This window comes from Vulpes lagopus, chromosome 7 (assembly GCF_018345385.1).
Source record: "Vulpes lagopus strain Blue_001 chromosome 7, ASM1834538v1, whole genome shotgun sequence".
NCBI classification, from domain to species: Eukaryota; Metazoa; Chordata; class Mammalia; order Carnivora; family Canidae; genus Vulpes; species Vulpes lagopus.
This window is the reverse complement of record NC_054830.1, coordinates 3,533,382-3,672,205: the sequence shown is the minus strand read 5'-3', so window position 1 is coordinate 3,672,205 and position 138,824 is coordinate 3,533,382. Positions and strand designations below refer to the sequence as shown.

At 60.2% G+C, this 138,824-nt stretch overlaps 1 protein-coding gene across 17 annotated transcripts; it reads left to right on the top strand.

Annotated features, from left to right (window-relative positions):
- Positions 1-38,356: 38,356 nt before the first annotated feature.
- On the top strand, positions 38,357-135,056 carry PTPRS (protein tyrosine phosphatase receptor type S). 17 transcript variants are annotated; one of them, XM_041764500.1, is made up of 37 exons: positions 68,925-69,058; positions 69,726-69,847; positions 75,453-75,651; positions 80,951-81,096; positions 81,614-81,755; positions 86,336-86,524; positions 92,618-92,728; positions 94,582-94,593; positions 103,823-104,092; positions 105,516-106,097; positions 106,996-107,129; positions 108,491-108,635; positions 113,314-113,619; positions 114,883-115,076; positions 115,225-115,251; positions 117,529-117,646; positions 119,141-119,746; positions 120,186-120,283; positions 120,899-121,152; positions 121,787-121,880; positions 121,975-122,190; positions 122,618-122,775; positions 123,434-123,445; positions 123,696-123,808; positions 125,391-125,438; positions 126,467-126,564; positions 126,646-126,769; positions 127,290-127,465; positions 128,204-128,323; positions 129,574-129,728; positions 129,805-130,090; positions 130,246-130,424; positions 131,081-131,207; positions 131,281-131,406; positions 132,917-133,071; positions 133,239-133,374; positions 133,706-135,056. In XM_041764500.1, exons 3-37 carry the CDS (start codon positions 75,561-75,563, stop codon positions 133,772-133,774), a joined length of 5,817 nt encoding a protein of 1,938 aa, XP_041620434.1. In that variant the 5' UTR covers positions 68,925-69,058; positions 69,726-69,847; positions 75,453-75,560; the 3' UTR covers positions 133,775-135,056. The 17 variants fall into 17 exon arrangements, with proteins under 17 accessions (XP_041620428.1, XP_041620427.1, XP_041620434.1 ...); XM_041764494.1 differs by lacking the exons at positions 68,925-69,058; positions 69,726-69,847; positions 125,391-125,438 and adding exons at positions 38,357-38,541; positions 47,012-47,148 and having other exon boundaries at positions 126,374-126,564; XM_041764502.1 differs by lacking the exon at positions 125,391-125,438.
- Positions 135,057-138,824: the final 3,768 nt, after the last annotated feature.

The window sequence follows — 138,824 nt, the reverse complement described above, 5'->3', positions numbered from 1 at the left end:
AAGGACCGCGTGGGAAGATAACCAGTGTTAGGTAAGAACTGAAGCGCTCTGGCCCAGGGTTCCTTCCTCCCTTCCTCTCCCATTTCCTGCTGGAACATGTATTGAGCGCCTCCTGCATGCCAGGCCCAGCGCCGGGAGTAAGAGCCATAAACACGGATCAGACGCCGGCCCTCCTGCAGGACACCGGGGCGCTTCCCCATCCGAGCTCTCCTGGAAGCCCCCAAACCAGCTAAATGGTTGCGACAGCCAGGCTGGGAGCTGTGCTGGGGGGGCTGGCAGGCGGCAGCCGGCGTCCCCCCCAGCCCCACTCCGGCTCCTGCCTGCTGGTGGCTCGAGCAAACCCCCAAGTCTGGAGTCTGTCCCTGCTGTCGGCACTTCTGGGCTGGCTCCTCTCTCTCCTGCGTGGGTGGCGTGCGACTTCATCTGGCCCCGATGGCTGTCACTCAGCCCCAGTCAGACTGGAGACAACACGGTTGCCACGGAAACGGATATGCTTCCCCCTGGGAGGGGGGGCGGGGGAGCCGAGGGAGCCAGAAACTGTGTGTGGATGTGTGAATTCGGCACAAAGTGACCCAGGCCTGGTGACTCAAGTGGTGGTGGTTGGGGGGGGGGGGAGCTTAACCGCTTCACTGCTGGGCCGCTCTCCCCGCCACAGTGGAGGGGTCCAGCGTGGGAGTGAAGTGTGAGTCCTGGGGACCCTCACTTGGGGGCCGGCTGACCTCAGTGCCCTGGCTTCCTCATCCAGGAAGTGGGCACGAGAAGGCGGACCCGGCCCGCGCGCACCCGGGGAACATTGAGTGCGTCTGTCACATGCCAGGCGCTGTCCTAGTTCCGTCGGGGCTCCCAGACTGGGGCGGGGGGGCAGGTCACACAACAAAGATACAAGTGAATTAAAGAAACATCGGGAGGTGCTGTGCAGGGAAGACAGGAAAGCAGAGGATGTCCGAGGGAATGAAGTGGGGGAGCCTTTAGCTGGTGGCAGGGGGGAGGGGGGAGGAGCTCTGAAGGGAGGGGACACTTGGGCTGAGACTTGAGGGCTCAGAAGAAACTAGTCATGGGGACAACCTAGAAGGGAGCTGTCCAGGTAGAGAGGGCATGGCTGTGCAAAGGCCCGGGGGCAGGACTCTGCCTGGTGAGACAGAGGGACAGACAGGAGGTGCGTGTGGCCGTAAGAGTGAGCGATGGGAGGAGACGGTCGAGGGGAGGGCAGAGAGCGGTGGGGCAGGTCGTGCGGGGACCGAGGCGGAGGGGTGGGGGGGACAGGGGCTTCTCCCCCAGGGAGGGGGAGGCCCTGGGCAGAGGAGGGCAGCTCCGGCTCGGGTGCTCACGGGCGCCCTCTGGTGGCCTCTGCGGGAATGACAGCCTGTGGAGGCGACGTGGGGACCGGGGACCAGGACAGGGATGGGGATGGGGACCCGGGACTGGGGTCGGGGACAGGGGACTGGGGTCGGGCGCGGCGGGAACCGCCCTGGTCCGGACAGGAAATACGCGGGTCAGCCGGGCCTCCGCTGGCCTCGCAGTGTCCTCCCTCCTGGTCGCGCCGGAGCATTTACATATTGCAATGCATAGAATTCGATAACAGAATATTCCTTTTATTTCTCCCTTATATTATAAGCAGCAGGGCAGCCCGGGTGGCTCAGCGGTTTGGCGCCGCCTTCAGCCCAGGGCGTGATCCTGGGGTCCTGGGATCGAGTCCCGCGTCGAGCTCCCTGCATGGAGCCTGCTTCTCCCTCTGCCTGTGTCTCTGCCTCTCTCTCTGTGTCTCTCATGAATAAATAAATAAAAACTTAAAAAAAAAGGATTTTAGATTATAAGCAGCAAGTCATGTTTTTCGAAATTGCATGTGTAGGTTGGTTATGTTGCCTACGGGTTCTCCTCCAGAGTGGGCGAGGCCGGCCTCCCGCCGCACCCCCGTTGCCCATGACAAGGCCGGGCACCTAATGATCCAGGCCTGTGGTTCAGGGGGTCAGGGGACGGGGGGGTGTGTGTCCTCCCCGTGGTTTCCAGTCCCCACTCACAGCCCCCAGAGCTCCCTTCATGTAGATGGAGAAACAGACTTTCAGAGAAGGCAAGCCGCGTCCCCAGTGTCGCACAGCCTGTCGTGGTGAGCCTAGAGCTTTAAACCCCAGCCGTCCGGGTGGGTCACCCCAGGCGCCTTGGGGTAACAGATATGGGCTCTGCCCTTTGGGGGGGCCCTGCTCCTGCACATAGCCAGACCCCACCCCCACATACTTCTGACTCTTAGGATCTAGGGTGACCCTAAGCTCGTTAGTGGGGACATCACGGACATGGGCCACAGTGATCGGTTCAGAGGTAGCCATGTGACCCGAGTCAGGATCCGCCCCGGGAGCTGGCTGGGACCAAGGGGCAGGACTGTTTCCACGGCTGCGTGGGTGTAGACCCGGGAAGACAGGAGGGAGCTCGGGGTCTCCTGTTAGTCCTTGATGGGACGCCTGGCTGTGAATGAAACCCACCCAGGGGAAAGCCCAGCTGAGACGCAGAGAGAGTCAGACTTCCAGTGACATCACGTCAGCCCCTGGACCCCGGCCGCGCCTCAAGTTGGGACCCCGGGACTTCGCTCTGCCTGGAACCTGTCTGTGTGCCGTTTTTACCCCGATCCTGTTTCGGCTCCATTGTGCACAACCCAACAGAGCCCCGACCGAGGCACCCGGTTTCAAACTCTCCAAAATGCAGGTCCTGTTATGGTTTCTCCATGTGCTGGGCAGGTATCACGAGGGGACACAAGGAAAGTTTGGGGGACAATATATTCATTATCTTGATTGTAGTGATGGCTTCGTAGAAATACACGTGCTTCCGAACCTATCGAATTACACGCTTCTGCATATTTTTATCTCAGTTATGGCCCAAAAAAGGGCAAATGTTTTAAAAATAGCGTCAATACCGGCATGTCCGCTCCTGGATCCAGCCACACCTGAAAGCGGACACTTTGGCCTCTCCAGATACAGAAGCCAGTAAATATCCTTTGGGGGGAATAATAATTATTATTAATTCTTATTTCATCGTGAGTTTTGTTAACCTTTCTCTATCTCCTCTAGACATAAGAGGAGACCGAGAGAGGGCCGTGGCATAACGAGATGCCTGCAAAAATGTGCCCAGGAAACTGTTGGGGATAAAGAGTTTACGTTCACACTCAACCAGGAAATCGTCCAGCGGGCTCTCTCTTCTGCAGAACTTGTCAGAGCCTTTCATGGGTCCACTCTGAGGCTTGCCGTACACAGAGGTCCCCAAAATGTGAGCCCTGGATGCCCTCACCTGTCACGTCCTCATCAGCGCCAGTCTCCTTCTCCCCTCACATTCTCTCATCCCAGAAAGCCCCACACGGGAGTCTTTCAGAACTCTGCCCCAAGGCCCCTCTCACTCGGACCTCGCTGTTAATTTGGGTTTTTTAAAGTTTTTTTCTTCCCCTGTTGGAAAACACTAGAAACAGCGGGAGGCCCTGTGTCTTTTTTTAATTTTTTTATTATTATTTTTTAAGATTTATTTATTCATGAGAGGGCCTTCGGGGCCGGGGAGGAAACTTCTCAGAGCGGCCCCCTGGCTCCTCTACGGTCCGCCTCTGGGCCTGTGCCTCTGCTGTGCCCGCGGCCTGGCTGCCTTTCCTCTCCGTCTCCCCACATCCTCCTCCTGTGGGTCAGGCTTCCCCCGGACGCTGGGGCCCGCGGGGATTCTGGATTATTAAATACACAGCACGGTTCTCCGGGTGAGAAATGAGCCGGTTCCCAGCCTCTTGGACACCCTCTGAGGATGCAGCGGAGGGAGCCTCCGCGGGGGACGAGGAGCTTCTAACCCCTTCGTCGTCTCCCCCTCGGCCTCTTGAAAAGCAGAGCGACGCGGCGACACCTCCCTACATGGAACGGCCCGTGTTTTGTTTCCATCCTGTGTGTTTTGCCGCCCACCTTCCATCGGTGACAGGTGCGAGCGGCTCTCCATTTCCAGGAGGGAGGCAGAGACTGTTTTTAAATACACTGACTGGAGGAGACGTGAGTCAGTTGGAAGGCAAAATACTAAATAAATCGTGGAACAGGTGGGGCGCCGCCTTTCCCGATGACTTTTGGGAAGCGCCAGGCTCCTCCAGGAAGTCCTCCGGGATTGCCCCGGGCCCAGCCTTAGAGGTGTCGGCTTTGGTGCCTAAGGCCTCGCCCTCCCTCCTGCCTTCCGTGAGCGCCCCCCACCCCAGGTGTTCATCTCCCAAGGGTGACCTGGAACAGGGGGCCTGGGTCTGGGGGCCACAGTCCCACCAGCTGTGCCTGTACCCGGAGGAGAGCTCCGGGGCCGGCGGCAGAGCTGAGATGGGGCAGGAGTGGGGGGCAGGTGCCTCCCTGCCAGCTGGGCTTGCCTCCCGCTGCTGCTGCTGTTGCTGCTGCTGCCGCCGTTGTCATGGTTACCAAGCAAGCCTTCTCTCCCCCCCTCCAGCCCCTCACCCTCGGACTGGGCCCTGTCGGGGCACCAAGGCTCCTGGGTGTCATGGAAACGGTTTCTAGGCACCCACAGCAGGCTTCCTCATTGGCTGGCCCAGCTGGCGGGCAAAGGTCACCCCTGGGGTCACCTCTAGGAGCCGGAGCTGGGTCTCTTCCTAGCCCCCCCAGCAGACAGAGTGGGATGTCCTGCATGGAATCTTGATATTTGACTCATTTTGAACTCCTGGGGCTGCTGAGCATCTCGAAAGTCCCCTGGGAAGAGGGTGGGGGGCTGGGACCTTCAGCCACTAACCCCCCAAACTCCCCAAAGTCCTTCCCCGCAAAAGCCTCTGTTCTGAGTTCATTGCTGAGAGGAACCACCCGGGAGCCTCTCCCTCTTCTTCTAGAACCTTCTCCTGGTAGTGATGGCTGCCACAGAGTGGGTGCTGGGGGGTAGGACCTCGTACTCAGGAGCAGGGGGATCGGGCTGGGGTGGGGCCCTGGGGGATGGAAAAAACAAGCAGCAGCCCTGTCGTAGACAGAAAAGCACAGTCAGTCCTTATACCCTATAACAAGGCTAAAGGTACCGCATCCCCATTGTAGAGGTGGGGAAACTGAGGCACAGAGCGGTCGAATACTTTGCCCCAAGGTCGCACAGAGTGAATGCAATGGGAGTCTGGGATGTGCACTCAGGCCACGTGGCTCCAGGGCCAATGATCTTCACCACCAGGCTCTTGGGTGCTTCTGGTCGTGCGACCAAATGTCCCCAGGTGACATCTGTCCTTGGACGTGCAGGGAGGGGCCCGGGACTGGGAGGGAGCTGCCAGGAGGGGCTGGGACCACAGGGAGACAGGCGCGGCCAAGGGGTGGTGTGGGGCCTCCGGACCCTTCTCTCTTCTTTCTTTTTCTCTTTCTGGTTTTTTTTTTTTTTTTTTTTTTTTTAAGAATTTTATTTATTTATTTGGAGAAAGAGAGAGAGAACGTATGAGAGCAGGAGCGGGGGGAGAGGCGGGGGGCGGGGAGCGGGAGAAGCAGGCAGGGAGCCCTATGCAGAGCTCGAGCCCAGGACCCCGGGGATCATGCCCTGAGGCCCCCCCCACCCCGGGCGCCCCTAGACATTCTAAAACCTCCATCAGGGCGTGAGAAACAGTCCCCACCTTCAGAAGGGAGCCCACAGCGCACACCCAGCCTCGAGGTGGTCCCCGCAGGCCCCGCCCGCCCACTCCTTCCAAACGGACCCTGCAGCCCGGCCTCTGCACAATGGAGGTTCTAGAAGGAAACGCAGGCTCAGAAGGAGAAGGGAATTCGGGCAGCACAGCGCGTGCTTTACAGCTCCCCGAGGGACCCCAGGACGGCGGAGAGACCGCTGGACAGGAACACCCCCGGGGGGCCTTGGGGTCCGGGGGAGTCCAGAGACGGAAACTGGGGGGCCGGGCTAAAAGGGGGAGATGGGAAGAAGGGACGTCAGAAATGAGGCCACGAGGACGAGCAGGGACCCTCCAGGCGCCAAGAGAGGAGGCCGCGGGGACAGCTCGCTAGACAAAGCCCAGCGCCAGGCCCGGGAGCTGCAAGGGGAAATGCGTGGCCGGAGCAGAGGGGGCGAGGGGGCGACACGGGGTCAGGGAGGACGCGAACCACAGGCCATGAGGTCTGTGCCCCCCTCCCCATTCATATGTTGAAACCCACTCCCCAGTGGGGTGCTGTTGGGAGGGGGCCCTCCGGGAGCCCCCACGCAAGCAGCCAGGCCCTCCGGAAAGCCTCCAGAGAGCTCCTTCACCCCTTCCTCCGGGTGAGGACGCCGCGAGGAGCCTCCATAAACCAGGAGCAGGTCCCCAGCCGACACGGAATCTTCAGCCCCTTGGTCTTGGACTTCTAGCCCCCAAAACCGGGAGAGATGAAAATCTGTTGTTTGTAAGCCGCCCAGGCTGTGGGATTCCGTGAGAGCAGACCCGATGCCCTGAGATGGAGGCTGATGACATAAGGGATGTCAAGAGGACTCCTTGGAGGAGGTGACATCTGAACAGAGACCTGCAGGAGGAGCTGGCCATGGAGGGAGCTGTGAGGGGGGAGAGCGGTCCAGGTGGAGGGAACAGCATGGGCAAAGGCCCTGGGGCAGGACCTTTGTGTTCAAAGATCTGTGTGCCCGGTGTGCCCAAAGAACAGCGGAGGGGCCGGTGGGGCAGGGGCAGGGTGACGGAGGGGTGGGAGGAGGTGACGGCGGGGCAGGGAGTTCGCTGCGGCCCAGCCCAGGAGGGGCTACTGCACCAGTCCCGGCGGGTGGTGAAGGAGGCCTGGCCGGGCAGCGGCAGCGGGAGCGTGTGGAGCCGAGCGCTTGGGTCCAGAGGAGGATTCGGAGGCAAAACCCAGGTCTCGCTGAAGGAGGGAGGCGAGGTGGGAGGCGGTGGGCGGTCGGGCCCTCGCCTCCCCGGGGCCCAGAGGAAACCCGCAGGCCCGTTTGGGCCGCAGGCAGATGGGGAACCCGGGGTGGGGGGGTGCTCAGGGCCACCCGCCCTCCCGGAGACGACAGCACGCTCCACGGCGTCCCCGCTCCCACCAGCTGCCAGCACCATGCGGCCCAGATGTTCCATCCCGGGGACATCTGTGCTGGGCCTTCCCCAGCACCAGGCAGGGTTTGTGCGCGGTGGCGGGAGCCTCCGGGGCCTCCCAGGGGAGGTAGCGGGGCGCAGCCGGGCTAGAGGGGCCCTTTTGCGTGGCCAGGGGGCTGTGGGCGGCCCTCACAGGAGGGGGCGCGTGGGGGCCCGGGAGCCCAGCGTGGGGCAGGGACAGGGGGTGTCTGCTTGAACCATGCGACTTGGACCCCTCCCCAGAAGGGGAGAAAGCTGGGGGGGGGGTCCTGCAGCAGGTGCTCACAGTGACGCTTCCCAAGCACAAAGTCCCACCTCTAAGCCTTTGCCCCCTCTATTCCCCACCTCCCATCCCCTCATGGTCTTCTCCTTTTATTCATTTCCTGCCACAAGCATGAATTGAGCACCTACTGTGTACCAAGCACTGCCCAAGCACCAGGAAGATAGTAGCGACCCAAATAGCCCCAAACAACCCCTCCCCCCAAAACAAAATGTCTCTGACCCTGGTGGGCTCGGCCTGAGGTTACCAAGGGGATAAATCAGATATTTTCAAAGACCAAGCACCAGGAAGGAAACAGAACATGACTTGATGGGAAAGGAAGGACCGGGAAGCTGCTTTAGCACGAGGCGGGTGGTGGGGGGGGGTGTAGTAGTCAGGGAGGGGCTTTCACAGGAGGTGGCATTGGAGCTGAGAGGTGGCACAGGAGAAGAGCCAGCTGGGGGAAGAGTGAGGGGAAGGCCATTCCGGAGCGAGGGAACAGCAAGTGCAAAGGCCCTGAGGCGGAATCGTGGCCGCCAACAAGACCAAGGAGGCTCCAGGGGCTGGAACCCCGTGAACAAGGGATGGTCGGGCGCTGTGAGCAGCAGCCACCATACGGCGGCGGCGATGGGACACAGAGGACCCCACAAGGCTGTGGATCGAGCCCTGTGTGCGGAGGGCTCTCTCTGCGGAAGGCCCCCCAGACGGGTGTGTGCAGGATCTTCCTCAACAGACCTCGGAGCGGGTGAGGCATTTGCCTGCAGACACGCAGCACTGACGGCCACCGACCTGACCGTTCAACCCCCACGGCCTTGATGTTCGGGGGGCTTCCAACCCCGACAAAACTTTTCTCCAAAATTTAAAAAAAAAAGCAAAAAAATAAATAAAATAAAATAAAATAAAAAATAAAATAAAATAAAATAAAATAAATAAAATAAAATAAAATAAAATAACACACTGGCCCCACCAGATCTCCCAGCTGTTTTTTGTTTGTTTATTATTTTTTTTTTTTTGGTGGGGGGTAGTAGGTGGTAGAGGAAGAAGAGGGAGAAAAAAGGGGAAGGTGTGTGGGTCGGAGGGGGGGAGAGAGCAATATTTCCATTGTCCTTATCCAAATAAATTGAGATGTATTTGCGAAAGTGTCAGGGAAGCCTCCAGGAGGGAAACTATAAAATCACACAGCTGCTCTGAGGGCCCGTGACAGACAGCTCAGATTAATGTAGCTGTATTTTTATGGTCTGTTAACAACTGATATGGGTTTTAAATATATTATCTTCCATTGTATTGTCTGTCATTTTAAAAACTGCTCATGTCTCCTGTGTTTGCTTTTAAAAGGTTCTTATAGAACATTCCACCGCTGAGCTCCCAAATCTTTTTTGTTGGGGGGGGGGGTTTCCTGTAGATCTATCGCTGCAGATCTTCTCTCGCCCCACTCCCACCCCCACCCCCCGCCCGGCCCCCCGAGCTAGGTTTCCCCGGTACTTTCATGGCTAATTTACCGCAGAACCTACTGGAACCCCCTTGGGTTTCTTCACACAGGGAGCAGCTGCGGGAGGCCGGTGCCCGCCTTGTTGGAGGTTTTGCGCGATGCCAGCGTGTTGGAGAGTCTCCGCTTCCTCTGCCGCCAAGAGAGGGGCATGACTTCGGAGAGGTCAGGGCCCGTTTGCTGGGGCTGGGGGCTGAAGGGGCATAGGGGGGCTTGTAGCAGTCAGCTAATCCCGGGGTACCGCCATGTAACGACCGGCCCCACGGTCCTGCGGCGCGTACCAGCCAACACTGGTTTTTGGCTTCCAGGTCGCTGCTCGCTCTCCCAGGGGAGCTCTTCCATCCTGCAGCTTCGGAGGTTCCTGCCCAGTGTGGCCTCGACCCTGAGCTGCTGTCTACACTCCAGATCAGGCTAGTCAGCACGTTCCCCCCTCGGGGCAGGACTGGAACCAAGAATCTTCATCGCAGGGGCGCCCGGGTGGCTCAGCAGGTGAGCATCTGCTTTCAGCTCAGGGCGTGACCCCAGGGTCCCGGGATCGAGTCCTGCATCAGGATCCCCGCAGGGAGCCTGCTTCTCCCTCTGCCTGTGTCTCTGCCTCTCTCATGAATAAATAGATTTTTAAAAAATAATCTTCATTGCACACCCACACGTCCTCTTCTTGGCAATGCCTGGTCACCCGCCTTGTCCCCTTGGTCCAAGACCCAGGCATCCACCGCCCCTCCTCCCACCTCCTGCCCATCACCCAGCAGTCTCCGCATCCCACTACTCCCCTCCGCCCCCATCCCCTCCTCTCCGACCCCACTCGTCTCCCTTCATCTTATCTCCGGATGGCAGAAACCACCTCCTTCCTGCTCTTGTGGCCCCCACTCACCCCCGCTTCCAATTTCCTCTCCTGACCGTCACGAGAAGGATTATTTCTTTTAAGAAAATCTAACCCGATTGGATCTCTGTCCTGCTCAGACCCTCTCGTGGATTCTCACCCCAAGTCTTCGGCGTTCTCTCCAGGGGCTCCCGTTAAACCTCTTTCTCCCTAAATGTCCCCCTGCCACGGTTCCACCCTCCACCGGACTGTTGCACTAATTCTTACCTCCCCACCCGAAGGCCCAGGTCTTTCCGACATCAACCCCTCGTCCCCGCTGTCCCTCTGCTTGGAATCCCCTCCTACCTCACAGACTCTTCGGCATCCTGCGCGACCCATCGTCCGGTGCCCCTCCTCCAGCGGAGCGCACCTTAGTTCTGTGCCCCGCTCCGCCACCCACCGGGACCTGGGGCTCCACCAACACAAGGCGAATCCTGCTCTTGCTCGTTGCCTTCCCACCTGGACGATGACCTCCCCGCAGGCAAGGGTTGACCTTTCCTCCTCCTCCCCCGGTCCCACCCCCAACCCCGGGGAGTGAGTGTGGCTCGAACTACACAGCGGAGAGGAGGACTCCCTAGTACGGGCATTAATTACAGAATCCCGACAATTAGAAGCAAGGCGACGGCCCAGAGAAGCGCAGGCGACCACGAAGCCATATATAACGAGGTACTAATTGTGCAGAGAAGACAATTAGAAAGGGAGGTTTTGAGTCACCAGCTCCACAGTCTGGACAATTAGACATCGGGCCGTATATAAAGGATGTGCTAATCGCTTGGTTTGGACAATTAACAGGGCGCCCGGGAAATAATAAAGCAAAATGCCACCAGGCAGCCAGGCACGGAGCCAGGTGGTGCAGCCCCGGGGGGCGGGGGGGACTGGAGTCTGGCTGCATAGACGCGAATCTTCCTGTGGGACCTCAAATGATGGGCTTACCCTCTCTTGTTAACAACTTCTGGACAGTGCAAGGTCCTAACTGCCCGCCCCAGGGGTTGTGGGACACTGCGTAGGATGAAGAGAAAACGGCACGACGGACGCACGGGCCGGGATAATCTAACCAGGTGGGAGTTGCTCACTACGTATGAATGACACAGGAGAGGATGGTGGGACCGACCAGCCCTTATAATCTGCCACGTGGAGATTTATTTGCCCCGGATTATGTTCCCTTGGAACCCACGGAGCAGACAAGGAGCCAGGAGCTATGGCCCTCGGCCAGTGCAAAGGCCCTGAGGCAGGATCGTAGACCTGGTATGTTTAAAGGGCAGCGAGCATATATCCCCTCTAATACTTGAAAGCAGGAACGCAAACAGGTGCTTGTCTCTCCTGGCTGCCACGGGGCCCTAAGTGGGAGCTCTCCAGACGAGAAAAGAAGGGTGCTCTGGGCAGAGGACACGGTGTGTTCAGAGGCCTGGGAGTAGGAACAAGGATGGGGCAGTGAGACTATGTCACACACGGGATGTGGTGGCCTGGAGGGGAAGGGGTAGGATTGACTCCAGAGGGCACTGGGAGCCACAGAAGGTTGTAGAGCGCTAGAAGAGCAGCATTATTACACCTGGGGGACCCTCTGGGGTTTCTGTGGGCCTCCGCCCTCCATCCTGCGCAGGAATGTCTAAGGACACTTTTGTCTTAATGCACTTTGGAAGGAGCTAGAAGCCCCCTCGCCCCCCAAACAGGTGCCCTTATTGGAAGCCCCTGGTCCCTTGCATAGGCTGTGAGCGCTGGCATTTGAGTGCCTGCTATATACTGGGCCTTTTTTCTTTCTTTTTTTCCCTGCAGATTAAAAAAATTGGTTTCTTCCCTCCCTGCCCCCCTGCCCTCAGGAAGCTCAGACCCAGGGGATCCCTGGGTGGCGCAGAGGTTTGGCACCTGCCTTTGGCCCAGGGCGCGATCCTGGAGACCCGGGATCGAGTCCCACGTCGGGCTCCTGGTGCATGGAGCCTGCTTCTCCCTCTGCCTGTGTCTCTGCCTCTCTCTCTCTCTCTGTGTGACTATCATAAATAAATAAAAATTAAAAAAAAAAGGAAGCTCAGACCCAAAGGTGAGGCCCAGTCCCGACACCTCACTGCACACCACCCGCCAACAGCACCAGGCCGTTCAGGATCATGATGACGCCTCACAGAAACTTCCGGAGCTGGGAACTGTCGTCAACCCCATTTGAGGACTCGCGCCGTCCTCCCCCACCCCCGAAGGTGCTCAGGTGCCCCGTTTGCCGGGTGCTGAGGAGCTGCCCACCGTGTGGGACTTAGGTGCTAAAACCAGGCAAGCTTGGGACAGAGCAGGACCGGCCGGTAACCCTATATGGCAGCTTTAAATTTAAAAATTAAAAAATAAAAAATAAAAAATAAAAAGGGGCGCCTGGGTGGCTCAGTGGTTGAGCATCTGCCTTCGGCTCAGGGAGTGATCCTGGGGTCCTAGGACTGAGTCCTGCATCGGGCTCCCTGCAGGGAGCCTGCTTCTCCCTCTGGCTGTGTCTCTCATGAATAAATAAAATAAAATCTTTTTAAAAATCTAAGAGATCAAACCACAGGCTTTCACACCCAGTCGCCCACACACGCAGGACTTCATAAAGGACATCACAGAAACAGCTGGCCAAGTGCGATTTTTTTTTTTTTTTTTTGCCTAGCACTTGTTAAGAAATCAATAAAAATAATATCAGTAAACAGACTCCTAATGTCTGTCCCCAGAAGGGGAGGCAAGCGCAGCAGAACCTGCAGGGAGGTGGCGCCTGGGGTCCGAGGTCGGGCTGTGGGCCTGGCTTGCGGTGTGACCCGGGGCGGGGGGTGCCGCTGGGCATCTCTGGGCCTCCAAGGGCCCCACCACCCGGAGGGCTCGGGTGCTGCTGCTGCTGACAGCTGCTGTCCCGCGGGTGTTGGTGGGACAGACATGAGGGACAGGCCGCTGCCCTGCGGAGGAGCTGCTCTGAGCATGGAGGTGAGGCCAGGCTGCTTGTGACCTGTCTTCCCTCTCCTCCTGCATCCAGCTCCGCCCACTGAGACTAATGCCACGGCCTCTAAGCTCCCGCCCGCGCCGCCCCCCCACCAGTCTGTCCTCCCCGTCGAGGCCACCCAAGTCACATCCGGCTCTCCGCCACCCACAGCCCTCCAGGGCTCCCTTGGGACAGAAAGCCCACATCCCCCCCGTGGCCCCGAGGGCCTGCACGGCCTGCCCAGCCTGCCCGTCCTCTCCCCGTCCTCCTGTCCTCCCTCTCTCGCCCCGTCACTCACGCTGTCCCAGCCACACGGGCCTCCTCGCGGTTCCTCCAACACGCCAGGCCCAGTTCTGCCTGGGACCTTTGCACGGGCCGTTCCACCCGCCTGGCACGCTCTTCCTCCACAGGCCACCATGGCTGTCTCCTTCTCAGTATTCAGGTCCCAGCTCAAATGTCACCTCCTCCCCAACAGGCCTCCTTCCCTGACCATCCCGGCTAAAGTTGTACCCCTCCCACCTTGGAAAATGTCTATCAGTAATTTTTTTAAAAATATTTTATTTATTTATTCATGAGAGATACAGAGAAGCAGGCTCCCTGCAGGGAGCCAGATGGGAGACTCGATCCCAGGACGCCGAATCATGCCCTGAGCCCAAGGCGACACTCAACCGCTATGCCACCCAGGTGTCCCAGGATTGTCATGTCTAACCCCCAGTTCCGCCACAGGCCGGCTGTGTGACCTTGGGGGACAGCTTACCCCCTGCGGCCTCCACTTGCACATCTGTGAAATGGGCGAGTGTGATGCAGTGATTCACACAGCGCCTCCCAGCTGGTCAGCGCCTGCCACGCAGCTCCGTGACCGCGACGGGCAACCAGCGCCTTGGAGACTTCCCCAGACCTCTGTCTCAGTGACTGCACATAGTTTCCATAAGAGGCACACCAGGGGCTCACCTGCCACATCCCCACCTGGCAGACAGTACCCCCGGCAACCCCGCGGGCGCACCTGTAGCTGCCCCTTGGGGTTTCTGGTCCAGGGCGCCGCGGTCCCACCGGACGTTGCCAGGCTGCACGCCAGCAGCGTGAGCCCCGCACCCCCTCACCCTCCTCAATATTGGGTTCTACCCACCTTTCCTCCCAACTCTCTGCCCTTCTGGTGGGCACACAGCAAGATCGCGTTCTGGTTCGATTTTCCATTCCCTTGACCACGGTGACGCTGCCCCCCACCCCCCGTCTCCTTCTCTCCGAAGAAAGGACGTGTCCCTGCGCCCTGGCCGCTGCCACCCACGGACGCGCCCCAGGCCCCAGCACTGCCTGCCAGCAAGGCCAGCTCAGCCCCGGGATGTGGCGGGGAGGCCCCGCGATGGGGGGGAGGCCAGGCAGCAGGTGCGTGTCTACAGGCCGGGGCTCCCAGCTGCTGGTGGGACCGGCGAGCACGGCGTGTCCCCCGCTCCATCAGATCACGCACCCCTGGGGCAGCCTCTGGAGGGTTGTTTGTTGGGGGGTCAGAGCAGCAGCCCGGCAGCCCCCCACCCCCACCCTGGACACCCTCAGATCAGAGCGCAAGGGAGGAAGGAGAACCGAGTCTGGCCAGTGGGGCTGGAAGCCCAACTTTGCTCCTGATGCCTCCTGCCCCCATGGATCTGGGAGGGCGCCGTCACCCTGCGTCCAAACCTGTGTCCACACCTGTGTCCCTGTCCTAGGATTCATTCGTTCTTGCACTCACCCATTCTATAAGCGTTTATCGAGCACCTACTGTGTGTGTGTGTGTGCGTGTGTGTGTGTGTGTGTGTGTGTGCAGAGGCCGGAAGCGAGGCTTTGCCATTTGCAACAGTGAGTGAAACAGAGAAAGTTATGGTCGCGCTGGTGAAAATCTGATGGGGACACGGGATGATCGGCGTGGAAAATAAAAAATGGTTTTGAAAGAGCAGTGAAGACAAATGAAGCTGGATGAGAGAGAGAGAGACAGAGAGAGAGAGAGAGAGAGACCCAGGAGGGTCTCTGGAGGGGGAAGCACAGCAGGCAGAAAGAACAGCCAGTGCAAAGGCCCTGGGGCAGGAACGTGCCTGGCCTGTTGGAGGCCAGCCTCGGCGGGTCCTCAGCATAAATCCACGCGGTCATGCAGAGCTTGTTCCCAACATTTTGCAGGGAAGACACCCAAGGTCACTTCTCCAACGCGGCCCCACAACCCACCCCCGGCTTCCCTCGGTGCTCCTTCCCTGCCTCGTGCTCCTTCCGTGGAGAATCCCTGCTCTGGAATGATTTCTTTTTTTTTTTTTCTTAAAGATTTTATTTATTTATTCATGAGAGACACACACACACACACACACACAGAGAGAGAGAGAGAGAGAGAGAGAGAGAGAGAAGCAGAGACACAGGCAGAGGGAGAAGCAGGCTCCATGCAGGGAGCCCGACATGGGACTCGATCCCGGGTCTCCAGGATCATACCCTGGGCTGAAGGCGGCGCTAAACCGCTGAGCCACCCGGGCTGCCCTGGAATGATTTTTTAAAGACAGGCGTGATCATAATGACACGCTTCCTCCTCCTCCTCCTCCTCCTCCGTCATTAATTTTAAAACTACTTGATTGGGAGGAAATTCCTCGTGACCCCCCCTTGGCTCCGGGCGGACCTTCACATGAGAGAATGTGACGCGGCCCCTTACGGGGAAGGGGGCCGTTCGAGGTTCTTGATGCAAAGTACCGTGCGACTGAGTCCTTGGTGAGGGTGACCCGCGGAGACGAGCCCACCCTCGCTTTCTCGTGTCCTCGGCGGTCTTGATCTGCACTGGGACGTCACCATCATCGTGGGCCTCCCGGGCTCCCACCTCCCGTGGCCGCTGTCCTTATTGTTACTCAGGTGAGATTCACATAGGGGGTCCCCGGGTTTGGGATGTTAGCCTCTGACGCAGATCACCCCACTCCTCGGACATCCAGCCTCCTCCCATCCTCCTCCCGCTCCGTGCCCCGAGGTCACCGTGGCTCCTCGTCCATCTGTCCCCTTCCGATCTTCTTTCAACGCCTGCGGCCACACGGTCCTCTCTGCCTTTGCTTTGTGTTTTGTCGTCGCCACAACTTTAACTTGGCGGATCCTTAGAACGAGGGCAGGGGTGTTCGTCGGTGACCACGCCGCCCCGGGTGGCTAGAGCAGCCTGGCACACACGCTGGGGGTTCGGAAGGCCCGGGCTGGGGTGGGGTGGTTCGCAAGCGGCTTGTTCAAGTCTCCAACCCGCCTCGTTGACATTCCAGGACCTTTTATTTTTGCCGACGCGTGAACTGGGTGTGAAATGATGAGGCTGAGGACAGGTGTCCCTCTGATTCACATGGACATATGAGGGTTGCACCCCCGCTTCCCCCTGCAGACAAAAATGTTTCCTCCTGTCACACTGGGCTTGGCGGAAAGTCAAGGTGTCACCAAAGAGCCCTCCAGAACCATCCAGTCTGCTCCTCTCTGTAGAGACCCGGCTCACACAAAGGCTCGGAGGCGGGCCTTGGAGAAAGCACAGAAGAGCCCCCTGCTCTGGGGGTGACTCCGTGCCAAGCCCAGGCCTGCATGCTGTCACACGTCCCGACGATCGTCAAAGAGCCCGGAGGGTCAATCAGACGGAGGAGGAAAGCGAGCCTCGGTCTAGGGGAGTGGTGTGCCCAAGCAGAGAAACTGAGATCCGGAGAGGGGAGTGGGGGGCGGGGGGCCCAGGTGAGAGGCCCGTGGCCACCTGGCTGGGCGGGAGGTGCTCTCACTCATGTCAACATCGCCAAGAGGCCAGGGTGGATGATGATAAGCCCTCCCCCATCCAAAATTAATAGGGAGTGGCGTGTGGATGCACCTCGTTGTCCTCTTCCCTCCCCTGGGCCCCACGCAGGATGGGGTAGGGAGGTATGAAAAGAGGGAGCCCGTTTCACCCAATGGGATGTTCTCACTGGGAGGGCAGAGGAAAAATAGTCCTATGTCCCCGGTAGGGAGGGGAAAAGGCGCAGAGCAGCAGGCATAGACTCACCTCTTCCGGAGAGAGCCACAGGCTCCTTCACGAGGTGCCCTTTCGTGCAGGCCAAGCCCTGATCCTGCTCAAGCCCCCGTCTGCAGGCAGGGACCCTGACCCTGGATGAGCCCCATGTCCAAGCAGAGATCTTGACCCTGGTTGAGCCCCATCTCCAGTTTTGCACATAGTCAGCATTTCAGTTGAGCTACTTGTTAGGACAATCACACACACACACACACACACACACACACACACACACACACCAGTTTGCATGGAAAGAGACTGGCCCAGGAAGCTCGGGCAGGTGACATGCCCAAGGTCACTCAGCTAGGGCCAGTTGGCACTCAGGTTGGCTGAGACGAGAGCCTATACATTTTCAGCTGCACGTAGCTCGCGCTCTCTCTCCCTCCTTCCCTCAGAACCATTTAAACGATTACAAAGATGCTATTTTTATCTCAGGGAAAATTCAATTATAGGCATTGACCTTTACGTGTTTTTCCCAGGCTCACGTGCTGCTGGCCCAGGGTGCAAAAGGCTTCCGTGAATATTCTCAGAAGAGAAATTTCCTCAAAGTCAGAAACCTGAGGAAGGTGAGGGGGGCGGGCAGAGGCCAAGGGTGGAGGTCCAAGTCCGTGGGACCAGAGGTGGGTCTCAGTCCTCAGCCCTCTGGGAGAGCCGGGGGGGCAGGAATCCACTTATGCTGCCACATTTTGGGGCTGAGGTCAGTAAAGTCTGGTCTACACTGGCCATGGGCTTACCCACCTGTCTCCAATGGTGTTTTCTCTTTTCCTGGACACATCTTCCAGGGTCTGGCAGTAGTGGATGCTTGTTCAACGCGTTGGGACTTCCCTGAAGTATTTAATTATTCAACAAATATTAACTGTGTGTCAGACGCTGTCCTAGGTGCTGGGAGGAAATGGTAAACAGAACAGAATGAAAATCTCCGTTTTCAAGAGCTGACGTTGTACGCTAAAAAGTAAACAAGTAAAACAGACAGCGGGTCAGATGGTGGTGAGAGCTAAGGGGAAAAACCCAGCAGCAAAGGCGGATGAAGATTTGTGGGGAAGGGCTCACCACCGAGATTTAAAAACAGAGTAAATCTTAACCAGGGTGGCCTAAGGGAGGTCCCAGCGAGAAGGTGGCATTTGAGTAGAGACCAAAGGAGGTGGTGGGGTAGGGAGGCAGAGGGTGCAGCCTGTGCAAAGGTCCTGGGGCAGCACTGTGCCTGTGTTGGAATGACAGTGAAGAGGTCCATGTGTCTGGAGCAGAGAGATCAAGCGGGGGATGGGGAGGAGGGAAGAAGGGCAGGGAGGGCACGGGGCGGGTCCTGCAGGGCCGGGGGGGACTGCAGGGAGGACTTGGGCTTTTCCCCAGGGAGGTGGGAGCCCTGGAGGGCTGTGGGCAGAGGAGGGCAGGACCTGGCTCTGGGGCTCACGGGCGCCCTCTGGTGGCCGCTTCAGGGAGGGCTGCCTGTCAGGAGTCTGGCACTAGGGCAGCCGGGCCTGTGGGGTCCAGGCTGGGGCCCTTGGCGCTGGACCAGAGGATGTAGAGGAGGGAGGAGGATAGATCATGAGGGCAGAGTCAATGGAATGTTCTAAGGAGCTGGTTGTGCAGAGTAGGGAAAGGAGGAGAGCCGAGAGCAATGCCAAGGCTGTCTGCCCTGGGCGCCTGGGAGGGTAGAGTTGCCCTCAGCCTACAAGGGAGGATGGGGGCTGGGTGAGCTGGTGGGGGTGGGGTCAGATCTGAGGTCTGGTTTGGCCTGTTAGCGGGCACCCACCTGGGGATGTCAAGGGCCAGTTGGATATTGGGATCTGGGGTCCAGGGGACAGATGCCCTCTCTTCACGGTGGTCCATGATAGGAGAAGGTGTTTGAACCCCTGGGGACAGACCAGGGGGCAGGGTGCAAAGAAGATGCCCAAGGGCTGTCCTGCGTTTGGAAACTAGCAGAAATGGGGAGAAGCTGGCGGAGACATTGACGGGGTCCCACAGAGAGGATGGGGTGGGGCTGGGGGGGAAGCCAGGTGAGGTGCAGGCTCCCGGGGCCCAGGGAGGACAGAGTCCCTGGGAACAGAAGGAGGAACTGGCCGGGTGAGACGCTGCTGGCGGTGAGCGCAGGGCGGGGGCTGAGGAGTGACTGCTGGATTTGGACGCTGGGAGGTCACCCTGGCAAGGGCAGTCTCGGGGCGGCAGCAAGAAGGGGCAGGGGTCTGAGGGAAGGGCTCTCAGCCTCCGGCCCGCAGATGCCCCAACGCAGGAGTCAAAGCATCAGTCTGAGGATTCGGTGAGGTCGTGGGCTCAGGACACACTCTGCTGGGTGAGGCCCAGCCAGCGGCCTACCATTGGCTATTGTCGTTAGAGTTAGGAACGCTGTTTGTCCACCCATCCACCTACCCAACCATCCATTCATCCATCCATCCATCCATCCATCCATCCATCCATCCATCCATCCATCCATCTACCTCTCTCCCCATCTACTTATCCATCTATCCATCCATCCAACTATCACTCTGTCCATCCAATCATTCACCTATCTATCCATCCATCCACTCATCTACCCATCCATCCATCCATCCATCCATCCACCTCTCTTCCCATGCACTCATCCATTTGTCCATCTGTCCATCCATTCAACTACCACTTTCCAGGCAATCATTCACCTATCCATCCATCCATCCATCCATCCATCAATCCATCAATCCATCTGCCTCTCTCTCCATCCATCCATCCATCCATCCATCCATCCATCCATCCATCCACCTACCTAATCCATCCAGCTACCTTTCCATTCACCCACTCATCCAACCATCCACCTCTCTCCCCATCTATCCATCATCCATCCACCCATCTATCCACCCTTTTTTATCCATCCATTCTTCCACCCATCCCTTCAGCATCTACACACACTGGGTCCTATGCTCTGCTCAATCTCCGGGTCTGACCTGCTCCCTCCCTCAGTGCTCCCTCAGGGCACCCTCCGCAGATCCTCAAACTAGTGCTAACATTCACCTCCATGGTTCCCTCCCCGATTCCCTTGCTCACCATCGTCTACCTGAGTTTGGTGAATGGACCAGAGTCAGCCAAGCTGTGCCTTCCTGCTCCCTGGCTGCGGGCCGTGCTCCATGCTGGACAGAAGTCTCTCCACCTGAGCCCTTCTCTGGAGGACCGGCTCTGGGGTTCAAGCCTTGGGGTCCACAACACTCATATCAGCTGAGAAAAAAAAAATCCCTCCCTTCAGGGGGCTTTTCTGGCCCTGGAGCGAGGTTGGAAAAGCCGACCTCCTCTTGCACCACAAACTCTGAGCGCTGCTGTTTTCCGGGATCAGAAGACCCCTTAGTACCTGCATCAAACATTTCTTCCTTTGAACTGTGTCTTATTTCTGTGTCTCTTATCCCCTGAAAAATGGACAGAATTAGATAGATGGGGGGAAGTGCGAACCCTCAGAGGCGTCTCGCCCTGGCCCTGCCCCTCCGTGCTGCGTGACCTTCAGACATGTCCCCTCTCCGGGCCTCAGTTTCCTCGTCTATACAATGGGGTCACCATCACCCCCACCTCCAGACTAAACAAGTTCTGCATCTAAAGCACATCACGCTTAGTAGTTGCTTAGTAAGTATGATCATTAGATTATTATTATTCAATTGGTAAGTTACAAGTGTTATTTGAATTACTATACAGTGGCTATAAAACACTAATAATGCTTATTACTTATACCGCGGCTCCCAGATAGCAAGCACCACGACGGCCGCCGGGGTGTGTTCATCACATGTTTTTCTAGGCAGGAAAATAGTTTGGGGATCACAAGTGGGGTCGTGTTTAAGACCGCTCTCGCCCGGTGAGATAATTAATCGCAGCAACAATACTCCCAACAGCCCTGGAGAGGAGATGATTTTATTAGTCCTAATTCACAGCAGAGGAAAGAGGCCCGTGACCAGAAGAAAGTCTGGATGTGAACCCAGATCAAGCAGGGTGGGCAGGCCAGGCCGGCGGCTGGTGGGAAGGGCGAATGGGGCTCCTCCAGGGGCGCCCCCGGGGGCCAGGCTCCACCCCAGACCCAGACTTCCTCCTGAAGCCATGGCAACCAGCTCCTTCGAGATGCTAATTACGGGCGAGTAGGAGCTGATTCCCACCCTCAACTCTCCCCTGAGGACAAAAATGCCTGGAGGGCCCTCCCTCTCCCCATCCTCTGCGCTGGCAAGGTGTCGCAGGAGCGCCTGTGGCCGGAGGGACTCGGTTTCCCCAGGTTGCGTCACTTGTTCTAAGTCTGGGTCCCTGGAGGCTGAGGGTGGGAGCAGAGAGGGGAAGGGGTGAGCTCACCAGCTCGGGGATTGCAGATGCCAACCACGGGCTGGGTGCCAGGCCTTACGCACTCTCCACGCACCGCACCGTTAACTCGATGTTCCAAAAATTTAGTCTTAGAGATTTCTTTGTTTGGATTGGCCAGGAGAGAACAGAGTGTACAAGTCAAGAGCAACCCTTAGGTGGCACCCGCCTGATGCCAAGCCCTATTTTCAGCACCCGATGGGTGTTAATTCGTTACCTCCTCATCTGCTCGGCCCTCCGAGGCGGGTCTCACCACTCCTGTTTTGCAGGCGAGGATACCAAGGCACAGAGGGGTTAAGTGACTTGCCCAAAGTCACACAGCTGGTCAAAGGCAGAGCTGGGCTTTTTACCAGCTGCTTTTCTGCCTTTTGGACTACGAAAGAGCTCACAGGGGTTTAAAAAAAAAAAAACACCCAAAAAACAAAAAACAAAAACAACCCAGTCCTGGTCTCCCAGCAGGCCCCAGCCACCCAGCGCCCTTCCCGGAGGCAGCATCGCTCTCGGTCCCTGCGTCCCTCCCCACGACCACCTGTGCGCGCAGGAGCCCCGTGAGGGGTGTGGGTACCCAAGTGCTGTCCGGCGCCTTCCGTGCTGTCATTTAGCACGTTCCAGAGAATGTCATCTGGGGCCACGGCCTCTGACCTTCTACGCGCTCCTCTGACCGACTCACCCAGGCTCTTCTCTCTCATCGTCGTAAGACTCCCACAGTATAAAATTCACCATCATAATTGCCTCTAGGCGCACAGCTCAGGGCACGGAGTACCCTCACCCCGCCGCGCACCCTCCCCCACCACCGCCTCCAGAACCTTCCATCTCCTCACATGGAGGCCCCGACCCCTGGAAGCACTGACCCCCACCCCCCGCCCCACCCCTGGCTCCCACCACCTTCTGTCTCTGTGGATGGGCCTCCTCTGGGGACCTTCTGGGAGTGGGGTCCTGCGGGAGGTGTCCTTCTAGGTCTGGGTCCCCTCCCTGAGCCCGGTGTCCTCGGGGCCCGTCCACGCGGAGGGCAGGTGTCGGGGTCCCTTCCTCCCTGAGGCTGGACAATATCCCAGTGTGAGGACAGCCCGCACTGTGTTATCCGTTCGTCTGTCAGTGGACATTTGGGCAGTTTCCACCTTTTGGCTACTGTGGCTCGTGCTGCCACGAATCTGTGCCCGCGGGTTGTTGTTGGGACACCTGTTTGCAATTCTTTGGGGCTATTAAACCAGACTGTCCGAACCCGGTCCCTGGGGAGGGACACTTAGGTGGTGTGCATCTTCGTCTCACTGCTGCCAACGACACGGTGGGACGTGTCCTTCCCCGCTCTGCACCTCAGGCGACACATTCCCTCCCTCGGTTCATCAGCTTCCCCACCTGGAATGTGGGGCTCATAACACCTCCCACCCCAGAGGACGGTGGGAGAATCAAACGTGGAGGCAGAGCCTGGTATACAGTAAGAGCTTCATTAATGTGCATCCTCCTGGGAATTTTGGAAGAGCCTCACCTTTCACCCAGGTCCAGAGTGTCTGCTGGCTGACTGTGTGAGGGGGGCGGCGGGGGGGGGGGGTGCGGAGATTAATAGGGCGTGTTCTCAGGGCAATCAGGAAAGGCTTCTTAGTGGAGGTGATATTTAGGGTGAGGGCTCAGGGATGAGGAGAAGCTTGGGGAAGCTGTGTCAGCCTGACCCAGTGCATGCAAAGGTCCTGGGGCAGGACCGGGCCCGGCGTGTTGCAGGAGCAGCAAGGAGGACTGGGTGGCTGGAACAGAGTGAGCAAGGGGGAGAGAGGTCGGAGGCGAGGGCAGGGAGGGGACGGGGCAGGTGGTGCAGGGGGAATGCAGAGATTATCCAGAGGGCCCTGGAGACCTGGGGCAGGGGTGACTTGATCTTCTGAGTTAGGTTTTTGGTTTTTTTTTAAGATTTTATTTATTTATTCCTGAGAGACATTGAGACACAGGCAGAGGGAGAAGCAGGCTCCCCACAGGGAGCCCGATGCGGGACTTGATCCCGGGACCCTGGGGTCACGCCCTGAACCGAAGGCAGATGCTCAACTGCAGAGCCACCCGCACCCCCCCAGTCAAGTCTTAAAAAAACTCCTGCCACCGCGTGTCACACAGGCTGACGAGTGCGATTCACTCATTCGTTCACCCATTCATTCACTCAGCCATTCCCTGAACGTGTGTCGCTGCCGCCACCATCCGCAGAGGAGGAGCTGGTCCAGGGAGGGTGGGAGCCCCAGATCCAATGTCCCACGGCGCAGCCAGGATGTGAACCCAAGTCCGGGGGGCAGGCCTGAGTTCTAGTGGCTTCCATCAGTCCCAGGTCCATATCTGAATCACGGGAATCTCCCCCCCGCCGCCCCCCGGGAAGCAGCGCCTGAGAGCGACGGGAATGTCACCGAGGAGGCACATGTGAGCCGGGAGCGTAGTGGCGACTGGGGCTCTGATGGTGCCACACAGGCTGCAGTAGCAGCCCTGGGCAGGGGCATTGGGCCTCCCCGGGGTGGGGGCGGGGGTGGAGGGAGGAAGGGGAGAGGGGGCCCGGGCATGGGGTGGAGGGCCCCTCCGAGGATGTGTGGGATCTTGGACTGAGCCTGGGGACGAGTGCAGCCACAGATGGGACGGGGCTGCGCAGGGACGGGGGGGGGGGGGGGGGGGGCGCTCCGTGGGGGGAGCAGGAGGGAGGCTGGTCCTGGTCCCCTGTCTCCTGGTCCCCAGACTGCTTCACCTCCACAGCCACCCCCACGTGCACTGCTTCCCAAAGTTCCCCCTGGGTCACACACCAACGGGATGCTCCTGAGGGGCCCCCTCCTCACAGTGTCCCCCCAAGGGCCCTGCAGTCTATGCCGTGTGGCAGAGGAGGCAACGCGCTCCCGGCCACCTGCAGACGTACACGCTGACGATGGGACAGCAGGCCAAGAGTTGCGGGGACGGTCCCCACTCAGGTTGGCAGGAGCAGTCTCCCTGGCAGCCCCAGGTTGGGGAGCAAGAGGAGGCCAGGTGGGAGACACCCCCTCCCCCAACACACACACGCAGAGTGGAGTCCAAGGCCCAACTGTCCCTGTGCCCATTTTGTCCCACGCATGCCACCACCAGGTGGGGGCATGATGATGGTGGACGGTGGACGCCAAGGCCCTGGCAGTTCTGGAGGCAGAGCCCAGGTGCAAGATGCAGCCTGGCGGACCTGCCAGGTCCGGAGGGCCGAGTTGGAACCAGCCCTGGAGCTGGGTCTGCAGATAAAACTGATCCGGTCTCCGACCCTGGGCTGCAGCAAGGGGGGTCTGGGGAGGCCGACACCAACCTCGGCCGAGCCCATCGCCTGCGGGGTGGTCACACATCCCACTTCATGCCGTCCATGGGATAACAGCGCGAGGGCGAGGTTTCTCTGCCTCCTTTGCAGAGGAGGGACGGAAGCTGTGCACAGGGAGCACCTTGCCTAGAGTCAACAACACGAGGAGGAAGCAGTCCAGCCCACGTTTTGAGCCCAGATCGGAGCCCGGGATCTATCCTGGTGTCCTTCCCAGAAGGGTGTGGAGAGTGTTCTGTGGGCAGAAGCACCCCCTACATTCTGGGATGGCTCCCCCACAGCAGACGGACCAGCACCCACCCTTCGGTGCCCACGACAGGCATCACCAATCAACAACAGAACTCCTTCCCCGGGAGGCAGGGCCCAGGCATTGCTAATAGATTGCAGCATCCCTTTTCTCCCCAGAAGCAGCCGTGGGCTCAGAATCCTCCCCAGCACAGCCCCCGGCAGGCAGCGGCTTCCCGGCAACGAGCAGGTGTGCAGTGGGGAGTTGGGCGGTAAACACAGGCTGACTCCTCTTTTCAGGAAACGCGGAGTCTTCATCTTCTGGAATGACATATATTTTTTAAAATTTTTATTTATTTATTCATGATAGAAGAGAGAGAGAGAGAGACAGGCAGAGGGAGAAGCAGGCTCCATGCAGGGAGCCCGATGCGGGACTCGATCCTGGGACTCAAGATCATGCCCTGGGCCAAAGGCAGGCGCTGAACCACTGAGCCACCGGGGGATCCCCCCAGAATGACATTTTTAAGTCACACGTGCACTCTTTCCCTGTTAGACAGCCCTTTAGCTTCATTTCGTCACCCCAGGGATGAAATCCAAAGTCCTGGCCCTCGCTCAGCCCTCGCCAGGCCTGTGGCATCTCTGAGCGCCTCGGGGAGACCTCCCCTGCCCCCCACCACCCTGGCTCAAGTTTCTGCCTCACCCTGCTTTTATTTCTTGGGAGCAGTTGCTGCGATGATCTGCAATGATCCTCTTTGTTTTTCGGTTTGCTTGGCCCTCCCACGAGGCAGGGTGTGGTCCGCGGGGGCTGGAACCTACACTGGGTGCCTTAGGGCCCTCTCTCTAACCCTCTGCCCCCCCACCGGAGTGAATAATCGGATTGGCTCAGCCGGGCCCCTGGTCCAGTCTGTTGGGACAGGAGGGTGGGGGTCACACTGTGAATGAGGCCGGGGGAGGGCGGGTCACTGCGTTAGTGAGGCAGACAGTCGGGGCAATTCTTAGGGTTGGGGAGACACCCCAGAAGAGGAATGATAACAGTAACCACAAAACAATAAGAAGAGCTAATAATAATAGCAAGGAATCGCAGTTAATGTTAAAATTCCAATAGTAAATATTACCTGTATGTGGCAGATGGAGAAACTGAGTCACAGGGAGGGAATGCAATGCGCCCAGGCTCACACGGTAAGTACCCAGGCTGGGTTTTTTGCTTTTTAATTTAGAGACAGAGAGAGGCAGAGACATAGGCAGAGGGAGGAGCAGCCTCCCTGCAGGGAGCCCGATATGGGACTCAATCCCAGGACCCCGGGGCTCACGTCACGACACGAGCCGAAGGCAGATGCTGTCACTGAGCCACCTGGACACCCCAGTACCTGGGTTTTCACTAGAAACTTTGCTCCCCAGGAGGATAAACGTGCCCCTAAGACCAGACCAAAACAAGACCCCACGCGTGATCGACAACAGGATGCGAGAATCCCGTCCCCTGGGGGCTGTGCCCCTGCCCTTGGCATCTCCTGCCAGGCCCCAAGGACGATTCCCTCCCCACGGTGTCTCCGGTCCTCTGTGACCTTCACTCAGCCTTGGCAGGGCTCCGAGAACACAAACACGTAGGGCTTTAACTCCGGAGCAATTACGTTCCCTTTGTGGCTGCCCCCGCCCCAGCCTCCCTCCAGGGCGGGCCTGCCCCCCCCCCCGCCGCCCCCCCTGCAGCTGTGGGTGAAGTTTGCGCCTCGAGGACAGGAAGTGTCTATCTTTATATTCCCGGCCCGTTAACTGAGCCCGTCTCATTGAAACGGCATTTTCTTTCTCCTCCTAATAAATGAGACCATTTTTTTTTTTTTTTTTTAGCTCTTCCGCCATCACTTGATTCTCAAGTCTGAACTGTCTGAAGGCTTTGAAACCCTTCTGACTCCGTCAACGCATTTTTAACGTTTTCCACTCTGGAGTGAGAAGCACAGGAAAAGGGGTTGGGGTGGGGTGGTGGCAAGTGAAACCGTTGTGATTGTATTAGCAGGGGTATGGAGCATAAACACGGGGAGGTGATTGTGCCACTTTCTCTGCTTGGACCTTCACCGGGAGGAGTGTATTTAATTCAGAAAACTCTGATAAATGGGAGCACAGAGGAGAAGCAGGCAGGACTGGGTACAACACGTGTCGTTCAGGTGTTGTTTTTTTTTTTTTTTTCATTCACCAGCACTGCTTGAGCACTGAATGTGTGTCAGGTGTAGTCCAAGGTGCCGGGGATACAAGTGTGAACAGGCAGGGCGCACAGAATGTGGGGGGAGACAGATGTTCTGAGGTTAATTAGACAATTAGCGCTCACAGTTAATGATTTAAACACAAGCCGTGGCAGGAGGCAGGGAGGCAGGACCGCAGCTGAGTTCTCAGCTACCAGCGAGAGCCAAGGGCCCGGGAAGAGCGTGCCCAGCAGAGGGAACGGCACGTGCAAAGGCCCTGAGCCAGGAAGGAGCTCGCGGTGGAGAAGGAGGAGACAGAGCAGAGAGAGGGGTTGGCTGGGCCCCGGGGGTCCTGGGGATGGGGAGTCACCCTGTGGAGCCCTGGGGTGCTCTAGAGAAGAGTCAGGTTTGGAGCATGCGAGGAATAATCAGCGGACTGACCCTTGAGAGAGAGAATATTCACTTGACAAACGTTTCCTGAGCATCTGCTGTGGAGCTGGGAGCCACAGGCCCACGGGACCAGCGAGAAGGGGGATATTGTCCTCTTTCTAACAGTTGGAGGAGAAACTGAGACTCCGAGAGATGACTTGGCTTGTCCGGGGCCACGGAGCTGCCAAGTGGCAGGTGGGTGACTCCAAACCTGGGATTCATCTGGTCTCCCATCCTGCTCCTTAGGGGAAAAAAAAATCTGAAGGGCTGCCTGGAGGAGGAAAGGGGAGAGGGAAGGAGGATTTGGGGGAGGAGGGAGACTTTCTGAGCACCCTCCAGGCAGCAGCGGGACCAGGCCAGGGAGAAGACCTTGACCTGCCAGGTTACAGGAAAATAGCTCTTCGCGACGCCCCCGAACCAAAGTGGCTCTCCCATGTGGGGAGTGAGGGTCCCATCACTGGAAGTGTGCAAGGCCAGCCCGTGTCAGAGAGGGGTTTCTGCTCAGGGAAATGCACTGTCCTCCCAGCCCCCCTCGACTGTCTGGGAGCCCGTGGTGGGAGGGCAGAGGGGGCCTGGGCTGAGACCCCGAGGCAGCCCCCGCTCAGCTGTCCCTGGTGCCACCAAGACCCGGTTTCCAATTCCAGCTCTGCTGTGCGGGCCCCCGGTGGGTCCTCAGCCTATTTATGCCTCACCTGTACGACGGGGTCACCGCACTTCAGACCCGCCAGGGCTGCAGGGGGTCCCCGGGAGAGCACCAGGAGCGGCATCTGCAATGGACCATGCGCCCGGGGGACATCATGCCCAGTGATATCCCTGACTGTGGTCCTCAGTGGGACCGCGGGCATCGCCACCGGGGCCTGGGCGGGGTCTGGGGCTCACTGCAATGTGCCCGGAGCACGTGGCAGGCCCCTGGGAGCAAGGTCGTGGGGCTCCCCAGCTCAGCCCTCGGGGACTGCTGCTCAAATGCCTTCACTGAGTCCTGGGGCACACGCGGCCCTGCCCGGACTGTCTCACAGCATCTGGGCCTGTCATCTCCCCACCAGCTCCCACTCTCCCTCCTCCACCCTGTGGTCCTCCCCTGAGCGACCAGAGAGCACCTGTAAACACCTGGATCAGGGACCACACTCCTCTGCCCTCCAGGGGTCCCTCCTCTTTGGGTAAAAGCATGAGATTAAGAGCCCACAAAGCCCCGCGTGACTTTCCCTGTTCCCTTCCTGCCCCCCCGCCCCCTCTCACTCTGCTGCGCCACAGGGGTCTCCTCCAACACGCTAGGGTCTGCCCTGCCCCAGGACCTTGGCACGGCCATGCCCACTGCCTGGGATGTTCTTCACCCATTGCCTTCAGGCCTTTGTCCACACCTCACAGCGAGGCCTTCCCTAATCACCCTATTAAAGGCGCACCCCCAACCCTTCCCCTTTCCTGCTCCATGTTCTGTCCTAGTACTCCCCACCCTGGATTTGTTTGTCTGCTTTTGTGTCCGTCTCCTCTTAGCAGAGTCAGCCAGGGATCGTGGCCTATTCTGTTCCCTGCTATGCCCCCAGGGCCTGGCACACAGTAGGTGCCCACTAAGTATCTGTCAGACGCATGGATGGATCAAGGAATGAGCTAAGTCAGACCCGGGACCCAGAGCGCAGCCCCGCGTCTCCCAAGCTGCATGAATGTCAGGCCCCCACTCACCTCCACCCCGAGCCTCAGTTTGCTCTGCTGTAAAAAGGGCAGAAATCCTCAGTCTTGGTACGTGAAGATGATTCTGGCAGCTCGGCTCTATGGGAAGCTCTCAGCACCCCCCACCCCGCCGCTGCCCTGCCAGGGGCCCATGGGATGGAAGTTTCTGTTGTCGGGTGGGAGACCAGCCCCCCTTCCCCCGGCCGCCCCCTCCGGCTAGCGTCCCAATATCTCAGTGTTTTCCTGTTCCAAGGAAAGTCATGACAATGCTGGGGTGACGAGGACAGCGACCGTGGGCTGGGGGGCCCAGCGTGTGCAGCGTCTGAAAGGCAGCAGCCCTGCCTCTCTCCAGCCCCGGGGGGCGGGGGGAAGCGCCCCCCTCGAGGGCCCTGGAGCGCCAGGCACCCGGAGAGGAGCTGCACGGGTAACTGGGACGCCAGGCGAGCGGATTTATTTAGCACTTCCCGTTTTATCCTGCGCGACATCTCCGCTGCCAGGACGATCCCACTCGCAGCCGCGTGGTCGGGTGGGAGCTTGAGAGGGTGGCGGGGGGAGGGAAGCTCCAGCAGGCCCACTGTGTGTCCTGGCCCAGCTACATCCCCTCTCCCCAGAGAGGCACATTTCCTTGGGAGGGGGGCGGGGGTGTGAGACAGCAACACCTTGATGTCTACCGCGTGCCTACCTGCCTACCGTGCGCCAGGTACAGAAGCACAGGTGACCGAAGAGGCCAACCCAGTGACAGGTGCACCGTGGTCCACACAGGCTGGGTTGGATGCCCTGCCCCGGGCTGCTCCTCATTCGACTTCTGGAAGGACACAAACCCCGGGTTAAGGATAGCTCTGTAACCTTCTGGGGGAGAAACACGCTTCTAAACGCCTGCTCTGATTGGCTTGTCGTGGGGAGACAGGTGCCCCCCTGACCCACCCCACGGCAGTAAGAGTGATCTGTCCCTCATCCTGCCCACTCGTGCCAGCTCAGAGCCTTCTGTCTCTGCCCAGAATAAACCCGTCACCCCTTCGTCTACCTGTCAGGGTGCTCCCGGGCTAGCCCCCACCCCAGGCAGCTGTGATGCAGCCTATTCCCAAGATGCACCTGGGTGTGGTATGCAAATGAAGGGAGTTAACCCTTTCCGCACAGAGGGGAGGGCCTGCCCACTCAGCAGGTGTTCAGCTACCCCCAGGGTGCGCTGGGCTCTAGGGATGGGCCGATGAGCCCCCTGCCATCCCCTGTCCCCAGGTCCCCAGTCACCTTTCATAGTGACTTCTACACGGAAGACCAGGGGTTAGGGCTGGAGGGGTCAGGAGGGCTTCCTGCAGGTGGAGGGCAGGGAGAGGCAAGACAGGGAGTGGCCAAAGGGGACAGAGAGGGGCGCCTGGGGGGCTCAGTCGGTTCAACATATGCCTTCGGCTCAGGTCATGATCCCAGAGTCCAGGGATCAAGTCCCACATCGGGCTCCCTGCTCAGCAGAGAGTCTGCTTCTCCCTCTGCCCCTCTCCCCCTCCCCCCTGCTCCTGTGCTCTTGTGCTCTCTCTCTCTCTCTCAGATAAATGAATAAAATCTTTAAAGAAAGAAAGAAAGAAAGACACAGAGAGGGCAAGCCTGGCAGTAGGCACAGGAGGGGAAGACGTCCAGAGGCAGGACCGTCAGGGCAGAAAAGGTTATGGTTTCTGCAGGAAGGCCGCTCTTTGCTCCAGTCTTGTCCCCTGAGCCCGTGAGGTCACCTCCTGGAGCCTCAGTTTTCTTATCTGTAAAATGGGTCTCAGGAAGGCCAGGTTTCAACAAGATAATTCAAGGTGTGTTGGGCTTTGGTGCTCCTCAACAGCAATCTCTCTGCAGGGCTGGACCACTAGTTACTTAGTATTTTCCTTAGATCCACGTGCTTCCAGGTAAGTAAACATCCCTTTTTCTTTTTCTTTTTCTTTTTTTTAAAATTTTATGTATTTATTGGAGAGAGAGAGAGCGCGCGAGAGAGCACCAGCCAGGGGAAGGGCAGAGGGAGAATGAGAAGCGGACTCCCCACTGAGCGGGGCTGGATCCCCGGGGCCCCGAGATCACGATAGGAGCAGATGCTCGAACCCACTGAGCACCCCCAGGCGCACCCCCAGGAAGTAAACTTGCTTAAAAAAGAAGGACCGTTGTATCACACCTCTCCAGGGCAGGATGCAAGTATAAACGGAAGGGATACAAGACAAGTAAAAATAACAAGTCAAAGGAATAAGGTGAAGTTTCAGGAGACAAACAATCAAGTCCCAGGTGCGCAAAATTAACAAATGTTGATGAGAGAAATTATGAGATGGGAGCTGTCTGCCTGTGTTCTCCCGCACGGACTCCAGAGCCAGGCCGCTCTCCTTGTGGGGCAAAGCGTGGAGCAAATGTTAGCAGGTCGGCATTCGGGGCTCACCCAGCACCCACCTGAGACTTCCTCCCGGACAGAAGATACAGGTGCAGAGCTCTGGCAGTCAGCGACTCCGTGGTTCTTCATGCTCTGTGCGAAGTATCTCGATCACCCCATGTCCTCCCGGGGTCCAGCTGCCAAGTGTGGGGCCTGTGTTTTGTTTGTTTAAAGATTTTATTTATTTATTCATGAGAGACACACACAGAGAGGCAGAGACAGAGGTATCAGGGAGCCTGATGTGGACTCGATCCCAGGACCCCGGGATCACTCCCTGAGCTGAAGGTGGATGCTCAACCACTGAGCCCCCCAGGCGGCCCTTGGGGCCTGTGGGAAAAGTGATGGGAGGCCCCTGGCTTGGCGAGGCTCGTGGCAGGGGGTCTGGATGGCAAGGCTGGGTGCATCCCTCGGGCCCTGGATGCAGCACCCATCACGGCCCCCCACCACACCCCACCCTGCGGAAAATCCAGGTCTCTGTTGCTGAGAACAGCCCCGTCCACTCCAGCAGCTGGTAGGGCATGACATCGGCCAGTTTTGAAGACTGTCATTGGATTCCCCAGTGAGGTGGTGCCATAAAGCCCCTTGATCTCTCCATGTGCCCACCAGGACCCAGACCTGGCCCCTGGGATGGGGTCCCCCAGCCTTCCCCAAACACCCAAAGCCCCAAAGCCTGAATCTCATTGCCAGGGTGCTGGTGATTTAGGGTCCGGGCCCCGGCGTCTCCAGCAGTGTGTCTCGGGGATGCCAAGCCCCTTAATTATCCAGGAGCAGCGAAGCGCTAGATGCGTTTAAGCTGAGTCACCTTCTGGGCACGGTTCTGTTATAGCTTGAATTGCGCTCCCCTAAAAGAGATGCATGGGAGTCCTAACCCCCCGGGGTGGGGGTGCTCAGAATGTGATCTTATGTCAGAAGTCGGTTCTTTTCAGGAAGTCATTAAACTCAAACGCCGTCGTGTGCGTGAGCCCTAATCCAGTATGACTGGTGTTCTCGTGAGCAGAGACAAAGGACACAGAGGAAGACGGTGTGAGCCGTCCAGGGAGAAGAAGGCGGCCGTCTACAAGGCAAGGAGAGGGTCCTGGCCCAGATTCTCCCTCGAGGCCTCAGAAGGAGCCAGCCCTGCCGACAGGGCTTCTGACTTAGGGTTTCTGGCCACCAGGGCTGGAGACAACACGATTCCACTGTTTGCCACCCCAACGGGTGGTACATCATTATAGCAGCCCCAGGAAACAAACAGAGGCTCCCGGGGCTGGGGGTCCTGCAGGGTCCGGACTCTCCACCCCACTAATGCCCTCTGATCTTCTTGCTCCAAAGATTTAGGTTCTGCCTTGCTTTCTTCTCTCACAAACTGTCCCTAAGCACTTACATGGAGAATGGCGGGGATCTGATGGAGAGTTAGGGAAAGCAGCTCACGGGGAGCGACCCGAGGCGAACGTGCAGCCTGGCGTGGTTCACAGGCCCCGAAAATCAGAAGCAACACTCATGCCCAGCCATGGGGGACACCCTGGACACACACACCGGGGGCATGCGTCTTAGCCTTTCGACATGCTCCTTTAAAAACACTTTATTTTGAAATAATTATAGGTTCAGGAAGAGTTGCAAAACTGGTACAGGAGCCCTGGAGCCCACGGAGCCCCATCCCCAGCTTCCCGCAATGGTCACATCTTCCAAAATCAGAGAATACTGTCAACATCCGGAAATTGGTGTGCTACAACCTACCCATGTCTTTGGGACTTTTCAGGTTTACACATGTGCGTGCGTGTGTGTGTGTGTGTGTGTGTGTGTGTGTGTGTCGTTCTTCACCGGTTTTCACACAGTCAGCTTTCCAGGACCATTACCTCAACGCAGATGCACAGGTATTCCATCACCACAAAGACAGAAAGCTTCCATTTTAAGAAAGAATTGTTTGAACGACCCGTCAATTCCACTCCTCATTTTATGTGGATGGTGGTGCTGACCTGGGTCTGACCTGACATGCAGATACATGCATTTGCTCGTGTTGCAATAATGGAAAGGTAAGCCGAAAACTTCGATGGAAGGCAGAACACGATCATCAAAGCTCTCCACTTGCATTCGTCACTAACAAATTATCCTGGAGATCCTTCCCCTTGGGTGTCCATGCTCCCCGATCCTTTTTCATAGCTGTAGGCTACATTCAACAGTGCTGACTTCCACCTTGTTGAATGGGTAATTCAACCTCGTTCCCTCCTCTGGGATATTCAGATTCAATTATTTCTTTACACTTTCCCCTGCGTCAGGGCTCTGGTGACCCTTGCAAAAACCATCATCATCACCGACCGCCCACAATCTAATTTTAGAATATTTTCTTTCTTTTAAAAAAAAACATTTTATTTATTCATGAGAGACAGAGAGAGAGAGAGAGAGAGAGGCAGAGACACAGGCAGAGGAGGAAGCAGGCTCCATGCTGGGAGCCTGACATGATCCCAGGACTCCAGGGTCACGCCCTGGGCTGAAGGCGGCTCTAAAGTGCTGGGCCACCGGGACTTCCCAGAATATTTTCATCAGCCTGAAAGAAACCCCAACAGAACTCATTGTTTGATCCAAGATCACCAAGATCTACACCTATGTTTCCACCCAAGAGTTTTAGCCCTTCTGTTTAGGTCTGTGATCCCCTCTGAGTGAATTTTTATCTATGGTGTGAGGTAGGGGTCCCAATTCATTCTTCTGCGTGTGGATGTGCAGCTTTCCCGGGACTACTTGCTGAAAAAGACCATTCTTTCCCTCACTGAATTGATGACCTTGTTGAAAATCAATCGACCCTGGGGTGCTTGGGTGACTCAGTGGTTAAATGACTGATTCTTGATTTCGGCTCAGGTCATGATCTCAGGGTCAGGCTCTGAGCTCAGCAGGGACTCTGTTGGGATTCTTTCTCCCTCTCCCTCTGCCCTTCCCCACCCCTCTCCCCCTCAAATAAATAAATCTTAAAAAGAAAAGAAAACCAATTGACCCTACATGTTTATTCTGAGCCCTCATTTCTATTCCATTGATCTACATATCTATTTCTATGCCAGGACCACGGTGCCTTAGTGACTGTAGCTGTTTTTTGTTTTGTTTTGTTTTGTTTAAAGATTTTTTATTTATTCATGAGAGACACAGAGAGAGAGGCAGAGACACAGGCAGAGGGAGAAGCAGGTTCCCGCGGGGAGCCCGATGTGGGACTTGATCCCAGGACCCCAGGATCATGCCCTGAGCCAAAGGCAAAGTAGCCCTCAACCACTGAGCTACCCAGGCACCCCTGTTTTTTGTTTTTTAAGTAGGCTCCCCACCCATTGTGGAGCCTAACACAGAGCTTGGACTCATGACTTTGAGACTAAGACCCAAGCCAAGATCGAATCTGGTGCCCAACTGATTGAGCCACCCAGGAGCCCCCAGTGACTGTAGCTTTGTAATACCATTGGGAAATTGGGACATGCAACCCCCCCCCACCCTTTGTCCTTTTTCAAGAGTGTTTTGGTTATTCTGGGTCCCTCAAATTCTCATATGAATTTCAGGATTAGCTTATCGGTTTCCACAGCGAGGCCAGTTGGGATTTTGATAGGGACAAGATCGAGTCTGTAGTCAAATGTGGGGAATACTGCCATTTTAACACTATTAAGCCTTCCAACCCTATCCACAAATGTGCTATCTTTCATCTATTTAGGCCTCCTTTAATTTCTTTCAGCAACACTTTGTTGTTTTTATAGTATAGGTTTTGCATCTCTTTGGGTAAATGCGTATTTTATTCTTTTTGATCAGTTGTAAATGGAATTGGTTTCTCAACCTCATTTTGTTTGTTCATTGCTATTGCATCCGAAGTACAGTGGATATTTGTGTATCGATCCTATATCCTGCAGCCCTGAGGAACGGGTTTACTACTTTTAATACTTTCTTAGTGGATTCCTTAAGATTTTCTAAATACAAAATGATGTCATGCACGTATAGAGCTAGTTTTACTTCTTCCTTTCCAATCTGGGTGTGTCCGATTTCACTCTCTTGCCTAATTGCGGGTTATAACCTCCAGGACAGGGTTCATTAGGAATAGTGACAGCAGACATCCCCGTCTTGTTCTCGATGGGCGGGGGGGGGGGGGGAGAAGAGATACAGTCTTTCACCATTAAGTATGATGTTAGCGATAGATGTCAGGTTGAAGAAGTGCCTTTCTATGCCTTGAGTGTTTTTATCACGCAGCGATGTTGAATTTTGTCAAATGCTGCAGCCAAGATTCGAATTTATGTTTCTCTGACTCCGGAGCCCTGGTGTTTATCCGATACACTAAATTAGTGGACCCCCTGGAGGAGCCCCACATGGAATCCACTAAAGAGCAGGTGGTCAGCAAATGGAGTGTTCCCATCTGCCCCTTTTCTCTTTGGCATGTGAGGCAAACCTGCAAAGATAGAGACAAAGAGTGAGCAAGAGAGCACGTGTGCATCATGTTTAATTGGAGGGAATGTGTAATGATGGTGAAATTGCTGGCATAGGGGCAAACTTGCTGGGGAGACATTTTGGACCGGTCTTGTAGGGCTTTAAGGCTGGGTTCTGTGCAGACAATCCTGAACTTGGCATGAAGAGTCCTGTTTATATATGGTAATGGACAGCTGATGGTTCCCTTGCAGTTGCCTGGACAAAAACACGTCGGAGCTAATTACCAGGTTCTGGAAGACGCTGGGGCAGAGGCTGGGCTGGCAGGGAAGGAGAAAGCCTTCCCCACCCTCCTGCAGAAGATGGAAGTGTTCATTGACTGAACTTTTCATCCAACAGATGATGAGTCACACCCACAGCTTGCCAGGTGCTGTGGTCTGCAGACACAGAAGAGACCCAGAGCCCACCAGGCCCCACCTCCCGATCCGACTCATTCCCACAGTGTAGAACTTTGAGGCTTAAGCCATGCCCTGGGGAGAACATTCCCTCCCGTTCTCTTTGAGCTTTGGCTTACAGGAAGTCTTGGTTTGGTGTTACCGAATCCTTAACACCTTTCTGACACTTGTCAAACTCCTGTGGCTGCCAGAAAGCTGTGACAGTATCAGACTAGAGTGTTCTGTTCTCCTTGTATTGATTTTTTTATGGTCACCTAGCTAGGTACCCTGGTTTTCCCACTTACAATGGCCTCATTTATCAAGAAACCTCTTCTAGGTTCGGTGCCAGGTGTTTGGCACGATGTAACCCATTTTACCCTCCCAAACACCCTAGGAGATACAGTTACTGTCCCCCATTTACAGATGGGCAAATGGGGTCAAAGCTCCCATGGGGAGACAGACAAAAAAAAAAAAAAGCAAACTGACCAAAATATAAAATCAGTCCAAATTGTAATAAATACATTCATATTGACACAAAATGAATGTTAGCGGGATGGTCAGGGAGGGTCTCTCAGACAACCGAAGGAAGAGGGGTATCTGACCTTGGGAAGAGAAGGAGGAACAGTATCCTAGGCAGAGGGAACAGCCAATGCTAAGGCCTCGAGGATGGACTGTGCCGTTTGCAAGGAACAGTGAAGAGGGGGTAGGGGTGGAGTGGGGCGAGCCAGGGGTACAGCTGGAAGTGAGGGCAGCCAGGTGACAGGGGCACGTTGTTCAGGACCTTGTAGACCACAGGGAGGATGTGGGTTTCACCCTCAGATACCATCTATCTCCTTCCCTGGATCGTTAACGCCTGGAAGGCAGGAATTTTTTTTCTTTTTTTTAGCCTGTTTTGTTTACCTCTGTGTCTTCAACCTTTAAAACAGCACAGCACACAGAGTGACGGCCTGGGCGGACCCGTTTCCTGGGCATACGCTGTACTGGATCTTACGCCCTTTCCTCTGCTGCTCGGGAGAACTCTCAGATGCGGTTGCCCCTTTAGCAGATGGGAACGGCGAGGCCGAGTGGCTTGTTCCAGGTCCCTCCCCTAATAGGTGGCGAGGCTGGGGCTCCTGCCACATGCAGCCTTCCAGAGCCGGCAGTCTCCCTTCACTCTGCCCTCACCGGGCACACACCGCCGCCAGAGAACCTACTGTGTATGAGAAACCATCATCAAGACGGGGTTGGGTCTCCCTTGCCTGGATGAGAAAACCAAGGCCAGGCTGCCGCCACTTAGGTCAGGGTCACGCAGCTAGGAAGGAGAACCAAATAGGCTCTGCAAACCTGGCCGCTGCACTGGCCGCTGGGAAACTCCGAGCTTAATTTAGGTTCCTTGTTTAATTATTCATTCTCTCCTCTCTCTTCTCCTATTTATGACTTCCGCCTTCTCATTTTGTTCTCGGGGTTAATGCCTTTTGTTTATATCTGCATCTTTGGCCTGGAATGAATGAATCAACGATTTTGGAGGAAAAACCCAAACTCTAAACTTGTGTCCTTTTGTAGGCGCAAGGCCCTGTCCAGATACATCCCTTGGAGAAAAAAACCGCTTTCAGCGTGTGCAGAACTCACCCAGAAGCGTGCAATCTTGTTTGGTGTCTTTGGGCCCTCCAACCTCCCATGGCAATCCTTCCCCTTTGTTTCTTTTTCTTTTTTTTTTTTCTCATTCCATTTTCAAGCCGCTAAGAAGACAGGCGGGGCAGCACACCATCACCAGTCCACCCGGAATTCCACTCTCTACCTTGCCCCACTTCACAGACAGGACACTGACCCCCCAAAGGGACAAGCCCGTTTTGCAGGCGGGAAAACTGAGGCTCACGGACCCACACAGCGACTCAGTGCCCGAGCTGGGGTTCCTGTGACGATTTATGCCTGATTCATGCCGACTCCAGCCAGGGCAGCAGGGAACGGTAATGAGGGGGGAGGAAAAAAATGCTCCCTCGTCCATTCGACCCATAAAAGGGATCCCCCGGCCCTTTGGAGTCACACCCTCGTGTGACCAGAATGAAAGCAGCCCTGATGGATCAGAGAATGGGGCGCCGGGAGGCTGGTGGCGGAGACCCAGGAGGGCTTTTCCCGGGAGCTGCCATCGGAGCAGCAGCCGCAAGAAGGGGAGGCCCCCGGGGAGCGCTATTCCGGGCGAGGGGGCCGAGCCCGGAGGGAGCCGGCGGGGCTGCAGCACGGGCACACGTGGGCGTACTCGAGGGGGGCTCGGGGGGCCACAGCGCGGGCCCCGCAAGCACCACGCCCCGGGGGCCGAGCGTCCCGGGGGTCGGACGCCGAGCAGCTGCCGGACGAGTCCTCGCGCCGCCGCCGCCCACGCGCCCCGCGCTCCCCGGCGCCCCGCGCCCCACGTGCTCCCGCGGCCCTTTAAACGCCCCGGGGCCACGTGACCCACCCGCGCCCTCTCATTGGCCGGGGGGCGTGGCCGCCGCGCGGCTGCGCAGTGACGCGCGCGGCCCGGCCCCGCCCCGACCCCGCCCCCGGCCGGCGGCGGCCGCGGCGGCGGCGCTGGCGGAAGGGATGACGTCACCGGCTGGGGGGGCGCGCGAACCGGCGCGAGGGGAGCGCGAGCCGCAGTGAGTGTCCTCGCGCCGCCCGCCCGGCAGCCCGGCCGGCGCGCGCACGCCGCGAGCCGCTGGCGCCCGGGCTCCGCTCGAATCCCATGCAACAGCCAGGATGTGAAGCGGGGCAGAGCCGGGGGAGCCCAGCCCAGCCAGCCTCCAGGTAAACGGGCGGGGGGGGGGGTAAAACGCGAATTGGATCAAAAAAAAAACCCAACTGCAGGCGCCCCGGCGGGGGTCTCGGAGGCGGCGGAGTGGGCAGCGCGCCGGCTTTGTGCCGGGAGAGCCTGCACGGCCATTGTGCTCGGAGGATGCTCCGCTGCAGCCGGCTGCACGCCCAGCCCTGCGCCCGGCTAGCGGCGTGCGAACAATGCCCCGGAGGGGCCGGGCCGGGCCGGGCGGGGGCCGCGGGGGGCTCGGCGGGCGGGGCCGGGGGCTTCGCCGCGGCGCGGAGGGGGCTGGGCTGGAGGGCCCGGAGCGCGGCTGGAAGCTGCCCAGCGCCGCCGGCTGCACCACCCCGGCGCGGGCGGGGCGGAGGCGCGGAGGGGCACGCGCGTGTGTGCGGAGGGGCTGCTGGCCTCGGCGGCTCCGGCCCCGGCTTCCCGGGCGGGTCCGGGAGGCAGGGGGCGCTGTGCCGGGGGAGGGGCTCGCGGGCGCCCCGGAGCGGAGGCCAGCCCGGGACCGGCGCTCCAGGTGGGAGCGAGGGCGGAGCGGCCGGGGCGCCCGGGGGGCTGCTCTGCCCGGCGCCCGGCTCCGCAGGCCCCCGCCCCTGGAGACCTCGGACTCAACGCCGCCTCCCCTTAGCGCCCTCCTGGCCGCGTAGGTCCCCGGGGGAGGCCGCGCCTCCAGCGCCCCGGCCTTGCCCCACCCTTCTGCGGCCCCGGCGCCCCCTCCCCGTCCCCCAGGCGGGGCGAGGCTCAGCCCCCAGCCCCAGGGACGCGGACGGACCGACGGACGGGTGCGCGCGCCCGGCACCGACCTCCCCTCGGGGATCCCGGGAGAGGGGAAGCCGCCCCTCGAGCCGGCAGCCCAGGGGGTTTTGCGCGCCCCGGGAGCCCCCTTAGGGGCGGGGGGGAGGGGAGGTGACGTCATCCGGGGGGCGGAGTCGCCGGAACCCGGTGAAGGGGGCGCTGGGGGGGGTGTGCCCTGAGGACAGCGCCCGGAGTCGGGGCGCAAGGCTCTCGGCCAAGTTCACTGCTCCTTGTGGAAATCTCTCCCAAATTTACGATCCCACTTAGCACCCCCAAGTTCTGGTCACTTCCCTCCACCCTAAACCGGAGAACTCCCCTGCAGCCGCCTTTCTCCAGAATTCTCAAATCAGGGAACCCTTCCGCAAACTGGGATTTTTTTTTTTTTTCCAGACACAGCCTGTGTCGCCCCCCTCCCCCCCCCCCCCCGCCCCCTGCGTCTGGAACCTCCTCCTTAGCGACCCTTCCCCCAATTTCAGATTCTCCTCTGGTCGCCCTGCAAATGGGCAGCTTTGAGAATACCCCTTTCCCAAATGTAGTCACCCCCTAGGGACCTCGTCTCCCAAATTAAGAAACCTCCCCAGCGCCTCCCAACTGGGGGACACCTCCCCTCCCCTTGCTAGGCTCAACTGGGATTCCCCCTGTATCCCCCATCTCACTCTGGGGGAGTCCCCATTCTGGAGCCCAGGGCCCTTCTATCACCCGCGGAACCCCTGAAAAAAAAAACCGGCCTGGCCAGCACAGCTAGTGGAGGGGGGTGTCTGAGGCGTCCAGGTTGTGCGTCCGTTCTCACTCCAAGAAGCCCGGACAAAGCTGGAGGGTCCCCGAGAGTCCCAAGCACGGGGACCCACCTGCTGTGGGCCCCCAGCGGCCTCCGCCCAGACTTTGGCTGCTGGGGTTCTAGCTTTCCCGGCGTGGCCCCCATCACTACTGTTCCTGGGGTGCAGAGGGCAAGGTCTCCTTTTGTTTGGGGCGCCCTGCTTCCCCCTCATCGCCGCCTCCCGCCTGCGAGGAGAGCCAGTCCGCGCCTCTACTCCTGCGCTACCAGCTGCTGCTGCTGCTGCTGGAGCTTTTATTAATGGCCGAGGGATTCGGTCGATTGTGCTATTTGCATAACTCCCCTCCCCCTCCCAGGGTCCCTTCCTTTGTGCCCCCCTCCTCCTGCCAATCTCGCCCGCCTTCTGTCCCTCCGCTCTCTTCTTCCTCTGCCAGCTGATACTTTGGCTGCGGAAGGCGGGCAGCTGGGGCTGGGGGCGGCTGCTTCCCGCCCCCACCTCCCGGAGCCCACCAACTTGGACTTGGGTCTGGGCCGCAGCCCCCTGCCCCCTGCCCCCTACGATGCCCTCCGCTCAGCCTCCGGGCTGCCTGCCGCCGGCGTGCATCTCCATCATTCTTCTCCAGAAAGCTCCGTCCTGCCCCATCCCCTGGGCCCGGGGGGTACCTCGCCATGACGGTGCAGTTCTTGGGGCCCCGGCCCCCCACGGCCCCAGGGGGATGCCACGCGCCATACTCTATCGCCCTGAGACTTGGTATAATTGGGCTCAGGCAAACAAAACGTCGCGGGAGACCCGGCCTGCCGGTGAGCTCATGTGCTTTTCTATTCCTGCCATCCTGGCCCCGATGACATCGGCCCCCCAGGGGGGTGGCGGGGGCTGGTGCTGTCATGCCAGTGGCTGTCCTAGGGCAGAGGCAGTGGCCTGACCCACTCCCCACCGCCTGCAGGAGACGGGATGGGGCGTCCTGCTATGGCCGGGTATGGCCTTGGAGGATGCTGCCGCTGCCCGGGTGGTCGCTGGGCTTCCCCGGGGATCCGTCCTTCCCCCGGGTCCCTTGCAGGGCCCTGAGCTGGCCGTGTGGGGGGTGCGGGGAGAGGGGTCCTGAGAGCCAGGCACCTGCCTGCTGCCCGCCCAGGTCATCACCCATGGCCCGTGCCTCTGCTTCTGTCCCCTCCGGCAGAGATTCTGAGCACCCTTCTTGCTTCCCTGTTTCCCAGGGGATTCCGGGTGTCTTCGCCTGTCCCTGGGCCACACTTGGGGGACCTGAGGCATTTTTCTCCCAACCCTGGACTGTAGCTCTGGATGTGAGGGTGTGAGGAGTGGGTGCGAGGGGAGGAGCTCCCTGGACGTCAGGGATTTAGTGGTGGCATCTGGGTGGGTAGTTCTGGAACCATCACCATCCGCCCATTTGCTGCCTCTTTGGGTCACACCGAGCTTGGAGCTCAGCCTGGGCTTCTTTGGACCCGGGGCCGGAGATGGATCTACCTCCACTGGCCAACTTTCCGGGGGGGGGGGGGGGTGACTCAGTTTCCCTTCCTGCTTACTGGGTTGGCCGTGAGGCGCGTGTCACAGGCGTCAGAGTGCAGTGCTCACCTCCGACTGCCGCTGCCTGGGGCCGGGCGCCAGGAGACCTGTGGCTCCGCCGATTGCTCCAGCCGCCAAGTGGCCCGGACGATGGTCAGCGAGGTGGCCCGGGAGGGACGGGGGATGCGCGGGGATGACGAGGCTCCAAGGTGCAGCGTGGCATTTCCCCCCGATTGCCCTGCAGCCCCGCATTCACCTGCTTCCCGTGACTCGTACAGCCGCCGGGTATGGGGTGGGGGTGTGTGTGTAGAGAGTTCGGGATTGGGAGGAAAACCCTAAAAATAAAGGTGGATATTTATAAACCCAGTGGGTTTGGGGATAATTGACAAAGCTTAATGTTTTCAACCGAGAGCGATCCACCCCGCCCCCCCCCCGACTGCATTAGTTCCATTTGTAAAGTCATTGCGAACCAGCGGAAGGTTCTTGAAGCGTGCAAGTTGCGGGCTGTGGTCCCTTTCCAGGGGTCTTGTGCTTCTGGAGGGGAGGCAGGGGGCCCTGGCAGGGATGCTGAGACGCCGGAGTCCCCAGCTCTCTAGCGCATCCAGCGCAGCCTCCTGGCATCCCCTCCCGCCGGTGGGCATCCCGTTTCCCAGAATTTGCAAGAAGGAGGCTGCCCCTCTCCTGCGAAGCTGGCGCAGGCTGCCCTTGCTCTGTCCTTCCCCGCAGCAGAGGGTGCCTGGGTGGGGTGTTTGGAGAGACCCCAGCCGCCTGCCTGCCGGGCAGGGTGCCTCAGCCTCCGGTGGAGACGAGGGTGAAAGCATAACCGCCGTGCCTGTGTCGGATCCACGTGCCAATCCGATGGCAGACCTGCCGTGGGTCCCTGGACAGAGTCGCACCATCCGCCTGTATGGGGGTGGGGGGGTGGGGGCGCAGGAAGGGGTCAAGGGCTTTTCAGATGTTTTTAAAATTTTGTCTTAGCCTCACCTGGCTTTGGTCTGGAACCAGAAAGCTGCCGGCTTGGATTGCATGGCTCGCGGGGCGGGGAAGAAGGGGCTGGAGGTTCAAGTTCATGTCACCCTGTCACAGGGAGGAGGGACAGCCCAGAGACAGACACCTGCTAGCTCTGAGATGCACAGGTGGTGCTGACACTGGGGTCTCTCACCACCACCATCCCCGCACCCACCTCCCGGTCCAGGTTGTCACCCCCTCCCCAGCCTTCTAGAAGCTCTAGGTATCAAGTGTAGTATGTGGGTTTTTTTTTTTTTCCTTTAAGGAAAGAAAAGACACTCAGGGAAGAAGGAAAAAAAAAAAACCCCGACGTACCATTTCTGTCTTGTCTCTGGCTGATATTTCAGAAGCGTGGGGGGGTTGTGCGTGGGGAATATGAAAAATCAATTGGCTTACACTTCTGCAAAGGCGAAAATTAACGAGCGGGCGGGAGTGACTCATGGACAGGGCCTCGACTTTCGCACTGCCTCATTTTTGTCTTTCCTCTCGATGCCCTCCTCCGAGGAGACGCTGGTCCCCCCCCCCGCCCCCCGAGACGCTGGTCCCCCGCCCGTCCCCGGGGGCCTGGCCAGACTGGACGTTGGAGGGGGTTGTGGGCAGCGGGGGGGGGGGGGCGTTGAGGGGATGGTATTCGAGCTCCCAGGAATCCCCTCCTCTGCTCCCTGGGATCCAGGCCTCCTCAGTCCTGTGGAGGCCAAAGTGATTCCACACCAGAAAATACACCCAAGGTTTTGTCTGGCATTTGCGTGCCTGCGGACTTCACCCTGCTGTTGGGGGGCGGGGTGGGGGGGGAGGCTCGGAGCTTGGGTTTCTGGATTCCAGTGACCCCTCCTCCAAAAACGCCTTAACTGGGGCTCAATCACATTTTTTTCCTTTTTTTTTTTTTTGAAGGGTTGAGAATTTGTCTCGAACTCTGTGGAACTCCCTAGGTGGTGTCTGTGGCTTTTTTTTGAGTTGTAGATTTGTTGGTTTGTTTGTTTTTTAAATCTTTCCTGCTAGCCCCTTTTAGGAAGGCCAGGAGTCTCCTGTCCTGCTGGGAGAAGTGAACATCCCGACTTTTTCTCCTCCTGCTGGATTGTCCTGTCGTTCCCCCCACCCCCCATCTCCCTCTCCGGTGGCCTCACAGCTCTGCCCCTTGACCTCTCTGTATGAGAGCCTCCTGGCTTGCAGAATGGGGTTATGCCTCTGGCTTCGGGGTCCTGACTTCCACGGCCCTGCTCTCCTGGAGCTGCGCAAACTGGCAGGTCGGTTGACCTCTCTGTTTTTTCATCTCTGAGATCAGGACAAGCCCAGCCCCCTTCCTGGCCCGAGCCAGGACAGGAGACAGATGCTTCTGGCAAAGCCCCTCCCTCTGTTCTCTCGGATGCGACCGCTGCTGGCCATGCAGGCCCTGTGACGATACCCGGACCCTGTGTGGTGCAGCAGCAACAGCCCCAGAGGCCTGGGGGGCCTAGGACCCTGGGATGGAGGCAGGCTGGGTGCAGAGCGGATGGGAGGATGCTCTATTGTCATGCTGTTGCGTGGGTAGAAATTCAGGGGTTCTGGGGAAGCGAGGTCGACGCGCCTGTGTGTGTATAATTTAATGCCGCTTATAATTAACCCCGTGATCAGCAAATGAGGGGATGTCGGGGGGATGATAATAGCCACTCCGCCTTATTTGGACTTGGCGCCGTTTCCGGGCCCTGTGCTGAGCAAGCACGCGAGGAGCGTTCTCGTCGCCTTTAACCTTCACTCCCCTCCGCCGCCCCCCACCCAGCAGTGCAGTTTTTGAGCTCCAGAGCCCCATTTTGCAGAGTGGGAAACTGAGGCCCATGAGGTCACATAGATGAGTGACAGAAAGTCTTCACCCAGGGCCACTGATGCTAGAACCTGAGGTCTTCACGCCTGGGCCTGGGAACAGGGGCCTGGCTCTCGTTTGGATGATGGTTCACCTGCTGGGGCATCTGGGGGTCGCTGTGGAGACGCGGGGGGGCCCCCCTGGTGCCTCCCTCGGAAGGTCAGAGCATGCATGCCAGGCTGGGGCTGCCTGAGGCTCGCATCCCCGCTCCGGCTGGGCCACGGGGCGAGTTGCTCAACTTCTGTCCTCCTGTTTTCTCGTCTGCAGAACGGAGGATAATGTACCCCTCGCGCGGCCTCGTTGGGGGGCCTAAGTGGATATGTGGAGTGCGCTGCACTGACCTGCGGCTCGACCCACCCGGCAGGGGCTCCCCGGCGGCCCCTCATGGGGTCCAGCCTGGGAGAGCTGTCAGGATGACTCAGCCACTGCAAACTGGGGCGTTCCCCGTCACTGGCTGCCTAATCAAAGCCGCCCCACTTCTGCGGCAGGATCCGAGCCACAGGAGGCCCGGCGAGGCCGGTGGGGAGGGTAGGCGGCGGCCACAGGCGGGGAGGGCACAGCGGAGACCCCGGGTGGCCCCCCACCCCCCGGCTTCCCAAGGCCCAGGGTGGGTCTGAGCGAGCACCCTGGGGTGAGGTCTCCGCTTTGACGGCCGCCCCATGGAGGGGCACCCTGGAGAGGGGTCAGTGTGCGAGCTCGGCGCAGGGCCATTCATTCATTCGCCAGTTCGTTTGTTCGGTCAGTTAGCATCTGTTGCATACCGGCCGCTAGAGCACTCTGGAGCCAGACCTGGGTTCGAATTCCATCCGGCTCTGCTACGCACCAGCTGCGAAGTCCCTGGCTAGTTCTGTAGCTGACCTGTGCCTCAGCGTCCTCATCTGTAAAATGGGTGCTTTGGCGCAGCCTCACTCACGCTAGGGGTACGGTGAGGGATATAGGAGCTAAACTGTGCCTGGCAGACAGAGAGCTCTATGTCCATTCTTTTTCCCTTTTTCTTTTTTTTTTTTTTTTTTAAATAAAAGCAAATTGAAATTAAATTCTGGGGATGCAGCGATAAACCAGTCAGTCTTGGTCCTGTGTTTCTCGGACCCTGCAGTTTACTGGGGGGGGGGGGGACAGTGAGTATTTACATAGGCAAAGTGGGGTTCACAACAGTCCGGTTCTGCTGAGACCGGAAATCCAGGCGACATCCAGGGGGACACGGAGGGCCCTTATCAGGGGCTGACCTCAGGCGGATGCACAGGTGTCCGGAACGGCAGGTGTGAAGCTGGGAGCTATCTCTGGTGGGAGAGGCGGGAGTTGAGTGGGCGCCCCCCCCCAAGCTCCTGGCCAGGCCCCCAAATGGCTCCCCGGCCAGGTCCCCAAATGGCTCCCCAGCCAGGTCTGAGAGAAACCAGAAATCCCGATTTTACATGAAATCGCCCCGTTTTACATCCTTGGATCGTTTCTTTTCCTGCAGACGGCTGCTTTTGCTGATCGTGACCTCAACCCCTCCTTTGCCCATCGCTGGGCCTCAGGTGCCCTCCTGGGCCGTCCTACAGGTTTAGGAGCCACTGCCACCTGGACGGGTGGTTCGGAGGCCCTGGCGAGATAACTCGGGGTGGGCTGAGGACGGCCGGGGCCAGCGTCCGCGCTCGATAACTGTTGGCTCTGATTATATTAATATTGGTCGTCACGATAAACTTGACTTAGATGAAATGCCTCGCAGAAGGGAGCTTGCTGGTCCCGAGGGGCAAGGCTGCGAATTATCTCCTGGCTGCAGGACCTGTTCCTCACACGCTTGCCCTTTTCTGGAATGTAGCCGTTTGGTCTTGGGCCGGGCCGCTGGTCACCGGCATTAGCCGTCGAGTGTGTCGTAGTGGTTTGTAACCCGAGGCGGTTTTGCTCCCCACAGGGGACACTGGGCCGGGTTTGGGGACATCTGTGGTCGTCAGGACGGATGGGGGGGAGCATACTCCTGGCATCACGTGGGTGGGCCCGGAGATGCTGCTCAGCCCCCCACAGCACCTGGGATGTCCCCTGAAAATGATCTGGCCCTAAATGTCGATAAGGCCGAGGTTTGGCCACCCCAATTGGTCCTGAAGACCTGCGGCGGCGGGGAAAGGCCGCGGGCAGCTGCCCGCTCGGCCGTGACCGTGTGCCTCCCACGCTGCGCCGCCTGCTGGACCGGAACGCCGGGATTACCGATGGGATCCCGCCGCACACCTGTCCCGGCCCCGCTGCCCGGTTGATTTGCAGAAGCGGGTAATTGCCCCTGACGTATGGATTCTGGAAAGCGTGGCCGGCCAGGCTTTCTGGCGGCGGTGCTGGGACTGGAGCACGGATTGGTGGCCACGGCCTGGCCTTTCTCCCTCCGTCCACCTGGCCCTGGGGACCTGGCCTCTGTCCCCACAGGGAAGGGCTTAGGGCGGCCTGAGCACTTGAAGTTGGACTCCTGACACCGGCCGTCCCAGTTGTGTGAGGAGACCCGTGATTCCCCTCTCCCCAGCCCACCCCGAGCCTTGGTTTTCTCATCCGTAGAACGGGGACACGTCTTGCTGCGGCATGGGGATTAAACGGTGTCACGTGGATAAGCCCCCGACAGCCGGTTGCAGGAACAGGGACTCGGCGCCTGTGCCCTCCTACCTGTCATCTCCATGAGGAGGAGTTGGAAGGAGGTGAGGATCCCCCCAAACCTTCAATTTCCCAGACTACTGCAATGGGGGAGACGCTGCCCAGACAGGTGTGGGATCCCCCAGGCACACGCCCGGGCCTCTGGCTTCGCTCCCGTTTTCTCCTTTCACCCTGAGAACGGCCCCCAAAGTGGCAGCCGTTGCCACCACATCGCTGGTGGAGAAACGGAGGCCTGGGTGGGGATGAGAAGCGGGAATGACTGGTCTTTTCTTGGGGCCGCCTGTCCTCCCACGGGGGCGGGGGGGAGGCCAGCAAGGCCTGCACTGGGTAATGGTCTGTCCGTGCTTTGTGGAGCTGCTCATGTTTGTGCCCGGGGCTCTGCGGGGCTCTGCGGGGCTCTGCACGGGCCGCACGGTTAGGTGGCAAATGTGTGGCCGGAGGGTGCTACTCACGGCGATCGGAGCCCAGGGTCGGGGCCGGGGTGGGGGCGGCCTGGGTTCCAGATCTGGTCCAGAGCCTCTCACGAGCGGTGTGACTTGAGCAAAGCCACACCCCACCTCCCCTGTTGCCAGCCAAGCCCCTGCAGGCTTCCGCACCCCGTCCTGCTGCCCTCTCCCCCCCACTCCTTCCGCACCAGCCGCGTGGACCTTCCTCGCTGCCACCTCCATCCCCAGGTCCTTGCTGTTCCCTCCGACAGGAGCTCCGTTTCCGGCCAGGCCGGCTACTCCGCCAACGTCCCCAGCGCTCTTATTTTTACTTTCTCAGTTGCTGTTTTATACTCGGTCTGCCTGTCCTTTCCAGAAGGGGAGTCCTCCCAGGCCCTCCCTGGACCAGCCTGCCTGGCTTCTGAGAGCCTCTGCCACCCCCCACCCCACCCCACGCTGGCATCGGTGTGTCTCGTGGTCCATCCGGATTTCAGGTCGTGGCGGGGAAAGCTCGCTGGGCAGGGAGGCCAGGAGAGCAGGTCCCCAGTGGAGGTGCTCTGTGACTTCGGCCACTTGCTTGCCTTCTCTGAGTCTCTGCATGTCACTGGCGTCTGGCACAGGAGCGGAGGGGAGTGGCTGCTGAGAGCCAGGGGTCCTGAGGATGGGGCTCAGGGGGCCCTGGAACAGTCTATGAGGTTTCCTGTCTTCCGGGGAGAAGATAAGAAGCCCAAAGGCCAGAGACCCCACCCCCCAATGCATAGTCGCCGGGCTTGGTGATTTTGAGATTCAGTCAGCCCCCGCGTTTGTTTGATACCCTGTGGGTCTGTCCAGATGGGTAGAGAAGTTGCCAAGGAGCCCCCAGGAGCAGGCCAGGATTTCTGTAGAGGATCATCTTGAGCATCCGAGGACCCGCATTCAGGTGTCGGCTTAGCCTCATGAGCATCGTGTCCCTGGGTCAGCAGATTCATCCCCCGGGACCTCTGTCTCTTTGTCTGTAAAACAGGGGGTGGGCCTGTTTGGAAAGTGCTGGTCTGCCCAAAGCCCCCCAATAGCTGGCTAAACGTCGTCCCACACTATGGTGGTTAATGCCTTCTGGGAGTGCCTGCCGGGGCGGGGGGCACCCGCATACAGGACTTCAGTGGACAATGGGTTTGGGGCCACTGGGCAGCGGTGGTTGGGCCCCCATCGGGCTCAAGTGAGGCCCGGAAGCCTCCCTGCGGTAGAGCCGAGAGCAGGCTGGCAGGGGGCTGGTGGCAGCCCCGGGCACACAGAACCGCAGGCCACGCCGACGCTGTGATCACGGGGACGGGAGGCTGCCCCAGGACCGCCTGAGCCACCGCGGGGCAGCCCATCACGCCAGCATGGCCGGGGTGCGTGGCGGGCGCTAGGGTGACCTCGTAGACCTGTGCTTTGGTCACCCTGCGGGCGGCATCGAGGCCTCTGGACTCCCCGACCAGTGCTCCGCTGGGCACCAGCCACATTTCAGCCATCCCCTGTGATGTGTGTGCCTTTTGCGCCCTAATGGTGCCCCCCCACCGCCCGTCCGCAACGATCACCGTCTTTGAAGCCATCTCTTTTAAAAACAACTTAAAAGAGAAAACTTTGGTGTCATTCTCATGAATGGGGGACCTGGTCCGTCCTTGACACAAGCAGGTGGAACCTTAAAAATAAACGTGATGAGAGTAAAAAATAAAGTAAAATGAAATAAAATAAGGTAAAATAAAATAAAGTAAAATAAAATAAAATAAACCCCTGACGTTAGATCATGTTGCTGCCGCCGCAGGCTTAGCGCACAGGCCAGGGGCGACTGAGGCGCGAGGCCGCGTCAGCACCCGCCGCACACGTCCAACGTCTGGAGGCCGGAGGGAGCCGGGTACAGGGGCGGCCCCCTCACTGGCCACGTCTGTGCCACCCAAGGCGGTGCAGGTGCGTGGGGTCTCGTGGCTGCGCCGGGCGGCTGGGTGCCCTCCCGCCTCCCCGGCAGAGGTGCCTGGCCTCCCTGGCATCTGAGTTTTCTTTCCCGACGGTCTGGGGAGAAGGTTATTTCTCCCTGAATTCAATTAATGAGCCTATTAAAAACTATTTATTTTCCCTGACAGTTGTTTACTGAGGAGAAGGAGATGGATTGGCCGGGCGGCCTCGCCAGGCAAGGCACAAGGCAGGACGGGGCGGGGGGATGCCGGGTGCCCTGGGCCCTGGCACTTTTGGGAAGCGTGGACTGTAGGTGGGGGTCCTGCTCCTGGGGAGCCAGGAAACGTGGGCTCCGAACTTGGGCTCCGGCTGCTGTTTCCCACCTCGGGGTCTTTGGGGAGGCAGAGCCGGGGACGAGTGAAAACCACACAGGTCGTGGAGGCAGGGGGGCTGGCTCCAATGACGACCTCGTCTTCTGCCCCCCCCCGCCCCCCGCCCCGCCCCCCATCCTCGGGCCGGGGGTGCACTGGTTTGACACCTAAAGCCTCACCCCCGTCGGGCCTCATGTTTGTGGTGGGGTCTCCCCATATCCCTTCACCTCCCCTCCTTGGTGGTTGAATTTCTACAACTAATCTGGACACACGGCCACCTGGTCCGGGGGAAAATAATTTTTTTTCCAAATACACGTCATCGCTGTCTGTGCTACGTGGTTCGGTGCCGTCCAGTAAGATAGGCCAACAGAAATTCCCGGAAATGCCTTTGAAGGGAGCAGAATGTGCTCCCTTCTACCCCCCGTCCTTCCCCCGCTGGAACATGGAGGTGATGGCAGGCATTGGGGCAGCTATTTTGGACCAGGAGGGAGGTATCTCGGGTAAGATGGGGGGAACAAAAAGATGAAGGATCCTGAGTTCTGGAGACTGTGAGGTGAGCCAAATAGCCCTGAAAGGTCAACCTAGGAGCTTCCTTTACGGGAAGACAGGAATGACGCCTCCCCTGTGAGTTTTTTGGCACCCGAAGCCCAACTTGGTCCGATGAGTGGTAGTACATGAGCTTCCAGACACAGTGCTCTTCTTCTATCCTTCAGGGTCTCTGCTTGCTGGGGAGCGAGACCTCCTCGATCTCCCTCATAAGGTCCGCAGAATCATCATTTGCAGAGTGACGGGTGGGTGAAGTAATCGCTTGCAAAACCCGCCTCTGCCCCACTCCTCGTCCGGCCCCTTACCTGCCCTGATTTTCCGCGAAGCACCTGCCACGGGCTTCAGTGTTGTAGGCATCTTACTCATCATCTGCCTCCCGTGTGGGCTGGGACTCCCCGGGGAGGCATTCCCCCCCTTCCCCCCGCCGTGTCCCTCTGGTGTCCCCTCCGCCGCTGTGACCACAGCAGCAGCACCTTGCACACAGTAGGGCTCCGTGGATGTGTTTTGCATTAAACGGGCCTCTGCTGGCAGGGGGGCGGGGAGACGGAGGCCCTGGGATGGGGTGCCCGAGGTTTTCCAGCTGGCTGGTGGCTCCCCAGCTCTCCCCGGTCCCCCCCCCAGAGTCGGTCAGTCCCCGGCGGCAGCTCCTGATCCTTCCTCTCGCCCCCGTGTTCTCACCTCGCCTCCAGAAATAGCCCCTTTAAAATAGCCGCGTCCCCACGTTCCCGGGCCTCTGCCTGCCTACGGTCGTGACGCGTGCTGACGGGCCGGCCTCCTTATTGCTGGGGGATTTTTAAAAATATAATTGGTGTTAGGTGGTGTTTTTTCCCCCCTTTTATGCCCAGAGATGCCCAGCCATCGACAGGATTGCTTCCCTGTCCCCGACTCTTCCCTGCGAGGTTTTCGTGTCACTGGGGATGCTCCCTTGAGCCACGGCTCCCCCGCAGGGGTGGGGGTGGGGGGGTGGCATCTGGTTTGTGGGGCCTGCAGTTCCAAATCTGGCTGGGAAGCCCCACGTTGGAGTCCCAGTGCCTTCCCTCTTGCTGGCTGGCTGTGTGACCTTGGGCAAGTGGTCGGACTTCTCTGAGCCTCGGTTTACTTGTTTGGAAATGGGACCAGTCAGGGTTCGGTCAAAGGGTGGGACTTGCCTGAGCCTTGGTTTACCTGCCTGCGAAATGGGGACATCTCGGGGCTTAGGCAGATGGCCGAATCTCTCCGAGCCTCAGTTTATCCTTCTGCAAATGAGACGCATGAAGATTGCCCTCCGGGGCCCGGCCCACTGGGTTTCCTCGAGACGTGAGCCAAGCTCCTTACGACACTCGATCCCTGTGGAGTGAGCACCGCCACCCCTCTGAGGGAAGGATGGAGCAGATGGAGCAGCAGCTCTGGGCCTGCCACTTCCGGGGAATCTTCAGGAAACCGCTCCCTCCCACAGGGACTCGGTTTTCCTCATCCTTAAAATGGGCCTGTTGGCACCAGTTTGTGTGTCAGGAGGCAGCGGGAGAGGAGCCTCCTCCGCCGCTCCCCTCACCTCTGGGCTGAGCATGCAGCAGACGCTCTGGGATGCCACAGACGCTTTCCTGCCATGTTTACTCTTGTCACTGACCCGGACCTCGGGGACCACAGCTGAAAACTGGACTCTGGGACCAAGCAGCCTGGGCTTGGCACCCAGCTGCCTCCTACTTGCTGTGACTTTGCCTCTCCTGGCTCAGGGTCCTCCTCTGTAGAGTAGGAGAAACTGGTGACCCTGCCCTCCCGGGGTCCTTAGGAGCACCCGAGGTGTCCCTGAGGGTGAAGCCCTAGGGCGGCACTGGGGCCTGAGTGGGGGGCATGTGGCACTTGAGGAGTGCGTGCATCCACCGAATCTCAGGCCCCTTGCATGGGCATTGGGCCCCTTGCACGGGCAGCAGGCCCCTTGTATGGATTTCAGGCCCCATCCACGGGCATCAGGCCCCTTGCATGTGCATCAGGCCCCATGCACGGACTTCAGTCCCCTTGGACAGGCAGCAGGCTCCGTCCACGGGCATCAGGCCCCTTGCACGGACTTCAGGCCCCTTGCACAGGCAGCAGTTCCCTTCACGGAATCAGGCCCTTTGCACAGGCAGCAGGCCCCTTGTACGGATCTCAGGCCCCTTGCATGGACATCAGGCTCCTTGCACAGACTTCAGGTCCCGTGTATGGACCTCAGGCCCCTTGCATGGACATCAGGCTCCCTGCACGGACCTCAGGCCCCCTGCATGGACTTCATGCCCTTTGCACAGGCAGCGGGCTCCTTGCACGGACCTAAGGCTCCTTGCACAGACTTCAGGCAACTTGTATGGACTTCAGGCCCCGTGCACTCTGGCTCTGCGGGGGGCGGGGTCAGGGAGCCAGACCCTTCTCTAGCCTGTCTGCAGGCTTGGCCTCAGGGTCCTGGCTTCAGCTCTGGGGCCTCCCGCCCACCGGGGCTGGGATTACACCAGCCGGAGGAACGTGCCCAGCCGGCCGCCTCTGCTTCCTGCGTTTGCTCAGCAGGTGTTGGGCTGCCGGCTGGCACAGACCGGGGCTGGCGGCTCAGGAAAGGGCAAGGGGGCAGCGTCCAGGGATGGTTCAGAACTGGGGACAGGAAGGGCCCCCCAGGAGGAGGCGTGGAAGCTTCCGCTGCCAGCCCTGGAGGCCCAGCGGCCGGTTTCAGCTGTGGCTGCTGCCTCCCTCATATCAGTGCCCTTGGTTGTCTGGGCAGGTTGCTCGGACGCCTACCTCCTGGGGGCCGGGCTCTCCCCGGGACCCAGCAGGGGACAAAGCACGTGCCTCTGTGGGACCCCAGGTCCGGTCAGGAAGACACAATGAGCAACATAAAATCCTTGTCGTGTCAGGTGGTGATCCAAGAAGACCAGAAGAAATGGGGGTTTGGGAGTGAAGGGGAGAGGGTTGTCATTTTAAGCGGGGTTGTAGGGACAGCTTCGCCGAGGACGTGACAGCTTGAGAGAAAGCCCTGATGGAGGCATGGGAGGGAACCAAGCAGATATGTGGGGGACAAATGGTCTGGGCAGATGACACTGTCCATGCAAAGGCCCTGGGGCAGGACGGGGCCTTGTTCATGGGAGGAGCAGCAAGGTTCCCCCCCAGGCACTTAGCGGCTGTCGCTCTTCCCTCACTTACAGATTTGACCACGTGCATTGAAAGGCTTGTGTGAGTTTGTGTTCTCTGGCTGTTGCCCGATGTCCCCCAACTCTCATCTCCCTATGAAATCGGGCTCAGCTGCTGGCTGGTTCGGCCCTGTAACGTATGTTGCACGCCTGCTGCATACTGGGCCGTTGTAGGCACAGTGGTCAGTGCCGCCCTGACCTCCGCCGCCCCCAAAGTGTGTGCCAACAGCAGCAAGGGTGGGTGGGAGAGCTCGGGGGGTCGCCCACAGAACGATGCTGGGCTCTGGGGCTTGGAAGCACGGAGACAGGGGCTCGTGCTGCGTGCAGAACCCCGACCGGCCCAGTATGGGCCACACAGTAACTCAAAAGAGCCAGGCTCGGGGACACAGAGGGGTTTCAAGTTGGACCTGCTTTAGGGACACTTTCCATTTATGTACCTAGTTTGGGAGGAAAAAATGATCAGAACCTATGTGTCTTTTTTTTTTTTTTTTTTTTTTTTAAGATTTTATTTAGGATCCCCGGGTGGCTCAGCAGTTTAGCACCTGCCTTTGGCCCAGGGCGTGATCCTGGAGTCCTGGGATCGAGTCCCACATCAGGCTCCTTGTGTGGCGCCTTCTTCTCCCTCTGCCTGTGTCTCTGCTTCTCTCTCTCTCTCTCTGTGTATGTCTCTCATGAATAGGTAAATAAATCTTTAAAAAAAAAAAAACAACATTTTACTTATCTATTCATGAGAGACACACAGAGAGAGGCAGAGACACAGGCAGAGGGAGAAGCAGGCTCCCTGAGATTTCTTTCTTATCCTCAGCTCACTGTCTTGCTCCTGATGAGGCCCCATCGTCAAGTGCATTTTATTAAAAAAGCGGATGAAGCAATTGGCTTATATGTCTGAGAAGGCTGATATTAGAATAGCTTCAGGCATGGCTTGATCCAGGGAGTCACACAGGCATTTTTCACAGATGACAAAAGCAGGGCCACCTGGTGGCTCAGTGGTTGAGCCTCTCCCTTGGGCTCAGGGCGTGACTCCGGGGTCCTGGGATCGAGTCCTGCATCAAGCTCCCCTGTGTCTCCCTCTGCCTGTGTCTCTGCCTCTCTCTGTGTGTCTCTCATGAATAAATAAATAAAATCTTAAAAATGAAACAAACCAGATGACAAAAGCAGACTCAGGTTGCTCCAACCACATGCCTGCGACCACACAGCTCAGAGGAGGTTAAGCCACGGTTCAGGCTCACGTTGCTCTGAATCTAAAGTGTGTGGCTTGGGAAGGAAGGTGGTCCTGGGTGAGGGGGCGACAACTCCCACTTCACAGACGGGAAGACTGAAGTCCACAGAAGGGCAGTGACTTGCTGAAGTTTACGCGGTGAGCAGGGAGCAGAGCATGGACCGAATTCACGTCAGAACCCCGTGGCCTTGGACCGCACAGATGCAGGTGGACTGGTGAGTTGGTCCCACTGAGGCAGAGGAGAACACTTGTGCCAGAGGTCACACTGACCTTGTGCCAGCTCTCTCCGCCCGACCCAGGCGGCGCCCGCCTGCATCCCTCCTGCCAGCTACCCCGGATGGTTGTGACATTCGCTCCCCGCACTTGATGAACACATCGTGGGTGACAGGTGACAGGTGGGGCGGTCCCTGCCGCCCCTGGCTCGGCGCCCACCTGTCACAGGAGGAAACGGGAGTGGCGGCCAATTGTTCTCAGCCAGGCCAGCCGCCTCGCTCCCCGATGCCACCGTCCCCGCGCGTTGGTGCCGCTGTGCTCCAGCCCGCACCCCTTCGCCCCCACGGTCGCCCGACTGACAGCTGCCTGCCTGCCTCCCGCCGTCTCCACCTGGGCGCAGCCCTGCCCCTGCCGGCTTTGTGTCCTTGGGCGGCTCCATGGCATTTAATGGGCACCTACTGTGTGCCAAGTGTTGGGCTTGGCCGCTAGCCGACACGGCCAGCGGGTACCTCCCTCTGCCACCTCCAGCCCGTGACCTTGAGCGAGTGGCCCAACCTCTCATGACGCTGTTTCCTCATCTGTAAAGTCGAGAGCACGAGGTGAGGTCTTAGGGGGTGCAGCGCTTTGAACAGTGCCCGACACAGTCTGCGGCCTTGAACCCCAGCGAGTGTTACCGCTCTCCCGTTCTCGGGTTAGTGAGTGCAGGTCCGCGGTGCCCCCATCCCCCTTTCCACCCATCCCACACCTGTGGTCCGGGTCGTGCTCTGTCACCCACAGACCCTGCGTGCAGGGTCGGAACCGGGGTTGGGGAGATAGATCCTTCTTGCCTGGCGGCTGGACCTGGTCTTCGCTGTCTCTCCCTCCCCTCCATTCCCACGAGACGCACCTGCTCCCACATGGGCTTGGAGCACGAGTGTGAGTGAGGCTCCCCACGGAGGGCACCCCATAGCCTTGGCTGGGGCTCGTCGCCTGGTCACCCTCCAGAGAGCCACCAGCTTCCCCTCGAGGGGATGGGTGCCATGTGCCATGTGGCTGTTCTGTGGAGCCCGTCTTGCTCAGGGGACCGCATGGCTTCGGATCCCAGACTTTCCTCCAGGCCCCAACAGGAGCTTTCGGGCGTTAAGAACCATCGCCGTGTCTTTCTGGGACGTTCACCAGTGGGTATTTATTGAGCACCTTCTGTATGCCGGGCCCCGAGCCACGTGCCGGGACCAGCGTGTTGAAGAAGACAGAGCCCAAAGCCTTGCCCTCGTGGGGCATAGTGGAGGGCATAGCGGGGGGAGGACAGGAAACAAATAAATAGATGATTAACTGTTTAACTAGGGCCTTACCCTGGATGCGATGCTTTTAACAAACTGATGAAAAGTTTAAGAAAATGAAGCCAGGGAAGGGCAGAGGTGATAAGGACGGGTTATTTTAGGGGCACCTGGGTGGCTCAGCATTGAGCCTCTGTCTTCGGCTCAAGGCGAGACCCCGGGGTCCCGGGATTGAGTCCTGCATCAGGCTCCCCCCAGGGAGCCTGCTTCTCCCTCTGCCTGTGTCTCTGCCTCTCTCTCTCTGTGTCTCATGAATAAATAAATAAAATATTTTTTAAAAAAGGGGGGGTTAAAATCCTCAATCTGGCATAGTAAGTCATATTCTGCAAAACTTCTGAGAATTTACCTCTGAAAACAAGAAGTTTGGATAAATTAATATTTGCTCTAATCAGCATATACAAATAAAAATACTTTCATTTTTCCCTTTTGACTGCCTTTCCAGAGTGGTGACAATTCAGTAAAACTGGCAGGAAGTAAGGGAGTGAACTGTGTGGAGTTCTGGGAGAAAAGTGTTCCTGGGAGAGGGAACAGCCTTTGCAAAGGCCCTGTGACAGCAACAGGCCTGGTTCATTGGAGGAGCACAAGGGGGCCCTGTGGCCGGAGCAGAGTGAGCTCGGGGTGGAGGGGGGTGGAGGGGACAGGGCAGGTCCTGCAGGGCCATGGGGATCACTGGAGGGATGGAGCTTTTACCCCGAGGGAGGTGGGAGCCCTGGAGGGCTGTGGGCAGAGGGTGGACCTGGCTCAGGGGCTCATGGTGCCCTCCGGGGGTTGCTGGGGGGGGCGGGGAGAGGTGTCAGAGACAGGAAGGGCAGGGTGCCGAATTTGTCCAGGTGAGGGGTGACGGGCAGGGGCCCAGATGGAGAGGACAGGGGAAGAGGGTGGATCTGGAAAAGTTTTTTTAGAAGAACTAGTGGAGCTGGCCAAGCAGTGGACCCAGGGTGGGGTTGAGTGGGATCCAAGGTGATGGCCCCAGCATCCACAAGGATGGGAGGGGTGGGGCTGGGCACCCGTTACTGACCCCCCCATTGAGTTCCCAGAAGGCAAAGGGGCAGGCTCTTCCTGGAGGCGCTGGGGTGAGCCTCCTGGAGGTGGTGGCTCAGGGCCGTGGCAAGGCACAGGCTCAGTGCTCAGAGCGCCAACCCCAGCTCCCCTGCAACCCAGGGACATGAGGCTCCCCCCGCTCCCTCCCCCTCTGTCCCACCCCCAGGGCTGCCAGCTTGGGCTCTTGGTGGTTTCCAGGCCCCCCAGGCTCCAGCTTGGCACTCACCTCCCGCCTCCGCGCGCTCGGGGCCTGGTGCCAGGCGGGCTCGGGGGACCGGGGTCTCGGGGAGCCCCCCTCCCCCTGAAACCCAGGGTTTCCTCTGCCCCTGCCCCTCCCCCCACGCTCCCACTAATGATGGACGAGGAATGGGAGGGAGCAAGCGAAATTATATACACACGAACATATAAAAATTAGTTTAGGATCTGGGCCAAGAACCACTTGCGCTTGGCCGGGCATTGTGGGTAATTCATCGCCGATTACCATAAAAGCCAGAGCCTGGCTGACAGGCGGCTGCGGGGCTTTTGTTTAAGATTCTGATGAATATATAATCCTGCTCCCAGCCTGGAGCCTGCGGTCGCCCCCACCCCCCTTGGCCGTGCCCCCCTCCCCCCATGGCTGAGCGCAGGTCCCCCCCCCCCGAAATGCTTGGATCCATGGGGGACACCGCCTCCGGGAAGCTTGGCTTGGCATTCAGTGCCCACCGCCATCCCTGGTGACCCCAGGCCCTGTGGTGCCTCGTGCCCCAAGGCCCGGGTCCGCAGCCCTTCCTCCACTCAGCGTACATTTATTGGGCTCTGACTGTTTGCGTGGCCCCATGTGGGTGCTCTGGGTGTTGGGGATGCTGAGGTGGATGCTACCCTTTCAGAGTCTGGGGGCTCATGGCTGATGACTAAGTAAGACACGCAGTTACCACCTTTTATTTTATTTAAAGATTTTATTTATTCATGAGAGACACAGAGAGAGAGGCAGAGACACAGGCAGAGGGAGAAGCAGACTCCCTGGGGGGACCCCGATGTGGGACTTGATCCCGGGTCTCCAGGATCAGGCCCTGGGCGGAAAGCAGTGCTAAACCACTGAGCCACCCAGGCTGCCCTTTATCCACATTTTAAAGGTTCCCCATCTCTTGCCCAGGAGATGCAAATTAAAATAATAAGATCCCATGTCTTGTCCACTCACCCGGCGAAGTCACGTCTGAAGCTTTTGTAATATCCAGAGAGGTCCGGGCAGCAGGCTCATGCCTTCCAGGCGCCACCGATGGGAGACCAAATAAGTGTCCCCTCTTTGAAACATCTTTTCTAAAAAAAAAAAAAAAAAAAAAAAGGGGGAAACATCTTTTCTTTTTAATTTATTTTTATGGCCAGATAACACATACATGTGGGACATAATCGAGGACCTAGAGAAGAATGCGCAGAGGGGGAAGTCCTCCACCGCCCCCCAGATCCTCAGTTCTCTTCCCCTCCTTCCCTGGAAGCAGCCACCACCAGCCTCCTGCTAGGACCAGGGGTCCACAGACATTTTGTAAAGGGGCAGATAGTAAATCTTTACTGAGCTCCTCTGTGGGCAGGAGGTGTCCATCGATACTGCTCAACCCTGCCCCAGCCGCGTGAAGGCAGCCCGATTGTGCAGGGGAATGACTGGGTGTGGCCGCGTGCCAATAAAACTTTATTTATACAAACAGCCGGCGGGCCGCGTGGGCCTGTGGCTTGTAGTTCGCGCCGCCTGCCCTGTTGCCCGTCTGTGCGGGCCACTATGACCTGTGTCACCATAGAAGTGTCCCCTCCCGGCATTTTCTTTCTTTCTTTCTTTCTTTTTTTTTTTTAAAGATTTATTTATTTACTTATTTATGATAGAGAGAGAGAAAGGCAGAGACACAGGAGGAGGGAGAAGCAGGCTCCATGCAGGGAGCCCGACGTGGGACTCGATCCTGGGACTCTAGGATCGCACCCTGGGCCAAAGGCAGGCGCTAAACCGCTGAGCCACCCAGGGATCCCCTCTCCCGGCATTTTCTAATGTGCATGTGCTGTTGAAATGGGAGCAGCTGAAATGTGGCCCGCGTAGCCGTGGACTCGAATTTTACATTTTATTGCATCAAAGTATAAGCAGCCACATGCGGCTCCCGACTGCCGTTGTGGACAGTGCGGTTATGCGGAGATCTGGGAGCGTTTGGTGGGCGGATAGATGCACGTCCCTTTGTCTAACCAATTGGTAGCATGTTTTAAACACCTTGTGTTTCTGTACCTTGGTGCGTGCGTGTGTGTGTGTGTGTTTTTTCTCCGCCACTTAAAAATATAGCATCTTAAAAGTAATTTCATAATTGTGCATCTGGCTTCCCCGTTCCTTTTCACAGCTGCTGTACTGATCTCATAACACTAAGAGATACTAAACTTGCCTGTCGCTCTTTGGTCCCTTGTTCTATATTTAACCAATCCCCCATCGATGAGTGCTTAGGTTGCTTTAAATTGTTTGCCACGGGATTTTCTATGCGCGTCATTTCACGGGAATGTGTCTGTGGGATAAGTTCCTGGAGGTGGTGTTAGCAGGCCCAAAGGGCGTGCACAGCTCCCTGCTTTCCAGCCCCACTCCCCTCAGCATCCAGAAAGAAACCTGCTTCCCTGAGAGCTTGGGAAACATTGCCTGAGGTTGGAGGGGTGGGAAACGGAGCCAACCTAAGTGTCCATCAATAGGGGATGGGGCTAACGGGGCACAGCTTTGTGAGGGAAGATGACATAGCAGGTGAAACAACAACAACAAAAGAGTCTGGGGATGTGTGGGCTCAGAAGATAAGAGGTGTCATGTGAAAGAAGTGCTCGCCGGGACACGACCCAAACAGGAGAGCAGAGTTACCTCTGCTCCGTGACTTCACGGCAGAGCTATGCAGAGACTGGCACAAACCCACAGCAGGGGTGGCTTCTCGGGGCAGAGAGGAGGGACTCTCCCTTCCTCCCCTCCACAAATGTATGTGTCTGCGGCGTGCCAGCTGCTCTCCGTGCCAGGCAGGAAGAATTTTAAAAAACAAATTTCCTGCCCTCTTGCAGCTAGCACTCCAGTTGGGGACATGAAGAGAATAAACAAAGCGCAGAAGAAGGAGAAAGAAAAAAAAATCCCACATCAGATGTCAGGGGGTGTTGTGTTGATCTAGGGAAAAAAAAATTCAGGGAAAGGGAAGGGGGAGCGCCGGGGGCGGGGCAGGGGGCGCAGAATTTTAAAGAAGGGATCTGGGAAGTCCTTGCTTGAATAGCGGTGGTGAGGGAGGGAGATGGGGACGTTTCTGGGGGAAAAGTGTTCCTGGCTGGACACGGAGCCCAAAGGCCTGGTGGTGAGACCTCCCGAGACGCTTGCAGAGCCACTCACGGATGCCAATGGCTCTCCTGTCACTGCTCCTGATGAGCACTGCTTGCCAGAGGCCGCTGCTGGTGAATAATTAATAATAAAAATAAAAATAAAAATAAAAATAATATCGTGGTCTGTCCTTATGCCTCCAAGTGGCAGCCAGCCCCTGCACACATGTAGGCTGCTTAGTCGCAGGTGGGCTCCGTTAGGGATGCTGTGAATCTCAGCACTGGAGGGGAAACTGAGCCCCAGAGCGCTGGTGGGAGAAGTTGAGAACCAGATTGGGTTCAAATCCCCCAGCTGTGCCACTTGTGAGTGGTGAGAATTGGGGCCCCACTCCTGTGCCTCAGTTTCTCCAACTGGAAAGTGGGAGAATAATGAAACTGAAAGCCCAGTCTTGGAGGGGATTTGGGGACATGTGCACTCGGCAAGCCTCTCCTGTGAGCCTGGCTCCCTTTGCAGGGCTTTGCGCATAGTAGGTGCTCAGTAGGCATCTCTAGGGCTTGGGGAGGTGGGGCGGGGTCCTCATGCAGACCCCTGTCCAAAGATGTCCCCTTCTCCTGGTCTCCCAGCGTCGGAGCTGGGAGCTGCCCCCAGAGAGGTGGTGCCGGCCACGAAACGCACCCAGCAGAGAGCCAGCACTGCTGCCCCCCCGCCCCACCCCCGCCCTGTAGCAGGTGTCTGGTCCTTCCTGGCTTCTCTACCTGGCTTCTCACCTGTCGGCTGCGACTTGGCCCGAAGTCCCTATTCCCGCCTCTCCCATTCTTCTCAGTTCTGCTCACCCTTCCTCTCCTGGTTTTGCCTTTTCCTTCACCTCTGAGATCTATCACCTCCTCCCTGAAGCCTGCCACTGCAGGGGAACTCCCTGGGGTTGGGCGGGGGCTGCCTGGGTCATCCTGTGGTCCCTTCCCTAGTGCTCAGCCTCTGGGAGACAGGTATACAGTAGGTCCTCTACAGATGCAGGAGTGTGTGTGGAGACGGAGAACGTTCCATCTTCAGGTGACACGCTCCACCTTGTGCCCCGAAAACCCTGTTTCCCAGCTGGAGCAGCCCCCTCTTTCCCTAGAACGGAGCGTGCCCACTTGTGCCTCGGGGCCTTTGCACATGCTGTGCCCGCTGCCCCGAACTTCCTCTTTACTCCCCCTCAAATCCTGGGAGGTTGACACACCGGGTCCCACCTTCACGAGGGGAGTCCGTCAAGGGCTGCACCCAGCTCTGCCTCGGTTTCCATGATCTTACAGAGGCCCTGAACCCACACAGCTCAGCCCCAGGCACCGGAACACCCAGCCCGCCCCTACGCAGGTGGGAGAACAGGCCCAGAGAAGGGCAAGGCCTTGTTTGGGGCCACGTAGCATTCGGGGGGATGGGGGGTGGGCAGAGCAAACGGGAGATACACCCCAAACAGAGGCTGTTCTAGGGGGAGGCTGATAGGGAGGAGGCATCTGGCCTCACAGACCAGCGACAACGATGACTCCCCTTTCGTTTGGTGACAGTTCAAGGAGAAAGGCTCAGTTGGGCGCAGGGTGATCTTCACCGCCAACACCTGCCAGTCTCTTTATAACCATCGGGCCTCTGGCTTTAGCAACAGTATCCAGGGAAGATGGAAGAACCGGGGACATGTTTTCATTGTAACATTTTTTTTTTCCTCCTTTCTGGCGACTTTCAGGGCTTGGCAGTTAGAGCCCTGCATTATGGAGTTAGTTTCTAAAGTAAATTAGTTTAAGGGAGAGGCATGAGCCAGTTGAATGAAAGATTTAATGAGGGATTTGGGGGATGTGGCAGGAGTTGTGAACAAGGAGAGGAGGATTTTGGGGGCGGTGGTGGGGGGGAACACCAGGCGCGTCCTCCCTGGGGACCTGGCGAGTGCGGAGGCACCTCGCAGAAGAGGACGCAGCCAGATCCGTGAAGGTTTGAGGTGGGAGATGGGCCCTGGCGGGGCTCCAGCCGGGAGAGGCCTGGGGCTGGCAGGGGGACCCCTCCTCCTGCCGCCTTCTAGCTGAGTCAGCAGCCTGGCGCCCGGGCAGCCAAGTGGAGGCCGGCTGTGGTCGGGAGGCCAGCCTCTTACGCATTTCTGCCCTCGGGGCCGGAGCGGCGCTTGTAAGCCAGGTGGGCCCAGGTTCGGAGCGCAGGTGCGTGGGCTTCTGGCTGCAGATGGTGCCTGTTGACCTCTGCCCCGCGCCACCCCCCCCCACCCCCGCCAGTCACCCCTCCAGGCCTCACCAAGTCTCGTAAGCCGTTCATTCATTCATTCATTTAGAGCGCATTTACTGAGCACCTACTGTGTGCCAGGCTCTGGGGCCCAGCGGTGACCAGAACTGACAGGGCCCTGCCCTCCCCACCCCCTTCCCCCCCAACCCCCCCACCACCCCCTGCAGAGCCCCACAGAACTTCCTGCGATGACAGGTGCTCCGTCTGCGCGCCCCTGTGCTGTGGCCGTGAGCCAGGCTGGAAACATGGCCAGTGTGACCCAGGACCTGATTTTTGAATTTTACTGAATCTCATTTTGTTTTGTTTTGTTTTGTTTAAATATTTTTTTTATTGGGATCCCTGGGTGGCGCAGCGGTTTGGCGCCTGCCTTTGGCCCAGGGCGCGATCCTGGAGACCCGGGATCAAATCCCATGTCGTTCTCCCGGTGCATGGAGCCTGCTTCTCCCTCTGCCTATGTCTCTGCCTCTCTCTCTCTCTCTCTCTCTCTCTCTCTGTGTGACTATCATAAATAAAAAAATAATGAAATAAATTTTTTTTTATTCATAAGAGACACAGAGAGAGAGAGGCAGAGACACAGGCAGAGGGAGAAGCAGGCTCCCTGTGGGGAGCCCAATGCGGGACTCGATCCCAGGACCCCGGGATCACAACCTGAGCTGAAGGCAGATGCTCAACTGCTGAGCCACCCAGGGGTCCCTGAATCTCGTTTTTTAAATTAATTAATTAATTAATTAATTAATTTATGATAGAGAGAGGCAGAGACACAGGAGGAGGGAGAAGCAGGCTCTCTGTGGGGAGCCTGATGCGGGACTCGATCCCAGGACCCCGGGATCACAACCTGAGCTGAAGGCAGATGCTCAACCACTGAGCCACCCAGGGGTCCCTGAATCTCATTTTTTAATTTAATCAGTCACATTTGGGTAATGGCTCCCATATTGGACAGTGGAGATAGTAAACAAGCGATGCCTTCTGATGAAAATAAGTGTCAAAAGAGAACAACAACAACAAAATAGAGGGATGATTGAGGATGACAGGGGTACTGTGTGAGCTGGAGGGATTAAGGAGGGCATCTCTGAGGAGGTGATGTTTGAGGGAGACCTGAGTTGTGAGAAAGAGACAGCCATGAAAATCTGGAGATGTTCCAGCTGGACCAAACATGTGCAAAGGCCCTGGGGCTGGACTGGTCCTGGAGCCTTTTGAACCTGATTCATGTGCTCACACATGCTCTCTGGTGGTGGTTGTGGGGGAGCGAAGGCTGGAGCTGGAGGTAACGGGTGGGGGGGGGGGCTGGGTGGGAAGGGTGCGTGGAGAAAGATGGACAAATTCCCAAGAAGTTCAGGAGCGAAGCTTGAGAGCACTTCCAGATGCGTGCTATGTGGGGGCGAGGAAAGAAGAGGAGTCGGGGCTGGCCCCCGACCTCTAGCCCAAGCCCTTGGAGGGACGGAGCTGCCATCCGCTGAGAAGGGGAGGCCGTGGGAGGAACAGCTTGGCTGGATCCAGCCACACCTGAAGCCATCCTAGGTTTGTCCAGGAGGGAAGGACGGCAGGGGTGGGGCGGGGTAACCAGCAGGTGAAGGAGGCGGCGGGGAGCCAGGGCGTGCCTGCGGTGGGCCATCCGCCTGCCACGGAGTATCTGGCAGGCAGACGTGGCGCCGGGAGCGGGCATGAGCGTGGGTGAGGCGGGCTCCTGGCCGGTCGGCACACGCTCACGGCCCCAGGCCCTGAATGCCACACTGGGCAGGAGGGGCTGTTGGGCAACCCCCCGGGGCGGAGGAGTCCTAGGGCTCGGAGAAGGGAGAAAGCTGCCCAACCAGTTTCTCTCTGTCTCGTTCTCTCTTGCTCTCGCTCTGGAAGCAAAGGATGTGCAGTTTGCTGCTGGCCCCTAAATAAAACTTTTATGAATTTTTTTTAAAGATTTTATTTATTCATGCAAGAGACACAGGCAGAGGGAGAAGCAGGTCCCTGTGGGGAACCCAATGCAGGACTCCATCCCAGGACCCCGGGATCACGCCCTGAGCCCAAGGCAGACGCTCCACCACTGAGCCACCCAGGGGTCCCAAAGTTTTACAAATTTTGGCCACAAATGTGAGGGAGGTGGGACAGCTTGAAGGGTATGGGGTGGGGGGACGGCTGGGCCTGGGGGTCCTGCCCCAGGTGTGCAGTCTTGCCTGCATCCACCTGTGGGCCCGACACATCCCACCGGAGTCATCCTTTGCTTAGACGTTACCTGCCAGCAGGGGGGAGCCACAGCTTCCTCTGTGGCGGCCCCTTCTCCCCTTCCTGTTGTTCGCGAGGGGTGCAGTGGCGGGGGGGGGGGGCGCTGATTAAACTCTCTGGGCAAACAGGCTCATGATATCGATCCCCTGTGGGCAAAAGAACAGAGCGCACTTGCGCTAGGTTCACTAGGACAGTCAGCCAGCCCCAGGACCTTTGTACTTGCTGTTCCTCCCGTCCCAAACTCTCTTCCCATGGGTCTTTGTCCGTCTGGTGTGCTTGCTCCATCCAGACCGTCGGAGATATCCCCTCCCAGACCTCTCTGGGCTCTCGGAGCCTTACAGCGAATCTTATTTTCTTTCTGGCATCTCCTGTAACCGCCCGGCCTTAGTAAGGACAGTGTTTCTGCGTGGGTGTCCGTCCCCCCACACCCCCACTTGTCTGTGAGTCCCACGAGGGCAGGCCAGGGCCGGGGCTGGGCCCAGGGGTAGGAGCTGGCTCTGGCAGGCCGCCCGCCGTGTCTTCAGCAGCCCCGCACACAGTAGGCGCTCAGTAACTGGTGGCGGCGGGTTGAATGAAAATGACCACATGCCGCCGGTTTCTCTCCCTCCGGGCGAGGGGTGGATTGTGGGCAATTTTTATTTTCTTCTTTATGCTGATTTCCCCTAATTTTCTGCTGCACGCGCCTATTTTATAATTAGACGAAAAGTTATTTTGAAAAAAAAAAAAAAACAGCCCCAAATGTCCCAGCTGCGGGCGCTGACGTGATGTGGCCCCATGCTCCTCCCCAAGGGCAGCTGCCTTCTGGGTGTATACAGAGGACACACGAGCCGCGCCGTCGGGGGGGCTCCCAGAACCAGCCCCCGGGGGCACCGGGGGGGACGCAGTCAGGTAGGTCTTGTAGGACTGGGCCGCCCTAACCTACGAGGTGTCCCGGGGGCGGGAAGACTCGAGTCCTCCCCTCTACCCTACGCCCTCTTTCTGTGCCTGCACCTGCCCCACAGCCCCTGTTCGCGGGGCTGAGCCAGTGCTGTCACCTCCTCTCTGGTCCCCAGCTCCCTGCCCCTGCCCCCCCCACCTGTCCCCCTCGCAGCAGCCACCAGGGAGCCCCGGTGAGCACCGAGCTGGGTCCTGCCCTCCTCCTCCGTCGTGCCAGGCACAGTCCTGTGCCCTCGCCTGGAGTGCTCCTCCCAGACACCCGTACCTGCTTGCTGTTCTCTCCACTCTTTCAGGTCTCAGATGTCACCTCCTCACCCCCCACGCTCCCTCTTTAGCCTCGCATCCCACCTCGGCCAACATCCCCCCCCCCCCCCCCCCCCCCCCGCACACCCACACACTTTGTTCATCTCTGTAGCCCTTACCACCAACGGACCCACCCTGGGTTTTATTTCTCTCTTTGCCCATCTGTGGCCCGCACTGGAGTGTCGGCTCCGTCAGGGCGGGGATCCCTGCCAGGCTCCGTCACTGCTCTGTCCCCAGGGCCTCAGCCCCACCCGGCACACAGTAGGTATTCAAGGAGGTTTGTTGAGAAACAACGTGGGTGAAAATGGCTGCAGCGCCAGGGTGCCACACAGGGTGGCCCTCTGGGGGGAGAATAAGCTCCACCGAGGGCTCTCCTGGGTGACAAGGGTCCTGGCCACTTACGTAAATGTTTGCTGAGGGCCTACTGTGTGCCATCAGGCCTGGTGCTGGGGATATGCTCCGCCCCAGACAGGCACAGTTCCAGCCGTGCCCTCTGAGGTCACAGTCTGGGGGGAGAGGCGGACCCCTGACCAGGCAGGGAACGTGTGGGGTGATTGGAGCCGTGGTGACGGATGTATGGGGCGCTGTGTAGATGGGGCACCCAGCGGGGACAGGCCAGGTCCAGGCCTCCTGCCCCAGAACTCCCCACCCCGACCGTGGAGGTGGCTGTGGTCAGCACGACTGCATGGAGGCAAGAGGTCATCTCCAGGGAGACATGGGCAAGAGGCCCAGATGGGGCAGGGCCAGTTGGGGAGGGGGGGGCAGGTCCTCAGGCACTGTTGCCCCAGGTCACACAGCCTTAGGCGTCTGACAACTGGAGGCATCGAGGGCCTGATGGGTGGCTTATATTACAGATGGGGAAACTGAGACCGGGGGAGGTACAGGCTCTTGCTTGAGATCACATGGGGGAGTGCCTGGATTCAGACCAAGGTCTTCAGGAGCTCTGTGCCTGGGCCGGCAGCATGCAGGTGCAGGCGGAGCCCCTACTTCACTCCTGGGGGCCCGCCGAGTGCCTTGCTCAGCTGGGGGACGTTTTGCTGCCAGAATCCACCCCCATGTTGACAGCGGGACACCCCGTATGTCCCACGTGGTGCTGGGGTGCCAGGCATCCCACCTGAAGCACCTACTGCGTGCCTCCCAGGGCTGGGGCTGGGGCTGGGGCCGAGAGAGGTGGGAGCGTCCCTTTAGCGGGACCCACCCTGTGTCCCTCATGAAAGCGGCAGGTGGAAGGTCGGCGCGTACACAGGCCAGGGCACCTGCTGTGTGCCCAGCGCCTTGGGGACCCCAGCACGGGCCTCCCCAGTGCTGCTGGCGGTGGGATTGGATGCTCTGCTTTGCAGAGCGAGAAACTGAGGCACAGGACTCCAAGGGGGCGGCTCACCTGGTGAGGATGGGGGGGAAGGTGAGGAGTGGGTGACCCGGCCAGGGGCCGCTGTGGGGAGTGGGTTGACCCTGGTCGCCTGTGCTGCCTGTGTGCCCCTCACCCCAGCCCGCTCGCTGGGCAGCCAGCTTCGGGAGGGCGGAGGGCGGGGCCTGTCTGTCTCCTGCACCGCCTTATCCCCAGGGGCTTAAAATTTTAGTGGTTTGTTATTTTTGGGCTCCCGCCGCCCGCAGCATTGTGGGAAAGGGCTCAGCCTCGAGACCCAGGCAAACGTTGGTTCGAATCCCTGTGCTGCCTGACCTTGGGCAGGTCATGTTCTCTGTGTCCCTCGTCCCTTTCCTTTGCAAAGTGGGGGTGACGGCGGGGTGGCGGGGCGCGCTCAGCGCGGGGCAGACACTGGGAGCCGCCTACATGTGGGTTACGGGCCTCACCCCCAGCCCCGTGGTGGCACCCGAAGCAGGCTCGCCGCAGAGGGGAGCCGATGGGGAGGCCTCCATCAGGGTCCCCGGGCCCCGGACCGCTGGGCCTCCGCCTTCCCCGCCTCGCCCGCCCCGGGAGCTTTCAAAGCCGCACGGGGCGGCAGCGCGGGCCGGGATTGGCTGCCTGCGTGGGTGGGGCCGCCCCTCCTCCTCCTCGCCCCCCCCCCCCCGGGTGTCTGGGACCTGGCACGGTGACCCCATCTGTTTCCAATCGGGCCCTGCGTGCACTCCCCGCCCCTCGACAGGGCTGTGGCGGGTGTGGGAGCCCCCGCGTGGAGCCCCCGTCCATCCTCCCAGACCCCCGCGGGGCTCGCGGCGGGGAGGGGGGAGGGGGAGGGGGGAGGGGGAGGGGAGGCGTCTCTGTGCCCGCACCCCTCCCCCACCCTGGGGGCTGCGAGGGCATCCTTCTGCCCCTCGTCTGACCTCCTGTCCCCGGGTGTGTGGGGAGCCCTCTGCCGCTGTGTCCGGCATCCTGCCCCTTCATCCGTTGCCATGGCCACGAGCGGTGCCTGGAAGAGCAGTGGGCGCGGGGTAGGGGCTCCCTCCGGGGTCCGGCTTACAAAGCGGGGTGGGGTGGGGTGGGGTGGGGGGATCCTGGGCTCTGCCCCCTGGGCTCCGACCCCCGCAGGTGTGCGCGGTGCGGGAACACAGCTGCGCCCCGGCCTGCACCGACGCTCCCTCCTCCCGGACCCCGGGCCCCGGGCCCGCCCCGCGGCCCGCGCCCCGCTTCCGGCCCCGCCCGCCCCGCGCCCCCTCCCCGCCCGCCCGCCCCGCCCGCAGGCCCCGCCCCCGCCCCGCCCCCGGCCGAGCTCCTGGGCCGCGGCCTCTCCCGAGTCCTCGCTGCGCCGCGCGCCGCGCTCGGGCGGACCCAGGGCCGGGCCTCCGCGGCCGGGGAGGGGGCCCGGGCCGATCTGCGAGCCGGGAGCCGCGGGGTGAGTGCGCCCGAGCCCCAGGCCCCGGGCCCCGCGCTTTGTCCCCTTCCTCGCCCTCCCCCGGCCGCCGGGAGGGGACCCCCGCGCGCTCCCCACCCCCGCGCGCTCCCCACCCCCGCGCGCTCCCCACCCCGCGCGCTCCGGCCCCCAGGGCGGCTGCAGCCCGCTCCTGCCCGCGCCCCCGCCGCACCCCCACCCGGTCCAGGCGGGGCGCCGGGTCGGGGAAACTCCGGACCGTTATGCTCCGCGGGGTCCCCTCCCCCGCCTGGCCCCCAGCCCGACCTCCTCCCCCACCCCTGGGGGCGGAGCCAGCCGCGGGCAGCCCTCTGCCAGCCCAGGGGCGCCCTGATGGGGGCTTCGGCCTCCTTCCGCCCGGACGCGGGAAGCGGGATGAGGCGCTGGGGTTGGGAGCCCTGTTCGCGGCCACCCCTCCCCACCGAACTCACAAAAGTTTCCCTCTTTTTATTTGCCCCTGTTCCCCTGGGGTTTGAGGATCCCAGGTTCATGCTGTACCTTCCCGGGGGGGGGGGGGGTTAATAAGCCGGGAATCAGGGCAAGTGCACTGGCTCCCACCTCCCAGCTCCCTGTTGCGGCCCTAAGCTCTGTGCCTCAGTCTCCGTCATCGCCCACCGGCCTCATGCCTCAGCACCCCGGTTGTTGCCTTCAGAGTCCTGGGCTTCCTGTGACTTCCTGGCTAGGGGTCCCGGCCCCCCTGAGTCCTGGCCTGTCCTGAGCCTCGTCTCCGTCTCCATCCCCTAAGGCTGGATCCAGCAGACCCTCAGAGCAGATGTAAGTTCCAGCTGGAGGCCGTGTCCTTGTTGGCCTCCCCTGCTTGTGGTGTCTCCTTCTGGCCTCAGTTTACCCCTCTGAAATGGATGTGACCACGAGAATGATGTGCGTAAAGTGCCAAGTGGGGCTGGGCGGGCAGTAGGTGTCTGATATATGTAGGGGCCTTGCCGCGACCCCAGGGTGGGGAGGAAGCTACCGTCTTGGAGGATGATCGACCTGTGACGGGAGACACAGGGTGTAAGGGGAGCCCTGAGGGGGCCCTGATCCAGCCTGAGACACCCAGGAGGGTATCTTGGAAGAGGTGACAACAGATGAGCGTGAAGGCCATATTTGGGGGGCAGGGGATGAGGAAAGGTATGCTGGGTAGAAGGAATAGCAAGTAGTCCTCCCCCCATGTGAGCCAGAGGGGAGTGAGTAGAGGCGCCAGTCGGGCAAGTGAGGTGTGGGGGTGCAGCATGGTGGGGTCAGCGGTTCTGAAGGCTGAGGTTAGGAGGCTGGATTCTAGCGAACGTTGGTGGGAGCCATGGGATGTTTGAGGGCAGAGGAGGGCCACAGTCACGTGGCCACTCCCAGCCCCAGAGTGGCGGGTCAGGGCTGGGCTAAGGAAGGGTCCTGGGATGGGGGTCCAGATTCAGTCTAGGGCAGGGGAGATCTGTGGCTATGCCTTGGGGGATAGTCCACAGGTGGACCAGCTGGAAGGGGGCACCCGTGGTCAGAAAGGCCCAGAGGCCCGAGGCACAGCAGTGCCTCTCGGGAACTACAGTGAACTGTGGGACCAGGTAGCAGGGGGGGCCCAGATGCCGGGCACAGAAGCTGGGAGCCCTGGAGGGTGTGAGTGGGCAGGAGGGCACCAGGTCTCGGCATCTCAGGCTGGCGGGCGGAGGGGAGCCTGGCAGCCCAGGCACTTAGGAGGTTGATTGAGAGCTGGTCTCTGGCCTCAGATCTTACCCGGCCCCCCGCGCTGCCTGCCCCTCACCGGGCAGCTGCCCCTCACCGGGCTCACTTCGTCTGTCAAATAGGAGGACGGGTGGGGAGCACTGAAGAGGACTCTGCACACAGTGGGGGCACCGGCTGGCGTTAACCGATTCCGCCCCGTGGGACTGGGCCTGGCTGCCCATCCACACCTCCTGTCCACTCCCGGCTGCGGGGACCCTTGGGGACAGCACCCAGTACAAATCTTTAGTTACTTAGAGGCGGATCCCTTGCTGGTGTTAGCGCATTCTCGGAAGGTTGGCGCGGTTGGCCTCACTCGGCCCCACCCGGAGCCCTATCCATGGGTGGGTGGGGGGCACCAAGGGCGGGGGAGGGCTTGGCTGGAGCTCTTTGGAGCCCGCTGGTGACCACAGAGCTGGAGCTTGGACCTTCCTTGACATTCTGGGGACACAGGAGTCCAGCAAGCCTAGAAGCCTGGGTCCTGCCCTTGAGGGTCTGCCTTGGAAAAGGATCTGTGGGCCCGGGTGGGGGGCATGGGGGATGGAAGGTTGTGCAGGATGGGGGGCTTTTCCCTAAGACCCACAGCCAGCGTCACCAGCCTTCCCTTCCCCCTCCTGGGCCATGGCAGTCCCTGGGGGTCAGGGTGCTCCCATGAGCCCCTGGCCCTCCTAGGGTAGGACAGACCTTGAGGTGGGGACAGGGAGAGGCAGCGGGGTGTCCTCAGGCCTCAGGAGACAGTGTCTCGTGCGGGTGACACAGAGCCTATTTGCTGCCTGGTCTTGGGTCATAATTGCCCCTTTATGCTTCCTGCGCCGCGTGGGTACACAGGGCTGGCTCCGGGATCTCGTGACCCACGCCCTGGCGACTGGCGAGCTCGCATCTCTTCCTACTCCAGTTATCAAGGCCTCCGAGCCCCCAGAGGCCGCCCAGCAGGCTGTATTGAGCCCAGAGAGGATCGCCCACTCTCCTGCGATCACAGAGGCCAGGAAAGGACATGGTCATGTGATGGAGAGCGGGCTCTGGACCCAAGGTCCCACCCAGCTGGGGGCCTTGGGCGAGTCCCTACTCCTCTGTGAGCTTCAGTTTTGTCATCTATGAAAGGGAGCATCTGCCTCCGGCTGGCTGCTGGGAACAAATGGGGAGGGGGGGCAGTTCCACACCTGCTCTGTCACTGGTGGCCGGGCAGGTGGGGGACCCTCCTTGGCCCTGGGGTCCAGGTCCAGAGGTCATTCACCCCCCTCCCCCATCTTCCCGAAGCCCAGCCTCGTTTGCCATCCAGGTTACTCTCTGCAACTCCCGCGGGTGGCTGCTCCGTTGTTAGTGGCCACACCTTCTAGGAACTCGGGGATTGCTGCATCACGTGGCCCCAATGCGCCTGCCTCAGTTTACCTTTCTTGGCAGTGGCAGGGGTGGTGGTTCAGGCTGCTTTGGTGCAAGAGGTGCAGGGAGGTGGCTTGGCCAGGGCCTACCCAGCCAGGCCCCTCCCAGTGCAGAGCTGCCTAGGGCTCCTTGATGCCCTGTGGGTCCAGTCCATACCTACGTCTCTGCCCTGATCTCTCTCCCAGGATCTCTGGGTACTGCGTCCTGCCCTTCCTCCTGCTGCTCCTTGTGTGGAGACACCCTCCCTGATCCCATTCACCCTTCCATTCGCAGCCATATAATAATAAATCTGTGCAGAGGGCGCAGCATATGGAAAGGCCCTGGGGCAGGACCCTGCCTGGCATATTGGAGGAACAGAAGCCTGTGTGGCTGGAGCAGGGGTGGGGGGTCAGAGGATGGCTTGGGCTTTTATCCCAGGATACGGGGAGCTCTGGAGTGCTCTGGGCAGAGGAATGTGGCATCTGATTCAGGCTTCAGGGGAAGACAGACCGTGGGGGCGAGAGGAGGACATGGCTGCATTGGTCCGGGTGGGTGATAGTGGGGCAGGGGCTCCGGGGCCCCCTCAGGGGCTCTGCAGGGGCCTGCCTCAGTCTCTTGGGCAGACCCAGGACCTATTTCTCTTCTTTGCCTGGGGTGCGCGAGCCTCTCTTCCTCGAGTCTGGTCCCACCCCCACCCCCCAATCCCCATTGTCCCATCCAGGCCCCTGTCCAGGCCGCCAGCACCCCTAGCGCTGCCCATTCCCTCCTGCTGCAGGCCCGCGTGGCACATTTGAGGGAGCCTGTGCCCAGATCAGCCCCATCCTGCCCAGATGTTGAGAAGGCGTGGGCCCTGCGAGGCGGGGGTTCTGGGAGCCAGGGGGTAATTAGGGGCCGCTGCGATCTGAAGGCGGCTGCCCCTGGCTCTCCTGGGGTGCGGGGAGTCGGGGGGGCTGCTCGGCCGCGGCCCTCCCGGTGGGGGGCCCTCTGTACAGGTGGCCGCTGCCCATGCCTGTGCTCTGGGGAGGATGCTGAGGTGCGGAAGGTCACCCTGTGGTGGCAGGAGTCCCTGGTAGGCCTGGTAGCCCAGAGTTTGAGCCCAGGGGGGCTGCAGCCTTTCTGCGTGGCCTCGGTTTCCCCAGAGGCTCTCTGAAGGCCTGCCCGGCTGACCCAAGTGGTCTGGGCCACAGCCCCCTACTGGGATGTACAGCAAGGGTGCATCTGTGGGCCGGGCCGGCTGCCTGTGTGTGTTGTGGCAGGGTCACCCTGGGCCTCCACCTTCCTCCTCTTTGGCCCCCTCCGCTCCTAAAAGGGCTGGTGGTAGGTGGGGGTACCAGTGGGGGGTAAGGGGCTGTGTCCGGGCTTCTCTTTCCCCACCTGCCCCCCCAGGCCCCCCTGGCCGCGTCTGAGTACGTACCTGGAGTGGGTCAGCGTGCGGGTCCACTTGGGTGCTTAGAGGCGGGTTCTGGCTTGTGCCTCCAGATTCACTGTCCGGGTGGTACAGGTGCGGTGCACTGACCGCTCGGCGGGTCCCTGGGGCCTGACCACACGCACACAGCTGAGCCTGAGCTTCGTGGGTTCTGGGTGCCTGTGTGCCCTGTGGACCTCTGACCTGACGGCGCCCCGTTTGTATTTGCCCACAGCCCACCCCTGTGTATGTGTGTGTGTGTGTGTGTGTGTGTGTATTGTGTGCCCGACTGCGACCCTGTGTGTGCATCCGGTCGTGCTATTGGTCTGTGGTCTCTGCCTGGACCCGTGTGTCTCTGATCCCACTGTGCTTGTGGTCTGACTGGTGTGTGGATTGTCCGCCCCATGGTGACGTGTGTGTGTGTGTGTGTGTGTGTGTGTGTGTGTGTCGTCTGACCCCGTGTTTCCGAGCTCTGATTTTGTGCCTGTTTGTGGCCTGTGTGCAAGTTTCCTTTGCCTGACTGTGCGTGTGGACCTTTGTGTGTCGCCCGACTGTGTGAAGACGTCTGGTCTCCCGGTGTGTCTGTGGTCTGTCTGCCTCGGTCCGTGGTTCCCGTGCCTGTCCGCTGGCTGTGTGCAGGCCTCCTTCTCCTGCCTGGTCTGTCTGTCTGCAGTCTGACTATGTGTGCACCCCCGACCCTCTCACCCTCCAATCCTGGCTTCCCCACCCCCACCCCCGAGCCCCGAGCAGGCCGCCACCCGCCCAGCCTTCTCCTGAGGCCTCTCTGGGGCCAGGCGAGGTGACCGCAGCTGGGTATTTTGGGAGCCAGAATCACAGGGGCTTACCCCATCATTATGTGGCACCCATCCCTATGGTCATGGCCTGGACCCGCCCGGGGCATGGCCTGCGGTGGGTGTGGGGCTGACCCGGCCGCGGAGGCCTGCCTCGTCCTTAGGCCTCTTGCTGCCTCCCCCCAGCCCTCTGCCCTGGCTCTGGCCAGCGTGGAGATTGGGGAGGGGCTTTGGCCCTGGGACGAGGGACTCTTCGACCCTAGAGGAGTTGAGATTCTTGTGGGAGAAGCAGACCCAGTGACGAACACTCGCAAACCGGGGTAAAGGCGTGGAGGATGGCCTTACTCATTTCTGCAGCTGTGGGATGTGGAATGGGTGGCGGGGGTGGGCTGGGAGCTTCTGGGGAAAGTGACAGCTGAGCTGGGACCTGTCATGTAGTGGTGGTGGTGGTGGGGACAGCAGGGGCAGGGGATTGAGCTCAGGCAGCTTGGCTGCACCTCCGTGAGAGGAGGAAGTGAGATCAGCAGGAGTGGCTTCCTCTGGGGGCAGCGGGAGCCGCGGAGGCACTAGAACAGGGCAGGGGGCAGGGGGCAGGGGGCAGGGGCAGGGACGGGCAGGTGTGCGGGGCGGGCTGCAGAGGCAGCTGGCCCGTTCCCTGGAGCCTCGTCCCTCCAAGGCCCAGCCTGGGAGGGGAGAAGCCGGGATTACGAGCACCCCTGGCGCTGGTGCTCGGTCCTGGCTTGGGGTTGGCCGGGGACCGGGAGCTGGCTCTGTCCGCTCAGGGTGCTGTGCAGAGTCCCACAGGCCGGGTGGCTTGCGGACGGCAGACACGTATTTCTCCCGGTTCTGGAGGCCGGGAGTCCCAAGATCAAGGTGCCGGCAGATCTGGGGTCTGGTGGGGGCCGCTTCCTGCTTCCCTACTGGCCCTCCTAACGCTGTCCCAGGGAGCGTGGGCATGTGAAGCTCCAGGCCTTCAGCAGGGGCTCTGCGCCCACCTTCTGGCTCCCCCACCCCTGTGACTCTCCCCTGCCCCCCTGTGATCCTCCTGCTGCCTCCCCCATGGAGGCCCCCCGGATTGCCCCTCTCCCTTCTCACTCTGCCTCCCTTGTCTCCGCAGACGCTGCCCCGTCTGACGCTCGGCTCGGCTCCAGGCCTCTGTGTGAGGGACCGGGGGGGACCGTCCCCCTCCAGGGTGGAGGCCGGAGGCTGCAGGTAGCCGCCAAGCATGGCGCCTGCCTGGGGCCCCAGCGTGGCATCTGTGGTTGGTCCCATGGGCCTCCTCGTGGTCCTGCTGGTCGGAGGCTGCGCAGCAGAAGGTGAGTCCGGTGTGGGGCGTGTGGGCGTCCGAGTCCGTGTTGCGTGTTTGTGAGCGCACACGTGTCCCCACCTCCTCCCCGGGGCCCCTGGTTTTGCAAGCAGAGCCTCTGTGCTCCACGAAGGCGGCTGAGCCTAAGTGCCTACTGTGCGCCAGTCCTGGGAGGCTCAGAGGCCAGTAATGACGACGGTCGTAAAAGCAGTAGCAGTAATGACGACGAGGTCCGTTTCCCCAGCCTCAGCTCCGCACCCAGCCCAGTGCGAACTACAGACTCCACCTGCTTCATTCATCTCCCTCCAGCCTCCAACCCTGAGCCTGCTGGTTCCATTCATTACCTTGCACGTTTTCCAGTAAGAGAAACTGAGGCTCACGGGGTGGGGACTCACTCGAAGTCACTCCTTGAGGCTGCAGAGATCACCTTCCCTTGCCACACATTGAGACACCAGGGCCCCAAGTGGCGGATACACAGGTGACCAAACCTTCCCAGGTGGAGCCAGTCAGGAGAGGCTGCTCGGGAAGGAAGGCATTGGAGCTGGGGCTTTGCGGGTGTGTAGGAGTTCTCTAACAGAAATTGCATCACTGGTGAAGGTGCTAGCGTGGAAAGGCCCCGAGGTGAAGAAAGGGGTTGGTGTAGTTTGGGGCAGGCCAGGTTTTGTTTGTAGCAGGCACATGGAAAGGATGACGGTGAGATCTCAGCCCAACACCAAGCTCAACCCACCACGAGGGGCCTAGGGGATGTGTCACTCAGGCCCCTGGGGACACACAGGGTCGGGCCAGCAGGAAGGAAACTGGGATCTGTAGTTAGTCTGGGTTTGAAATCCCGACTTTGCCATCAACCTGCTGTGTGACCTCGGGCTAGTGACTCAGCCTCTCTCCGCTGCCGTTTCCACCTTGACTGAACGGGACCCATAACGTGTCCACGCCGTGGCAATCCCACAGCAGGGACACGTGAGAAGCCCCTGCGTGCTGCTTGGCTCGTAGCAGGCCCACAATCCCACACTCTCCCCGTGAGCACAGTAGTTACTGCTGCTGCGTGAGAACACCGGGCACAGGCACACGCACACTTGCCTCGGCCATTCTTGCTGCTGCTTGGTTTTTTGTTTTTTTTTTTAAGATTTTATTTATTTATTTATGAGAGACACAGAGAGAGAGAGAGAGACAGAGAGAGAGGCAGAGACACAGGCAGAGGGAGAAGCAGGCTCCATGCAGGGAGCCCAACATGGGACTCGACCCTGGGTCTCCAGGATCAGGCCCTGGGCTGAAGGCGGCGCTAAACCGCTGAGCCACCCGGGCTGCCCTGTGCTGCTTCGTGTAGTAGATGCGTAACATTCAGATCAGCCACGACAGGCTGAAGGGATGAATGCTCTTCTCATCGTTCCCATTGTACAGATGGGGAAACTGAGCCTCGCCGAGGCTTCATGACAGTCGGGAGGTAGCCACACGGAGGTTTGAACCCGGGCTGCGTGGTGTGAGCGCCCTGACCATCACACCACACTGCCTGCGGGCCTTAGCCAGCCGTGGCTGCGCCCTGGTCTGTGTGGTCACCTGCCAGGGCCTGTGCCTTCCTGGGCTCTGTTCCCCGCAGTGAGAACAGCAAGCCAGAGGCGACAGGCAGTTGAGCATTTCATCCATCCATCCCAGGGTCAGCCCGTTCCCTGGGGCGGGGCGTCTAGGGCACTGTGGGGGGTCAACAGCATCCCTGGCCCCACCCACTCCATGCCAGGAGCACCCCCAGTTGTGATGACCACAAGGTCTCACCCCCAGCCCCAGGTGAGGATCGCTGGTTTAACTTACGCTGGTGGGATAAATAACGCGTTTGCTACTTTGACGTCTTTCTCTTACAATAATTAACCAGCCTCAGGGGAAACTGAGTCTGCCCAAGCTGGAGACCCATCGTGAGGGGTTGAGGGGAGCGGCTACAGAATTTGGAGACCGCCTCAGCCTGGGTTCAGATCCTGGCTCTGTCATGTGGCCACAGTGGACCTGTGCTCTCATTCGTTCAGTGTGCCTTTAATAAGCACCTACTGTATGCCGAGCACTGGCTTAGCCACAGGGGACACTACGAACCCCCCACCCCTTTACGGAGCTTGTAGTCTGCACTACGTGCCTCTGATGGTGGGTGTGCTGGGGATGTGGGTGTGAGGGGAGGGCTGGGCTCTGCATTTGCAAGGGGTGAGAGAAGATCTGGGAAAGGTCACAGTGAGGTGGCGTCTGAGCAGAGACCTAAAGAGCTGAGAAGTGCACCCTGTGGATGTCTGGGGGAAAGGTCCCAAGCAGAGGGAACGGTATGTGCAAAGGCCCTGGGGCAGGACCCAGGCATGTTGGCTGGAGCAGCGTGGGCGACATGGAGATGGGGCAGAGAGGAGGGCAGGACCGGGAACGGGTCGGGTCCTGTAGGGCCTTGTGGGATTCAGAGAAGACTCCCGGGTCAGCTCCTACCCAGGGAGGTGGGAGGGGGCCCTGGAGGGCGGGTGGAGACTCGAGTGCTCACAGGCGCCCCCTGGTGGTCCTGTGGGGAGCACAGCGGGGCCCCGGGGAGCAACGAGGGCATGTGCCCCAGGATATTAGGCCCTGGCGTGCAGCTGGAGCGGCCTCAGCGGGTCCCCCCAATGAGTCCTGGGAGTGGCATCACCACTCTGACACCCGGGGTGCTCCCAGGGATGAAGACACAGCCCTGTTTATGGAATTCCCGGGGGTTGGTCGCTGGATCCCATCCGGCTGGAGTCCCAGCTCTCGTCCATCGCAGGCGGGGTGACCTTGTGCCCGTCTCTCCCCCTTCCTGACCCCTGACCTGGCTTCTGTGTGGCCCAGTGGACCCAGGACACGCCAGGGGGCTGCTCCCCATAAGTGACTGCCGTACCCTAGGGTGTCTTTCTTGTGTCAGGGGCCCCTGAGCCAAGAAGAGGAGGGAGAGGATTTGTCCAGAGGAGAGAGCCCGAGCGTCTGCAGGGGATTTTCTGATGGGGGTGCAGTGAGCGGACAAAACTCTTGCAGGTCACCTGTGACCCCAGGGCCGCCTGGAGATGGGCTGAGGAGAAACCTCAGGGCTGCCGGGGATCTCAGGAGCGAGTGGGTCCAGTGTTAGGTGGGCAGCAGGGGTCACCAGCTCCCTGGGGCCGGGGGTGGGGGGCTGCCCTGTGCCCACCCTGCTGAGTGGCACGTGACCAGCTCTTTGGGCCCAGCGTGATCACGGTGGCGTGATGGGGGGATGCCCAGGCAGCAGAGGAGCTCCTGCCCCAGCCTGTGGTAATCTGAGAAGGCTCCCCAGGGGAGGTGCTGGCCTGGTGAAGGGAGGAGGGAGGGACTCCAGCGGGAAGGACCAGAAGGACCAACCAGGCTCCCTCTGTGTCTCCTCCCCTCCCCACCCAGGGTGCCGGGGGTGTGTCCCAGCTTTGAGGCATAAACAGCTGGATGCGTCCAGTCCTGTCCCATCCAGTAGCACACATCTGCCCTTCCTCCCAGGGGCTCCCAAGGGAGGAGTTTTCCCCAAATTAAGATTCCTGACCCGGCCACAGTGACTTTCCTCCATGACATTGGCTGGGGACACTGGAGGCCCCAATCACCAATCCTGAGGCTTGGAGGAGGGGCCGCCCAGGCTGCCAGAGCCAGGGAGGAGGAGGGCCCAGCCCCAGGCCTGGGGGTGATAGGAGCATAGGACACATGCCTGTGGATGGGGAGACTGTCACCTCCGGGCGCTGCGGGTGTGGCTGCAGCTTCTGCGCCCTGAATCTGCACGATGTGATTAACCACCGCGGCTTCGCAGGGCTGCGGGAGCTGAATGAGGCCCTGCACGCCCGCGTGGCGATTTTCGGAAGAGACAGACACACGGTCACATCAGTGGGTGCGGAGCCTTGAGTAGAGGGAGGCGAGGCCAGTCAGGCCACTGGGGTGGGCACCCCATCTTGGTCAAAGAATTATTATTACTATTTTTTAAAGGTCTTATTTACTTACTCATAAGAGACACAAGAGCGAGGCAGAGACACAGGCAGAGGGAGAAGCAGGCTCCATGCAGGGAGCCCAGTGCAGGACTCGATCCCAGGACCCCGGGATCACACCCTGAGCCAAAGGCAGACACACTCAACCACTGAGCCACCCAGGCGCCCCTCAAAGAATTATGTTAAAAAATAATTTCTGTTAACCTTTAAACAGTTATAAATCTCAAAAAGGCACCAAGTAGGAAGAGTCTCCCCCTCCGCGGTGTCCTGCACCCCAGTTCCCTTTGCCTCCCCTCCTGATTTTTCTTTTCACACAAACTGTAACCTTCCCTACACCTTCTACCCCTCGCAGTTTTGCATCTTACGGTATCTCTACCTTGCTGTTCCTGCCCTGCTGGCTAGGAGAGTGTCCTTGTCCCCTTGTGCTGCCTGCTGTCCCATTTCGGGGTGGTCCCCTGTCCACAGCCCCCTTTTGTTGGATAGATAGGTAAGTGGTTTCCTACAGGACCCCTGCCTGCCCTCCTGCTGCCACCCTTGAATCTATCAGTGAAAATCTCAGGACTCACCGAGCTCATTTAATGGGCTCCGTCGTAGCGTCCCCGCCCCCCAAGTGGAGGTCCAGTGTCGCTCAGAGATTTCGGTGAAAAGTCAGCAGCGATAAAGCAACAGGAATATACTTTCACAGGACGCCTGGGTCCGTCCCCAGTGCAGGGTGGAGGCTGTAGGGGGTTAAGGACCCCGTAGGCCCCACTCGAGGCTCTCTCACTGGAGGGGCCGAGAACATGATCACGGGTCCAGCCTGGTTCGAACCCCGGCTCAGCCACGGGCTGGCTGTGTGTCGAAGCAGAGGCTGTGCCTCGGCTTTGCTGTGTGTCGGACGGGGACCATGGTGGCCCTGCGCTCCGTGCCATCGGCGGGTTAGATGTCACTGAACTACACACCCCTGCATACAGTAGGTGCTCAATAAGCGCTTGCTCTGGTGTTGGCAGCATCTTACCCTTGGGAAACCCGGTCAGCCTCTCTGAGCTCCTGCCCCCAACCCCTCGTGTCTGGATGCCTCCCAGGATGGAGCCAAGGACCCCCCCCCCCGCTGCCCTCCCCCCCGCAGGGTTTGGCTGGTCACCACTAGGGGCCTCCAGGTGCTAAATCTGAGGACCCAGAGTCTTGGGGGAGGGCTCCCCTCCCATATCCTCTGGGGCCCCTGTGAGGTTGGAAGCACATGTGAGCCTGCATAGCTGTGGTCCAGGGGTGGGGGTGCGCATGGGGACGGGCCGGGGCGGGGGAGGTTTTTGCACGGCCCCAAGGGGTCCTGGCCTCCTGCCTGGGCCCGCCGAACCCCTCCTTTTCTTGCTCTACCCTCCCCAGAGCCCCCCAGGTTCATCAAAGAACCCAAGGACCAGATCGGTGTGTCGGGGGGTGTGGCCTCCTTCGTGTGTCAGGCCACAGGCGACCCCAAGCCACGGGTGACCTGGAACAAGAAGGGCAAGAAGGTCAATTCGCAGCGCTTTGAGGTGAGCCGGGGGCTGAGGGGGGTGGGGGGACAGTCTGGGGCCAGCACCCCGTCTCTGGACGGGGCCACGGGGGCTCAGCCGCAGATGTTGCAGAGGCGGCTCCCGGTGTAACACGGGCGGCCAGGCCGGGTGTGCCCCACTGGTGCCCACTGTGGCTGGGGCAGCTCTCACGCCTTCCTGCCGCGTGTCCCACCTGCCGTGCCGCCACGTGCTGTGTCCCCTCAAGCACGGCCCCAGCCTCTTGGTCTCCTCTCACACACAACTCCATGACACGCACCACCAGACACACGTCTACGGCCAACGTGCCTCCGCACGCCTGTCACGCGGACTTGCCTGTGCTTCTCACCTCCGCCCCCCCCAGACCCTCATACTTGCACAGACCGGACCCGGTTTCTGTGGGCCGTGCATTTGCATGGGACGGCCCCCCACGTGCACAGCACTGCCCCCTGCTCCTCTCCCACACCCCCACCCCCCGGACCACAGCCTCACCCTCCTCTCTCCCTGTTGCCCACGGCAGACAATCGAGTTTGACCAGAGTGCAGGGGCCGTGTTGAGGATCCAGCCGCTGCGGACGCCCCGAGATGAGAATGTGTACGAGTGTGTGGCCCAGAACTCTGCCGGGGAGGTCACGGTCCATGCCAAGCTCACTGTCCTCCGAGGTACTGGGCTTCCCAGGGTGGGGGGTTGGGCGGGGGGATGTGTGGGAGGAACCAGGCCTTGGGGCTTTTGGGACAGATGCTAAAGGAATTGTTGAAAATCTTGCTTTGGATTTTCTCTCTGGAGGACCTTGGTCTCCCTTCCCCAGCCCGTTATGCCGGCATGGCCCAGAGCCTGCCAGTAGGGATATAAATTCCTTGGACCTTGACAGGAAAGAGCAGCATTAAGGGACCAGTGTCATCCCCCTTTGTCACCTTCGTCACTCTCCTCTGATTATCAGAGCCTGATCCGCCTCAAACTGGTTCACGTGAGAGAGAACACATTCACTGACCTGTGTGTTGAGAATGTCGGTGGAGTAGCCAGCTTCAGGTTCAGCTAGATCCAGGAGCTCATACTCTGTCTTTAGAGCTCACCCTCCCTCTGCCTCTGGGTGGGTTTCCCTCCATAGTGACTGGGTCCTCTGTGGGTTTACCCCCAGTAACTCCAGACTCCCAGGTCCTCACCCCAGAGAGGACCAGGTGATCCAGGACTAGTGCTCATGGCGCAGATTGGGTGAGAGGGCCATCCATCCTGGCTCCAAATACTCCAATCGGCAGAGGCCTCCCTGGAGTCGGGGGGGGGGGGGTCAGCCCACACAGACTGGCTCAGTAAGGGGCGGTTCCTCCAGAGGACGAAAGGAGGAACCTTTCGTAGATGTTGGACGGGTACAAACAGCCGCCCACCGCCTCCCATACATTGACTCCGATCCTTCGGGAACGCTCCCTTGCCCGGCTGTTTGCTAGCCTCGCTCTGGCGGGCCAGGGGCAGCAGGAAATCGCTCTCTCGTTGCGCGGCAGCACCCTTCAGACAGCCTCGCCACAGACCTCCCACCCCCAGCTGCTCCCTCCTGCCTGCCCAGTGGCAAGGGCCTCTGTAGCCGCGTGACCCGGGCAGGGTAATAAACCTTCGTGAGCTGAGCTTCTGCACCTCCCAAGGTGGGAAGGGGAATAAGGATGCTCCCGTGGGGAGCATCGTGTGCTCCCCACACTGTACACGAGGGGTGGTCACGTGAACCAGGGTGAGCCCGGTGGGTGGAGCCTGCGCGGGAGAGACTGGCCACCCCGTGTCACTCCGAGGTGAGCGGGGACGACTGCCGCTGCCCTCCTGTAGCTCTCACGTGCGTGGGCTCTGCCCGGGTCAGCACCCCAACCCTCTCGCATCTTCAAGAGTGAGCCACCGACGGGCCCTGGGTGGGAGGTGGCTCTCAGGGGTGGCACCCCCCACCCCCAGCCTCTCCCAGGGCCGCAGAGCCGGGGCGGGTGGTGCACAGGCCCCGGGGTGGGGTGGGCACTTTGTCTGGCACCCTGGGCGCAGCCTGCACGGGGTGCCTCCCTCGGAACGCTCCGCCCAGACCATCTGTTTAGCAAGAGGCCCGTGGGTCCTGGAGCCCGTCCTGCGGGGGGGGGGGGGGGGTGCAGGGAGCCCGCGTGGCCCGCCTCTTCCCAGCAGATACTCCCGCCCTGACCTTTCCCGGGCACAGACGGAACAGCCTGCCTCCCGCTGCCCGTGCCAGCCTCCGTTGTGAGCGCGCCGAGAGTTAAAAGGCCACGCTGTGAATCTATTAGCCGCCCGGCCGCCCCGAGTCTGGGAAAGCCGAGCGCGCTCCCTGCCCCCCAGCAGGGCCTCCTTGGCTCCGCTCATCCTGGGGCCGGATGCCCAGCCCGGGAGGCCTTTGACCCCGGAGCGCCCGTGCCCCCCTCCCCGAATGCAGCCGGGGGGGGGGGCTAGGCCCAGGCCGCCGGGCCCCCTCTGCCTGCCCCCCTCCCCGCCCTCTGATCGGGACTCCGCTCACGCCTTCCATGCTGTTGTTTTAATTAAACTCCGAGGAATCGGGCACAATGCGGTACGCGGCGAACATTTTTGTTTAATTAGGAGCTCTCGGTAGCGCCGGGCGGCGGCCTCCCCCAGTGCCCGCCCCGCCGGCGGCCACCCACACGCTCTCACGGGGACCCCCTGGGGGCTGCACGCGCAGGGGAAGCACTCACGTGTGAGCACGCGTGGGGCGTGGATGCGTCCTCGGGGGAGCGGGCGCGCACATGCCCGCCTTGAGCGCCAAGACGCGGGGCCTCGTGGTTTTGGCCTTCACATCCAGTGACGTCATGGGTAGCCAATCAGAACCACCTTTGGGGTTCCGGCCTCGGGCCCAAGGAGAACAGACACGGGGCCTGGGCCACACTGGACACGGTCCAGCCACCCGCTCAGACTCGAGTAGGTCCAGTCCGGGGGATGGAGGTTCCAGCCGGCCCCTCCCCAGCCTCCCCAGGCCTGAGCGCAAATCCCAGCCTTGCCGCGTCCTGGCTGTATGAGCTGCAGCGGCTGTGTTTCTGCCCCAGCCTCAGTATCCCCCTCTGTGAACAAGGTCCCATCCTTGAGGAGGGCCCAGGAGAGTGCTGGTACAGAGTGTGCCGGGGCCATTTGCCCTCCAGGCACCCCTGGACCAGGACCATAGCTCTCCTTCCGCCAGAGGAATGGAATGGTGCTGCCCGGCCTGCCTCTCCCCTGCCCCATCTTGGCCTCCCGACCTCCCCTGCGCTGTGCCCCGGGCTCAGATTCCCTGCATGGTGGTCTCTCACCCACCTCTCCCCCCGTCCCCGTGCTCCAACACGCCCACCCATGCCCACTGCCCCTTCTGGGCATCTGTGAGCAAACACCCGTGCACCATTTCCCTTTGCACAGATAGCAGCACCGTCTGTTCCAGGAGGCAGCAGGCCTTTTCTGTAAAACACCAGATCGCAAATGTATATATATATTTTAAAGATTTTGTATATTTATTCATGAGAGACACAGAGAAAGAGGCAGAGACACAGGCAGAGGGAGAAACAGGCTCCCTGCGGGGAGCCCAATGCGGGACTCGATCCCAGAACCCCGGGGTCACGCCCTGAGCTGAAGGCAGATGCTCAACTGCTGAGCCACCCAGGTGCCCCCAGAGAGCAGATATTTTTGACTCTGCGTGCCAGTCTTCATTCATCGCAGCTTCTCAGCTCGGCTGTCCTAGCCAGGAAGCTGCTGTAGGTGACGTGGACGCAGATGGGCATGGCCACGTGCTAATAAAACTTTATTAATAAAAACAAGCCAAGGGCCAGGTTTGGCCTCTGGCGATAGTTTTCCCTCCTTTGTCTATACCATCTTTGATTTTGAACCCCGTCCACTTAGCATGCCTGGGACCTCATAAGGCAACTCCTGCCTGTTTCAATATCGCTTCCCATGGGTGGCCTGGGGTGTGTATGTGACAGATCCCCATTGGCAGCTGTTTAGGTTGCGGGCAGCCTCCCGCTGTCCGGGGACACTCTGCATTCCTCTTGTAGCGCACGGCACGTGGAAACCATAGATGCGGAGCTGAGGGTTGGGGTCTCTGGCGGGTGGCCCCAGAACACCCCTCCTCGTACAGTTTGTACCACCCACGTTCCCACCTGTTTGCCTTCGGTTTAGCAGCACCACGTGTGATCAGTTTTGTTGTCACTTGGCCGTCAGGCGGGGTGGGGACTGCACGGGTTTGCCGTAACTGAGTCCCACCATCTGGGCGGCTTGAACCACATATTCTCTCCCAGTCCTGGGGGCGGGGAGTCTGAGATTGGTGTGTGGGCAGGGCTGGTTCCTCCCGGGGCCTGTCTCCCAGGCGTGCCAACGGCCGTCTTCTCCCCGTGTCCTCACGCGGTCAGCCCTCTGCGTGTCTGTGTCCTCATCCTTCCTCCTCCTAGGGACACCGGTCAGGTTGGATCAGGACTCACCCCAGCGACCTCATGTTAATGTAGTCACCCCCTTAAAGGCCCGACCTTCCGAGAATCACGTTCTGAGGACTTCGGCATATGAACTCGGGGTGGGGGGGACGCAGAGGGAGCTTGACATCTGTGAGGAACAAGGAGGTTTCTGTGGCTGGATGGGGAGAGCATGAAGGTGGCTCAATATGGGGCTGCCGAGGCCAGCGGGGCGGTGGTGGGCAAGGATCCTGGGTCCCTCCAGAGGACAGTGGGGGCCAGAGTGGAAGGGCATGCAGCCAGGGGGTAGTGGGCTTCAGCTTATGTTCTAGAACGAGGGCAGGGGGAGAGAGGGACTCCCCAGTAAGACTCCCTGCTGGGTGTGGAGCCCCACACGGGGCACAGGATCAGGACCTGAGCCGAGATCAAGAGTCGTTCTCTTAATCCACTGAGCCACCGAGGTGCCCGAGTTTGTTTTTAAAACTGCCCCTGGGTGTTGTCAGAGACCTCCAGGGTCTCCCCTGCTGGGCACTGCTGACTTGGGGGGTGCCGCAGAGGAGGCATCCTGGACGTTATGGGATATGAGCAACCTCCCTGGTCCCCAGCCCAGGTGCGACACCCAAAATGTGCTCCAGACTTCTCCACTTGTCCCCTTGGTGGCAGAGTGGCCCATGGTAAGAAGCACCAGCCGGGCCTGATGCCCGCCCCCCTCCAGCTCGCCCTTGAGTGGGAATGATCCACGCCCCCCCACCCCCCCGCCCCATGTGGCAGGCGGGAAACTACCCTGGAGGGCTGGCCATGTGGTGACCCGGCCCCCGCCCTGTGTTCTTCCCCTATGTCCCCTTCAGAGGACCAGCTGCCCCCCGGCTTCCCCAACATTGACATGGGCCCCCAGCTGAAAGTGGTGGAGCGGACGCGGACGGCTACCATGCTCTGCGCTGCCAGCGGCAACCCCGACCCCGAGATCACCTGGTTCAAGGACTTCTTGCCTGTGGACCCCAGTGCCAGCAACGGGCGCATAAAGCAGCTGCGGTCAGGTGAGCAGCGGTGGCCGGGAGGGTGCGGGAGCCACGGAGGGCGGCGTCTCCAGGGCCCAAGCCCTGCCGGCTAGTGGGAGGCGGAACGGCGGAGGGGACGTGCAGCCGTGGGCGGCGTTGGTGTGGGGAGTGTCCTCAGAGCTGAGCCAGGCGGGGGTACCATGGGGCATCCCCAGGCAGGGGTAGCAGGGAGCTAGGGCGGATGGTAGGGGGAGAGCTTGTCTGCACCCGAGGGGGGTTGTAACGATGCACCCCGCTGTGCACAGTGATGGGGAGCTGGGGAGACCGATAGGGGCAGAGTGTCCCCAGTCCCCAAGCCCTGCAGTCCTGTCGAGGCACAGACAGTTGCAGGTGAGGGAAAGCCACAGAGGTGGCGGGTGTCCGCACGGCCCTCGCAGCGGGGACACAGTGCGGCTCACGCAGAGGTGCAGGGGAGCCAGGGAGAGAGTGGCGAGGGTGGCCGTCTGCAGGGCCTCCCCACACCCAGGGTGTCACGGGGCACAGACAGGATGGATAGTGGGGCGGCTTGGAAGGTGGTGGAGGGAGAGGGTGTCCCCTGCTGAGGCCGTAGGCGCGTCCCGCGAGGATATAACGGGGTCCAGACGGGCCGTCCGGCTGCTTGTCAAGGCCTCGGCCGCCTCGGGATGGGCGGTTCCACGGCCGTGTCTCGGCCTAGTGCCCACGTGCCCCATCTGTGAGTCCGTCCGTCTGGGGGCCTGTGTGTGTGTGTGTGTGTGTGTGTGTGTGTGTGTGTGTGTGTCGTGTCGGTTGTCCCTCCTGCTGCTTCATGACAAGTCTGCGTGTGCGTGTCTGGCCTCCCTGTGCCAGCCTCACCTGCTCCCCGGGGGTGTGGGCCTGCCAGCCGCACACTGGGGGTTCGCCTCCTGCCTCCTCCCTCCTCCACGTGTGTCCCTCCCGGGCGCCCCTCCACTTAGCCCTCTCTCCCCCTTCCTCTGAGGACCCCGCCTGGAGCCACCCCCACCTGAAGGCTTCCCGGTTGTTCTTAACACCCCCACGCACGCTGCCGGGTCTCATCCTCCAGGGGCGGGGGGTCCGTCTGCCCGTCCTCTGCACCCCACTCCTCCCCAGCGACGACCCAAGCTGTGAGAAGGGGCAGATGCTAAGCCCAGAAATGTCTCCCTTGGGGAGAGACACGGCCTTTCCCCCCCCCGCCCCCCCCTCCTGTCTCCAGGTACCTGCCACTCTGGGTGGGGGTCCCACTTGGGAGCTACGGCAGCCCCGGGATCCAGCTGCTTCCCTGCTGGCCTCTGCCATCGCAGCCCCGAGGGGGTGAGCCCATGATGAGCATGGAGCCCGGGCCCCATTGCCTGGGCCAGTGCCACCTGTGTCCCCAGAGCAGGGTCTTTCATCTGGGTCTCCGGGTCACCAGGTGCCCCCCCCCCCGCCCCCGCCCCGCCAGGGCACGGACCAGGTGCTCGCTGCTTCCTTGATCCTAATAAACCTAATGATTATTCCGGCCTCCCCTCCCCTCCCGCCCCCGAGAGGATACGGGTTTCTGCCTCACGCCCATTAATGATCCTGTTCTCTTTTCTTGTCCCCCTGTTGTAAACGTTCAGAGACCTTTGGTAAGTCTCGTTTCTTCACCACGTCAACAACTAACGTCCCCTCTTGGTTCCCCTCCCCACCCCACCCCCCGCCCCCTCCCCCCAGACTAACAGCCACTGTGACAGTAACAGTGACCCACACTCCAAGTGGCATGTTTACTAACGACCCCCTCCCCCCTCAGCCGCCCAGCCCTCCCCGTCAGGCACCAGGGGGCTGCAGAGAGAGGAGTCCAAAAGGAAAAGAGGAAAACACACAAGGCCGCAGAGGGGGCCAGTCGGACCCCAGAGTGGGGAACTGGGGTGCTAAGGGGAAATTAGCGCAATCCTAGAGCTCGTGGGGTTCCTGGCCTTGATGCTGCTGGAAAATGAGGGACTTACAGAAGTTTGGGAGCTGGGTCTCAAGGCTCCTCTTTAACAGCATCTGGCCTGAATCCCCTGAAACCAGCTGCTGGGATTGATTCTTACTAAAGTGAGAATGACTGATATTGGCCCATGAAGTTCTTTCTCCTCTTTCTCAGAGTAAGCCGTAGAACCACCTTTCACACCCAAGAGGTTTATCCTCTCCTCCCGATATAGTGGCCATGGGCTGCTTGGCCATCTTGGGAGGTCCCGTTCTTTGGCTTCTGGAATCCCACTCACCTGGGTTCTGGTCCTCATTGCAACTTCCTATTCTTCCCCCACCCCACGTAAAGAGGAGAAAGGGGCCTCATCGGGTTGAAGATTCTGTAAGAAATAAATAAGACACGGGCCTGGGAGGCTGCAGAGCTGGGTTCCGAGCCCACCCACCCGCTTACTCCCACCCAACGCCTGGTGTAGGACTTCGCTGGCCCCTCGGGGCTTTGGCTTGGCCACCGGTTTGCCCATGCCACGTGGAAGGAGCTATGTTCTCTCTCCCGGGGGCGCCTCTGCCCTGGCCTCGGGGTCCCCTTGTTCTTGGCGTCTCCCGGGGGCGTCTGCAGTCCGTTGGCAGAGAGAGGAGACTGCACCTATCCCAGGAAGATGAGCGAGGGTGGGGTAAAGCGCCTGGGACCGCCTGTTTGTGTGTGTCCCGAGTTACCCTGCCCCCCCCAAGGTCGCCCTTTCCTCTTTTCCTTTTGGACATTACGGGGGGCGGCGGTGGGCCCCCTCCCCCTGCCCTGGTCCCCTTTCACTGCTCCTCCCTGTCCCCCTTACTGGCCTGTCTGTGACGCCTCCCCTTTGCTTTATTAATGCCCAGCCCTGGGGCACTAACCCCCCTCCCACCCCCATCTCTAACAAGACCCTGAGCGCCTCCTCACTCCCATCCCTTCCAAGAAGGAAAGAAGGAAGGGAGGTCCGTGACCTCCCTCCCTCGGCCCACAGGGAAGGCAGCCGCCAGGGCCGGGCCGTAATCCTCCCCGGGGCCATAGTGACCCCACTGAGACCAGTCTAGAGGGGCTCCTAGACACAGTCCCTCCTTCTCCAGGAGACAGGCGCCTCCTGTGGGAAGCCTTCCTGACTGCCCAGCCCTCAGATCCTGCTCTGCACCTGCAGGGTCCCCTAGGCTCAGGGCTGGCTCCGTCCCCCAACCCCCTGGGGGCAGAGTGGACGGGCCTGGCTTGTGGCCCAGCCTGGCCTCCCTGGGGCCCCCCGGCCCCCCAGGACTGCCTTCTCAAATTCACCTGACTCTCTCTGCTTCCCTTACAGAAAGCACTCCGATCCGAGGTAAGAGGCTCTTTCCTCACCCACCCACCCACTCACTCTCTCTCTCTCTCTCTCTCTCCCCCACCCCCCACTGCCCACTCGGCCCCCAGGCTCCACGGGGGGCTTATGCCCAGGCCTCTTCCACATATTTCCCCATTGCCACCCTGCCCAGTGTCTGTCCAGTCTCTGTCTGTGTCGCTGTGTGTGGCTGGGGGGCCGAGTGTGGCCTCGATCGCCCCTCACTCAGGACCTGGCCGCAGGGCAGGGGCCGTCCCCGCAGGAGGGGGCAGTGCCTCCCACATCCCCCCACAGCTCTGGGAGCCAGGCTTCTGATCGTAGCTCTGTACATGGGCCTTGTCTTTCTCCGGCCTCAGTCTTTCCATCTCTAAAATGGGCATGCAGAGGGGGCCCTCTGGCTCTACCGCTCCTTTGGTTCTGGGGGTCCAGCCCAAGGGAGCAGAGAGACCTGCAGTCTCAAAGGCCAACCCCCACCTCCAACCCAGTGCTGACTGGAATAGACTAGAATAGGCCTGGGTGGGAGTCAGTGGCTAGTCCTGGCTTTGCCACAAAATGCTGTGCAACCTAGGGCAGGCCCCCTGACCCTCTCTGGGCCTCCGCAGTAGTGCCTGCCCGCCCGCTGTTTAGAGCCCTGGAGATCAGGGGGAAAGTAAGAAGTGGGGTATGGGGGGCAGCCTGCCTCTGTAGCCCCCAAAGAATCTAATCGGGGATCCTCCTTTGGGGTCCCTGTCATTTCCATGGGACAGCCACGAAGAGCTGGGTAGAGGCATCTCCTTGGGAGCTTGGGCTGGATTTTTGTGGCCTCCTGGTGCCAGGAACTCTGATACCTGTGATTCAGACACACGTGGAGATAGTCACTCGTCTTCCCTTCACTCGTGGTCCCCACGCATGTGCGGCCAGGCCTGTGATTCAGACATTTGTACAAATTTAGTTATGAGAACGAAGACTTTTGATCCAGGCCTTCGATTTCAAACATACTCGTGGAAACATTTGCCTCATCTTTTATTTACTCGCGGGCGTTGGAGTGTCTTATTGAGGTCTGTGATTTCAAACTTCCTCAAAGATGTTCGCGCAGCTTCGCTCACTTGCGAAAATGAGGGCTCGTTCCAGACTCGTGGCTTCAGAGATCCTCGAGGGAGTGTTAGCCTCGTCCTCGTTTACTCGTGGGCACGGCGGTGTTTGATCAAGGCCTGTCCTTCCGTATGTTCTCGAGAAGGCTCATTCATTTTTACATGTTCGTGGCAAGTAACGTATTTGACCGGGGCCTGTGATTTCAAACACAGACGGGAAATCGACCCTCTTTTCGTAGAGTCGTGGGCATTAAAACCTTCGACTTGGGGGATCCCTGGGTGGCGCAGCGGTTTGGCGCCTGCCTTTGGCCCAGGGCGCGATCCTGGAGACCCGGGATCGAATCCCACGTCGGGCTCCCGGTGCATGGAGCCTGCTTCTCCCTCTGCCTGTGTCTCTGCCTCTCTCTCTCTCTCTGTGACTATCATAAAAAAAAAAAAAAAAAAAAAAATTAAAAAAAAAAAAACCTTTGACTTGGGCCTGCGATTTTAAGTATCCTTGAGAAAAATTGGCCCCTTTAAGCTTTTAGTCACTCACGGCCAACAGATTCTTTTTTTTTTTTTTTTCTGGCTTGTGATTTTCAAACACGTTTGTGGCATTTCAACCTCAGTTTTATGTGCGGGGATCCGAGGTTTTCATTCGGACGTCTGATTTCAGACACTCGGAAGGTTTCCCTGTTAACCCACGAGTACGGTGGATCCGGGTCTAGGACTGTAATTGCAAACACACTTGAGGAAGTTCATTTGCTTCCTTGTCAGCGCCAGGATCCTGAATCCAGGCCTGTGGATTTTAAGACTTGTGGGCGAATTCAGACCCGCTTAGATCACGTTCAGGGGAGTCCATGGGGAAAGCCAAGCTCCTCTTCAATTGGTTTCAGGTACAATACGGGGGCTTTAATCCAGGTTTGGTTTTTTTCTTTTTTTTTTTAAGATTTTATTTATTTATGAGCGACACACAGAGAGAGAGGCAGAGACACAGGCAGAGGGAGAAGCAGGCTCCCTGCGGGGGTCCTGATGCGGGATCCTGGTCCGCGATCATGCCCTGGGCCAAAGGCAGGCGCCCAACCGCTGAGCCACCCAGGCGTCCCAATCCAGGTTTTTTGATTTCAGACAAACTTGATGTTTTTCGGTCTCAACGTCTTTTATCTTAGCTCACGTGAGAGGTTTCCCGGTCCTAAAATTTCAGTTAGACAACCTCGTCTCTCCATTCATGGGCACTGCAGGCTTTGAGACCTGTCATTTCAAACACACTTTGAGGATCCCAGACCCCCGTTCATTTACACATGGGCAGTGGTTGGAACCAGCAAAGCAACCAGCAGCTTGGTGAACCTGTGCTATTTCCTGTGGTCGCCCCTTAGGCCCCAGGGTCTTTGAGATGACTGCTGTGGGTAGCGAATGCCAACTCAGCGTCCCCCCTGTCGCCCGGAGAGCCTCGCTCAGTGCTTTTGCAAACCCACCTCCGTGGCACATACCTCGTTGGTAAACTTGGCAGTCCTTTCTGACGCACCAGCCGTGTGTCCACCGGGTCTCACAGTGAGGATGGAGCATTTCGGGGGGAACGCAGCGCATTTAGGCTGGTGTTGGGCTAGGCTTGGAGTGGGGGGGGGACGAGCCAGGGAGGCCCCCAGCCCGGCTAGGGCTTGCAGCCTAACTCATCTCTTCCGTCTGCCTCTCTGGCCCAGAGAGAACGAGAGACGGGCGCAACCGGGCTCTGGGACAGCCCGCCCAGCCCGTGCCCAGGCCCTCCCTGACTGGCCAGGCTTTCTCCCCTCTTCCCACAGGGGCCCTGCAGATCGAGAGCAGCGAGGAGACCGACCAAGGCAAATACGAGTGCGTGGCTACCAACAGTGCCGGCGTGCGCTATTCCTCACCCGCCAACCTCTACGTGCGAGGTAGGGAACGCCGTATCCAGGTCGAAGGCAGGGACCCGTCCTCTCCTGTTCCCCCTCCCTCCTTGGGCTCACAGCCTCCGGGCTCCCCTGTTCCCTGCAGACCCGAGCGGGAGGGCCCCCCCACCCACCCCCTGGTCGCAGCAGGACCTTGGGTGAGGGCGGCATCCCTCTCCGGACCTCAGTTTACCTCTCTAAAACGGGGGCTGTTTACACCACCCCGCCCCCGTGCCTGTGACAGACACCCCACGGGCTGCAGGACTTGGTGGGGAGGCAGGAGGGAACGGGGCAGGGCCAGGGGGTCAGCCTTGGGCCCACAGGGCTGGGGGAGCCTGCAGGCCTCTGCCCCGCCCGCCCGCCCGCCCATCTGAGTCGGCTTCTGTGGTGTGTCGTGCCGTGCCTTCCCTCCGCTGTGTGCTTGCTTTGCTTCTCCAGACTCCGTGGCCTCTCGTAGCTCCCCGCTTCACCCCCCCCCAGCGCCCTCAGTCTGAGAGCTGGGGAGGGGTCCCTGAGGCCGCCCCCCGCCGCCGGCCCCCCGCACCTTCGGCTGTCCCGGAGCCCGGTGCTCTATTTTTCCTCCTCGTTGCCCTCAGGAAAGGACTCGTTTCGGCCCAAGCGAGGCCGGGGCCACAGCAGGCGTCTACGCCTGGGGCTTGGCACCCCGTCAGGCTGCGGCAGGCACGGCACGCCGGCGAGGCTTGTCGCTCTCGTCAGGCCCGAAGCCCGGGTCCTGGCCCCAGCACCCCCCACCCCCCACCCCGTCCCCAAGGAGGCCCTGGGAAGCGTCTACACTGACTTCCTTCTGGGTCCCTTGGTGTCCCTCAGAGGCACCGGGGGGCTCCCCGGGTCCCCAGAGGCCTGCGTCGACCCCTCTCCCCGCTGTGTTGGTTCTCTTCGGTTCTTTCAGAAATTTTAATCCGCCTCCTCCTCCACCATTTGCTCTGCTCCCCTCCCCGCCTCCCAGTGGCTGTTTCTGATCAGATTCGTGGTAGAAACAGCTCCTGCTGCCAGGAAACAGGGCCCCCTTCGAGCCCCAGGGCTGCCCTGATTGGCTCCGTGTACTTGACCTCACCCACACCTCCCTGGGCCTCAGTTTCTCCCACTTGAGGCACCGGATCCCTGCCATTCCCAGCTGGGAGGCTGGGCAGCTCCTCCGTCCCCCCCACAGACCCTCCCCGCTTGGTCCCCACCAAGCACAGCCCCACTGGGGCTGTCTCTGAGGAGGAGGCCGCGTGGCGGGAGGGAACGGGGCCGTGGGCGCGAGGGTGGGCAGGGGGCACACACCGATCCGCTGCCACGGCACCTCTGGTGAGTTATAGCGCGTCCGTGACTCCAGCTGACTGGTCTTCGTCTAACCTGCTTATTTCTCTGCAAACACCTGGGATGGGGGTTTGTAAGTCTGGCAGGGTTCGAGGAGAGCGTGGACGGACAGCAGGCATGGGATGACGGGGTGGGGGGGAGGCCTCTAGCAAGGGTGCGACGAGGGAGGGGGACCCCTGTGTCCTCAGCCCCCTGGAGGTGGGGTCCCCAGCATGAGCCTCTGATCTTTTGGGGGGTCCAGCCTCCCAATCTTTGCCTGGGTCTCAGACGCTCCAGAAATGAATTAAAAAAAAAAAAAAAAAGAATCGTGGAAGACAAATGTAATATGTCAAGAAAAGGAAAAAAAAAAAAGGTCATTGCTGTTCTTTTTTATTTTTTAATTTTAATTTTTTTTTTTGGTTTAAAGAGAAAAAAACAACAAACTATTGCAGCTTTTAGCCTTGGGAAGTCCTCTTTTTACTCTCTGTATCTCCCCTATTTTTTCTCTTTTCCCCATGTCATTGTGTTCTGCATCAAACCCCCTTTACATCCCTCAGAGCTTCGAGAAGGTTGGTGTGTTTTTTTCTTTTTTACTTTCTTTACCCACATTTTTACATTCTGAAAGTGACACACACACACACGAAACGCACACAGACACGCACACGCGCACACACGCAGACACGCACACGGAAAATGATAGCAAAAGAACTAAAAAATAAATAAATGAATGACGGAATATGAATAGTAAGCACAAAGCGAACAAAACAAAACAAAAAACCGCCAAGCGAGAGCAAAAACCCAGAAAGACACGAAAATTTCAGCCGCGCCCAGCCCGGCCTAGGGCCGGCCGCACACATGCGATGCTTGCATTGTGGTCGCCTCTATGCATCCGTTGGTAATGTTGTTGCTAAGTTTTTTGCACTCCTCGTCGTCATGGTAACTTGGGCCTGATGCATGCCGGGAGAATGTAAAAATTTCTCTGCATGCCACTCTTGTCGGTTTGGTTTGGTGAATTCCCAGCGCCTTCTGTTGGAGTGTTTCTCGTCTCCTGTTCTGTTTTTCTCCTTTGGTTTTCTTCGTATTTCTTTCTTTTATTTAGTTATTATTACTATTATTTTGGTTTTGTTTTGTTTTGGGGGGGAAAAAACCGATCAGTTCGTTTTTTTTTCCCCCTCCCATCCCCGTTCACCCGGTCCCCTTCTACCCCCAAAGCGTTTCGTCTTTGGTTCTGTCTTGTGTTCCTGTGCTATTTGGTTTCGGTTTCTTGGGCTGAGCTGTTCTGTGGTTGTTCTCCAAACGCATTGTGACTTAAAAGCCAGTGTTCCTGTCCCAGCTACCATCCGGGAGGGCGGTAGGGGTCCCACAGCTGGGATGCCGGGGCAGAAAGTGACCGCCCGGGCTCGAGGGCACAAGGGAGGTGACCTAGATGGACGGTGGGGTGCGTGGGGAGAGCAGCCCAGTTGGCCTGGCCTCGCCTTGGCCAGCCCCCTCTTTACCCAGAGCTGGCGCCCCAGCCCCGCAGCGCAGCCGTGTTGGAAGGGGGCTTAAGCAGGCCTGTCCCCATCTTTCTGCCTCAGCACGAGACCACCTCCCAGTCTTCCCAGACAACCCAGAAAACAGGCATTTGAAGCACAGCTAAACGGGCATTTTGAGTTCTTGATCAACGCAGCCGCAGTCCAAATATGGAAAGTGGTTGCCTTCAAATTGGACCGTCCTCCCCAAATGACGCATGCTCGGCACACAGGCCGCGCTCAGGACGGAGGCTGGCCTGATGACTGTGGCATCCTGGCTGGGCACAAATACGGAACCGTCTGTCAGAAAATGTAGCATGGAAAAAAAAAAAAGAAAGAAAAAAAATGTAGCATGACCCGCTTAGGAAGAGATACGCAGGCAGTTATCCTGCCCCTTAGTGCTACGCCTGCGCCTCCCAGGCGGCGTTGGCCGCTTCCTCCACCCCTTCACGGGCTCTGGGCCCAGTCACAGGCATCTTGTCCAACAACCCAGCACGGTCACTTTCTGAGTACCTGAGCATCAGAACTGTGGAATTCTGGAGAAAACCCAGGGGAACTCTGGACGTAGCCTCTCCCCCCTCTCTCTCTGCCTCCCCGACTCTCCCACTGCCTGCCTCTCCCTCTCCGTCTCTCTCTTTCTCTTTCTCTCTCTGTCTCTCTCTCTCTCTCTCTGTCTTCCCCACCCCACCCCCACTCCCGCCTTCAAGTGTCTCTCTCACTCCTGCAAACCTTCGGAGATTCTGAGGTGCACACTCCCATCTTCTCCTTCCCTGAAGAAAAAAAGCAAGCCCTTGAGGATACTGCTCCAGCCCCAAATAAAAAAATTCATTTCGATTTCTAGCTGCCCGCATTCCCCCACCCCGACCCAGGCCCCCAGCTGACGGACAACCCAACGTTTATGGTAGTTGAGAGAAGAGGTCAGCCTGTTGGGGCTGCTGTTTTTCCCCCCTTGTCCCTCCCCTTCCGTCCCTAATCACCCACATACTATGAGGTCCAGGGCCAAGTTGGCGAGAGGACTTTAGATGCGATGAGAGATTGATTTCTCTGGTCTCCTTATTAACCCAGCGTGAGAGCTGTCAGGCTGACCCTCAGAGGAGCTCCAGAAAATAGGAGAGAGGGTCTCCCAGCCCGTCCACCAAAGCTGGGTCCCAGTGAATTGGAGCTAAGAGGTGGCTGAGGGTCTTGGGCTCCGGCCAACCTGGATTCAAACCCTGCCGCTGCCCCTTCCCCAGCTGTGTGACCTTGGGCCAGTCGCCTGATCCCTTGGGGTCCCACGTCCTCTGAACAAGAAGGAACATCCTGCACTAGCTCATGGGGCAGTTGGGGGGATCCCATTGAGCTAATTAATATCCAAGTGCCTTGGGTAGTTTGTGGCACACAAATCTACCAGTGGGGTTGTTGTAGAACGGGGACATAAAGAATTCAAGCAGTCACTTCCCTTCTTTGGGGACCTCATTTGGCCCATTATGTACCTTCACAGCTCCGCTGTTTGAGTAAGATGGGGATGGTAATGGTAAACCGCTTTGAAAAGAATTGTAGGGCAGAAGCTAATTCCTTTGCTCAGATCTCATTTTTTTTCCGCTGGTGCTCTTCTGAACCCATCCCATGATTTCATTTTCTCCTGGTTCCAACCCAATTCCTGTGAGATCAGTGGCTTCCCTAGAGCCACAGCTTTCATCTTGCCCCCTGTCACTCCACCCAGGGAGTTGGGTAGCCACAGAGTCAGAACAGGGAAGGAAAAAAAAAAAAAAAAGGCCCAGCTTGGGTGCTAAGCTACCCTTGCAGAGAATCACCAGCCCTGGAGAAGAGGTGGGCCACCGGGGCAGCCTGACCCGAAAGCTGGCAGCGAGGATCCCCTGCCCCCCCACCTCCTAGCCGGACCCCTTTAATTCACCGGCACCAGCTCCTGCTGACCCTGGGTGGGTCCGGGGGTGGGGGCGGGATACTCAGACGTGCCCTCCCCTCCTCCTTGAAATGTGTCTCTGAGATGCCAAGGGCCTGAACTCAAAGCCGAGCCCAGTGTTTAACACAGCCGGCAGTTGCGCTTCCAGAACTTTCCCCCTGGGGAGGACCCGGCTCAGATTTTTGCCGAGGTGGGAAGGTGACGATCAGGTTACGCTCTACCTGGCTGTTGATCTTCTAGTCCGTCTCCTCAACACTGTAAGGCTCTAACGGTCCTGCTTAGTGGCCACACGTGACGTCTTTACCGCTTTGTCCGGTGACCATAGCGTCACCTGAGCCGTGGTGCACAGGACCTAGTTAAATAGTGTGCCACCCCGCTGATGTCGTGAGAGCTTGCGGGGAGAATTGGCAGCGAGCTGGAGACCGAGGGCAGGGCGTTCCGTCCCCCGGGGCCTTGGGGTATCTTTAGGGTTTGGGAGGAGGAGGCCAGATGGGGCTGGGATGCCTTAATGACAGGTCTCGAATCCTGAGCTAAGGCGCGGGACTCGATGCTCAATGCCAGCGGTGGGTGTAGATCGCCCCGATTCGCAGGTGTTGCCAGAACTCTGTGACCCATCCCCGGGCCTTCGCAGATCAAACCGTGGCGTGGGATTTTTTTTTTTTTCTTTTTAATGGGACAGATTATTTAATTTTTAAAACTTCTGGCATCCAAGCCACGTAAAATTGGTGGCTAGGACCTCGAGATGATTTCCTTACTTCCTGCCCCCTCCCCCCCCACCATCCAAACAGTAGTAGATACAGGTATGGGGCCTGGAACCCACCTCACCCCCCACCCCTGCACCCCAGAACCTCCCGTAGTTCTAGAAAGGCTCGCACTGGGGTTTGTGGCTGAGCTTCCCAGGTCCCATTGATCACGCCTGGCCGTGCCTCCCCCTGCCCTGCCCCCAAGGCCCCTGACCTGACCCTGACAGGCCCCAGCCCTCCTCCTCCCACCCTCATCCCAAGGGGAGAGGGGGCTCCAGGGTGGGGAGGCAGGCTTCCCCTTGGGCGTGGCGGGCGGCAGGGAGGGGGCGTTCTGCAGGAACACTGAGCTCTAGAACCTCTCGCCTGCTGCCTGCCTCACACTCTTTGCATCGCTGTCTCCTCTGTTTTGGGGGGTGGGGGGAGTGAGGGAACCATTAGATTACACCTTGTCGTTTGGAGAGCCCCACGTCTCTGGCGGCCGCAGCGAGGGAGGCAAGGAAGTCACTCGATTGGCAACATGTCATCCCGTTTTCTGCCAGAACCAAAACCAAAACAAAAGGTGGGGCAAGAGAAAGGGCACCCCCCCAAAAAAAAAGTGGAAAGAAAATAACGTCAATACCTGTAGTGCAGCAGAAATGCTAAAAATGCTAACAACTTGCCAAGGCCGCTGGTCAGCCCGTGGGCCGGAGGTGGGGGGGCGGGGGGGCGTCCGGCCAGGTCCCTCCAGGCCTTGCACGCTATCTTGATGGCGGAGGGAGCTGGCAGTGGGAGGGAGGAGGCAGGAAGGGGGACAGGAGCAAGAAGATGCCCAAGGCAGGCCGTGGGGTAGTGCCCCCCCCCACTCCCTGGGCCACAGGCTGGGGTTCAACAGAGGGGCTGAGGATCAGGCTCGGACCCCCCTCCCTTCCCAGGACAGGTGTAATCTAAGCTTCAGTGAGCCCGTGGGGGCTGCAGAACTTGTTGGCATCTCTCCCCACCCTCCCAACCCGCATCCTCATTTTGGAGTCTGGAGGAGCACCCAGCAGCTCCTCTTACCCCAAAATGCCAGGCAGCGCTCCCCCCACCCCCCCACCCCTTGGAGCTGCGGCTTGCCGAATCGTTGAGATGTCTGACACTGTTCCCTAACCTAGTGCTTCCAACCAGATCACCTCACTTTTGAGTTTTCCCTCACCCCTCACCCCCTCCCCACCCTTTCTCCCCCAAACCCCACCCCCCCTTTTAGTTTTTGACTTTCTGCCTCTTCCTGCCTGGGGGAGGGGTCGTCTCCCGGTTGCTTTGACGGTTTTTGAGTTGTTTTTCCATGTGAATCGGGGTTTGAAGCGACCCACCCCCCCCCAACCTGCCACCCCCCCCCCACCGCCCACCCTCCTGACCCCCCTCACCCATGCGGGTCCCCCCCGCTGGGACCCCCGGCTACTCGGTGACGAGAAGAGCTGGAAACGAGAGCCAGCTGGAGCGTGCTGAGGACCAAGGCTGGTGTGGTCCCCTTATAACCTGCCTGGACCCTCCATTCAGGTCGGTAATTGGGGGCGGGGGTCCCGCGGGGCCACTCCGTCCTGTGGGCTCTGCGCCCACCTTACTTCCTAACCCGCACCTCAAGCTTGCAGCCAGGGGTGGAAAGATGTCGTGGGTGGGCGTCAGCACCATATTGGGCAGAACACAGCGTCAGCCGCCCGCCCTTGCTGGCTGGGAGGTTGCCCAGAGGCCTCGTGAGACCCACCCCCCCGCCAGGGGGTATTCTGAGCCCACCTGGTGCCAATGGGCACGATCCCCTCCCCTAAGCTCGTGGCAAACCAGCCCTCTTCCTACAGCACACCCTCAGAAGCAGATGAGGTGAATGAGAAAGCAGGTAGGCAAAGTTTCTCAGCTGTCAGCTTTTACAGCGCATTGGCAAGCCCATTTAACTGATGGCTGCTGGCCATGCTTGGGATCGTGAGCACGAGAATTACTATTGTTGATAAACGCCCTTGCACGTCTTACTGACTTCTGGTCAACAGCCCTAGGCAGCAGGGCTTTTACATATTCAAGATATATGCTTGTCCCTGCTCCTGAAAAAGGTTGGAGGTGTCTTCCAAAATCTCCCCCAGCGTGGGCGGAGATATTTTCAGATAAGTTCCGATGTGAACGGGGTCTCTGGGGCAAGATGTTGAGCCTTACACGCAGATAAACATGGCTCATATTTAACTTTTAAATCGTAAAGCTGCCCCTTACCCCCTTTGATATTCCGATAATCCCTCTCTGTGTGGGTGTCTTACTCTCGTGGCTTCTGGACATTTGTTATGATCGCTGGATAGTATTCAACCGGTGGTCCCTGGCTATTGTACAGTTGATGGGGACTTTTGCCCTTTCTGCTGTCCCCAGAACCTAAAGACATGTGGGTCTGAAAGAGCCAGGTGCCAAGAAGCGACACCTGGCCGTGATTCTTGCTACTTGCCAAGGCGAGAGAAGGCTCGCTCTATCTGAGAGGTAGAGCCCAGGCAGTCCTGGCTTTGAGCTCTGGCCCCACCGCTTCTCTGGGCCTCTACTCCTTCATCCACCAAATGGGCCGTACAGATACTTGCCACACAAAGTTGGAAGAAATAAAGTGACATGGGGATTCTACAGGAATTCTGTTTCCTCTTTAATTCATCCCAAACTCCCATAAGGTAGAGAATCGAGTTGATCTCCACGCACCCGCGTGCCCACCCTGGAAGGCCAGGAGGAGACGTCACTGGCCCCATGCCCAGGCTGAGTACCTTCTGCGTGCTGGGCACTGCCTCAGTCAACGTGATACCTTCTGAGCAGGGCCCCAGTTACCCCCATTTCACAGATGAGAAATCGAGGCAAGTGAAGGATCTCCCGTCTCAGCCTGGAGAGGTTTTGTGTGAGACTGTGAGGTCGTGAGGAATTGCCCTGCCAGCGTGATCAGCGTGTCTGTGACGAGCCCTCAGCCAGGGGCAGGGCAGGGCAGGGCGTCCCTGAGAAGTGGGGCTGGGCTGGTTTGCCCCGAGGGCTCTTCCTCTGTGAGGCTCTCACCTCTGTGGCCACCTCGAACCCGCCGCTGGGGCCCTTGGGTGCTGGGCAGGGAGGCCAGACCCTGTGTTCTGCTGGGGGTGGGGGGAGTACCTCCCTGGGGAAGTCACAGCCCCCTCCCTTTCAGACCCCGATTTTCAGCCCCACACATTCCATGTCTTTTTGTTTTTTTTTTTTTCTTTTTGGCTTTTGTTTTTGGTATTTTTTTTTCCTCCTTCTGCTTTTGGGTGTTCTGTTTTGTTTCAGAGGGGATTTTTTTGTTTGGGTTTTTTTGTGGATTTTTCTTTTTTTTCCACTTTGTGTTTTCATTTGTTCCTCCTGGTTTTGTTTTGGACGTCGAGGCCGTTTTCTCTCCTTGATTAATTAGCTCCCCCACGCTCATCCCCCATCGTGTTCTGTTTCCATGACAACGCAGCGTCGGGCATCCCACTCGTGCCTCGCTGTGGATGCCGGCGGCTGGCCTGGACCGTGTCCGCTGGCTGGCCAGATCCCATTCTCCCCCGACTCCCCCCACCCTCCACCCAGCCCTGCCAGAAAGCCACCCCCCATCTCAGCGCCCTGCCCCGCCCCTCACCCCCAGTCTGCATGGCCCCTCTGTCTCCCCCTCTCCCACTCCTCCCCTCCAGCGACACCTTTCACTCCTTCCATCCCGTCTCCAACGTGACACTGGACTTTTCGTGGGGCTTCCTTTTCCGAAGGGCTGCCGCTTCCTTGCCCTGCCTCCCACCCCCCACGGAGCTGCCCTCTCCTCTCTGCCTCCATCCCTCCGCGGGTTCAGGGAGCAAGGAAGGGTTGGGATTTCCAGCTTAGGAGCGGGGCTGCAAGAGCGGGAACCGGGCTGCTGCCCTCTGGCCCCTGGAGCCCCCTCCTCCGTAAGGCGAGCCACAACCCCGACGGCCACCCCCTACCAGCAGTGCGCAGTCAGAGGCAGGTCAGGGTGCCCAAAGGCGTTTCGTTGCCCCATTGACCCTCGACTTCCAGGTCTGTCATCTCGGTAGTTGCAGACAAGACTCTGGCCCACCGAAAGCTGAGGACCCTCCCATGCACGGGCAGGGGGTGCTTTTGAGACCCCAAGCTCTCAGCCAGGGGCAACCTCTTTCTGGCTCAGAAGGATCTCTCTACCTACCAGGTCAACGCAGGTCCCTCCCACTGCAGTTGAACACCTCCCGTGGCACAGCCACGCTTTTTGGAAGTTCAGGTGCCCATTAGCACCCCCCCAGGCCCAAAACCTGTCCAGCTTCCGAAAATGGAGCCCCCGAAATGCATCCTGCTGCCTTCACGGTCTGCGAGGTTGGAACAGAAGGCTGCACCCGCTTCCCCGCTGAGAAACGCACAGAACATGTCCCTGTTTTCTCAACGTTCCAGCTCATTCCCTCGTTTTATTATTATTATTATTATTATTATTATTAATTATTAATATCCTATTTATGATTCTGCTAGGGTTGTGATGTGACAATGTGACATGTCACATTGGGTCACATCCGCTAGAGTTAATATGCAGCATTGAAGTGGGCCCCCTCCTCCCTCCTTCTCTGTCTCTGCCTCCCTCTCTCTGGGCCTGTCTTCCCGCTCTCTCTCCCCCGTGGCTCCGCTCTCTCTCTCTCGCTCTCTTTTGCTCTCACTCTCTTGCTCTCGCTCTCTCTCTTCTCCGGCACCCATGAGTGTGCACCGAAGGCCCCTGAAACCCAGGCCTCTTCCCTTGCATTACCTCTCTCTCTGTCCCTCCTTCTGCCTCTCTCTCTCTCTCTCTCTCTCTCTCTCTTTCTCTCTCTCTCAACCAACCTATTTTGCATGCTGTTTGTGATTCTGAGAGCTGCATCTATCAATGGAAACTTGTCAGACCCGACAGAAGCTTTTAGAAGGGTTTCTAAACCCAAAAACCACAAAAATTTCATTAGAGTTTCTCATCTTTTCCCTGAGGGCCCCCCCTCTCCCCGGGAAGTGGGCAGGGCCCCCGAGTCACCGGCAGGGACGAGGGTTGGGGGGCCGAAGTCCCGGCCCCCTCCGCCTCCTGGCGCCGCTGGCCTCTGTGACCTCCCGGCTCCCAGGTCCAACTTCCCCCAGGGGCCCCCCCACCCCCCCAACCTGCAGCCCCGACACCTGCAGCCAGAATCTTCCGACGCTCCCCACTTGGGAGAGCGGGCGGAGGGGCTGCTCCCCGAAGCCACGTCTGTCAGCAAAGATGAGAAACAGCTGATAAATTTTTGTGTTCGTAACTGTGCTGTGACCAGCCACTCTGGTCTCTGAAACCCTGTTGCTATGAAATAATGCTTCATGTCTCTTTTTATTATATATCGATATATCTCTCTATATATTGTTTGTGAAGTACCTTCCTTTGAAGTTTTGGTTTCTTTGTGTTGAAATTTGATTTTTTAATTTGGTTTTTTTGTTTTCTTTTCATTTGGAAGAAAAAAAAATTTCAGCTTGGGGGGAAAGAAACAGCCCTGTTTATATTTAAATTGTTTTCCACTTTTTTTTTCCTTTTTTTCTTTCTTTCTTTCCTTCCTTCTTTCTTTCTTTCTTTCTTCCTGCTTTTCTTTCTTTTCCCCTCTGCATCCCGTCTCCCCACCCCACTCCCACCCTGCACCCTCCCTCCCCCCCCACCCCACCCGCCGCCGCCCACCCCCAGTCCGCCGCGTGGCTCCGCGATTCTCCATCTTGCCCATGAGCCACGAGATCATGCCAGGTGGCAACGTGAACATTACCTGCGTGGCCGTGGGCTCGCCCATGCCATACGTCAAGTGGATGCAGGGGGCCGAAGACCTGACGCCCGAAGACGACATGCCCGTGGGTCGGAATGTGCTGGAACTCACAGATGTCAAGGACTCCGCCAACTACACGTGTGTGGCCATGTCCAGCCTGGGCGTCATCGAGGCCGTGGCCCAGATCACAGTGAAATGTAAGCGGGGCCCATGGGGCCCAGGAAGGCAGGTCACCTCTTGACCCCGGGCCCAGGTCAGGGGGTTACAGGTGGAAAAGCTCTGCCATTCTGGCTTTGGTCACTCATGGCTGGGAAGGGGACACTGGTTTATGAACAGGTATTTATGGGTTACACGTTATCCTGGGCCTGGCCCTGTGGAGGGCGACATGGCCTTGTTCTGCTGAAGGGAGAGTCTGGCGTGAGAGACACCCAGGTAGCCAGGCAGCTGTGATACAGCCTGATGGGGATGGTGACGGGGACCATGTGGCGCTGTTCAGACCCCCCAGAGCAAAGGTCTCAGCTCCCAGGAAAGTTAGGTCAGAGAACGGGCCAGAGAAGGTGGAGAACATTTCTAAGGGAAGGAAACAGCCTGTGCAGACTCAGAGAGATGGGGCCGGGAACAGGGGACTACGATTCTCCTGGCGTCTCAAGTTTGTGGTGAGATTTCCAAGGTGTCCCCAAAGACTTTCTAGCTTTAGAACAGGGTCCGGCAAACTACCACCTGCAGGCTGCATCTGGCCCTCCACTTGTTCTTACAAATAAAGTTTTATTGGCACACAGCCACACTCATTCATCCATGCCTTGTCTGTAGTAGCGTTGGGGCTCCAGGGCTCCAGGAGCAGAGCTGAGTAGTCCCAACAAAGACTCCCTGGCCTACAAAGCTGAAAATAGTTAACCGTGTGGCCCGTTGCCCACAGAGTTTGCCAAGCCCTTGTCCTAGGGCCCTAGAAGGTGTCAGCATTAGCTGGTTGGTTGGTCATTTCGCTGAGGGATTGAACTTCTCCTGGGGCCTCTGTGACTTGAAGACTTGGGACAAGTAGGAGAGAAAGTCACGGTTATCCACGTGCCGGGGACACAGCTGTGAACAAAACCCAGGTCCCTGCTAAGAGCCGGGCAAGGGTGCCGCTAGCCAGGGTGGTGTGGAGGCTTTAAGGAATGAGAAGGAGCTGGCCATGTGGGGGGATAGAGCATTTCAGGTACGGGGCACAGCAGGTGTGACGTGTGAGCAGACGGCGTGGCTGAGCAGAGTAAACCACAGAGAGAGGAACAGATCAGGGGCACCAACAACTTCAAGAGTCAATATTTTTCTTAAAGAACACATTTTTTTTTCTTTAAGTCAGTATTTTCAGCTATACGGGCCACCTAGTCTCCTGCAGCACCCTCCCACCCCCAGCTCTGCCCCTGTAGAGCAGAAGCAGCGATCTGCTCTCCGTAGACACGATTATGTTCCAATAAAACTTTATTTATAAAAACAGGTGCTGGTCTTCAGACCATAGCTTGCCGAACCCTGCTCTAGATGATGGGACGGGGGTCATTAGGGCAGTTGCATGGCTGAGAGTCCTGCAGCCTTTGGGGTCTGCAGCCAGCGTGCCTGATGTGTCACTGTGCCTCCCACCCACAGCTCTCCCCAAAGCCCCGGGGACTCCCGTGGTGACAGAGAACACAGCCACCAGCATCACCATCACGTGGGACTCAGGCAACCCAGACCCTGTGTCCTACTACGTCATCGAATACAAATCCAAGAGCCAGGACGGGCCGTACCAGATCAAAGAAGACATCACCACGACACGTTACAGCATCGGTGGCCTGAGCCCCAACTCGGAGTATGAGATCTGGGTGTCCGCTGTCAACTCCATCGGCCAGGGACCCCCCAGTGAGTCAGTGGTCACCCGCACAGGCGAGCAGGCCCCAGCTAGCGCCCCACGTAACGTGCAGGCCCGCATGCTCAGCGCCACCACCATGATCATCCAGTGGGAGGAGCCCGTGGAGCCCAACGGCCTGATCCGGGGCTACCGCATCTACTACACCATGGAACCCGAGCACCCCGTGGGCAACTGGCAGAAGCACAACGTGGATGACAGCCTGCTGACCACCGTGGGCAGCCTGCTGGAGGACGAGACGTACACCGTGCGCGTGCTGGCCTTCACCTCCGTGGGCGACGGGCCCCTCTCGGACCCCATCCAGGTCAAGACGCAGCAGGGAGGTGAGATGCCCGTGGGAGGTGCGGCTTCGGTGGGGACAGCAGGATTCCGGGCCATTGAAACAGGAGGAGGCAGTGGGGCGGGGGGCAGTCGTGGATCTCGGAGCGTACAGCTGGCTGATCTTGCCTGGAAGCCACAAAGTGGTTTATTCATCCTGCGTGGTGCTTTAAAATATTTTCGTGCGAGCGTTTCAAAGCAGGAAGTTGTCCCAGAAAACCCACATTTCTGTCTTCTCTTGGGAGATTCAATTTGGCAAGCCGGCAGGGCTGTGATTGGACGTCCAGACAGATCCCAGCGGCTGTCTGAGTTTGAGATCCCCTGCTCTCCCTTCTCGTCGGAGAGATTGCTGCCACCTGCTTTGAAATTATAAAGGGAAAGCGTATCTGCCCAAAGGCAGCGGGCTGGCCTCCTGGCCGCTCAGGTCAAGGGGCAGGGTGGGGGTGGACCGTTCAGGCATGTGGGGCCCCAGCTCTCTGTGGGTTTCTGGATGGGCTCAGCCTTCAGAACCTCAAATCCAAGACTCAGCTGTGGCCCGAGAGAAGGGACAGAGGGGTTGGTCCCCTGCTGCCACAGAGCACATACAGGATGAGGAATCCATGGTTGGAAACATCACCCCTACAATCTCCGGCATTTGATTTAGGGGAAATCAGAGAGGACGGGGGAATTGAGGTGGGCCCCTGACAATGGGGTGCTGGTAGGGGGCCCCCCTGGGGAAGATAAGAGAAATAAGAAGGGTGGAGAATGTTCCAGGAGGAGTGTCTGGGAGCTGGCAGCCTTTCCTCCGGGGCAGAGCTGAGCTTCATGGGGCTCTCTTTGGGAGAACGGGGGCCACCCAGTGGGTTGGGCACCTCAGACCGCTCCCCGGCCACCCCCATTTCCCCTCTTGTCCCCTCCCCGCAGTGCCCGGCCAGCCCATGAACTTCAGGGCCGAGGCCAAGTCCGAGACGAGCATCGGGCTCTCCTGGAGCCCTTCGCGGCAGGAGAGCATCATCAAGTACGAGCTCCTGTTCCGGGAGGGCGACCACGGCCGAGAGGTACTGGGGCCGGGGGGCGTGGTACTGGGGGTGGGGGTGGGGAGGGGCGGGGCCTGTGGAGGTGTGGCGGGGTGCTGGGGGTGGGGCCTGCGGGGGCGGGGCGTGGTGCTGGGGGCGGGGCATGGTGGTGGGCGGGGCCTGTGGAGGCGTGGCGGGGTGCTGGGGTGGGGCCTGTGGGGGCTGGGCGGGGTGCTGGGGGACATGGAGGGGCGGGGCCTGCGGGGGCTGAGCAGGGTGCTGGGGACGAGGAGGGGCGGGGCCTGCAGGGGTGGGACGGGGTGCTGGGGGACATGGAGGGGCGGGGCCTGCAGGGGTGGGGCGTGGTGCTGGGGGGCGGGGCCTGCGGGGGCTGGGCAGGGTGCTGGGGACGAGGAGGGGCGGGGCCTGCAGGGGTGGGGCGGGGCCTGGGCGGGGTGCTGGGGACATGGAGGGGCGGGGCCTGCAGGGGCGTGGCGTGGTGCTGGGGCGGGGCATGGTGGTGGGCGGGGCCTGTGGAGGCGTGGCGGGGTGCTGGGGGTGGGGCCTGTGGGGGCTGGGCGGGGTGCTGGGGGACATGGAGGGGCGGGGCCTGCAGGGGTGGGGCGTGGTGCTGGGGGCGGGGCCTGCGGGGGCTGGGCAGGGTGCTGGGGACGAGGAGAGGCGGGGCCTGCAGGGGTGGGACGGGGTGCTGGGGGACATGGAGGGGCGGGGCCTGCAGGGGCGTGGCGTGGTGCTGGGGGCGGGGCATGGTGGTGGCGGGGGCCTGTGGAGGCGGCGGGTGCTGGGGGTGGGGCCTGTGGGGGCTGGGCGGGGTGCTGGGGGACATGGAGGGGTGGGGCGTGGTGCTGGGGGCGGGGTCTGCGGGGGCTGGGCAGGGTGCTGGGGACGAGGAGGGGCGGGGCCTGCAGGGGTGGGACGGGGTGCTGGGGGACATGGAGGGGCGGGGCCTGCAGGGGCGTGGCGTGGTGCTGGGGGCGGGGCATGGTGGTGGGTGGGGCCTGTGGAGGTGTGGCGTGGTGCTGGGGGCGGGGCCTGTGGGGGCGGAGCCTGTAGGGGCGGGGTGCTGGGGGTGGGAGGCGCGCCCTAGAGTCCTGCTGACCGGGTGCCTGGGTGTCTCTGTGACCCCCCCCAACCCCCCCACCCCGCATCCCCCCATCATCGCGGATGCTTCCTCCCTCCCCCTCTCCCCTTCCCCCCTCTCCCCGTCTCCCCCTTCTCCCCCCCCTCCCTTCTCCCCCTCTCCCCCCCCCTGCATCTCTGTCCGGGTCCCTCACTGTCTCTGTCCATTCTGCTCTCTTGTGTGTGTCTCACCATCTCTGTGTCTCTGCCCTCTGGCTCCCTGGGTCTCCGTCACCCCCCGCCCCACCCCCACCCGTCCCCAGGTGGGGAGGACCTTCGACCCGGCCACGGCGTTCGTGGTGGACGACCTCAAGCCCAACACGGAGTACGCCTTCCGCCTGGCGGCGCGCTCCTCGCAGGGCCTGGGCGCCTTCACCTCGGTGGTGCGGCAGCGCACACTGCAGTCCAGTAGGTGTCTCGTGGACCCCGCCCTTCCCCGCGGGGGGGCCCCGGCGCTCGCGGACCCGGCCGAGCCTCCGCAGCGGGTGGGGGGCGCCTGGCCCCGGGCGGACGAGCCCACCCGCGGCGCTGGGGGTTCCCGCAGGCCCCGCTTCCCCGCGGGCCCCTGGGCCTGGAGCCCTGGGGGGACGAGGTTCGCCTCCTAGGGCGGGGACGGGTGTCATCTGCACCTTCTCCCTCCTTCCGGGTCCGGCCTGAATCTGGGGCTCGCGGGGCGGCCTTGCTGTGCACCCACAGGAGTTGGAGGGCTGTGGGAGGCTCGTTCCCAGGGAGCACAGTGCATAGAGATCAGTGCCTCCCCAGATGGCCCTGCCCGCCCCCCCCAGACAGGGTCCCCATTGCCAGGGGCAGGAGCAGGAGGGGAGGGGGGCAGGCCCCAGGACAGGCTCTTGCATCCCTGGAGTCTTTGCCGTGCCCACCCTGCCTCCCTGTCGCAGACGAGTCACCCTGTGGCCAGAACACCGCAGCCGGCAGCTGCCTCTGGGCCACCGTGTGGCCCCTACCGCCGCCCCCCCACCCTAGCCTGCTCTGAGCTCAGGGCCTAGGCAGGGCCCTGATCCCGCCGTCTCCCTGCCTCCTCTCCTCCCTCTGCTCCTCTTCTGCGCTCAGCCTAGCCTGCCGTGGCCCCTTCCCCCTCTCCCCTCCCCAGTCAGTCACCGCACCACCCCAGGCCTTGTTCCAGAAGCAGCCTCGGTGTTCAGACCTTCACGTCCCCCTGGGTGTGCGCACACAGGGTGGCACGGGTCAGTCGCGAGAGACAGAAGCTTGGGCCTGGGTGTCTAAGCCGCTGGGGTCAGGGGCCTCGGAGACACGGCAGCCCTGCCACCACCTCCCCCCCAGCCCCCTCCTGCCCTCCCCACTCCCCCCACCCACCCCCACCCCGTGCCGAGCCGAGAGCTCTGCAGCTCACAGGCGTCTGGGCGTGTTTGTGCGCGAGGCGATCAGTGAGGGTGTCCTGTGGCTTGGGCGGCCACGTGAGAGACTGGCACAGGTGCCGCGAAGGTGAGTACGCGCTGGTCTCAAGCAGGTTCACAAACACGGCCCACCCTGCGTGCCCCCCAGCCTGGGCTCCGGCAGCTCTGGGCTGCACAGAGTCCAGAGCCCAAATTTCGCCCCCAGAACTCTCCACCCCATGGCCAGGAGCCACATCTGGTCAGGAATGGGGAATCTGGAGCTCCCTGCCACCCGTGCTTGTCCGTGGGGCCGTCACACCGTCTCCCCCACCCCTGAAGATACCACGCAGGTTGGGCCGGATTGTGAAGGAGGCGGCCTCCGTGGTCGTCAACAAAGCGGCTTTGGCCCAGCCACACGCGAACCTCCGGGGCGGCCCAGGACAGGGAGTGGGAGAGAAGGGACTCCCCACTTCTCACCCCGAGACGGGTGGGGCCCGAGAGAACTGGCAGCAAGACTCAGGGCCAGGCATATCCCCCTGGGGACTGCGGGCTTCTTAGGCTGAACTCAAGGGTAGGTGGAGGCCAGACCACTCAGCCGTGGGTCTCCCCACACCGTCTCACCTTCCCGCCTCGTCGGCGCCAGTCCGGAACTGCAGCGTGCCCACACTGGGGGCCAGAGCAGGGCTTGGGCCCGCTTGCGTCCGGAGACCCACCCAGAGCTCGGTCTGGCCTTGTAGCTCAGCACTCCGCCAATCCCTCCCTCGTAAGAAAGTCTTATAAGTTAGCAGTTGAAGAGTGGAAGGTAGGTAACCAGACTGGGAGTTTTCTGGAAGGCGTCTTTCTTTCTTTTATTATGGTTTTTCTCATCATCATCACCATCACCGTTGTTTCTTATTTTATTATGGTTTTGATTTTATTTTTCCTCCCCCTTTCTCAGTGAATCCATTCCTTCCGGCACATTCTTTGGTTGGTTTTGTTTTGGTTTTTTTCCACTCCTGCCTGATTCCCCCAGGCACTTTTGGTTGGGGTGGCTGGTCAAGAAATGGGGGAGAGGGCCCCAAGTATCTCGTGTCGAGGAGGGGACTCCGGCATTTCACTTTAAGTGAGGCCAGAGGGTCATTCTAGTTGAAATAAGCCATCGGAGAGGCCTCTGGGCTGTCTTGTAGCCTGATGTCTTTGAGGACAGGAGCCTCCGATTCATCTCTGGGTGCCCCTGCCTTGGGGTGTGCACATAACAAGTACTCTCTAAACACAAATGGGGCTGCCATGATGGTGAGGGCTGTATGTACCTTGACGTGAGGCAAAGCCAGTGGCCTCTCTGGGCTTCCCCGCAGACAAGGAGAATTCTGGAGCTACGGGCAGTTGAAGTAGTGTGGCTCCAGCCATCGTCAACTTGCCTGAGGCTGAGGTCTGAGTCCCCATCCTCCATCAAGGCACCCCCTCCACAACAGCCGAGCCTGGGTTCAAATACCTGGCTCTCACCACATGCCCTTGGGAAGGCAGCTTGCTTTTTCCGGCCTTAGTTTCTTCATCTGTGAGGTGGGAGGCGATACACGAAAAGCTTAGGTGGGGTCTGGCAGCCAGTAGGTACACAACTGGTGATCATAGAAAACCAGGCAGGTGGACTTTGAAATTGATTTTCCCACCTGTAACGTGGAAGGAGGCTGGAGGGGTGATAGCTCCAGCCACTTATGTGTCCTGAGAATTAAGTGAGGTATAATTGGGGGACACATTTTGAGCGTAAAGAGTGTAGGGTATGGGGTGTGCAGAAGAGGCAATGCATAGACTGTGAGGTTTATTACTGGTGATGGCCTTAATACAGTCTCATAGTAGGTACTGAGCAGATGGGGACTTAATGTCATTTAACAGAGCCCTTAGCACACTGCCTGGCACACCATAGGTGTTTCATAAATGCTCTTTTAAATCTGAGCACAGATTGGCACAGAATTGGCACCCAACGAATGGAAGCTTTTAGTCATTTTTAACAAGCTTTCCCTGGTGCCCGGTGCACAGTAGGTGCCCCCAAACATGGGGACTAAGATTATTATTCCGAGAAGCCCTTGACATAATGGCTGTCATACAGCAAGTGCTCGATAAGTGGCACTTTCTTTAAGGAGGTTGGCCTGGCTCTAGGCACATAGTAGGCGCTCAGGTCGGAGCCATTGTGAGTCTGACAGGGCCTAGCATGGTCTTGGCTACACAGGTTTTGCTCAGAACGTGAGGTTGTCATCTGTAAAGCCTTTGGCAACTGGATGCACAAACAGTAGGTGCTCGAGAGTAAAAACTATTACCATTTATATATAAAGCCTTTAGCACAGCACTCGGCACGCAGTAGGTGCTTAAAAAAGCGAGAACTATGTTCTACAAGGCCCTTAGCACGGTGCCTAACACATAATGTTTAGTAGGTGGGGCTCTGTTGCTGTTGCTGTTTTTTCAGTAAGGCCCCTCGCACCGGGCCTGGCACATAGTAGGTCCTTTTTATGTGGACCTGTTTTTAAAAGAAAAGTCCTTACCACACTGCCTGGCCTGCAGTAGGTTCCATGTAAATGAGAACTGCCGTGTTTACCATTAGAGGGCTATTACGATGCCCAGCGCATAGTAGGTGCTCAGTAAGTAAGACTTGCCATTATTCTGTGGTGGACTTACTGTGGTGCCAGAAGAACTACGATCCGTAAAGACCTTGGCACACAGTAGTTGCTAATCGGGGCTATACTATCTCTAAATCCCTGAGGCTGGTAGCAGCACAGCAAGTGTCCAGTTAACGGGCGCTGGCATTATTCTTTAAAGCCCTCAGCATGCTAACTGGCAAACAGTAGGTGCTCAAGACATGTGCATTATTTTGTCTCCCACGTGAGGCCGAGAGGGTGGTCCTAGTTGAAGTAAGCCCTGGGGTGGCCTCTGGGGCCCCTGATAGAACCCAGGTGCCCGGTACACAGATGCTTCTGTTGTCAACCTGTGAAGCTCTTCCGCTGTGCCTAGCATACAGTAGGTGCCCAGTAAATGGGACTTTTGCTGCTTTTACCCTGGCAGTGCTACTCTCCTGGCACCCCATTTACTGTTACCCTAGAAGGCCTAGCGCTGTGCCGAAGCACACAGTAGGTGCCTGATGAAGTGGGGCTTTTATCACAATCACCTGGCGTGGTGCCCGGCACACAGGAAACGCTCAGCCAATTAGCGTGTTCACCGTTGGTCTATCCCTGTGCCGCGCCCGGCGCACAGTAGGTGTCCATCCAAGAAGTATTTTAGTGTGCTTCCGTCCTTGGTGCCAGGGCCGGCGCACAGTAGGTGTTCAGTGACTCCGTAGAGTCTGAAGCCCGTGGCCTGCTGCCTGGCACATCGCAGGGGTTCATTAAATGACGCTTTTTGTGTTATTCCGTGACGCCCCTGGCGCCGGGGCCTAGTGCACGGCAGGTGCCTCCCGAGTGGGGATGTTACCTCCGCTCCCCACACGCGTCCGTGCGTGCGCACCCCCCGGGACTGGGGCGGCCTGCCCCCCAGACGTCCCCGCGCTGAGCGCAGTGTTCTTGGCCAGCCCTCCCGGCCCCATCCCCACCCGTCCATCTCACCTTTGGTTGACACCCGCTTCTTTTGGGTTCGACTTCTCTTTGGTTTGGTTCTGTTTTGTTTGTTATCATCTTCTGTTTTATTTTCTCTTTCCCATCTTTTGTTTCCCCGCCCCCCTCCCCGCCCATCCCGCCTCCCCTGCCCGCCCCCACGTTCTCCCCCCCCAATAGAACCGTCAGCCCCCCCTCAAGACGTTAAATGTGTCAGCACGCGCTCCACGGCCATTTTGGTAAGTTGGCGCCCACCGCCGCCGGACACGCACAACGGGGCCCTGGTGAGCTATAGCGTCCGCTACCGACCGCTGGGCTCGGACGATCCGCAACCCAAGGAGGTGAACGGCATCCCCCCGACCACCACCCAGATCCTGCTGGAGGCCTTGGACAAGTGGACCGAGTACCGCATCACGACTGTCGCTCACACAGAGGTGGGACCAGGGCCCGAGAGCTCGCCCGTGGTCATCCGCACCGACGAGGACGGTAAGCACCGGGCCCTGCCGGGGACCCCGCAGGCCCCAGCCCGCCCCGCGCCTCGGCACCTTCTGCAGAGCTGGGCTGGCTGGTGGTCAAGAGGTAGAAGCCGCAGTCTTGAGGGGCAGACGTGAAGCAGGCGGCCCCCCCGAGGAATCCCGGGCTCCTTGATCCTGGAATTCTCCGTCCTAGACCTTCCGGGCCGTGTTTCCTCCCGGCCCTGTGCCTGGGAGCCTCAGCTGGCAGCCCTGTATTTTTGGGTCCGATGGTGGAAAGTATGGAAACAGTGTGGGGAACGGGCCGCAGCACTTGCACCAAACTTAATGGTCCTTGAGCCCCAGAAGCGTAGCTTGTAGATTCTTAGGATGAGGCAGGGGAAGCCAGTTCTGCAGCTCAGGGCTGAGCCATCCTGTCTGGCGAGGAGGCTGCGGCGCGCCGGTGGTGGTAACAACCAGCTCTGGGGCGCGGAGACCTATCCGCAGCCATGGCCAGCTTCTGTGGTGTAAACACCCCGGTGTGGCTGGGGCTGACTTCCAGCTAGAAAGTTCTGAGCTGCAGAGGGAGGTGACGCTCTGGTCTGGAGTCCATTGGCAGAAACTGGGCTACAGGTGGAAAAATGCAAGCAGCTTCTCCCACAAAAGTGCAGGTCCGTGGCGTCGGGACCCCGGCCTGCCTCTCGAGAGCCGAGGCCGGAGAGGCTCGGCGGCAGCCCCCACACTAGGAGGGAAGAGGGACGAAGAGAAGCGGTTGTTGGTGCCAGATCTTGGGGTGTGGTCCGGGGGTGCTGGCTGCGTCCTGGAACGCATCGGGGCACGCAGCTGGGCTGCCTGGGTTCAGACCCGGGCTTTGTTTCTACCTGACCCTGCGGTCAAGGGCCCAATGCTCAGGGGGTCCCGTTCCCCCATCTGTAAAGTGGGAGTGAGAGCCCCTGCCTGGAAGGGGTGCTGTTAGGATGGAGGCAGGTGGGTGACGCCCGTGGAGCGGGGCGTGCAGGGCCCACTCCTGTTGTGTGGCCCTGGGCAGGTGTCTTTGGCTCTGGGGGGGCCTTAGTTGCCCATGTGTACGTGGCGCCCAGCACTGGGCACCCCCCGCCCCCCCGTGGGGCTATGGGATCCGGGAAGGAGGCCTGCCCTCCCAGCTGGCGGTGAGCGCTCCGACCGCCCAGTTACCCGGCAGCCGCTTGGCACCCTGGCATCGGGCAGCAGTGCTGCCCGGGGGCAGGGCCAGGCGCCCCAGTAACGGCCCCACCCGCCCCTCCCCTGCCCCCGCCAGTGCCCAGCGCGCCGCCGCGGAAGGTGGAGGCGGAGGCGCTCAACGCCACGGCCATCCGCGTGCTGTGGCGCTCGCCCGCGCCCGGCCGGCAGCACGGCCAGATCCGCGGCTACCAGGTCCACTACGTCCGCATGGAGGGCGCCGAGGCCCGCGGGCCGCCGCGCATCAAGGACATCATGCTGGCCGATGCCCAGGTGGGCGGGGGGCCGGGGCGGGACGGGCCAGGGCTCGGGGGGGCGGGCGGGCTCCCCGACCCCCGCCGCCTTCTCCCTGCTTCTCTGCCCCTCTCGGGCCACCTGCTCACCTCCTCCTCTCTCCCCTGCCGCCTCCTCCCACGCTCAGTGGGAGACGGACGACACAGCCGAATACGTAAGTAGCACCCCTGCCCGGCCATTGCAGTGCTGTCCCGCGGGCCGCGCAGTGATGTGATACCCCCACACCCCTCCCCTGCACGACCCTTGTAAGAGGGTCTCCTCCCCTGGGCCCCAGATGCCTGCCGGTCATCTCTCGGTCTCCAGTCAGGCACGTGGACGTAGGAGCCCTGCCGGGGTCCTGGCCTCAGAGGTTACACATCAGCCCTCCCCGGCGGCCCCCAGACCCACCGGGCTCATCCCGCCCAGCCCCCAGCCGTGGTTTCCACCCCACACCTCCGCTCTAGCTTCTCCTGCCCTCCCGCCCTGCCCCTACACCCCACAGTCTCCCCCGCTGGGTCCAGGTTGCAGTTGGGCCACTTTCAAACCCAGCTCAGCCGTCTCTGGCCTCGAAATTTCTCTCTCTGGCTAAAGCATCCCCTTCACTGCAGCCCTTGAGTGGGGAGAGGGTCAGCAGGCCCGGGGCAGGGAAGGAGGCCTGCAGGACTGTCCTTATCCTCCCCGCCCCACCCCGTCACCCTCCCCCAGCTTTCTCCAGAGGCCCCGAGCCAGTCGGCATGGCCATGTGGCACTTTGGGCACGTTGCTGCCTCTCCCCAGGCTGTGCTCCTGCCCCAGACGGACCCACGGGCTCTTCTGAGAGCCCAAAGCCTGATGTTACATCGACACCAGCCCCACCCATCACATAGGCCCTGCCTCTTCCCTACCCCCAGGCCAGAGGGGCGTGAGTTCCCACAGGGGCTCAGGGCCAGGAGACCCTCTCCGTCCCCCTGTCCCCCTCCTCGTGCTCCTGACCCCAGAGCCATCCCCCCCCCCCAGCCCCAGGCATGCTGGACCGTGTTTGTGGGTGTGCATGCGTGGGGACATGGGCACCCATGTGACTTGGCAAGGGCGGACGCAGCTACGTGTGCAGGTCGGGCGGCTCCGACATCGGGCAGGCGGGCGCCTGCTGTATGTAGGTCGTGTGCCAGCCAGGCAGTGTGGGGACGCACCCCACTGAGCCCGCCGTCCCGGCCGTCGCAGGCCAGTGCGGGAGAGGACGGCTCACGGGAACAGGGCACAGATACACTTGACCTTGGACGACTCGGGTTTGAACCGCCGAGGCCCGCCAATCTGCCAATTGATTTTTGACTAAACACGGACGGTGCTGTAGGCGTGCTTCCTGCTCGTGAGCTCCTTGCTCTTCCCTGAGCTGCTTTACTGTCCAGATACGGTCCCTAACACACGTCACATGCGTAACAGGCAAAAGGTGTGTTAGTCGACTGCGTCCTCCGTAAGGCTTCTGGCCGACGGGAGGCTCACAGCATTGGGTTTAGGGGGGAGTCAGAAGGTATATGCAGATTTTCGATGGCACGGGGGTCGGCGCTCCTAAGGCCCACGTTGTCCAAGGTCAACTGTACGTGTCCAGTTACAGCTCTGGCCGGGGCGGTTATAGACCGTGCTGTGAAGGTCTCCCGAGGAGCTCCCTGGGGGGCTGGGAGGGTGGGTTGCAGACCTGATTTGTAGCTTTTCCCCAGTTCTGGGATATAAATACTCCCACCGTGGCAATTTCGAGCTCCATGGGAGGGGGTGGGGGGGTGCGGGAAGTCATCACCCCACAGCTCTCCATTCAGACACAGGTGACAGGATGACCTCCAGAGCACGGACGTAGTAATAAATGTGGTGAAACAATTAGGAGAGACGGTGGGTTTGGAGCATTTATTGCCCTCGTCCTTAGTATTTATTTGTCAGCACGTTTATGGAATTTGCCTTCTGATAACGGCTGTGTTTAAAACTGGCTTTTGCAAAATTCCTGACACCCTAACTCCTGGCCCTCGTGGCCTGGTAGAGGGAATCCCTGGCTCACCGGCGGGGGCAGCGGAGGCCCGAGGCTGGGAGCATGCCCGGTGGCTGGAGCGGAGCGAGCGAGCGAGGGGGAGAGTGAAGGATTTGGGCTCCCCCCCTGCCCTGCCCCTGGGAGGTGGGAGCCCTGGAGGGCTGTGGGCAGAGGGCAGGGCCTGGGTGAGGTGCTTGCAGGTGCCCTTTGGTGGCCGCTGGGGGCCGGGGAGGCCCCCCGAGGCCGAGAGGTGATGAGCAGATGACGGGGTGTCAGGCTGCGTGTGCCCATCTTAGCATGGACGTGCTGTGTGTTGGGGTCTGTGCATGAGCTCGGACGCACGCCTCTGCCCTCACACCAGGCCCCACGTCCGTCTTGCTTGACCCCAGCCCCAGGGACGGGGGCGGGCAGGGCCGGTCTCCCTCCGCTTGCGTCGCTGACCCCCTGGCCCTGCCCGCAGGAGATGGTCATCACAAACCTGCAGCCCGAGACCGCCTACTCCATCACGGTAGCCGCCTACACCATGAAGGGCGACGGTGCTCGCAGCAAACCCAAGGTGGTGGTGACCAAGGGAGCAGGTACGACACCCTCCTGCCGCGGCCCCTCGGCCCCCAGAGCACCATACTGCATTCTTGAGCTCGTGCAGGGGGAGAGGGCGGCGGGGACCTCAAGAGGCTGAGCAGCCCCCCTGCCACCTCCCCACGGGTCTCCCAGCCTGGCCTCCCCGCCCCATCCGCAGCCCGCCGTCTCCGTCCGGGGCTCCCCCTGGGCACACCCGGCACCCCATGCCCTGCCACGGTCCCAGCTCTGATCACCCCGGGCAGCTTAGCATTTGGAGGTGGCATGCCTGGCTCCCCCACTGCACCGCACAGCCACTTCTCACGGCCCTGCCTCAGTTTCCCTTTCTGGCCCTTCCATCCATCCCAAGGGACCGTTGGTTTTTGTTTCTGTTTTTTTAAATATTTTATTTATTCATGAGAGACACAGAGAGGGAGAGAGGCAGAGACACAGGCAGAGGGAGAAGCAGGCTCCATGCAGGGAGCCCGATGGGGGACTCGATCCCGGGTCTCCAGGATCACGCCCCAGGCTGAAAGCGGCGCTAAACCGCTGAGCCACGCAGGCTGCCCTGTTTTTGTTTTTTTTAACCCCATGGTAAAAACGCAAGGCGGAGGTGGGAGAGGCAGCCACGAAAACACAAGGGGCAGGTGTTGTGGGCAGATGGCACAACCCGGGGAGCAGCTCGATGTGTTTCAGGGATGTCAGGCCCCGAGGCCTCCGACCCTTCCTTCCGGGGGGCCTCCCTCAGCCTGCGCAGCCCGATGTTCCAGGCCAGCTGGACGCGGCCCCTGCCCACACTCCTGCCAGTCCTTGTCCACGCTGTTCCCTCTGTCTGCCTGGCCTCTGTATCCTTCAGTTTCCGGCACCCTCGTTACCTCCTCCAGGAAGCCTCCCCTGATCTCTCCCTCTTCCCCCAGGCACGACATTGCCCCACAGCCAGGCTTGTCAGGCAGACCTACCCCGTATGCCGTGGCTGCTCAGAGCCCGGTTCATGAAAGGTCCTGATAAGTCCTGCAGGAGGAGAAGCCTGGTTTTACTTCTCCTCCTGCAGGACTTCCAGGACCTTGGCACATTGATTGCTACCCAGGCTGTGAGAACTGTGGGGCAAGGGCAGGGTTTTGGACGTTCCTGTGTCCCGTGGTATTAATCATGTGCTGGCTGGAGGGAGAGGGAAATCAAAGAGGCAAGAGATGGCTGACTTATTAACTAAAACAAGAGGTAGACATAGGAGGGCCTGCTCTGACACTGCGGATGTTTTCCTCCATCGGGGTCTCTGAATCCCTGGCCTCCTCGCTCTTCCTTCCACTCACCCAGCCCAGGCCACCCCAGGGCCTTCGCACAGGCTGTTCCCTTGCTTGGAACACCATTTCCCCCAGATCTCCCTCCACTTCCCTTGAGGCTTTGCTTTCTGAGTGCCACCCTCCTGAGACCCACGTTTAAAAATTGCAGCCCCACCCCCGGCTTCCAGACTCGGGTGGCCCCGTGGTCCTGACGCCTGCCCCGTGTCCCCACAGTGCTGGGCCGCCCCACCCTGTCGGTGCAGCAGACCCCCGAGGGCAGCCTGCTGGCACACTGGGAGCCCCCAGCCAGCACCGCCGAGGACCAGGTGCTGGGCTACCGCCTGCAGTTCGGCCGGGAGGACTCGCCCCTGGCCACGCTGGAGTTCCCACCCACCGAGGACCACTACACAGCCTTGGGTGTGCACAAGGGGGCCACGTACGTGTTTCGGTTGGCGGCCCGGAGCCGAGGAGGCCTGGGCGAGGAGGCGGCTGAGGTCCTGAGCATCCCCGAGGACACTCCCCGCGGCCACCCGCAGATCCTCGAGGCGGCCGGCAACGCCTCGGCGGGCACCGTCCTGCTACGCTGGCTGCCGCCCGTGCCCGCCGAGCGCAACGGGGCCATCGTCAAGTACACGGTGGCCGTGCGGGAGGCCGGAGCCCTGGGCCCCGCCCGAGAGACCGAGCTGCCAGCGGCGGCCGAGCCGGGCGCCGAGAACGTGCTCACGCTGCAGGGCCTCAAGCCCGACACGGCCTATGACCTCCAAGTGCGGGCCCACACGCGCCAGGGCCCTGGCCCCTACAGCCCCCCCGTCCGCTACCGGACGTTCCTGCGGGACCAAGGTAGGCGCGCGGCGACCCCCGCACCAGAGCCGGACCGGGCCTCGTGCCCACCCCCACCCCAGCCCCCTCCCTCTCCCCCGCCCAGGTAAGTGGTCACTTTTCTGCTTCCTTGTGGACACTCGAGGCGAGTCCGGACCCCGAGGCTCCGGCGTTGGCAAAGGTGGGACGTGCCTAGGTGGCACCGCCGCCCCCACCGACCCCCCTCCCCTTCCCCTCCCCCTCCTGCTCCGCCTTCTCTCTGCAGCCGCGCCGTCTCCCCCAGCAGGGACTTGGGACAGGGCCAGGCAGGGCCAGGCAGTAAGGCCATGGGCACAGGCCCAGCGGAGGACAGGGAGCGCCTGGGCCGCCCCACCCCACCCCACCGGCCCACCCTGCCCTACCCCCAGTGCTCACGGGGCCTGTCTTCTGCTCTCTCCCGCTTGGCTGCTGCCCGGCACAGTCTCACCCAAGAACTTCAAGGTGAAGATGATCATGAAGACGTCCGTCCTGCTCAGCTGGGAATTTCCTGACAACTACAACTCACCCACGCCCTACAAGGTGCGGTCCTCCCCTAGGGAGCAGGCAGGCCAGGGTAGGGGTTGGGGCTTGGCCAGGGTTGAGAATCAGCTGGACCCAGGGCTGAGTGGGACCAAGCATTGGCAGGGATTGAGGCTCAGAGTTGGGGCTCATCTTGAGATCAGGGCTCAGCTGGGATTGAAACTCCATCTGTGGTCAAGACTTAACCTGGGATTAGGGCTCAGTCTGGGATTAAGGTTTGGTCAGAGTTGGGAGTCAGCTGGGATTGAGGTCTGATGTGGGATCAGGGCTCAGTCAGGATTGGAACTCAGCTGAGATTAAGGCTCCATCTAGGAGTGGGGCTTATTTTGGGATTAAGGGTCAGTCAGGATTGGGACCTGGTCAGAGCTGGACCTCAGCTGGGATTAAGGAATTCACCTAGGATTGAGGCCTATTCTAGGATTAGGGCTCAATCAACACTGGGCTTAAAGTTGGGGCTCCGCTGGGATCATGGCTCAGTCTGGGATCATGGCTCAGCGGGGCTGAGGCCCAGTCTGAGGTCACGGCTCAGCCAGGCTGAAGCCAGGTCTGGGGTCACGGCTCAGTCAGCATCGGGGGCTCGGCCCAGAGCCCCACTGAGCCAGTCTCGGCCCACAGATCCAGTACAACGGGCTCACACTGGACGTGGACGGCCGCACCACGAAGAAGCTCATCACGCACCTGAGGCCCAACACCTTCTACAACTTCGTGTTGACCAACCGAGGCAGCAGCCTGGGCGGCCTTCAGCAGACGGTCACGGCCTGGACCGCCTTCAACCTGCTAAGTGCCAAGCCCAGCGTGGCCCCCAAGCCCGACTCCGACGGCTTCATCCTGGTGTATCTGCCTGACGGCCAGAGCCCCGTGCCCGTCCAGTACGGTCAAAACCAGCCCTGTCCCATGGGACCCCTTGCACCCCGTTAGCCAGCCTGGGGCCGGGCCCGGCCACTCGACCTCACTGCTTCCGTGTCCTCACCCGTGTGTGAAATGTGGGTCGTGTCAGCCCGGCCTGTGCAGTGCCCTGATGCTTCTCGTGGGCCCTGCCAGCACGTGTGGCCTTCAGTCTTCTCCTCCCACATTCCTGATTGTCCCCCACCTGTCTCATTCCTTTTGGCTCTGGTTTCCCCAACCGGCAGGGAGACAGAAGCAGAAACGGATACTTTCAGACCCATGGCGTGAGAGAGAGCAAGAGTCACCAGGGTTGAGAGTCCCCAGGGAGGGGTGAGGGGACCCTGCCTGGGACACACAGAATCAAGGATTGTGAGGATGTGTGGGTATGGAAGCTGGGGCTTTGAAGGATGCATAGGAGTTCAAGAAATACAACTGGGGTGGAGTTTCTAGCCAGAAGAAAACGTACTGAAAGCCCGGAGGCTTGAGTCTGGAACTACCGTCCTGTATGGCTGGGGTGTAGGGTGTAGAAGCACAAGGAAGACTCCGAGAGCGGGACCCCACACACCCACCTCCAGAAGGCATTCCTTGGACGTGCCCTGACCCTTCCTCTCCCCACAGGAACTACTTCATCGTGATGGTGCCGCTGCGCAAGTCCCGTGGCGGCCAGTTCCTGACCCCGCAGGGCAGCCCGGAAGACATGGATCTAGAGGAGGTAAGGCGGGCGCCCAGGCACGCCCTGCCCCGCCCCTCGTAGGCCCTGGGGCTGCCGGCCAGCCTCTGAGCACCCCCCGCCTCCGTTCCCACAGCTGATCCAGGATATCGCCCGGCTGCAGAGGCGCAGCCTGAGGCACTCGCGCCAGCTGGAGGCGCCCCGCCCCTACATCGCGGCTCGCTTCTCCATGCTGCCCCCCACCTTCCACCCTGGCGACCAGAAGCAGTACGGCGGGTTTGACAACAGGGGCTTGGAGCCCGGCCACCGCTATGTCCTGTTCGTGCTGGCGGTGCTGCAGAAGAGCGAGCCCGTGAGTGCCCCCCATGTCTGTCCACGTCTCACCATCCTGCCCCCGTCCCCCCAGCATCCTGTGGTCAGGGCTGCACAGAGGGAAAGACTGGAGGTCGGGTGGGGGGCCGGTATCCCAAGGAGGAAGGCTCTTTTGAGGAAGGGGCTTTGGAACTAGGGCTTCCGGGGCATGGTGGGAGTTCACCCAGGGAGAGGTATCTTCTGGGTCGGTGTGCGCGGAGGGCTAGAGGTGCGGCCAAAGCAGAGGGAGGGGTGGGGGGAGCGGAGGCTGGGGAAGGTCCATGCAGGCCATCAGGGTCAGGGCTTTCAGGAGGCGTCGGGGAGCTGAGAGGGGGGGAGGGACGTAGATTTGCGTTCAAAGAGGCCCCGTCCGGCCAGCGTGTGTAGGACGGGCGCTGACTGAGGCCCCTCCTGCCCCGTTCCCGCAGACGTTTGCGGCCAGCCCGTTCTCGGACCCCTTCCAGCTGGACAACCCAGACCCCCAGCCCATCGTGGATGGCGAGGAGGGGCTCATCTGGGTGATCGGGCCCGTGCTGGCGGTGGTCTTCATCATCTGCATCGTCATTGCCATCTTGCTCTACAAGAAGTGAGCCCCCAAACCCGGCACCCCCCCACACCCCCCTTGGCAGGAGGGAGGGCCTCCTGGAAAAGGCGGGAGGTTCCAGAAGGTTCTGGGGGAGGGCTGGTTCTGCAGGAGGACCACTGCAGTACAGGCTCAGAGAGGTCGAACCACTGGGCCAGAGTCACGCTGCCTGGGGAGGGGTAGGGCCGGGGTTCAGACTCCTGTCGGGCTTCACGCGCCCCTCAGCAGGATGGTTTGGGGCGGAGGCTCCCTCTGAGCGTGCTGAGGGTAGGAACCATTGCGGCCACACAGGACGCGTCTCTGCTCGGGAAGGGGAGGCCGGAGCTCACCTCCTTGAGATGGGGACCCAGGTGGGAGGGATTAGGCCCGTTTCCCAGTAGACCTCAAGGCTCCCAGCGGTTAAGAAACACCCCCCACCTCCCCTTCCATACCCGTTGGGGGGTTGGGGTAGCTGGGTGACGGGCACTGAGGGGGCACGTGATGGGATGAGCACTGTGTGTTGGCAAATCGAACTTCAGTAAAAACAAAAAAAGAAAATTAAAAAAGAAAAGAAAAAAGCCCTACCCACCACTGTCACAGGACAGGTGCGGCGTGGCCAGCGCGCCCGCCCTCATCTGTCTCCTTTTCCCTCCTTCTAACCTGTGTCTGCTTCTGGGAGCAGCAAACCTGACAGGTAAGGACTGGCCTCGTCCTGGGAGGCTTCAGGCGAGGGGCCGGGGAGGGGGAGCGGGCCGGGGGCACACCCAGGGGCTGAGGGGACGCCGTGTATGGTCCCGCGAACCCCAGTTGCACCAGTTTGCAGTCCCTTACCCCACCCCCGGCTGGGTCGCGCGTCCGTGGGCCCTGACGGCTGTTCTCGCGTGCACACGTGCGTCTCAGGCACACGCGGGTGCTCACCGCGCCCCCTGCTTGCTCCCACACAGTAAACGCAAGGACTCGGAGCCCCGCACCAAATGCCTCCTGAACAACGCTGACCTCGCCCCCCACCACCCCAAGGACCCCGTGGAAATGAGGCGCATTAACTTCCAGACGCCAGGTATGTCCCTGATCCCAGGATCAACGCCACCAGGGGCAGGTAGCACGAGAGAAGAGGACGCGGCCCCCTCAGCGGGCCTCGGCGGGCCTCGGCGGGCCTCGGCGGCCCCTGGCAGAGCCGTTGGCTGCGGTTTAAACGCCTGGTTCCCAGAGCCCTCGGTGGACCCGGGCTTGGCAGTTGCCGAGGATGGGTTCTGGTTGCAACCAAGCGAGGCTTCTGGAAAGCTGCGCTCACACAAGTGGCGGTCGGGGGCGTCTCTGGGAGCAAGAAGGACACCTAAAAACAAAACCGAGATGAGCCAAAGGAGCTGCATTTCTTCAGCCAGAAAGCGCGGTGCTTCTGGTTCCCACTCCTGGTCTTAGGGACACTCCGTGGAGGGCGTTTGGGGTTTTCCTTAGCCTTTTCCCACACCCCCCGTGGGATGTCCCATCCCTCCCGCCCCCAGTGAGGTGCAAAGACTGTGCCTCCCCGCTGCCCTGCACGTCTCTCGTCCACGGTGACCCGTGCTCCCCGGAGATGCGCGGGGGCTCCGCCCAGGGTCCCTGCCACACCTGGGAAGAGCCCCGATGAGCCAGGGTCTTGTCCTTGATCGCTGTCACGCACGGTGACCCCCACACGCCCTCACCGTTCTCCCCTCTTACTGGGCCTGTGCCAGCTGCTTCTAACCAAAGGGAGGAGCTTTCCATTTAACTGATGGCCGCTGTTCTCCTTAGGCGGTCGCGCAGAGCGGTTACACCTGTCCCTCCACCCGCCCCAGCCTCTGCTTCCTGTCTCTGAACTTCCTGTCTGCTTCCTGTCTCTGTAGTAACCGTTTCCAGCCCCACGGAGGGCTTTAAACATTTGCGTGTTAACTGATGGCTCCAGGGCTCGCGCATGGCCTCACACACTATCCTTACTATACGCCTTTTCTCTCTTCTGCGGCCGGACTGACTCGCACCGGTTCTGTTTTTATGCACATGAGGGTCTTGATTGCTCCTATTTAACTGGTGGCTGCAGTCCTCCCGAAGGGATCACGAGCGGCCCCACGCGGCACCTCGAATGTACTCCCTTCGCTTTTCTGTCCCTGGACTAGGTCACGTCGCTTCTTTTTTCACTCAAGTGAGGATTTTTAACTCACATGCGTTTAACTAATAGTCGTAACTCCTAGTAGTTGATCCCGTAAAGCTCACGGCACGGGCCCATGGGTCCCCCTGCCCTCAAGTTCCGCCCTCACTGCACTGCACCTCATTTGAAATCTCCTCTGCTGACCCCCCCACCCCAGCGGGGGACCTGAGGCCCGGTTGGCTGGGGTGCAGGGAGGGGAGACACATGGACAGAAGGCCTAGAGCTTTGGAAACTTCCCGGAATCCCAGCTGCTCCAGAGGGATCCCCAGCGGCTCCCGTAGGTTCTTTGGGGGGGGGGGGGGGAACGGGGCACCGGGGGGCACCCGGGCAGCGTGCATTCCCTTGTGCGAGTCTCTCTGCCCCTCTGCGTCTGTCGGCCGGCCGTTGTGCGTGCATCCCGCGAGGGGTGGGGGAGGCGGGTGTGTCCCCCCCCCCCCCCCGTGTGTTTTCATTTATTTATTGTTTGCTGTTTCTGCAGATTCAGGCCTCAGCAGCCCCCTCAGAGAGCCGGGGTTTCACTTTGAAAGTTAGTTCCTGTGTCTCTCTGTTCTTGGCTTCCTTGCGCGCCCCCCACCCCCACGTCCCCCCGTTTGTTCTCATCTTGGTTCTCCATCCCGCCCCCGGTCTCTGTCCACCCGTCCTGCGCTGGCTTCTCAAGGGAGCTGGGGTCTGGTCTGTTGGGTCCTTAGGTCGCTGGTTGTGACTGCGTGGGTGTGGGGGGGGTGGGGGGACAGGATGGTCCTGCGTGAGAGGCAGGGGGACCCACAGGGCAAGCGGGCGGACCCCAGCTTCACTCCTCAGATAAGGGTGCTTCTGGGGAGCGCCCAGGGGGGCCGGGGACGGCAGGTGCCCGCCAGCCTGCAGCCTGCAGGGTTTGCCTCTGTGCCAGCACCGGGCTCAGCCCGTTGGGTCCCAGGACAGGAGCAAGGTCTAGGGGAGAAAGAGCCAGGCCCCCCCCATTGCCCCCAGCAGCTCCCCCGCCCCGAGGGGGTCACTGTCCATGCAGCAGGTGCAGAGCCCTCAGAGGTCAGGGGCTCACATGGAGAAATGGGGACCCCCTGCCGGGTACACAGCCTGCCCGGTTCCTCAGCTCCCCACTCTGAACCCAGACGGGCAGACAGGGGTGTGGGCCCCCCGCCCTGGGGAACGCAGCCAGCTGTGTCTGCTGCTTTGTGTGTCACTCACCTGCTTCTTGCCACGAAGCACCAGAAGCTTGGAGACTTCCGGGGCCACCCCTTCCGGGCCCCCTGCATCCCCCAGCTGGGTCGGGGGCACCGGGATGGGCCGACATCACAAGCCGGGGGTGTCAGACTCAGCTGGGAGCTGCTCCTCCAACAGTCCACCTGCAGACAGGACCTCCCCACCCCCCCGCAGGCCTGGGCTCCGGGCTCCAGCGTGGGGGGGCCATCCAGACCCCTCCCCTCCCCGCCACGCGCTCTAACCACAGCTCGTCCATCACAGACTCACACCGCAGAGCGCCCCCCGCCCGCCGGCCCCCGGGCTGGCTGCTGAGTGACCGGCCCGCACCGCGGGGTCTGCTCTCCCCCCCACCAGGCATGCTGAGCCACCCCCCGATCCCCATCGCAGACATGGCCGAGCACACAGAACGCCTCAAGGCCAATGACAGCCTCAAGCTCTCCCAGGAGTACGAGGTGAGCCCCCTGCCCGCCTCCCGCCCCCGCCACAGCCCCCCGGCGCCCCCCCTGAAGCCTCCGCCTCACCTGCCCCTGCAGTCCATCGATCCGGGCCAGCAGTTCACGTGGGAGCATTCCAACCTGGAGGTGAACAAGCCCAAGAACCGCTACGCCAACGTCATCGCGTATGACCACTCCCGCGTCATCCTCCAGCCCATCGAAGGTAGCGGCTCGGGCCCTCCCTGCCTCCCAGTGCCAGAGAGCGTGCACAGACCCCGTGCGGACGAGCTGGGGCACAGATGGGGAGACACTGAGGCCCGGTGCTGGCCACAGGCCTGGCCCAGCTCCAGCCAGGAGCGACTGGGAATTTCAGGACGTGTAGTTAACTGATGGCTGCTGTCCATAACGTGGTTCCGTCTATCCCTCGACGTCAGTGGCTCTCAGTGCCCAGAGAACGTTCGGCGATGTCTGGGGACATTTATGTGCTCACATTCTGGGGGCGAGGGAACTAGTGGCACCTAGAGTTTGGAGGCCAGAGACGCCTGCAATGCATGGGATGTCTGGCCCTGGGGACAGTGGTGCTGAGGTGGAGAGACCCCAGAATTCAGGCCCCGTGGTTCCCCTCAGGGGGCAGCTTGGGGCAGTCCAGGAGGCCTTCCAGGACACGGTGGGCCAGATAGAACTGGTGTGGAAGACAGCAGCACCGACCCAGCCCTGATATCTGGCTTCTTCCCTGGCCGTAGGCATCGTGGGCAGCGATTACATCAACGCCAACTACGTGGACGGCTACCGGCGGCAGAATGCCTACATCGCCACGCAGGGGCCGCTGCCGGAGACCTTCGGCGACTTCTGGAGAATGGTGTGGGAGCAGCGGTCGGCTACCATCGTCATGATGACGCGGCTGGAGGAGAAATCACGGGTGGGCCCCGACCCTGCATGCAGCCCCTGCGCCCCCCAGCCCCTGCACCCCCCTGCCCCTGCCCCAGCCCTAGCAGCCCCTGCCCCTGCAGCCCCCACACCCCTTTGCCCTGACCCCAGTAGCCCCCGCACCCCCCAGCCCCTGCCCCTGTCCTTGCCCCAGCCCCTGCCCCGGCCCCAGCAGCCCTGCACCCCCCCGCCCTGGCCCCTGCCCCAGCAGCCCCACACCGCCCTGCCCCTGCCCCTGTCCCAGCAGCCCCCATGTCCACCAGCCCGCCCTGGCCCCTGGCCCTGCCTCTGCAGCCCCTGAGCCCTCCGCCCCCCAGCCCCTGTCCCTGCCCCTGCAGCCCCTGATCCCCCCTACCCCTGCCCCAGTAGCCCCTACACCCCCCTGTCCCTGCCCAGCAGCCCCCATGTCCACCAGCCCGCCCTGGCCCCTGGCCCTGCCCTAGCAGCCCCCACGCCTCCCCAGCCAGCCCCAGCCCTGGCCCCAGCAGCCCCTGCACCCCCCTGCCCCTACCCCAACCCCAGCCCCTGCCCCAGCAGCCCCTGCGCCCCCCAGCCCCTTTCCCTGCCCCAGCAGCCCCCACATCCCCAAACCCTAACCCCAGCCCCTGCCCCAGCCCCAGTAGCCCCCATGCCCCCCCCGATCCTGGCCCCAGCCCCCATCCCTGCCCCTGCCCCAGCAGCCCCTGCGCCTCCCGGCCCCTGCTCACCTCCATTCTCTCGCCTCCTGCAGATCAAGTGCGATCAGTACTGGCCCAACAGGGGCATGGAAAGCTATGGTTTCATCCAGGTCACGCTGCTGGACACCATCGAGCTGGCCACGTTCTGTGTCCGGACGTTCTCTTTGCACAAGGTGGGGCCCGGGTGGGGGACGGGTTGGTGATGAGGGCGGAAGAGGAAGAAGGAAGGCCAGCTGCCCGCCCAGGAGCCCCCCGTCAGGCAGAGGAGCGTGTCGGCCCGGGCTGACCGGCCTGGGGCAGCGAGGCCCAGAGAGGGCACCGCTCGTGTCCGGCCACAGCAGGAGGACAAAACCAGCCCAGGCCCGTGACGGGTGGGAGGCAGAGCTGGAGAGTCCCTGCCAGCCTGGGCAGTCGGGCCTGGGCAGAGCGAATCTTTAGACACGTATTTAACGGGCGGCTGCTGTCAGCTCCGTCTTCTGTGTCGCCAGTTCGTAGCTGGGGCAGTTTGGCGTCCAGAGGACGTGTTTTCATTGCTGTGCTGGGGAGGGCGGGTGCTGCCGGCATCGCGGCGTTCCCCAGACTCCAGCCGGGTCCTCTGTCGACACGGAGCACCCACTGTGTGTCAGGCCCTGACTAGGGCACAGAGACGCAGCGAGGACCAAGGCAGACAAAGTGTCTTGCCCTTTTGGAGCATAGTCTAGCAGAAAAGCGTTGACAGTAAATATGTAAAATGACGCATCTTAACGTGCAGAATGAGAAAAATAAAGCGTGTGTCAGGGAACCCGGAGATGGTGAGAAAGGGAGCCAAGAGATCTGGGAAAACAGCGTTGTTGGCAGAGGCTGAGCCTGTGCAAAGGTCCTGGGGCAGGACCATGCCTGGCATGATGGAGACACAATGGGGAGGCCGATGTTAGGTTGTAGGAGAGTGAGGGAGGCCGAGAGGTCAGGGCCTCGGGGAGGACTTGGACTTTTACCCTAAGGCGGGTGGGAGCCCTGGAGGGTGGGCGGCAGACCTGACTCAGGTGTTCACCCGGGCCCTCTGGTGGCTGCTATGAGGGGGGGCAGTGCAGAGTGTTGGGGCCAGGGTGGGAGCAGTGGCCCCAGCACAGAGGGGACTGGACCCCAGGTGGCCGCCACGGAGGGGGTGAGAAGTGGGCGGGTTTGGGGTAGATGGAGGCAGAGCCGGCGGGATTGGGAGGGGCAGCGAGTCTAGGTGACTCCTGAGTTCCGGCCGGAGCCCCCAGAAGGATGGAGCCCCCACCAGCTGCGATGGGGGCAGATTTGGGGAGCAAGTCGGGGCATGGTGTTGGCCACACTGTGACACACCCGTGAGTCCCCAGTGGGGGCCCCTGGGCGTGCACTTGGCCGCCTCCCTACGCACACGGGGGGCCGCTGTGACAGGCTGCGTCCCTGTGGCCCCCAGAATGGCTCGAGCGAGAAGCGTGAGGTCCGCCAGTTCCAGTTCACGGCGTGGCCGGACCACGGGGTGCCCGAGTACCCAACGCCCTTCCTGGCTTTCCTGCGGAGGGTGAAGACCTGCAACCCACCGGACGCAGGCCCCGTCGTCGTGCACTGCAGGTAGCACCCAGGCCGTCCCCCCCGCCCACCCCGGGCGCTGAGTGGGGGGCCCTGACCCGCGTGCCTGTGCCCACAGCGCCGGCGTGGGCCGCACCGGCTGCTTCATTGTCATCGATGCCATGCTGGAGCGGATCAAGCCGGAGAAGACCGTGGACGTGTACGGCCACGTGACGCTCATGCGGTCCCAGCGCAACTACATGGTGCAGACGGAGGACCAGTACAGCTTCATCCACGAGGCCCTGCTGGAGGCCGTGGGCTGCGGCAACACGGAGGTGCCCGCCCGCAGCCTCTACGCCTACATCCAGAAGCTGGCCCAGGTGGAGCCCGGCGAGCACGTCACCGGCATGGAGCTTGAGTTCAAGGTTGGTCGGGTTCGGGGTCTGGAGGTCAGGGCTGCCCCAGCGACGGCCGGGAAGGTGCTGCGCCCCCGTCCACACTCCACGTCCACGTGCCGGCTGGGAGAGCACCTGGCAGGAGGCTGTCCTGCTGGTGACCCCCACGCCCCTCGTCCCCACAGCGCCTGGCCAACTCCAAAGCCCACACATCCCGCTTCATCAGTGCCAATCTGCCTTGTAACAAGTTCAAGAACCGCCTGGTGAACATCATGCCCTACGAAAGCACACGGGTCTGTCTGCAGCCCATCCGCGGGGTGGAGGGCTCCGACTACATCAACGCCAGCTTCATCGATGGCTACAGGTGCCTTGCCTTTGCCCTGTCCCGAGGGGTCTCTGGCCTCCCATGGGAGACAGAGCTGGGCGCGCTCCCCGCCTCGTGTGGTCACCCCTAAGATGGAGGGAATTGGCTGTGCATTTAAGTGATGGCTGCTGTCTGCATCGTGGTTCCATCTGTCCTTATGCATCAGATTCTCAGTCTGGGCGGTTCCACCACCCAAGGAAAACCGGGCAGCGTCTGGTGACATATTTGTCACAGTGGGAGCTGGGGAGGGCAGCTGTTCCTGGCATCGGGCAGGTGGAGGCCCGAGGTGCTGCCCAGCACCCCACAGTGCCCATCACGGGCCGGTCCAGCCCCCAGTGTTGGTGTCGAGGTTGAGAAGCCCCAGCCCAGGGAAGGCGTTGGGCGCAGAAGGCCCCGCCTGTGTTGAGGCTGGGGGTGACCGAGGGCTTCATGGGTACAGACACTTGCAAGGAGGGGAGGCAGGCGAGGTCAGCGGCCGTCCTGCAGCCTCCTGGGGGCGCTGGAACTTCTCCCGAGGCCCATGGCTTCTCACCTGTGCAAGACGGGGTTATGGGGAGGCTCGGGGAGACGCGGAGGGGTCGGTGCGCCGGGCCGCGAGCCTGAGGAGGCAGCGGAGGCCCAGCCGTGGCCCCGGCCTCACACGCCCCCCACCGCAGGCAGCAGAAGGCCTACATCGCGACGCAGGGGCCGCTGGCGGAGACCACGGAGGACTTCTGGCGCATGCTTTGGGAGAACAACTCTACCATCGTGGTGATGCTGACCAAGCTGCGCGAGATGGGCCGGGTGAGCGTGGGCCCCGGGGCGGGGAGGGGCGGGCCTCAGGCCGGGCTGACCGCAGCCGCCGTCTCCTCCGCAGGAAAAGTGTCACCAGTACTGGCCGGCCGAGCGCTCCGCCCGCTACCAGTACTTCGTAGTGGATCCGATGGCGGAATACAACATGCCTCAGTATATCCTGCGGGAGTTCAAGGTCACAGACGCCCGGGTGAGTGTGCGGAGGGACCGCCGGGAGATGTGGGACCGCCGGGCCCTGCTGCACGGCACCTCGTGACGGCAGGGGCTTCCCTAGTTGGGGGCAGAAGCCAAGGTCCGGGGGTAGGAATGAGCGGTGAGGGCTGGGAGGAAGAAGAGGGTAGTGTCTGCTTGGCCTGTCAGTCCTCCCACCACGTGGTGAGAGAGCACATTGGTCCCACCTTGTCCCCCTGCACCCTGTGCTCCAGGGACAGAGGCCCAAGGGGATCGTGCAACAGGGAGTGAGTGGCGTGTTCCCCACAGACCGTGTGGCAGCGCTGAAAGCAGGACGGGGGAGGCAGGACGGGGGTGCAGGAGTTGGGCCGTGGTGGTCAGCGGGCACTGGTGGTAGCGCCGGGGCGGGAAGTGTGGGTGGAGGGTAGTGGTGGTGGTGGGTGAGGGGTTTGTTGGTAGCCAATGGACAGTGGCAGGTGGCCCCGGGTTGGGGGGATCACTCAGTGGTGAAAGAGAGGGTGTTGGAGGATGCAGGGGTGGGACAATGGGCAGTCACGGTGACGCCAGCGGATGGCGAGCAGCGTGGGTGGTCGTGGCACTTGGGTGGTGAGAGACGGTGCTGTCGGATTGATGGGACGGGGGGGCTGGAGAATCGGGTGGTGCTGTCGCACGTGGCGGAGGGGACACGCGTGGATGGTGTGGGGGGCGGGGGAGGCAGGCAGGGTTGGGGCGGCGACACCAGGACAGGCAGAGGAGGAGGATGCTGAGAAGGGCAGGTGTGTGGCCCGGGGCGGGTGGAGACGATCGCGGGAAATGACTGAGTAGCAAAGACGAGCTCCCGTTGACCATGGCTACTCGCTCCGTCAGGAGGGAGGGGGGATGGAGGGCATGAGGGGGTGGTTATCCCTGGGGGCACTACCGGGGGAGAGACAAGGCGATTGGGAACAGGTGCGTGAAGAGGGCAGTGGAAGACAGCGCCCTCTCCTGGCGGGGTGAGCACTCACTAGTGAGGAGTCCCGGACTTGGGGCCATTGGGTCCCCCTGGTCGGAGCCCACGGAGGGTGACGGCGTTGGGTGGCGCTGCCAAGATGGGGACGGTGGGTGGTGGTGGCCAGGAATTATGAGTTACCCACAGTGGGCAGTGGGGAGGAGACGGGACAGGGTGTCAGGTGACAGTAACAGTGGACAGTGGTGCTCTCTTGGGCAAAGGGCGGAAGGTGGTGGAATGGCTGGTGCTGCTGCCGTAGGAGGAGGGAGGAGGAAGGGGAGGAAGGGGGAGGCGGGACTAGGAAGGGCAGGTGTTGGGTGCACGGCGGGATGGTGGCCGGCAGCGGTGTTGGATGTCACTTAGGTGGCGGCCGATGGTTCTAGAGATGGCAATGGGGCGGGGGCATGTAAGGTGATGTCACTGGATGAGGAGGTGGGCTCCGGAGAGCAGCCCAGGGCTGAGGGTGGCGATGGCGGGAGGTTGGCCCAAGCGGGCGACCAGCCCCGAGTTCAGTGGTCCCGCCGGCCTCTCCCCGTTCCAGGATGGCCAGTCCCGGACGGTCCGGCAGTTCCAGTTCACGGACTGGCCGGAGCAGGGTGTGCCAAAGTCGGGGGAGGGCTTCATTGACTTCATCGGCCAAGTGCACAAGACCAAGGAACAGTTCGGCCAGGACGGCCCCATCTCTGTCCACTGCAGGTGAGCGGCCTCTCAAGCCCCCGTGCCTGTTGTCCAGCTGGGGAAACTGAGGCCTAGTGAGGCTTCACGCAGGCTCTCAGGTTGGGGTTCTCTCTGTCCCTGATGTATCGGGCGGTCAAGTGGGGTTCCCTGAACCCACCCCCGAACGCCTGTGCTCGCCCCAACAGCGCCGGCGTGGGCAGGACGGGCGTCTTCATCACGCTCAGCATCGTGCTGGAGCGCATGCGGTACGAGGGCGTGGTGGACATCTTCCAGACGGTGAAGATGCTGCGGACCCAGAGGCCAGCCATGGTGCAGACGGAGGTGAGCGCGTGAGATGGGCGCGGTCCACCTGGACTCGGGGTGGGCAGAGAGGCGCCCGGAGATCCAGAAGCCCCCACCCCGGCTCCCCGCATGGGACTTGGCCACGATCACGTGCTGGGCATCCCAAGTGTCCTCGAGGCCATCCCGTCCCAGGGCCCTGCCACGGGTGGTGGGCGGGGAGGGGGGCTTCCAGGCCGGCGGAGGGGAGGGCGTCCTGGGGCCAGGGCCCGGCCCGTGGGGGTGTGGCCCCTGCAGGAGCTGAGGGCGATGGGGACCCCAGGGGTCACCAGGCCGCGGAGGCCCTGACAGCCCCGCTCCCGCCGTCCCGCAGGACGAGTACCAGTTCTGCTACCAGGCCGCGCTGGAGTACCTCGGGAGCTTTGACCACTATGCAACCTAAAGCCATGGTCGCCGCTGGCCAGACTCCACCGGCCCCGGATGCCTCTGCCCCTGCCGGGCTGGGCCCTGGAAGCCTGGCCCCCCGGCGGCCAGGGCGGGAGGCGGCAGCGGCCACGTTTCTGCACGGTCTCCAGGGACGCCGCGGCCCCGAGCCCCCCGCGCGGCGCCCAGCAGCCCCCCGGCACCGGCCGCCGCCTTCCGATACTTGGCACATTCCTCATTTCCTTCCGATTCCAAACGAGAGATTCTGGGGTGGGGGGGTGGGGGGCAGCGAGCAAACAGGGGTTCTCCCCGTAACCCGAGGAGGCCGGGGCCGTGCGCTTGAGCCCCCCCGGTCCTCTCCGGGGTGGGGGGAGCCCTCTCCGCCTGCAGCCTTGGGGGCGCCGGGCCCCGGGGGGGGACGGGGTTGCGAAATTCAGCTTTTCTTTTCAGACTCTGTGTAACTGTATCCAGTGACATTTCTTTTTTTAAATAGTGTATTTTTTTTCATTTTTTTTTTAAGAAGAAACAAACAGAAAAGGAAAAAAAAAAAAAAAGACTTCGCCAGTCAACAAATTTAAAAAGAACTTTGCTTATTCCTGTTCCGTTCACAGACAGTCTATTTTTTCACCGTAGAGAACGCTCTTGTGCGGCGGCTGTGCTGGCAGGTGCGCGGGCGTGCGACCCGCCCCCCGGGGCCGCCTGAGCCCCCCCCATCTCCTGCCCCCCGAGGAGGACGATTGAACAAAGTAGAACGCCCTTGTGCACCTGAATTCTTCCCCCTTTTTTTTTTTTTTGCATTTTTCTTTTTTTTTTTCTTTTTTTAATTCTGAAACATATCAAGGACCAGTGGGGGGGGGGGCGCAGCGGCGAGTGGGGGGCTCCGGCCCACCAGCGTCAGGTTTAAAATCCCATGGGGTGGGTGCTGCCACCGAGGCGATGGCAGTGACCCCCGCCCCCAGCCCCGCCGCCACCGCGGCGCTCCCCCCTATCTCCTGCGCCCCCGAGGAGGAGGATCAAACAAGACAGGAGGTCCCACTTCTTCTGGGAGAGAGAGGCCATGTTCTGCCCGGATCAGGGACCCTTTCCCCCCCGGGACCATGGGGCAGTTTGGGGGCAGAAGCAGAAGGATGGGATCCCCCACCCCCAGACCCCCGAGCAAGTGAGTTTTTCCTCTTTGTACAAGAGCGGATCTGCCGATGCTTTCAACACTGTTTATTCAAACGGAAGCAGCCGGGTGGCTTTCCCACCTCTGCGTATGTAGATATATCGACTTTGTATTAAAGGAAGATCGTCTGACCCCGGCCGGTGGTGGAGTGTTTGTCGTGCCTCCGTCCGTCCCGCCCCGTCCCTGGGACAGGAGGGCGCCCGGAGAGCTGGTGTGTTCTCATCCCGTCATGTAAGCGGTCCGGTAAGGAAGGTGGCCCAGAGACGTGGTGGGTGCCCGAGATCGCACAGCACCTCCGGGCTGTCGTGGGTGCGGAGCCCAGATCTGAAGCTCCCACATCCTGCAGGGGGGCTGCCTCACTTTCTTGGTCATAAGAGTGACCCCGCGGGACATCGGCGGTGGCCCAGTCTACAGATAAGGAAGCCAGGGCTCATAGAGGGGCAGACGCCACCCCACAGTCGCAGGGTGTATGGGAGTGGAGCTGGGGATCACGCTCGGGCCAGTCTCCTCCCTGGCCACCGTGTAGTGCGCCGTGCTGCCTTCCCCAGAGGGTCAGCGCTGGAGCCGGTGACCTGCCCGCGCCGTGGGCCACCCCGGGAGTGGGTCCACACGCCAAGCCCGGCAGGCGCTGGGGCGTCCTCGTCGGAGTCTGCTCCTCCCCGGGCACGGGGGCTGGGTGTGGGTTGAGCCATCCCTCCCAGGGTCACGCACAAGCTCCAGAGGCAAGAACGGGCGGTCTTGGCGAGGGCAGAGGCCCAGCCTAGGCGGGTGGGGCCACCCGCTTGAGAAGCCATCAGATCCAGGAGTCCGTGGATATAAAACATGGGACCGGTACCACGAATCAGCTTAGGCCCATAGATTGATCAGGTCCCACGTCCCCCACCTGCAGAATTCTCGCACACACATAAGAACACTCAACACAGGTGAGCTGTCGCGGTCTCCACAAGTCCCAAGAAACAAATACTGGGGAAGAGAACCAGACCTTGGCCCCCAGGAGTGGATTCTGTGATAAAGCCAGGAAGGGCCTCTGGTGGGAAATTTTTTTTTTTCCTGGTGGGAAATTTTTAAAGCATGTTTCTAAACAAGGCACAGGTTAAAGAAGGAGCCACATACAAATCACGGAGCCATTGAAACGGAGCCCATCAGTGAGCGCGTCGCACGGTGAGAAGGGGGTACCCAGCGGAACGTGCGCAGCCTCGGACGCACTGGAAACGAGTGAGCTCCAGGAAGAAACGGACCAAGCTTTGCATTCAGATAACGAGAACAGACCAGAATAAGTCGAAATAAGATAAAAGTTGGATTGGATTTAACTGGGGATGGTTTTGAGGTTATTCTTTTGTGTTAACGAAATGAAAAACTTTTTGAAAACACCGGAAGTAGATAAGCCATAGGTTAAGTGCAATCAAGAAAAGGGGCGCCTGTGGGGGGTGCTCATTCGGTGAAGCCTCTGCCTTCTGCTCAGGTCATCGTCCTGGGGCCTGGGATCGAGTCCCACATCGAGGAGTCTGCTAACCCCCTCTCCTCCAGGCCCGTGCTCTCTCTCGCTGTCTTTCTCTCAAATAAATAAGTAAAATCTTTAAGGGCACCTGGGTGGCTCAGTGGTTAAGCGTCTGCCTTTGGCTCAGGGCATGACCCCAGGGTCCTGGGATCGAGTGAGTCCCACATCAGGCTCCCTGCATGGAGCCCGCTTCTCCCTCTGCCTCTGTCTCTGCCTCTCTCTCTGTGTCTCATGAATAAATGATATCTTTTTTAAAAAAACTTAAAAAGAAGCATGTGGGACCACAGTGAGCAGCTCCTGAGTTCTGATGACAAGTAGGGGGGTTGGGATCCTCTTAGATTATGGGACAAAAGGGACAAAACAGATTCTACCCCAAGCCTGGTCTTCCCCGAGTCATCCAGGACTTGATCAAGAGAGAACCCGGAGAACCTCTCTGCCCCGAGAACCAGCCCTCAAAGCCCCTCTAAGGGAGCATCTCCTCTTTCCCTTCTTCGGTCTCCTGAGCCACTGAGACCGAAGTATCTAAATAGGGTCTACCTTCCACTCCCTACTGGAAACCGGACAAGGGGGTGGAGATCTTCAGGGAAAGTGAACGTGTGTGGCCCTCTGCTCTGGGGTTTAGCCCTTGAGATGCTCATGCCGATGGCTGGTGGTGGGCGACGGCAGGTAGGGATGGATGTGAAGACCTCTTGGAAACTGAGGATCCCAAGGAATTGCCTCAACCCACGGATATGACCGCTGAGACAGCATCTCCAGTCGCCTCGGCCCTGCCACAGGACATACCGTCACATCCATCCCCATTCATGGAGTAGCTGCTGTATGATCGGCGCCTGCGGTCTCATGTAATCCTTACAGCAATGCTTCGGTGGGCAGATAAGGAGACGGAGGCCCAGACGAGTCCGGTGCCTCACCCAGGATCACACAGTATGCGGTGGAGCCTGGACAGGGAGCCACCGTGCAGGTATTCCAGACACCTGTGTCCCACCTGCCTGAGGCCAGCCTCACCCACGCGTGGCAGCGCCAAGCTAGAAGGGACAAAGCCTGGAGCACAGCCCATCACCAAGGACTTGTCAGGGGGCCAGAGCGCCCCGATGCTCTGGGGGATGCCATACACACACTGTCCTCAACAACATCATATTAAAATGTCTAAGGGAAAAACGCCCCTGAGAAGAAATGGATCAAACCACAGCAGCGCAGGAGACTGCATCTAACTCAGGATGCAAAGACCAAGCTGACCAAACAATCGGGATCTTGAGATGATTAATGCCGTTGCAAACGCATCAAGTCAACATGTACGGACTTCGTACCCAACAAACAAGGTACATTCTGTCCAAACGCTTGGAACCATCAGAAAACCAGACCATGTGTTAGGCCATAAAGCTGAGCCCAACATTCAGACTCCACTCAGCAGCCCCAGTGCAATAATATTCTACATCAGTGTTGCCCATCTACCTCGAGTCCACGGAGTCGAAAGGGTTTAAAGAGGAGTGAAAGATAAATCATATTTACCAAGTAAAGTCCAAGATATTTAGGGCTGGAGGACGAGACCATTGCAAATGAAAACCAGAAATGTGCTCAGAGGTCAATTTCAAATCTTAAATGCATTTATGGGGGAGGGAGATCACTGAATGTAAATGAAATAAGCGGCCAAAGAGGAACTCAGAGGCAAACACGTAGCCTTTATATAAATTTCTGAAGTAAGGAAATAAACTAGTTAAGATCTCACCTCGATCATCTACTGAGAAAGACCAACTAAAGGAAAGTCTAGGGAAAATATTAAGAAAATTAGAAATTAGGGGCTCTTGGGAGGCTTAGTCAGTTAAGCATCGGACTCTTGGTTTCAGCTCAGGTCATGATCTCAGGGTCCTGGGATTGAGCCCTATGTTGGGCTCTGTGCTCAGCAAGGAGTCTGCTTCTCCCTCTGCCTTTACCCCTAACTCATGATCATGTTTTTTCTCTCTTTCCTTAAAATGAATCTAAAAAAAAAAAAAAAAAAGGAAAATCAAATTAAGAAATGTGGAACTACAGCAAAAATTGACACAAAATAATATAAAAAGCTGGATCTTTCGGGGGTGCCTGGGTGGCTCAATTGGTTAAGCATCTACCTTTGGCTCAGATTGTGATCCCAGGGTCCTGGGATGGAGCCCCACATTGGACTTCTTGCTCAGTGGGGAGTCTGCTTCTCACTCTCACTCTGTCAAATAAAATCTTAAAAAAAAAAAAAGTCTGGATCTTTGGAAACACCATAAAAAGAGGCAGATCTTTGGCAGAAAGACCACATAGGTACAAGTCAAAAACATTAGGGGTGGGGAGGGATCGACTCCTTTTGCAGGGAAGCTATTTTGGAAGATGAGCATATACCACATATGTACAACTTGATGCCACTAAAATGCATGAAATGATAGA

Excerpts from the sequence above, each read along its gene's own strand:
- PTPRS (XM_041764493.1), top strand. The coding sequence starts at position 75,561 with ATGGCGCCTGCCTGGGGCCCCAGCGTGGCATCTGTGGTTGGTCCCATG. Across the intron at positions 130,425-131,080 it reads AGCTTCATCGATGGCTACAG|GCAGCAGAAGGCCTACATCG; the intron begins GTGCCTTGCCTT and ends CCCCCACCGCAG. Across the intron at positions 131,208-131,280 it reads AGCTGCGCGAGATGGGCCGG|GAAAAGTGTCACCAGTACTG; the intron begins GTGAGCGTGGGC and ends TCTCCTCCGCAG.